Source organism: Schistocerca nitens, chromosome 2 (genome assembly GCF_023898315.1).
Source record: "Schistocerca nitens isolate TAMUIC-IGC-003100 chromosome 2, iqSchNite1.1, whole genome shotgun sequence".
Lineage (NCBI taxonomy): Eukaryota > Metazoa > Arthropoda > Insecta > Orthoptera > Acrididae > Schistocerca > Schistocerca nitens.
Genome location: NC_064615.1, coordinates 614888846 through 615033024, shown reverse-complemented (window position 1 = coordinate 615033024; position 144179 = coordinate 614888846). Strand labels below are relative to the sequence as shown.

Below are 144179 nucleotides of genomic sequence, written 5' to 3'. Positions count from 1 at the left end.
TCTCATACAAGTATTTTTTCTCATAATATGAGGGGTTACAAGCTTTAAGAGATAATTATAAGTTTCGACATCCATCCGCAAATAATTTCGCCAGTTCGCAACGAAATTATTTATTACCGTTTCTCTGCTTGCCGAGGCGTCAACTGCCCGCAATTTTTCAATTAGAGCGTCGTATGGTGCTGTCTTTTTGTCTCGGTCACTATATTCTTTACTTTTAATGTTCCACAAACATGGGTGGTTTCTGTATATTTCAATGAATTCACTTACAAACTCTCGAGAACATTGACGAGTATCAGCCATTTTAATGCTCTGTGCGCACAAATACAAACACTAGACTGAGCAAACAGCTGTTTCGCGCCAGATTTGCGGCGATCTCCTGTCCACACGCTCCAACTTGTCTGCGCAGATGTGGTTTGAACCCACAGATTTGAGAGGTTTTGCTCAAACCTACAACTCCAACTTACAGGTTTGCACACACCTGAGGTTGGTGCAAATCTTCTGTCCACACGCAACGATCTGTCTGCGCTCATGTGATGTGCGCAGACATTTGCGCAGACAGATCGTCGCGTGTGGACCAGCCTTTATATTGTGCAATTAATAATATGATATTTAAGTATGCCAGAAATTTTGTAATTTCAAATATTTCTAAAAGAAGAGTAATTTTAACTGTACATACAGAGAGTAACAAATCAAATTCGTTTTATACATTTTAGTCTGAAATATAGTACATTGTATACTGTTGGAATTTAGAATCGATGCCTCTGCTACATATTTAACTTTGCCGCAGTTGCTATGGACGCTTTTATAGGCGTTCCTATTAACATGGTTGTGTATTGACTACCCTTGTGTTACATTCGTTCTGTATGTGTTAATAAAAGCATTTATGTTCACTTTCAAACCGTAAACGAGTGTTTATTTCAAATTCAATAGCAACTGATTATGGGCCCAGGCACAGTCACCTAGCGGTTTATTTGAAGTGAAAGACGAGTGTGTATGATGTATCTTGTTAGCTGGGCTGCCTAATGAGTGCAAACCAATGATAATGGGTTTAGAGAACTCCAACACGCCGATAACGGGCGATTTCATTAAAAACAAATTGCTACAGGAAGTAAAGGATGAAGCGTCTGGCAACTCGTATGTTAATGACGTGGCTCTCCAGGCGAATAAAAAAGACAAGCGAATCAGCTCACACCACAATACTAGAGGTCCGAGATGTTACAACTGCAACAAATATGGACACATAGCAAAAAACTGTCGCATTAAAAACAGGGCTAGCGAAAAATTGTAATTAATGGAACCAGTTGCAAGACATTCTTCATGATGCCACGATCAACTAAAGGTGTACACAAAAACTGGCTTGTGGATTTTGGTGTGTCAGCTCACATGTAAAACCATCCATGTGATTTAAGTTTCGTAGCGTCACTTCCCAGTTCACAAGTGGCTGTGGCCAACAACGAAAATTTACCCATTAAAGTGACGGGTTGCTCGCATATTAAATCTGTGGCAGGCTGAGAGAAAATAAATATTAAGGTGACGGATGTACTTTATGTTCCTCAGCTGAGTACAAATTTACTTTCCGTAGGCAAAATAGTGCAACAGGCTCACTCAGTCATTTTTGACAATAGAGGCTGTCACATTCGAGATACAGAGAAGAAATTGATAGCTGTTGTTTTGTTGTGGTCTTTAGTCCTGATACAGGTTTGATGCAACTCTCCATGCTATTCTATCCCGTGCAAGCTTCTTCATCTCCCAGTACTTACTGCAACCTACATCCTTCTGAAACTGCTTAATGTATTCATCTCTTGGTCTCCCTCTAAGATTTTTACCCTCCACACTGTCCTCCAATGCTAAATTTGTGATCCCTTGATGCCACAGAACATGCCCTACCAAACGGTCCCTTCTTCTTGTCAAGTTGTGCCACAAATTTCTCTTCTTCCCTATTCTATTCAATAACTCCTCATTAGTTATGTCATCTACACATCTAATCTTCAGCATTCTTCTGTAGCACCACATTTCGAAAGCTTCTATTCTCTTCTTGTCCAAACTGGTTATCGTCCATGTTTCACTTCCATACATGGCTACACTCCATACAAATACTTTCAGAAACGACTTCCTGACACTTAAATCTATACTCGATGTTAACAAATTTCTCTTCTTCAGAAACGATTTCCTTGCCATTGCCAGTCTACATTTTATATCCTCTCTACTTCGACCATCATCAGTTATTTTACTCCCTAAATAGCAAAACTCCTTTACTACTTTAAGTGTCTCATTTCCTAATCTAATCCCCTCAGCATCACCCAATTTAATTTGACTACATTCCATTATCCTCGTTTTGCTTTTGTTGATGTTCATCTTATATCCTCCTTCCAAGACACTGTCCATTCCGTTCAACTGCTCTTCCAAGTCCTTTGCTGTCTCTGACAGAATTACAATGTCATCGGCGAACCTCAACGTTTTTACTTCTTCTCCATGAATTTTAATACCTACTCCGAATTTTTCTTTTGTTTCCTTTACCGCTTGCTCAATATACAGATTGAATAACATCGGGGAGAGGCTACAACCCTGTCTCACTCCTTTCCCAACCACTGCTTCCCTTTCATGCCCCTCGACTCTTATAATGCCATCTGGTTTCTGTACAAATTGTAAATAGCCTTTTGCTCCCTGTATTTTGCCCCTGCCACCTTCAGAATTTGAACGAGAGTATTCCAGTCAACATTGTCAAAAGCTTTCTCTAAGTCTACAAATGCTAGAAACGTAGGTTTGCCTTTTCTTAATCTTTCTTCTAAGATAAGTCTTAAGGTCAGTATTGCCTCACGTGTTTCTACATTTCTACGGAATCCTAACTGATCTTCCCCAAGGTCGACTTCTATCAGTTTATCGTCTGTAAAGAATTCGCGTTAGTATTCTGCAGCTGTGACTTATTAAACTGATAGTTCGGTAATTTTCACATCTGTCAATACCTGCTTTCTTTGGGATTGGAGTTATTATATTCTTCTTGAAGTCTGAGGGTATTTCGCCTGTCTCATACATCTTGCTCACCAGATGGTAGAGTTTTGTCAGGACTGGCTCTCCCAATGCTATCAGTAGTTCTAATGTAATGTTGTCTACTCCTGGGGCCTTGTTTCAACTTAGGTCTTTCAGTGCTCTGTCGAGCTCTTCATGCAGTATCGTATCTCCCATTTCATCTTCATCTACATCCTCTTCCATTTCCATAATATTGTCCTCAAGAACATCCTCCCTGTATAGACCCTCTATATACTCCTTCCACCTTTCTGCTTTCCCTTCTTTGCTTAGAACTGGGTTTCCATCTGGGCTCTTGATATTCGTACAAGCGGTTCTCTTTTGTCCCAAGGTCTCTTTAATTTTCCTGTAGGCAGTATCTATCTTACCCCTCTTGAGATAAGCCTCTACATCCTTACATTTGTCCTCTAGCCATCCCTGCTTAGCCATTTTGCACTTCCTGTCGATCTCATTTTTGAGATGTTTGTATTCCTTTTTGCCTGCTTCATTTATGTCATTTTTGTATTTTCTCCTTTCATCAATTAAAATCACTATCTCTTCTGTCACTCATGGAGTTCTACTAGGCCTCATCTTTTTACCTACTTTATCCTCTGCTGCCTTCACTATTTCATTCCTCAAAGCTACCCTTTCTTCTTGTACTGTATTTCTTTCTCCCATTCCTGTCAATTGTTCCCTTAAGCTCTCCCTGAAACTCTGTACAACTTCTGGTTCTTTCAGTTTATCCAGGTCCCATGTCCTTAAATTCCCACCTTTTTGCAGTTTCTTAAGTTTTAATCTACAGTTCATAACCAATAGATTGTGGTCAGAGTCCACATCTGCCCCTGGAAATGTTTTACAATTTAAAACCTGGTTCCTAAGTCTCTGTCTTACCATTATATAATCTATCTGAAACCTTCTAGTATCTCCAGGGTTCTTCCATGCATATAACCTTCTTTCATGATTCTTAAACCAAGTGTTAGCTATGATTAAGTTATGCTCTGTGCAAAATTCTTCCAGGTGGCTTCCGCTTTCATTTCTTAGCCCCAATCCATATTCACCTACTACGTTTCCTTCGATTCCCTTTCCTATTGTCGAATTCCATTCACCCATGACTGTTAAATTTTCGTCTCCCTTCACTACCTGAATAATTTCTTTTATCTCGTCATACATTTCATCATTTCCTTCATCATCTGCAGAGCTAGTTGCCTTATAAACTTGTACTACTGTGGTAGGCATGGGCTTCGTGTCTATCTTGGCCACAATAATGCGTTCACTATGCTGTTTGTAGTAGCTTACCCGCACTCCTATTTTTTTTATTCATTATTAAACGTACTCCTGCATTAATCCTATTTGATTCTGTATTTATATCCCTGTGTTTACCTGACCAAAAGTCTTGTTCCTCCTGCCACCGAACTTCACTAATTCCCACTATATCTAACTTTAACCTATCCATTTCCCTTTTTAAATTTTCTAACCTACCTGCCCGATTAGGGGATCTGACATTCCACGCTCCGATCCGTAGAACGCCAGTTTTCTTTCTCCTCCTAACGATGTCCTCCTGAGTAGTCCCCGCCCGGAGATCCGAGTGGGGGACTATTTTACCTCTGGAATATTTTACGCAAGAGGACGCCTTCATCATTTAATCATACAGTAAAGCTGCATGCCCTCGGGAGAAATTACGGCTGTAGTTTCCCCTTTGCTTTCAGCCATTCGCAGTACCAGCACAGCAAGGCCGTTTTGGTTAGTGTTTCAAGGCCAGATCGGTCAATCATCCAGACTGTTGCCCTTGCAACTACTGAAAAGGCTGCTGCCCCTCTTCAGGAACCACACATTTGTCTGGCCTCTCAACAGATACCCCTCCGTTGTGGTTGCACCTACAGTACGGCCATCTATATCACTGAGGCACGCAAGCCTCCCCACCAACGGCAAGGTCCATGGTTCATGGGGCATGGTTAATCAACTGAATGTATAGGCTGGACCAACCAAGTGATCGCAGTGCAGAACCAATGCATCCTTGTCTATTGATGCGAATCTATGGCACAGAAGATTAAGCCACCTACACCCAGATGCGATGGAAGAATTACGAAATGGTTTGGCTAATGGCATCAAATGTAAACGAGCTGTCAACACTCCGTGCATTACGTGCCTAGAAGGTAAGCAAACTAGATTTTCCTTTCTGACTCCACTTCTAGAGCTAAAAGAATTTTGGAGTTAGTGCATTCAGATTTGTTTGGTCCAATGCAAACCACATCGATTGGTGGAGCTAAATATTTTCTAACTCTGATTGATTTTTTTGAATACTGTCAGCAATAAATACCAAGTACCTGACATTATACGCAATTTTAAAAAGTTCATAGAGAATCAGACAAGCGGAAGGCTTTGTATCTTCCTGACTGATAATGGAAAAGAATATGTAAACGAAAGACTGACGAAATATTTAAGGAAAAAAGGAGTTAAACATGAAACCACTGTTCCCTACACTCCAGAACAAAATGGTGTTGTAGAAAGGTACAACAGAACAATTGTGGAACAGGCAAGATGTATGTTATTTGAAGCGAAATAACCTGCGAATTTTTGGGGAGAAGCAGTCTCCACAGCAGTTTATCTCATTAACAGATCACCTACAAAAGCTTTGAGCAACATAGCGCCAGAGGAAGCTTTCTCAGGAAAGAAACCTGACCTCCGTTATCTAAGATTATTTGGCAGCAAGGCATTTGTCGACATACCAAAAACCATTAGGTGCAAATGGGACAAGAAATGTGTTCAGTGCATACTCGTCGGATTCTGTGAAGACAGCAAGGCATACCGGTTGTTCCATCCGCTTCAACTGTGATATTTAAAGAAGAAATAATTCGAGACAATAATAACTAGCCAGAAACACGTGATCATTTGCTGGAACCAATCAGATATCTATGCCGTACACAAATAAGGAGAACATTACGATTCAAGATGACTCAAGGGACAACATATCAGATAACAGCATTTCAGAAGAAACAGGCTCAGTCGAAATAGAAGAAGACTCAGAACCACCTCAACAAGTGCTCAGAAGATCTTCCAGAATACCCACACCGAAGAAGATGGATGATTATGTGACCTATTATACTAAGGAAGATTCACAAGAATCAGAGCAATCAACTTTGGAAGAAGCTTTGCAATCCAAGAATTCAGAGAAATGGTTTCAAGCAATAGAAGAAGAACTGAAATCACATGCGGAAAATAAAACTTGAGAATCAGCTATCCTGCCTCAAGGCAAAAAAGCGCATGATGCTAGGCGGGTCTTTAAGATAAAAAGAGCCATACAAGGGCAGATAATTCGCCATAAAGCTCGACTTGTAGTTAAGGGATGTTCGCAAGTTAAAGATTTAGACTATGAAGAAACTTACTCATCTGCTATACGATACAATTCACCCAGATATTTTTTTAGTCTAGCTGCTAGATACGACTTGGACATTGTTCATTGTGATGTGGCGACAGCCTTTTTGCAAGGTGATTTGAAAGAAGAAATTTATGTTAAAATTCCCACAGTTCACTACGTGACAAATCGGTCACATAAGAAGGTATTAAAATACTCCAAGAAAGCAGTGTATGGACTTAAAGGGGTTAGTCGCTGTTGAAATATCAAACTGGACGAAGATCTACTAAGTTTAAACTTCAGCTGGTCTACCGTTGATCCATGTGTTTATCACAGAAACCAAAGGAACAACTTAAACTAAAGGACCTTGGAGAAGTATCCAATTATCTAGGGATTCGATTGACAAGAGATCGAAGCTTGGACTTTTATGGTTGGATCAGACTCATTATATAAATCAGATTTTATAAAAGTATAACGTGGAAGACTGTAAACCAGTATCCACACCGCTTGACAATAACTAAGTATTAATTCATGAAATGAGCCAAAAACAGAAAGAGGTGCCATGAAGAAAGTCCCATATAAAGAAGTCATAGGTAGCTTAATGTATGCACAACTAGGTACTAGACCAGATCTTGCGTACACAATTGGACTTATGAGTTGGTTTCATAATAACCCTGGCATATCCCACTGGCAAGCTGTAAAGCAAGTCCTAAGGTATATAAAGGGAACTAAAGACTTCAAGCTACATTTTCCAAAGAAGATCATGACATCACAGGCTACACTGATGGTGACTGGGCTGAAGACATAGGAGATAAAAAATCGACCACTGGTTTTTTTAATTTATGTCACAAGGTGCAGCAATTTCATGGAATAGTAAAAAACAACCAACAGTAGTTCTCTTGGTGACAGAAGCAGAATATATGGCTTTAACTTCTGCATGTCAGGAAGCACTTTGGCTGCAATGTCTGCAAAGAGAGGTAAAAGAGAGGTATCCCCTTTCCCAAAAGAGGGCCCGGTAAGATTGTTTTGCGACAACAAAGGTGCAATTGATCTGTCACAGACAAGTGGATACAAAGGTCACGCTAAGCACATTGACACCAGGCATCGTGTCATCAGGGAAAAGATAGGTAGAGGAGAAATCACAGTGGAGCAAATTTCCACAAATGGAATACTTGCAGATATGATGACAAAGCCACTGCCAAAAACCAGACATCAGCAACTAACACAAGAACTGGGACTCTGAGAATGAAGCACTGGGAGACATTGCTACTAGTGGGGGTGTTAGAATTTAGAATCAATGCCTCTGCTACATATTTATCTTTGCCACAGTTGCTATGGAGGCTTTTACAGACGTTCCTATCTACATGGTTGTGTTTTGCCTACCCTTGTGTTACATTTGTTCTGTGTGTGTTAATAAACACATTTATGTTCACTTTCAAACTGTAACTGCATGTTTATTTCAATATCCTGGTATCGGCTACTTCCATAAACAAAAAATTTATGTAGCAAAGGGGTGTCCCATTACAATATCTCCCTCACAAAATTTGGAAACAGTATTTTGTGACATACTATAAAGTTTACCAAACAGTGTACAAAATGATGCACAGGATAGCATGTAGGCCTATAGAAGTATCTGATACATAACATATTACAGAAAACATAAGAAAAATATCTACTGTACAAGTCACAATCTATACGTATATCAGGATATGGCATTCAGATTTTCAGATCTGTGGACATGCTGTCACAAGACCAATAATACAAGGTCATAACCACAACATTACACCACTAAACTATAGAAATAATCACAGAGACAATATAAATAACTAGAAATGTAAATTTTAAGTTTAATCCATACAATCAAACCTTTAAAATCTTCAAAAGAAAAGAGAAAAATTGCAGAGCCTAAGTGTTTGACAAGTGAGCTGACCTGAAAAACTCATAACAACAGGTACAGACCAGAAGAATATACTCAACCATGAGTAGGAATCAATCAACCACATAAACAAGAGTATTCAAGGATATGTTGACTTATGAAAGAACAAAATAATGGAAAATATATTAGGGCCTAAGTTTACGATGTAGGAATCAACCCAAGAATCAAAGCCGCACGGATACAAACCAGCAAAAATTGTTTCAACACTACAAAATGAATAAAGTTCATAATCATATCAATATGTTCAATTATATGGAAAGAGTAATTGTAAGAAGCATCTAGCCTCAATCAATGGTTGTACGCTCTCCTTGAGTACACACACACACACACACACACACACACACACACACACACACACACACACAGACACACACACTACCACAATGACCAGGGTTCCGAAAACAGAGCTTAGCATGAGTCTGTTCACAATTCAAGGTCCAGTCAGATACAATATTGCAATACTTAGGATAAATACAGCTAAACATAGCCATAATTAGCTTTGAATGATGACACATGCTGGAGGACTAAAATCAGTGCATGAAAGCAGACATGTATACATCTTGTTATATTGTCCATAGTAGTAAATGTCTTCCACCCTACTTGATAACTTTCCATTGTATTGTACTGTATTGTATTGTATGGAACTGGGGACCTAGAAACAACGAGAGGCTTCATCCCCGACATAGCCCTCAGTGTTTCACAACTTCACAACAGGCTGCAGCAGTCCACTCACCACACCGCCACCCGACTCCGAGCTCAGGGCCATTGTGGGGTTTGGCCCCCAGTGGACCCCCCCTGGGAATACCTCACACCATATGAGTGTAACCCCAATGTTTGCGTGGTAGATTACTTACGGTGTACGCGTACACGGTGAAAGTGTTTGCGTAGCAATTCCGACGTAGTGTAACTGAGGTGGAATAAGGGGAACCGGCCCATATTTGCCGAGGTAGATGGAAAACTGCCTTAAAAACCATCCACAGATGGCCGGCACACTGGACCTCAACACTAATCCACCGAGTGAATTCGTGCCGGGGGCCAGCGTGCTTTCCCACCCGGAAAGCAATGCATTAGACTGCACGGCTAACCGGTTGGGCTTAATTATCCATACAAACTAACCTACGTAAATAAAAGCCTAGAAGATTTACTTAAAAACGATAAAAATACATACTGATTTAATGTTACATAATGTATTGTACTTGAAAAAATGTGTTTGTGTTGAATAACACTGTCCTTAGCAGTCTTGCCTAACAGTTCACAAATGTCAACTGCAACACAGATCACGTTGACAGATGCTTGAGTACATTGCCCAGCAACAGTGATCTCTTGCAAGTTGAGTGGTCCAACAGTGTACAGCAATACTGCAGTGTGGGAAGTGGATCCACCACATCTTTCAGTTTCCTCCCTAGAGTTCTCATCACACAGTGAAATAGATAAAGCAACTTCCTGTCTAGCAATCACATCAAATCATGAAACATTGTTTTGTGTACTAAATATGCTGTTCAGTACCTCCTTCACATCACACAAGATATGTTCTCCTTAGTAACTTTTCAAAATTAATCATATGGGATTTAAGTCAGGTGCGATTAAAAAGTGTTCACATATGAAACATTAATAACAGAGTTAAATGCAAATAAAAAAATGCACTAACCAGGTGATACACATAGGTATACTAAGATACTATTCCTAATCTTTGCAGTACAAATTATGAATATTGTCCCATTTCAAAACTGCAAAAAGATCTACTAATTTAGTCTCATGGCATATATATGTACCAAGTTCTAAAGCAAAAATCTATTACAGAACACAACTATAAGTGTGTCATAAATTTTAAACCAGTCAATAGAAAAGACAAATCTTTAAAAATCACATCATCTTACATACTAAATTACAGACAAACAAAACACCTAGTCTTATTCATATACAGATAGATTTAAACACAGTTAATGGATAAGATAGATCTCTAGAAACTGCATGATCTTGCACACTAAGTTCAAGACAATGGAAAAAAGGCAAACAAACAAAAATTAGATACTTATGGATAATGTCTACATGCTTTCAGTTCAGTGATATTGCGTAATCCAAACAACTACTTACATTTTGGATACATAACTCTGTATGCATTAGAATGTGGATTTTCATGAATTTTGAATGGCCCAATATAAATATCAAAAAATTTCTTTATCCCAGAGGTCAGCAGTTTAGATTTCTCTTTGGCTGTGAAACAAGATCTCCTACTTCAGACTTAGAAAATCTACCTTTACCATCACGTCTCTCCTTTCTCCTATCCCGCTGTTTTTTCATCATCTCCCTAACACATTCTTCCCTCTCTTGTGGTGGCAGAATTTAACAAGGTGGATACTCAACAGTTTCAGAAACAAAGTTACCTTGTCTGCAATTACGGTAAACAAGATTTCAAATGGCGAGAAACCTACTGAAGAGTGTTGTAAGATGTTGATAATATCCCCAAAATCACTGACATAATCTATCCAACTGGTATGACACTTACTACAATATGTTCTAAACAGTCTTCCAATCTCTCTTATACTATATCTTTCAGCAGGATTACTCGAAGGATGGTACACCAAGGTTAGAATATGCCTTATTTTTGTGTGATCAGCAAAATCTTTCCAAGCTTGCGATTTAAACTGAGAATCATTATCATTATCAGGAATATCCACCTGATGCAAATATGTATTACCAAACTTATGGATGATTTGCTTACTGGTAGTTTCCTAAGCAGAAATAGGTTTATGAACTTCGAAAATACATCAACCACCACAAAAACATAACAAAATCCATCCTTAGTCTTAGGCAAGAGTCCATAAACATTCACAGATGCGAGATCTAGGTTTCTACTAGGCAGTATGTTTAGCATATGGCCTCTACTTGTTTGGTTACTTACCTTCACTCTTTAACAAGTGTCACACCTGGCAATCTTCTTCTTTACTCTTCTTCCTATGTTATCAAAATACATGTTTTCCTGAATGTTTTGTGTGCATTTGGTTGATCCACAATGACCAATACTCTCATGTGTATAAGTAATTAAAGTATCAATACACTGTTCCGGCCAACATAGTTTCCAGTCATCTGAGGCAGTCTTAGGTCTCCTGAATAAAATACCATTGTGTACCTTATAATACTGTTCTGTATTGTCTCCTACTTTCTTACCCAACATGCTCTTAACCTGTTTCTAATTTTGTTCATGATTTTTATACCTACCCATGTCTTTGATAATTTTCAAGATTTCTTTTTCCTGTGTCACACCTGTCAAGTACATAATTTTAAACTCTTTCTCTCCTTCTCCAAAGTTGTTAGATGATTCACTCCCTAATAGTAGCCTAGACAAAGCATCACCAACTACATTATCTGTGTCCTTAATGTACCTTATTTCACAATTTAACTGCAGTAAAAACAAGGCCCAACGAGTAATTCTGTTATGGTACGGCTTACACACCTGAAGAGAACATAATGTTTTGTGATGAGTATAGATAATAACTTTGAGACCGAGTAAATAACTTTCAAATTGGTTGAATGCCCAATGTACAGCCCAAAGTTGTTTCTCAGTTACAGTGTATGACTTTTCATGTTTCTGCAAAACTCTACTAGCAAATGCAAGAGATCTGTGTTCAATAACACCATCAACTTCAACCTCCTGAAATAAATGAGCACTCAATCACACATCACTACTGTCTGTCATAATACAAAAGGGAAGAGACAAATCTGGTCTGCTCAATATCTGACTTTGACACAACTGACATTTGATCTCATCGAAAGAATCCTGACACTCCTGATTCCAATCTCAGATGGTGTTCTTCTTCAAAAGTTCACACAAGCATGGAGCATTCAAACCTTGGTTGCTACAAAATTTTATATAAAATTCAGCTAACCCAAAAAATTATTTGAGCTGTTTTTCATTGTGAGGAGGGGGTAAATTAGCAAAGCATCAAGTTTCTCTTTATCAGGTGCAATTCATTTTTCAGATATAAGATGACTTAAAGATTTAACTTCTTGCACAGAACATGTACACTTAACTATTTTCAAAGTCATGCTATAATGATACAGCCTTCCCCAAAATTCATCTGAAATGTCTGATTCTACCATTTTTAATATGCATCCGGATGCAATTCAGAGTTTCCTAAGGCCTTTCACGTGTGTCTTTATATATATCATTCTGTCCTATTTGATAGAAAACTTGATATTCATTGTGAAGGCATGCGGAACGTTCTGGAAGGACATGCGTTGTCATAATTATCGGTGGATTGTTGTCATTCATAAAATTATGTTCATATACTAAATTAAGTAACTAATCAAGAAATTGAAGTAATAAGTCCCTAGCAATAATTAGAGACTGCAGAGATGTTAGCATGAAAAATCAATGCTTCTAATTAAGAAAATGATAATCTAAAAAAATCCAGTAACAGAACACCTCACTATCTCGGGAGGGGGACAAAAAAAACAGCTCAAAAGTTATTACCAAGCGATGTATTTTCATTTGTTGTTAATTTTTATGTCTTTCTCTGTCATTAATATTCTTTGTAATTACATTTCTAATTAAGTCTCTAATTGTTTACATCTCACAGTTTTCCAATTTCCAGAATTTGAGACCTTATTTATGCATTTTATGTATGTAATCGGATAAAGCATGAGCTCTGTACTACCATTAAATATTAGTAACCAAATCCAAACTGTAATTATTTATGTAACTAAAATAATATGAGAGAAATTATTGTAATTATAGTTCAGAATGAGTTTTTGCATCGTAATCAATGACAATAAACGTCAGTTGTGGTAGTCAGAAGTTAGATTACTTGACCACCAGCTTTTCAATGGCATATGGTGTTATAAAGATAGAGCCTCCCCCCTTTTTTTATGCATCCAGATAGTTATCAGACAATTCAGTGCTTCCTAAGGCCTTGTATGTGTGCCTTTATATATATCATTCTATCCTATTTGACAAAAAAAATTTGATATTCATTGCGAAGGCATATGGACTGTTCTAGAAGATCGTGCATTGTCATAATTATCGGTGGATTGTTGTTATTGATAAAATTATGTACATATACTAAATTAAGTAACTAAACAAGGAGCTGAAGTAACAAGTCCTGAGCAATAAATAACTAGAGACTGCAGAGATGCGTGCCAAGATGGCGGCTACAGTAAAAGTTAAGCAAGTGTCCTTCCAGAAAAACTTACATTTTGCCGTAAAAAAGAAATCGTGTGAAAATTGTAAAGACGAAATCAAGAAACTGAATGAACGCATAACGAGCTTACAGTTCATAATCGGCAGTTTGAAAACGGACATTTCGAAAATACAACAAGAAAATAGTGAACTGAACACGCTAAAACTTGTGCGAGATAGTTCGTCCGTTACGGAAAAGTGGTCTAATGTAAAGTGCAAGAACAGCAAGTCCAAAGTGCAAATTCGGAAAACCTGCGAAAGTTACGCAAGCTTTGTGCACGAAAACACATTTCAAGTACTTTCGATCGCCGATAGTGAAAATGCAACTTACAGTTCGCATGAACAATGGGAAAAGCAAAAAGGCACTTTGGGGAATAAAGTAAGAGAAGAAAATTTACTAACGCAAACAACTGTGAAGGAGGTCAATACAAATGTGCCGACCAAAAATTGTGTCGAAGTGTGTAGTAAAACAATACAAAACGATTCGCAAATTGTGAACTCCAATAACAGGAAACTGTTTGTGTTTTCAGACAGCCATGGTCTTGGACTTCCGAGTAAACTAAAAGAAACAACTAAAACATTTTCGTGTGGTATAGTGAAACCGGGAGCCCCACTTAGCGAAATTAAAAAAATGACCGAATCCGCAGAGGCAAAAAATCTGCATGATAAAGACTTCGTTGTACTTATGGGAGGCGCAAACGATGTTTACAAAAATGAAGGAGCGAGTGCAACGCGCGATCTTAAACAGTGTCTGAGGAACCTCCCTCACACTAACGTAATACTTGTCAATATTCCACATCGCTATGATCTTGTAAGATGGTCATGTGTTAACAGGGAAATAGAAAGTGCCAACAGTCAGTTTGCAAAAATCTGCAGACATTTTAAAAACGTGAAATGCGTTGATATAAACAGTATTGGATGTAGATTCCACACGCAACATGGACTTCACCTGAATGGCTTGGGGAAAGAATATCTGACAAGCCTGATAACCAGGGTAATAAAAAACCATCAAAATAAATTCAAAACCAAAACGATAATTATATTGCCATCGCCTGACTCCATAACGAAAACGCTTCTAAAAAATTCATTAGAAACTTCATCAGCAGCAGCAAAACATGTGAAAAAAGACCAAACTTTAACAGAAAGAACAGTGGACATCGATTTCAACAACAAAAGAACTACTGTTCCTCATCAGCCAAGTATTATTTTAGACGAAAATAACAAAAACGAGAAGACTCCAAGTTCACAAGAAAACACAGCAGTAGTGGTAGAACCAACATTTGAAGTGTCAGAAACAGCACCACCACCATCAACAACAACAAATAGAAGGCTGTTGGACAGAAGAAATGCTGAGCCTCCTTCTCATCTCAACGATTTTTTATGTGTGGGCCTGAAGAAAAAGAAGGGACAACAGTAGTGTCAGGTGTCTCCTCTCTCCTGTCTCACGGCAGACTCCAATGGATTCTCAGTAGGTAACAGCACTAATAGAATGAAAAAGCAAGAGGAAGGGCTCTCTTTCTTTCATCAAAACATAAGGGGCCTCTTAAACAAAACAGATCAACTCCTTATTAACATTAGTGAAAAGGACAGTATAAATAATGCCCAGATTTTGTGCTTAACTGAGCACCATGTTACTGATAAATGTGCCTTGCTATCTATAGTAAGTTATACTTTAGTAACATACTACTGTACGGAAAGTAAAGATAAAGGTGGAGTAGCAATTTATGTTAAGGATAGTGTAGCATACAAAGCTATAGATATTAAGAAATATTGTGTGGAACAACAATTTGAGGCATGTGCCACAGAAATAACAACTAAATTCTACCCAATAATAGTGTTGGCTGTCTACAGGGCTCCTTCAGGTGACATAAAAACTTTTCTGCATTCAATGGAACTCCTACTGCCATGGTTACTTTCAAAATCGAAGGATATTGTAGTATTAGGTGATTTCAATATAAACTTTTTGACAGAAAATAAGAATAAAATAGACTTTGAGATTGTGATGACCTTACACAATCTGACATCAGTAATAAACTTCCCAACAAAAAATCCTACAAAAAGTACAGGAAAATTTACAGAAAGGTGTTGCTAGCCACAAAAAAACTTTCAAACAAGAAAATATTACTTGAAGCTGAAAACAAGAGCAAAGCAGCCTGGAACATCGTCAAACAGGAAACATCTAACTCTGCTAAAAAGGACCTCAATTCACATATTAAAAACAAAGATGTACCAGTAGGTAACCCTAAAAAATTAGCTGATTTTGTAAACTCATATTTCAGTAGTATTGCAAAAAAATTACAGCAGAAATTTCCAGATACGTATGATTTACCTACTCAGAACCAGCCAACATACTCAATGGTGCTCTTGCCAACTACAGAAAGGGAAGTGGCACTAGTAGTACACCAACTAAAAAATAAAACTTCAGTAGGACTTGATGAAATCCCAGTCTGCGTAATTAAAGATTGTATAGACTCCATAAAGGGCCCATTAACAGACATAATTAATGAATCTTTCGAATCTGGATACTTTCCGGAGTACCTAAAACAAGCAAAAGTTACACCTATCCTTAAAAACGGAGATGTGGAAAATGTAGAGAACTACAGGCCGATCTCTATACTGTCTATAATTTCTAAAATAATAGAAATACTAGTCAAAAAGAGACTGCTAAATTACCTGAATAAATATAATCTTCTTTCCAATGACCAATTTGGTTTTAGGCCTGGAAAAGGCACACAATATGCTATAGCACAGTTCACTAAAGTAATTTTAGAAGCACTGGACACAGGTGAAAATGTAAGTGGTATCTTTTTAGACTTGTCCAAGGCCTTTGATACAGTTGACCACAAAATCTTACTTCATAAATTAGGGCAAATAGGAATAAGAGGTGTGACAAAGAAGTGGTTCAAATTATCCTTGGAAAACAGAGTTCAACGAGTTGAGATATCACAAGTTTCAAACAATTCCCTTATAAAACACCTGTCTGACCGAGAAAATGTGAATATAGGCGTCCCACAGGGAAGTGTATTAGGCCCAATATTGTTTCTTATATACATTAACGACTTCCCACAAAGTATCAGACATGGCGAAAAAATACTTTTTGCTGATGACAGCAACATAGTAATAACAGGTGAAAATCCAACACAACTGTCAGAAAGAGCAAACGAGGCTCTCAATGATGTCCACAACTGGTCATTAAAAAATAAAGTAACCCTAAATGTAAAGAAAACTAACTATATTAACTTCCAATTGAACAAAAAACAATGCCACTAGAATAAAAGTTAATAATAATGAATTAGAATGTGTAACAAGTAACAAATTCTTAGGGATGAATGTAGACAGCCAACTGAAATGCACAAACCATGTCAACATTTTGGCAAAGAAATTATCCACAGCATGCTATGCTCTTAGAATCCTTGCACCGGTATGCAATAATACCTGTCTTAAAATAACATATTACGGATATCTACACTCAGTCCTCAGCTATGGGATCATGTTTTGGGGAACAAGTGCCAGTAACATACAAACTGTGTTCAAAGTACAAAAAAGAGCCATAAGGATAATAACAAATAGCAACAACAGGGCCCACTGTCTAGAATTATTTAGAAGGCTAGGAATTCTAACTGTTTCTTGTGAGTATATCTTTCAGAACATAATGTTCATTAAGAAAAATCTCAACATGTACAACACAAACAGCCTAATACATGACCATGAAACAAGAGCTTGTCACCACCTCCATCTAGATAGAAAGAACAAGGCAAAGACGCAAAAAAGTATATTTGACAATGGGATAAAACTGTACAACAAATTACCACAAGAAATTAAAGAAATAAATGAGCCCCTCACTTTCAGACAAAAGCTTAAAACCTTTTTAGTAAGTAAAAGTTGTTATACTGTAAAAGAATATTTAACATAGATGTAGATTATTAGCAACATATGACATTATCACCAAAATATTATGCATGTGTATGACTAGTTATAAAAACTACACAAAATATGAGAAACCTGTTTAATTGTAAATGTAAATGTGTGCTCATGTGTTGTAATCTGACGACATCCATACAATATTTATTGTTCCACGGATGAATAAATAAATAAAAAAAAAATAAAACAAGAATTACATCCGAGTGCCAAACTATGATAGACAACATTTTTTTGGATGTAAATAGACATCAGAATTATATTGTCAGGCAGGTTATAAGTGGGCTTTCAGATCATGATGAACAAATTCTCACTATTTATGACGTTAATCTGTTCAAAAAAGAATTTCCTCGATGGAAATTCATAAGAGTAATTAATGAAGAGGCGAAAGGAACTTTCAACCACAGGTTGCAGCAAATGGATTGGCCTTTAGTGTATAGCCATGATGATGTTGATGCTAAATTTAACTGTTTTATAAATGAATTCTGTGCTCTTTTTGAAGAAATATTTCCCAAGAAATGGGTCAGAAACAGGGCTTCCAATTCTGTAAGCAAGCCTTGGATTACAAAAGGTATAAAACAGTCATGTAAAACCAAAAGGGAAACTTATGCTGCAATAAGATTCTGTAAAGATGTAGAAAAATGGGAACACTATAGAATATAATGTAAAATTTTGAAGAAACTAATACAGAAATCAAAAGACCTTTATTATGAGAAGAAAATAGATAATTCTAATAATAAAATAAAAGCAATTTGGAGCATTGTAAAAAAAGAAACAGGAAGAGATACAACAAGTAAAGAAGATATAAATAATATCAGATATGAAGGTATCCTAGTAGATAACCCCAAAACGGTGGCTGAGATTTTTAATAAACACTTCCTATCAGTAACTCAACAGATTGGTTGCAAGCCTGATGTTGATGAAGCTGTAACTCTTTGTCAAGCCGTATATTCAAACACAATTTCAGAAATGCACCTTAATCCTGTCACTGTAGAAGAAATTCAAAAAATCATCATGTCTCTAAAAAGTACGAATTCTGCAGGGGTTGATAATATATCTAGTAATTTATTGAAATATTCTTGTGTGTGGATAAGGGACATTCTCTTTCATATTTTCAATGCTTCCCTTCAGAAAGGTGTTGTTCCCAGTAGACTTAAGTGTGCCATTGTGAAGCCCCTGTACAAAAAGGGTGATGAAGCTGAACTAACTAACTATCGACCTATCTCTTTGCTGACAGCTTTCTCCAAAATTCTAGAAAAGCTAATACATGTAAGAATTACTGATCATCTCATGAAGAATGAAGTTCTCAGTAAGAGCCAGTTTGGCTTTCAAAAGGGCCGTTCAACAGAAGATGCAGTCTACGCACTTGCAAATGAAGTCCTAGAAACCCTTAACGAAAAAATGCTAGCACTTGGTGTCTTCTGTGATTTATCCAAAGCATTTGATTGTGTTCATCACCAGATTCTCTTGCAAAAAGCAAAATTTGTAAGAATAAGTGGTTTTGCAGGCAATTGGCTACAGTCGTACCTCCAAGACAAAAAACAAAAAGTTGTGTTGAATAGCTCGGGTGGAGTATGTGACACTTCCTCATATTCTGAATGGAGTTCCATTACATGTGGAGTGCCCCAGGGCTCAATTCTTGGGCCACTATTATTCCTGATTTTTTATAAATGATCTACCATCATGTACAAGCCTGCCGTGTAAATTTACATTATTTGCTGATGACACTACAATTTTTATGAGCAGTAGAACAGGCAACAATCTTGAGGAACTCATTAATCACATACTGTCAGATATGGTTAATTGGTTCAAGGTGAATGGTCTCTCATTAAATTCCAGTAAGACCAGCTTTATTCAATTCTGTACAAAAACAGAAAAAGAGAGAGAGATAAGTGTGACATGTGGTAATCAACCAATAGTTAGAATGGAAACAACAAAATTTCTTGGAGTGCACATTGACAAGAAAATGAACTGGTCTTCACATATTATTGATCTCTGTAAGAGGCTTACCTCTGCTACCTATGCTTTACGGGTTGTCACTACATGTGTTGAACCTAACACTGTAAAAGTGGCATATTATGGCTATTTTCATTGTCTCATTGAGTACGGAATTATTTTTTAGGGCAACCAGCCATTAGCAAGGAAAGTGTTCATTGCACAGAAGCGAGCTTTAAGAATTATATGTGGATTGCGCCCAAGAGACTCTTGTAGAAACAGTTTTCGTAATCTTAAAATATACACAACTACATGCCAATATATTTTTTCTCTCATGTGTTTTGTTTGTAAAAATATAGATACATTTCAACCAAACAGTAATTATCATGAGCATAAACACCGAGGAAGAATGACATACACAGTGAACTCAGAAATTTGAGCTTGGCACAAAAGGGTGTCCACTACACTGGAGCAAAACTCTTCAATGCTCTTCCTCCCGAAATAAAGACAAAGATTCATAACAATAGTGAGTTTAAGAAAGCTCTAAAAATATTTTTGCTAGAAAAAGCTTTTTACAGTCTAGATGAATTTTTAACTAAATAAATTGTAATATTTTAATATTATATAATACAAGTTGACATAATGCCACTATGAATTTTATTTAACCTGAGCTCTGTAACTGTGTGTGCTCCGTATCTGTTTTCTGTAGTGTTTTAATGATTCTAAGAAAATATGTATTTTCTTTTTCTGTATTGCTGCCCAAAGAATTTACTGTATAAATTTTTATATAATTATGTACTCAAATTTATGTATATGCTATAAGATTATCAGATTGTATTTGTAAAAAACTGACTCGTTCCACGTCCTTGTGTATCCAACACAGTTGGACCTATGGAACATGAAATAAATCGAATCAAATCAAATAGCATGAAAAATCATTGCTTCTAATTAACAAAATGGTAATCAAAAGATCCAGTAATAGAAAACATCTCTATCTTGATAATCAGCTTGAGGTTATTACCAAGAGATGTATTTTCATTTGTTATTTATTTTTATGTCATCCTCTGCAGTTAATAGTCCTTGTAATTACATTTCTAATTAACTCTCCAATTGTTACATTTCAGTTTTCCAATTTCAGAATTTGAGGCCTTATTTGTAACTTTCTCTTATGCAGTCAGATAAAGCACAAGATTTGTAATGTTATTGAATTTTAGGAACCAAATCCCAATTGAAATTAATTACATAACTAAAATAACAAGAGAGACATTATTGTAATTAAAGTTCAGAATGATTTTCTTATGGAAAACTAAAGATATTATTAGAAAAGATTGTTATTAAAATATTGTATTTTATACCTTATTTGGCTGTAACATCAGTTTCTTTACGTTTTGTAAATCTTAATTGTAACAAATGGACTATTTTGGAAGCTATTGTTAAAATTCTATATAAATAAATGCAGTCATGCTGCGACAAGTCAGTTTTGAAGTTAGCCTGCTTTTGGAAGTGAAAGAGATCAGTGAAGTCTGGCCGTGTTTTGGTCACACGATGAGTGTTGAGTTCTGATGTCAATTAATATGAATAAATTTTGACAAGCATGAAAATTTTGCGTTCATTCATCAGTGGACCAGGCAGAAGAAGCTTAAGTTAAGTAACATTCACCAGGAATCATTACAGTGTACAACAGAATGGAGTGAGATCATTAGACAGCCACCGTAGCCATGGAAGTTTCAAGAATTGTACCAGTTTCTCAGCGTGGTACATTTTTATTGCAGACACCTACCCCTCAAAACAACTGCCATCCAGCAGACAAGTACACAATAGGCAAGTGATATAGTGAATTGACCCTGCAAATGCAAACAGGCATTTGAGCAAATTAGAGATTGCCTTTCTCAGGCTATGATGTTGGTGCTCCCACTATACTGCACACCTGTTGATCTTTTCTGATGCAAGGAATTTTCTGATCAGAACAGTTCTGCAACAGTCATTAGCAGGAATACAACAACCTCTACGCTTCTTTTCCAGGAAGTTGACAGACTCTCAGCAGAAATGGTCAGCATACAATAGGGAATTGTTCAAAACTTACGAAACAGCATGTCAGTTCCAACATAACAGTGAGGAAAGACCTGGAAGGTTTTATGCTGATGAAGCTCATCTTCTTGACACTGGTCAGACAAAACCCTGTAAAATCTCGAAAAAATCTTCTTGCCATGGTTTTCAAAGATACTAATAGAAAATCCATTTGTTAGTTAATAATTTTGTTTATTATCCATGCATTAAATAATAAATCATTGGAATATTTGTTTGATAACTCGGACATATTTTCCACGCCGATTCAACATTAAATCCAAAACAGCCAAACATTTTACAATAAATCCTTGATATCTGTTTCAATTGCTGAGAAGTTCATGTCAAAGAACTTCTCCAGGAGGGACTTCAAGACACAGGACACTGCATTGCAGACTCTGAGGAGACAGTGTATGATGATACAAGCATGTCATAATGAGACCTCACGTCACAGCATGATGCCCCAGAAGTATCTCAAACACAAGACTACCACCAAACAAAACAGCATCACACTAATATTTTAATAACTGACAACAATTATTTCTTGGATGGACCTAGTTCAAAATGTCAATACTTACTCAATCAAAAAAGATGAGAGGAGTACAAATGGTACTCAGATACTCATCTGTGTTTCTAAAAACAAACCTGTACCCTCACAGGCCCTTGACTTCCTACAAAGATCATTGACACCTAACAGATTCCATTTGCACTCCACCAAAATACTGCTGTTCACATCCTTTTCACCATTTAGATTATATTGCGCAATTCACAAATGATGTTCAACTTCTCTATGGTGTAAACAATGTCATGACAGACTATCTCTGTTATCATTGTAGAGCTGCTGTATGTACCTGTACAAATATTCCCATGGTAGCTGTGTCTCAGTTGAATCTGGCTGAAAAGTGAATGTTTGAAAATAGGTCATTGTCAACTATGCAATTTACACGTGATTACTACTTGAAACAGATATTGTGCCATTAATTTTCTGTCATTACCTGAAAAAAATTATGTAAGCATGAGATGGCTAAGCTAAGAGACAATTACAAAAAAGAAATTCAACATGCTTGGCATCAGCTGAAACTAGCAGATAATGTTGCAGGAACATTCCTGGCACAATGGGCAATGCCAGGAGTTCCATTGTCACAGCAACATCTTGGCCACCTTTCAGACACCAGTCCAAGGGGGATCCAAGCACATTACAGTCCACACAATGGAGCAGTGTGGTACTGAATATCATCCAGCAACAGATTTTGATTTCATAGATGTGCAAAATACATGCTTTCAAACAGATTGCCTTTATTTTGGATCTTGTATCATTTTTATTCACAATAGAGTTATTTATAAGGCTTATTCTTTTATTCCACGCTTCCTCTGAATCCAGGTCCACACAGATTTTCAGCAATTAATGTGAAATAAAATTTTTTGAGAAGTTTACCATGATTCATATAATCAGGTAGCAGAATGAACATAGAAACCTATTTGCTCTACCTCCAAATGCTAATTTCTTTGAGACAGAACAATACTGCACACATCAATATTTGACTCTCATTCAGTCTCTAGAGACATTTTTGTGAAAGTAAATGCCACAGACTTTGATTCTATGTACGCAAAGTCAAAGAAAGCAATAAAAACACAATATATTGTCTGTGTCTTATTGTGTGTAAGAGCCTTTGTAATTTATTTAAAATACAAACAAAATCAACTTTCTTTGAATTGTTAACTAAAATTGCATAAAAAAGGAAAATTATTATTATTCAGCTCTTCTTCATTTAATATACACTTCAGCAAATCTGTTTGCTCAACACATAGAACACCTCACAATTTCTTGAGAGTAGTGTAATAGGAAATGACATGCCAGCACATTCTCTAGCTTCCATCTTGAAATCAGTTAGATTAGATTAATACTAGTTCCATGGATCATGAATACGATATTTCGTAATGATGTGGAACGAGTCGAATTTTCCAATACATGACATAATTAGGTTAATTTAACAACATACTTAAGTTAATATAACAACTTTATTTTATTGTGTTTTTTGTTTTTCTCTATTTTTTATTTTTATTTTTTTAACATTTTTTTTCTTAATTTATATCTAAAAATTCCTCTATGGAGTAGAAGGAGTTGTCATTCAGAAATTCTTTTAATTTCTTCTTAAATACTTGTTGGTTATCTGTCAGACTTTTGATACTATTTGGTAAGTGACCAAAGACTTTAGTGCCAGTATAATTCACCCCTTTCTGTGCCAAAGTTAGATTTAATCTTGAATAGTGAAGATCATCCTTTCTCCTAGTATTGTAGTTATGCACACTGCTATTACTTTTGAATTGGGTTTGGTTGTTAATAACAAATTTCATAAGAGAGTATATATACTGAGAAGCTACTGTGAATATCCCTAGATCCTTAAATAAATGTCTGCAGGATGATCTTGGGTGGACTCCAGCTATTATTCTGATTACACGCTTTTGTGCAATAAATACTTTATTCCTCAGTGACGAATTACCCCAAAATATGATGCCATATGAAAGCAATGAGTGAAAATAGGCGTAGTAAGCTAATTTACTAAGATGTTTATCACCAAAATTTGCAATGACCCTTATTGCATAAGTAGCTGAACTCAAACGTTTCAGCAGATCATCAATGTGTTTCTTCCAATTTAATCTCTCATCAATGGACACACCTAAAAATTTGCAATATTCTACCGTAGCTATATGCTTCTGATTAAGGTCTATATTTATTAATGGCGTCATACCATTCACTGTACGGAACTGTATGTACTGTGTCTTATCAAAATTCAGTGAGAGTCCGTTTACAAGGAACCACTTAGTAATTTTCTGAAAGACAGTATTGACAATTTCATCAGTTAATTCTTGTTTGTCAGGTGTGATTACTATACTTGTATCATCAGCAAAGAGAACTAACTTTGCCTCTTCATGAATATAGAATGGCAAGTCATTAATATATAATAAGAACAACAAAGGACCCAAGACTGACCCTTGTGGAAACCCATTCTTGATAGTTCCCCAGTTTGAGGAATGTGCTGATCTTTGCATGTTACGAGAACTACTTATTTCAACTTTCTGCATTCTTCCAGTTAGGTACGAATTAAACCATTTGTGCACTGTCCCACTCATGCCACAATACTTGAGCTTGTCTAGCAGAATTTCATGATTTACACAATCAAAAGCCTTTGAGAGATCACAAAAAATCCCAATGGGTGGTGTTCGGTTATTCAGATCATTCAAAATTTGACTGGTGAAAGCATATATGGCATTTTCTGTTGAAAAACCTTTCTGGAAACCAAACTGACATTTTGTTAGTACTTCATTTTTACAGATATGTGAAGCTACTCTTGAATACATTACTTTCTCAAAAATTTTGGATAAAGCTGTTAGAAGGGAGATTGGACGGTAATTGTTGACATCAGATCCATCCCCCTTTTTATGCAAAGGTATAACAATAGCATATTTCAGTCTATCAGGGAAAATGCCCTGTTCCAGAGAGCTATTACACAGGTGGCTGAGAATCTTACTTATCTGTTGAGAACAAGCTTTTAGTATTTTGCTGTTATTTGCCATCAATTCCATGTGAGTTTTTGCTTTTAAGCAAGTTTATTCTTTTCCTAATTTCAGAGGGAGAAGTGGGTGAGATTTCAATTGTATCAAATTACATAGGTATGGCCTCTTCCATTAACAGCCTAGCATCTTCTAATGAACACCTGGATCCTACTATATCCACAACATTTAGAAAATGATCATTAAAAATATTTTCAACTTCTGACTTTTTGTTCGTAAAGTTTTCATTCAATTTGATGGTAATACTGCCTTCTCTGCTCTTGGTTGACCTGTTTCTCTTTTAATAATATTCCAAATTGTTTTAATTTTATTATCAGAGTTGCTGATTTCAGACATGATACACATACTCCTGGATTTTTTAATAACTTTTCTTAATATAACACAGTAGTTTTTATAATTTTTGATAGTTTCTGGGTCACTACTCTTTCTTGCTGTCAGATACATTTCCCTTTTCCGGTTACAAGATATTTTTATACCCTTAGTAAGCCATGGTTTGTTACAAGGTTTCTTACGAGTATATTTAACTATTTTCTTGGGGAAGCAGTTTTCAAATGCATTTACAAAAATGTCATGAAATAAATTATATTTTAAATTGGAATCAGGTTCACGGTACACCTCATCCCAGTCTAACTGCTGTAGGCTTTCCCTGAAATTTGCAATTGTTAAATCGTTGACTGGACGTACTACTTTGGAGGACTGTTTAGTATTGCTGAATGGAGCTATGTCATATATTGTAACTAGCTGTGCACCATGATCAGAAAGACCATTCTCAACAGGCTGAGCATTTATCTGGTTAAACTTATCTTGGTCTATAAAGAAGTTATCTATCAGTGAGCTGCTATCCTTTACCACCCGAGTAGGAAAATCAATAACAGGTGTCAAATTGAAAGAACCAAGTAATACTTCAAGGTCATTTTTCCTATTACCCTCTTTCAGAGAATCTACATTGAAGTCCCCACAAATAATAATTTGCTTCCCCTGTCTGACAGATAGCACAACAAGGAGTCCAAATTTTTCAGAAATAGATGAAGATTTCCTGATGGGGACCTATATACAGTTACAATTATAAATGTGCCTTTATTTAATTTAAGCTCACAGGCACATGCTTCTATATGTTTCTCTACACAAAACTTTTTTGTTTCTATACTTTTTGCACAATGATAACTTTTGACATATATGGCAACTCCTCCTTTCTCCATATTTTCTCTCATTACATGTGCAGAGAGCTTATATCCACTTACATTTACCTTATCCATATCAGTAACAATGTGATGCTCAGAGAGGCATAGTATATCTATTTCATTCTCAGCTTCTAAATCTTCTAAACAAACCAGAAGCTCATCTACTTTATTCTTTAAACTCCCAATATTTTGATGAAATATACTTACATTATTTTTAATTATACTTTTATGAGAACCTTTCCTTATTCTAACATTTTCAGTACTCTCCTGTCTGAGTTTCTCATTGTGCTTAGGCCTAGTTCCTATACCAGTGGTCACACGGTGTTCAGAGAGGCAGATTATGTCAACTGGGTTGGGTGACTTTAATTCATCAATGCAATTACCTATGACTGAGATTCAACTTGGTGGAGATAAAATTTCTGGTGATTGGTGAAAATTTATAATTGCTAGCTGTGATTGGTGATCCAATGTGCTAGAATTTTGCTGTTTAATTTCTTTCCTAAACTGAAGATTTGTTTCAATCCTGACCTCTCGTAGAACTTGACATCTTTCTGTCTTACCTATCCTAAATAAGGTGCTGCTCCAACACCTGTAACCACTGGTATTTTACCATTCATGGCAGTGCCTCCCTCCCTTAAATTTCCTGCTATTACCCCAGCCAGTTTCCCCTTCCCTTTCCTGTTGAGATGTAGGCCGTGCCTGGTATAGTCCCACCTACTGAGATAATCAACAGGAACCACACCAATATGAGCCCCCGCACCCGACCCAAGCAGCCGTTCCAACTCCAAATTAACTCTCCCAACAGAAGAGTTCAAATGAGGCCGGTCATGGCGTCTCAGGACAGATACAAATTCAACATTGGTGTGTCTCGATGCCGACGCAATCTTTACCAGGTCACACTCTATACTGTACCCAGGATCTCTGTCGATGCTGTTCCCTGGCCCTCCCACAATAACCACGGTGTCTTCCCTGGAAAATCCTTTACAGAGTGAACCTAAATCCTCTGTCACCTGATCCAGACTAGCACTTGGTTTGAAAAAATTTGTGACCTGGTATTCTGGTCCTAATTCCTCCTGCAGAAGTTGGCCTACACCTCTGGCATGAGAACTGCCTAACAACAAAACTTTCTTCCTTTTCGATGACTTTCCTACATTCTTTTTCAATTTCCTATTGAAAGTTTGTTGTGTCCTGTCTACACCTACCTCTGCTTGAGGCTCATCAGTTTCTAACTGAAGCAACAGGTCAAACTTATTTTTGACATTCACCACAAAACTGTCAGACTTAGTTCTAGGCCTGTTCCTTCTGCTACCTGTTGCCACTTCCCACCTCTCTTTGCCCTTCTCCGTCCTTAACCTGTCCAGATCTTCCCTAGCCTGATCTAGCTCAGCCTGAAGGGCAGCAATTTTCCCCTCCTGTTCCACTATCTTCCTATCTCTGCTGCAAATCCTACATAACCACTGATGAGCCTGATCCACTTTCCCAACACCCACGCCACTGCAATCCCCCCAGTGAAAAAAACTACTACATCCATCACACCAAACCCCGGAACTAACAATTCTACGGCAAGTCAGGCACTTCTCACTCATGGCAAAAATAATACTTTAGCTAGAATAAATCAATTAAATTACCGAAAATCAAAAAAGACGTTACAAGAATTAAGCCTATTCACAAATGTATATAAGCAAGTTTCTGATTTAAAATTCCGCTGTTTTTCTGAGATCTGTATTAGAACAATGAAGGTATACGCTATTTATTATATATTTCACTCGATTGAATGAAAAAAAGGACAATTAAACGAGGTACTTTAACTTTGATTCTCCAAAAACGTTACGAGAATTAGGCCTATAAACAAATGTATATAGGCAAGTTTCTGATATAAAGTTACGCTGCTTTTCTGAAATCTGTATTAAAACAATGAAGTTATACGCTATTTACGGTAGTTTACTTATTTGTTACCGAGAAACTAGTTAAATTACCGTGAAACAGTATTGCTCATCAGTATGGGACCCTTACCAGGTTGGATTAATAGAAGAGATAGACATGATCCAGCGAAAAGCAGCGCGATTCGTCATGGGGACATTTAGTCAGCGCGAGAGCGTTACGGAGATGCTGAACAAGCTCCAGTGGCGGACACTTCAAGAAAGGCGTTACGCAATACGGAGAGGTTTATTATCGAAATTACGAGAGAGCACATTCCGGGAAGAGATGGGCAACATATTACTACCGCCCACATATATCTCGCGTAATGATCACAACGAAAAGATCCGAGAAATTAGAGCAAATACGGAGACTTACAAGCAGTCGTTCTTCCCACGCACAATTCGTGAATGGAACAGGGAAGGGGGGGATCAGATAGTGGTACAATAAGTACCCTCCGCCACACACCGTAAGGTGGCTCGCGGAGTATAGATGTAGATGTAGATGTACAAAATTTAAGCCTAAGCGCGACTTCGCGAAGTTACGATCTTTTCGTGTTTTCTGAAAAAATACGCAAAGAAAAGTCAAACCTTTAATGACAAGACTAAACGATACACTAATGCACGTATTTAATTTGTTGTCGGCGTTAAACTAAATTATATTCCTGTCTAAATCACTTAACTTTCTGGAAATGGTTTCTGGCGCCACTTACTCGGCGGCAGTGAGGCAGAATTTCAAGGGGCAGTAAGAAATTCATAATTGCTATATTGTCACTCTGATTTGTAATGTACATGCTAAACTGAACATTTAAAGTTAAGATTATTTGTAGATTCATTTTTAATCCATTAATATCATATTTAGTAATAATACCATACTAATCCTGTATTAGAATGAACATGTCTACAGCAGTCCACATCAGAGAAACTCTAAGAAGCAAATTAAAAATAAATAAATAAATAAATAAAAACGTTCTCAATTTCTTGTGGGAATTTAATTATTATGCTTCTTACATATGTTATTATTACTTTGATAAGACACAGAAGGTTTAGTGAATGGTTCAATAATCTATATTAACTCACTATGAAATGTTACAACCACTTTATGAACAAATGGAAATTTTACCATGGAATAATGGCAATATTAAGAAAAGGATATAGTGCTACTCAGGATATATGGGAGATATTTAGTCACAGACATGCACAACAAAAACACTGCTAGAGAATTATGCTTCAACAAAGGCCTTGTTCTAAATTAGACAACAGACACAGACACACTTTCATACAGATGCCAGTCACACACATGGCCATTGTCTCTGGCTGCTGAGACCAGAATGCAGGCAACAGCATATGATGGGAGAAACAGTCTGGATGGTGGGGATAAGGAAGAGGCTGTCAAGAGGAGGTAGAGGGATAGCAGGGTAGAGGTGGAGGACAGAAAAGTGTCGCTTGTGGGAGCACACAGGGACACACAGATGATGTGGGGAAAGGGTAGGGCACTAGGCACATTGGTGCATTGGTGAAATAAAAGGCTGTGTAGTACTGGAGTGGGAACAGGGATGGAGATAGGTGGGTGAAGGACAGTGACTAATGAAAGTTGAGAGCAGGAGTGTTATGGGAATGAAGGGTATATTGCAGGAAGACTTTCTAACTGTCCAATTCAGGAAAGCTGGTGGTGGTAGGGAGCATCCAGATGGCACAGACTGTGAAGCACTCATTGAAATGAAGAACATTGTGTTGGGCAGCATGCTCAGAACTGGGTGGTCCAGCTGTTTCTTTGCCACAGTTTGCCAGTGGCCATTCATGTGGACAGACAACTTGTTGGTTGTCATGCCCACAGTGGTTGCATTGCAGCTTAGCTTGTAGCTGGTTTCACAGGTAGTCCATCAGCTGGAAGATTCATCCACCTGCAAACACTGCCACAGTGATCTCATTACAGAAATCAAGTAGCATCTCCCGTCTCTCATCAGTTTCTTAGCCCAGCCCAGAACTTGTGCCAAGAGTCTATCCCTTTCCTCACTCTTACCACTCCCCACACTCATACCTTCCAGATTCTTCCTAAAGCACATAAATCCAACCATTCAGGATACCCCATTGTGGCTAGTTACAGTGATCCTACTGAGTGAATCTCTGGTCTCATAGACCAACACTTTCAGTCTATTAACCTCGACTCACCCTCATATGTAAAATGTATCAACCATTTCCTCCACTGATTCTCCACAGTTCCTGTTCCTGTACTCCACATTGCCTTACTTGTCACTATTAATGTCACCTCCCTTTAAACTAACATCCCTAAAGCCCATGGCCTTATTGCTATTGAACACTACCTTCCCCAACACCTGAGGGATTCCAAACCTACAACCTCCATCTTCTTCACCCTGATGGACTACATCCTCACCCATGATTGCATCTCCTTTGTAGGTATAACCTACAAACTAAGTCTGAGGTTTTGCAATGGGTGCCATCCTAATGCAACCTATTCATGGGCCACTAGAGGAATCCTTCCTCCCAAAGCCCCAGCCTTTACTTATGTCTGCTTGTGTCTGTATATGTGCGGATGTATATGCATGTGTGTGTGAGTGTATACCTGTCCTTTCCTCCCCCTAAGGTAAGTCTTTGCACTCCCGGGATTGGAATGACTCCTTACCCTCTCCCTTAAAACTCACATCCTTTCATCTTTCCCTCTTTCCTGATGAAGCAACCGTGGGTTGCGAAAGCTTGAATTTTGTGTGTGTGTTTGTGTTTGTTTGTGTGTCTATCAACATACCAATACTTTTGTTTGGCAAGTTACATCATCTTTGTTTTTAGATATATTTTTCCCACGTGGAATGTTCCCCCCCCCCCTCCCCCCCCCCCTCCCCCCCCCCTCTCTCTCTCTCTCTCTCTCTCTCTCTCTCTCTCTCTCTATATATATATATATATATATATATATATATATATATATATATATAAAAAGATGATGTGACTTGCCAAACGAAAGTGCTGGCAGGTCGATAGACACACAAACATACACACAAAATTCTAGCTTTTGCAGCCAACAGTTGCTTCGTCAGGAAAGAGGGAAGGAGAAGGAAAGACGAAAGGATGTGAGTTTTAAGGGAGAGGGTAAGGAGTCATTCCAGTCTTGGGAGCGGAAAGACTTACCTTGGGGGAAAAAAGGACGGGTATACACTCGCACACACACACATATCAATCCAGACATATACAGACACAAGCAGACATGTATATGATTATATACACCTTATAGAAGTGGTGTCAGCATGGGCATCAATTGTGAATATCCTACAGTCCTGAGGAGGTGCAGCAATGTGTGAACTTCTGAGAATTTTCGAGTTAATGGCATATCTGTGTGACAAATCAACAGCAGCAACAGCAACGTGGACATCATCTGAGAACATGGGGTCATCCATTGCTGGAATTCAGGTTCGTCTACACAAATTTAGCCACAGTATGAGAGGTAGTGATGAATTTGTAAATCTTTTGCTGTAATAGAGTGAGTTTGCTGGTATAACAATCTTTCACGTGACTTGTCAAATGACAGCTCTTGCAGTGTTAGCCCAATAAAGAATTTCCCATTTTAGCCATCAGTACCACTGTTTAGTAGCAAACCCAAGGAAGACTTATAAGTATTCTTCTGTAAACATGAAGGAGCTGCCGTGTTGGGTTTGTGGGCTGATTCATATAAATTAGTAGTTGCTAAATTAAGAATTCAGAGAGCCACACAAGATTTCATCAACACGGAGCCCACTTGTGTGAAATCAGAAGTTTACAATGGAGTGACAGTTGTTCAGAGATTTAAATGCAAAAATGCTATCAGATTCTACAGAGAGGAACTCTTTAGTCTGTGGATGTGATGTGATGAATCTATTGGTCAGTTTCCTGACAGAATTTGAAACATTAATGGTCAAACAAACGAGCTGCTCGAAGACAAGAATGAGAGTCACATTCAGTTGTTCAACACCAGTCATTCACAAGTTGTATGGTGAGAAAGTAAGCAAAGCAGTCAGACTGGCATGATGAAAGACTCTTTAGGAAGCAGTAGAAGCAGCTGTTAGCTTCATGGAAGCATTAAGGCCCCAAATGATTTACGAAAAGAAGAGCGCCGCATATTCAACAGAAATGCAGAATGTTACAGATGTGCAAGACTGGTCATAAACATAAAGACTGTAAGGAAAAATGACTTTGTTACAACTGTGGAATACAGGGCCACATATCAAAAGATTGCTGCAATAAGAGTAATGTGAGCAATGGACAACTTGGCAGATTGTGAAATGAGTATGGGGATATAAGGGCCACCACATTGTCTGCCTCCTGCCTGAGACAGTGATTCCTGTTATCTCCACCAAAAATCAGATCAACAATGACTTTGTTACAGGTGCTGCATATAGTGTATGACAGATCAAACTAGTTATTGGCACATGAGGGCAGACCATACTAATTTTGTGTTACAATGACAAAAGGGATAAATTCAGAACACCACAGCTAAAAGGGTCATGGATTAAATGGCGGGAATTTATGGAACCACATGGAGGTTGACATAGAATTATGTTTAGACCACAAAAAAAAAAAAAAAAAAAAAAAAAAAAAAAAAAAAAAAAAAAACATGGTAACGGTGCAAGTCATTACAAATAATGAAATGCACCATGACAGTGTACTTGGATTTGATTTCTTGTCCATTAATAGGGCACAGACAGAACGATCAGACTAGGCCATAGAAAGTATTATTACATAGGAAATCATTCTTCAGATTGTACTCAAAGGAGTAGCAACACCAACATCATGGGATTGATCAACTCAACCAATACATCAGTTCAAACACTCCTAGTCAATGTACAGATTGAACAGTGCCAGCAAATTTCCCAGACAACAGGAATAACAATGTTTGTTGAAGTCAAATCATCTCAATGCAAAGAAGGAACTTTGTAATTGACCGAGTGGTTAAATAAATGTGAGTTGCTGGACACAATGTATTGTTATGTTGCCAGAAGTGTTGGCGTAGCTACAATGGTAAGACAGATCATAGCTAGAGTCTCAATAACAATATCAAACATGGGCAACAAATAGATTGTATTGCCATGAGGAATGAAAGTTGCTGAAGCGTTGAGCATAAGTAAAAGTGATGTCATACAGATTCCAAATAAGTTACAAATGTTGCAGTTACAAAGACAGATTTTTCTAGTGGTACCAAAAAATTGCATTCAGGAGTCAAAACTAATAATGAAATAAAGAGCAAGTTTTGGCAGTAGATAGAACATTTGACAGTTGAAGAGCAGAAGATTTTAGCGCCTGTTTTATTGGAGTATGCAGATCTTTTCCAAGAATGTTCAAATTTACCTTTCACTCATCTGGTTCAGCATTGTACACATACTGGAAATGCAGCATCAATTACTCAGAGACCTTACAGAACAACATTCAGCTGGAGAGAGCTGGTAGAAGAAATGGTTAAAGAACAACTAGAAGCCAGAGTTATAGAACCAAGAGATCCTGCAAATCAACCATGGTGTGCACCAGTTGTCTTTGATAAGAAGAAATCTGTTTCCAGAGAACCACAGTTCTGTTTTTGCATAGATTATCGTGCTCTGAATGCATTAACCACACCAGACATTTACCCCTTACCAAACCTTTTAGAAACCCTGGGCTGCCTGGGCAGATGTTGAATTTTTTTGGTTTGTGATCTAACAAGCAGATATCATCAGCTGACAGTGCATCCAGATGATTGACCAAAAACTTCATTTGTTACAACTACAGAAGTGTATAAATACTTGTGGCAGCCACCTTTCAACGCCTGATAGATTCTTTTTTACCAACACAAGCTCTTGTACACCTTGATGATGTATCAATTTTTGGTGAAAACGTGAAGCAGCATACTGAGAGACTTCAGGCAGTCTTTGAGGGTATAAGAAGCACAGATCTGTCCTTGTCAATAGATAAATGTCTCTTTGCCCAAAATCAGGTGAACTACCTTGGACATGTTATATCTAGTGAAGGCATCTGTCCTGATCCAAAATTAATTGAAGCTGTCAAGAATTTTCTGGAACCATATAATTTAAAGGAATTACAGTTATTCTTGAGATTAACAAATTTCATAGTGTTTCATAGCTGGTTATGCAAATATAGCTCATCCAGTGACACAACTACTGAAAAAGGGAACTACATTAAGTTGGTTAACAGAATACATGAAGGCAATGGAAGAACTTAAAACTGCCCTAACCACAGCTCCAGTGTTAGCCTATTCAGATTTCAGCAAGCCCTTCATTCTTTCAACAGATGCTTCAAATTTTGCTGTCAGTGCCATTTTGTCTCGAGAAATTGATGGCCATGAACACCCAATATCATTTGCTTCCAGACAATTAAACAAAGTAGAATGTAATTGTTTATGCTTTGATTTTTGGTAATACACATAACAGGGTTTTTTTGACAAGAAGAGAATTCACAGTGATTACAGAACATGCCATGCTTAAATGGCTATTGAGCTTAAAGGATCCAAGTTCCATACTAACAAGGTGGGCTTTGAGACTTAGTTTCAGTTTAAAGTTATTCATTGACATGGCAAACTACACACAAATGCTGATGAGATGAGCCAAAAGGTGCATGTTTGTGTTACAATAAGTCATAAGGAAGAGTTAAAAGCAGCTCAGGATTAGGATCCACAATGCAAAATACAGAAATATAATCAATGTTTTGTTGCAATAGATGGACTGCTGTACAAGATCATAGTAAAGGAAACTGTCTAGGTCCAGAAAGCATGAGAGAGATATCACAACAGAACAACATGATTCTTTATTATCTGGACATTGTGATAAGAAAGCAACAAATATTAAAATAGCTGAGGTATATTGGTGGCCAAGACATAAAGCTGAGTTTGTTTCACAATGTGATGCCTGCAACAGACAGAATAATTCAAGAAAAACTAAGCACCAGAGGCTAGTGAACCGTTTGGAAGAGTTGGACCTGATATTGTTGGACCTTTGCCTAAGACTAAAGATGAAAATAAATACATGTTGGTCATGTTAGATCATTTCTCCAGATATCTTCTAATTATACCAATATCTGATCAGAGTGTGAGACTGTGGCTAAGGTTTTTGTAACAGAGTGGGTTCTAAAGTTTGGATCACCATTAAGAGTAATCACTGATCAAGGATCAAATTTCATGAGTGAACTGCTTAAACAGACTTGTAAGTTAATGTAAATCACACAAAAGAACTACACCAGCACACCAAGAAGGAAATGGATGTGTTAAGCGAGTTCACAGGACAGTCATTAAGATGGTTATCCACTACATAAGTAGCAAACATGACAATTGGGATGTGTCTCCTCCATATGTTGTGAGTGCTCACAATGCAAAAATGCACACATCAACTGGCCTAAGTCCATATGAAATTGTATATGGAAGAAGGATGCAGTCACCTTTGGACTTTGCATGATCGACTGCTGGAATCAACAATGAACATGTGAAGGAATTAGCATGCAAGCTAAAGGAGGCATGGAATGGAGTGAAATGGCAAAACCATCATTCTTTTCTGCTGCAAGTGAAACATCACAATCACCAAGCAGTTGTGCCACAGTACCAAGTTGGAGATCTTGTCTTCCTTAGCAATGTAGTATTAAAGAAGAGTCAGGACAAAAAGTTTAAGAAGTTTTGGAAAGGACCGTATCCAATCTTGGAGGTGTTGTCGCCAATCATTCCTAAGCTCCAACTGCCTTTTCGTTTGATTGTCATTCATGTCAATCATGTAAAGCCATTTCTGGGTAGACTTCCTATAGCATCATGGGACAATGAGAGGAATGACCTAGAGGACTTCCAGCTGTTCCTAAATCCCAGGACACAAGCAGTGGGAGGTAGCAGTAAAGACTTCGAGACTGAGGCATCACCATATGCTGAGCAGTCCAGTCCCAAACACCCTTACAATCTTTGTAGATGTGTGTAGTGTGAGTATGTGTAAAACATGTGTTTATATCTCAGCCATGTGCTTATCTGAATGTATCGTGCAAATATAGATTGCAGATGTTACACAAAGTGTGCAATTGTAGCTAATTCTTATTCCACAGGTTACTACAAGAGACACATTTGTATTATATTCATTGCTAAACTCAAGTGTTTAAAAATAATTGACCATGTTTACCGCAATTATAATTTTTTCTATGACAATCTGCTCCATTAATGTTGTAGTGGTAGTACCACATACAACAGGTGTTTTGTTTGAACCATGATCATACAGGGTAGTTTCAATAAATAATGCTAAGCTTGTACTTAAATACAATATGAGTGAGATTCAACAACAATTCAATTCTATTAAGAAGCAAATTGATTTCATTCATTCAGTCAAAGTTAAAGACACAGTTTTGGAAGCGGGTACATCTTGGTATAGCAGTTGGATTACTACCAAAATGCAGGTAGTGTCTGCATTTGTTAGTTATGAAAAAGAGATTAACTGTTTCTTAAATCTTTTGCCAAATAAAATCTCGATTAGGCACAAATCTGCCTGGTTTGATTTTGGAGGAAGCGTCCTTTGTACTGTATTTGGCACTTTAACAAGCCAAGATTTATTTGACATTAAATACAAAACTATAGCCCTTGAACAACAGTGTTGTATGAATTCAGTTAATCTGTCTAATGAAATAACTATATTAAGGAATACACAAAGAGCCATAACTAATAACACAGTTTTTATTGAATAAATTGTAAGGCAATTTCTTACCCATTTCAACATGACTCATGGTGAGATGAATGCAACCATCTGTGAGCTCTTTGAAGAATTATATTCTGTGAGTGTTCACTTAGATTTAAACACTCTGCTTTTAAGAATTAGTGATAGTCTATGAGATGCTAGAATTGATGCTCTTTTTCTAAGAACAGCTCTAAAAATTAGTTCAAACAATTGTTCAAGCAGTGTACAATTACATTCAGATCAATCCTTACAGATATTGCTGTTAATTGAATGTGTGTTAGATGCAACATCTACTATGATTTACCCTGCTAATTCTTATAATTTATATACCTACTACAAGGTAGCTACGACATGCTCTTTAATGACTGAAGATGAATTACCTGTTATTGTTTCTATACCCACTGCTACATCATAGTATAATTTTGAAATGTATAAAATTTATACTTACACTGCCGTGTGGCAACAACCTGGCCTTCATGTCATGTATCAGCTAAAGGACTATTTACTCATCAATAAAGATCGAAGGTATTTTCTATCTCTAGATGAGCATGACCTGTATGTATGTAAACATTGTCATATATCTAAAAACAAAGATGATGTGACTTACCAAACGAAGCGCTGGCAGGTCGATAGACACACAAACTAACACAAACAAACACACAAAATTCAAGCTTTCGCAACAAACTGTTGCCTCATCAGGAAAGAGGGAAGGAGAGGGAAAGACGAAAGGATGTGGGTTTTAAGGGAGAGGGTAAGGAGTCATTCCAATCCCGGGAGCGGAAAGACTTACCTTAGGGGGAAAAAAGGACGGGTATACACTCGCACACACACACACATATCCATCCACACATATACAGACACAAGCAGACATATTTAAAGCCAAAGAGTTTGGGCAGAGATGTCAGTCGAGGCGGAAGTGCAGAGGCAAAGATGTTGTTGAATGACAGGTGAGGTATGAGTGGCGGCAACTTGAAATTAGCGGAGATTGAGGCCTGGTGAGTAACGGGAAGAGAGGATATATTGAAGAGCAAGTTCCCATCTCCGAAGTTCCCATCTCCGGAGTTCGGATAGGTTGGTGTTCGGGGGCGATTTGGGCCTCGGACATGACTTCTGTTTGCTCGACATATGACGATTTTGAGAAGGCATTTTTAACAAAGTTCTGGTCAGAAGGGGTACAGGAACGCCTAAGGCAGGAGGTGCTCTACCCAGAGCCTTTCTCCTTTTCAAAAGGAAGCCTTAGGAAGTATTTTGAAAAATATATAAATAAAACTAGATACTGGGACAGACCTATGCCATTGCCAGACATAATAAACATACTTAAGGCAAGACTACCAATTAGCATCCGGAATCAATTGATTTATGGCAATGATAAAGACTTGGAGTCGTTCCTCACGACGTTAGACCATATAGATATTATTGAAGAGAACAACCAGAAAGCCCGTAATAACAGATTCCAATATAGGGAGATAGAACCTCTGCCAAACGGTAGGCAAGGGAATGGACAGAGATCGTTAAATAGTGCAGAAACCCCTCAAAATCTCAATAGTAATACCGGCAATAGTCTTGCGAGGGGCTATCCAAGGAACAACAGGAATGGGAAAAGATACAATCCTGTTTGGGGGAACGAAAGGAATTTCAGACCTCAAGCCTGGAATAATAACAGTAATAGAAAGTGGAATCAACCGGGGGGAATGAACTCAAATAACCAACATCAGTGGGGACGGACATCTACGAATCAACAGGTAATTACCGAAGTGACGGATGATGTCAACCAGCAGGCAAATCAAAATCCAACAAACTTGTAAGGACCCACTCGTGCCCCAGAGGAGCGGTCAACAATTGGTTGAGGGGCAACAGGATATGTGTACCCATGCTAACGTATAATGATGGACGATTACTGGCAGATGAACTGACCGAGGACTTAGAACCACAGGATGAGGATAAGGAACAGGTGGCAGTAGCCGAAGTGCAAGTCATTTTGGAGACTGTACCTATAGTGGCGGTTTTAGACACAGCTGCAACCACAAATGTTATTTTGGAGGCACTATTCAACAAGATCAGAAATATAAGACGAGTACCAATTTTTCCAGTTCAAAATTGCAGAATAATAGGCGCCGTTGGGGCTAGATCGGCTAATGTGAAAGTGCAGTCACTACTTAGTGTAGAAGTCGGAAATGTAGCAATATTAAGCACATTCCTTGTTGTGAAAAATTTGGTGGTAGATTGCATTATCGGAGTTGACAGCCTACGTCAATACGGATGCAGAATAGATTTTAAAACAGGAAAAATTTGGTTGAATGTTAATAAACAAGAAATTGAGTTGGAGTTGTTGAAAAAAGAAAGCCTTACGAGAAAATATAATTGTGGGATCAGTGTGCAAGTAATCAGGACGGCACAAAATTCTAAACAGCATGTAATTAGTGAGTTCCAAGTCAAAGGAGATTTCGGTCAATTAGTGTACGAGAAGTTAAATGAATCCGACTGCATTACTGAAGATCAGAAGAAGCAGCTAAAAGAATTATTATTAGCATATAAAAACGTGTTTGATGAAAGGCCAGGAGTTATTAAGGGATACATATGCCATCTCTATGTTAAGCCGCACGAAACGTATTGTAGAACTTTCTATCCTGTTCCCTGGAGGTTAAAGGCTCAAGTTCAGAAAGAAATAGATCGCATGTTGAAATGGGATTTGATCGAACCCTCTACAAGTCCATACTGCTCCCCATTGTTGGTCGTGCCAAAAGCAAATGGGACTGTGAGACTGGTACTCAACGCCAGAGAAATAAATAAAATTATAATTCCAGTGAGAACACATCCGGAAAACATAGACGAACTTATACAACGGTTCCAGGATGTCCAATATTTGACAAGCATTGATTTGCGGAGTTCTTATTGGCAAGTCAAGCTGGATGAGTCATCAAGGAAATATACGGCTTTCATTTATTCCGGAAGAAGTTACCAATTTACTGTAGTTCCTTTCGGACTCAACATTAGTGCTGGAATCTTTATAGCAGCTCTAGATTATGCACTAGGCCCAGAACTAAGAACCAGGATAACAGTGTTTGTTGATGATTTGCTTATTGCATCGAAGACTTGGGAGGAGCATATTACCTTGCTGAGCCGGGTGTTGGACATGTTCAAAACCATGGGAATAACTGCTAACCTACAGAAATCGCTTTTTGCAGTAAACGGAATCAAGTTCCTGGGGCATATAATTGACGCAAAGGGAATTTTACCAACCAAGGAGAAGCTAATTGCGATTAGTAAATTTCCAACACCCAGAAATAGGAGGCAATTAAAAGGGTTTATGGGTCTTGCCTCATTTTTTAGAAGATTTATAACAAATCAGGCCATGAATGCAGCAGCTCTAAATAGTTTACTGAAGAAGGATGTGCCCTGGCTCTGGACATTAGAGTGTCACGGAGCATTCGAGGAGATAAAGAAACAATTAGTAAATGCACCGCTTTTGTACCATCCGGACACGCAAGAAGAATTTTACTTGTCAACAGATTCGTCGAATGTGGGTCTTGGAGCGTGCCTTTTCCAAGTACGCAAGATAAATGGACAACTCACCTTCTGTCCTATTGCGTTTGCCAGTCGTGTTTTGTCCAACTGTGAACGAACTTACACGATGACAGAATTAGAGGCTCTTGCGGTCGTCTGGGGTTTTAAAAAATTTCATTATTATCTATATGGGTCAAAGACTATCGTATATTGCGATCATCAATCATTAACGTTTTTACAAACGTGTAGACTGTTACACCCCAGACTGGCTAGATGGACTCTCGCTCTGCAACAATACCAATTTAAGATCGTGCATGTCTCAGGACAACAAAACGTTATTGCTGACGCTCTATCAAGGTCACCGCAGGGTTTAACCAAAGAGATTGAAGTAAATAATAACTCAGAATTCCCTGTATTGCTGCTGCACGAAAATCCATTTAAGACATACTACGTCAATTTGTGTGCGCATATGGCCCAGTTGCAGAAAAGAGATGCTCAATGGGGAAGTGTCATTCAAAGGTTACAACACCAACCTTTGGATCAGATGGCAAATTATTACAAACTGGTAAATGGCGTATTATTTTTCCGCTGTGGAAGGCCAAACAAAGTCCGTTGGTGTGTTTGTATACCTGAGGCGCAAATAGAGAAACTTGTATGGTTCACTCATTTAACCTGGGGACATTTCGGTGTGACAAAATGTGCAGACAAGATAAGTGGGTACTGTTATTTTCCCAGCATAAAGCGCAGAGTGCATGAGGTTTTAAAGAAATGCATAATCTGTCAAAAAACAAAGCCGGATTCAAAAGGGAGTAAGCACCCATTATACTCTATATTAGCCCAAGAACCAAAAGAATTAATTTCGTGCGATCTGTGTCGACCGTTACCTACTTCAAGAGGTGGTGTTAGATATGTGTTGGCATTTCTCGATGTGTGTACGAAATACGTAAAGCTATACCCGATAAAGGCGGCTACAGCCAAAGTAATTGTATTAAGATTGATAAGGGATTATCTTCCACATGTTGGTACCCCTAAAGCGATCATAACAGACAATGCCAAGATATTCACGGGACTCCGATGGAAACAGACTTTGTCTCAAGTCGGTGTGAAACCCATACTAACATCATTTTACCACCCACAAGGCAATTTGGTTGAGAGAATTTTTAGAGAGTTCAATCGATTTATGAGGACGTATTGCCATAATAAGCAGACTGCGTGGGCAAATTATGTGGAAGAGTTTGAGCAGATATACAATAACATGCCCCACTCCTCAACTGGATATACACCTCATGAATTGATGTTCGAAGCAAAAGAGGAAAACTTCTGGACTGAACATATGCCCAAAACTCAGGAAACTGAGATGCCTTGGGAAGAAAAAATAAGACAAGCCATCATAAATATGACGAAAAAAGCTGATCAGAGAAAACAACAATTTGACTAATTAATCAAGAAGGTACAGACATACCGGGTCGGAGAAAAGGTACTAGTCAAAAGACATACCAAATCATCCTTAATAAAGAAAAGTATAAAGAAATGGGAGTTACTATATACTGGCCCATACATTATCCTACAAATTCCGAATCCTGGGGCTTATCTATTAGCATACCCGGGATCGAACAAAATAAAAGGGTTATTTTCCCATAACGACTTGAAAAAATTTAATGAAGATTAGAAGATAGGGAGGAATGGTGTTGCGAGTGACAGAGATGAACGCTTGTAAAAAACATAACAATAAACTGTGTGTGTAGTGTTAGAAAACTTTAAATTGAAATAATTAATCAGTGACATAGACTATAGAAATAGTGACTAACTATTACTATCGAGTGTTGCAAAGAAGATAGTGAGGATAGGCTTCACCTGTGTTTGGGTGAACATGGAACTTTAGCATTGCTAATGTCATCAAGATTTATAAAGGATCTAACTGACCTTCAAGAACAATGAAATGTTTCCCGTAAATGACGCTGAATAATCAAAAGAGGTTCCGAGTGAAGGTTCATATATAATTTCAAGTGCACACTTAGATGTGTAAACGTGTGAAGGGATGTGTTAAGGCAGTGAATCATGAGTGACGGTTAACGCCGCAAAGATAATATCCCGCGCAAAACAGTTGACGTCGGCGCAAGAGTTAGAATCGATATAGACGACACAGATATGCTTTGTAAGAGACTCGCACCAAACGCGAGGGTAAACTGATTCATGTTGAACTTTAAAAGGAAAAGGTGTTATAATTAGAAGTTAAGAGTTTTTAATTTATTATTGAATGTTTAAAGAAAGTAATATTCATAGAATTAGTAGTTATTTAATGGATCGTGTTCGTTTGGAATTTTTGTTTGAAAGAGTAAAATCCATTTCCATATATGTGCATGTGTGAACGCCGTATGAATCAGAGAATAAATGAAAGAAGTGAATCCGCATTCCTCAATGCTAATAACTTTTACATTTCAACAATCAATTGGAGAAATATGTGTATTTAGGATAAAAAGTTTTTGAGTATAGATAAATTATATGACTCTCAAGGAAATGAGGGATTATGTCTTTGTATAAAATGAACCACACTTTCCATTATTCGATGATTTGAATCCAAAATCTACTGTAAGTTGCATGAATCCTTTAAATTACGAAGAACAAATCACTGACAGAAATGTGTCAGAATTTTCGGACTTATAAGCACAAGTGGGGATTCAAAGTCCGAAAGAGTATTCAAACTAGAATAAATATGAGGATGTTTTGGCAACAGCATTAGTTAATGGTGAAATTCCTTGAAGTACGTCGTAAGAAAAAGGATGCATGAAGCCATAAGGATTTTGCTTTCAAAAAGGAGAATCTTGGACGGTGCAACCTAACCAGTTCTCTTACAGGAAGAGTTTCCCCTTTGGTCATTGCTAATTCTTTCGGAATGAATGTTGCATGTGAAATCGGGTATCCCTGTTCCTTCTACTCTTCCCATTGGGGGCCACGTAGAAGACCGACTACAAAGTGGGCCGCGTAGAAGACCGACTACAGAGTGGGCCGCGTAGAAGACCGACTACAAATGTGGACGTCGGGGACATGCAAGACCCGGGGGGAGTTTTAGCACCGCAAGAGATTGTCCTAGGAACAAGACTGTAAAACGAAAACTTACGTTATTTATTGTAAAATGTTTTGTTTTTTTTTGCTAGAGGCACAAATCACTCTTCTCCAAAGCGTTATATAAATCGATCCCTACCTTTCCTTTAGAGATCTATTTCCAAAATTATTTTTTTTTCCTTCTATAGGCTTTCCTATCTTCTATGTACCGTAAGCTGGGGGTCTAGGCTTAAGAGGTTTTCCAAGGTTTCCCTGCTTAAGAAAGTTCCCGAATGGGTAGACCCTGATAACAGTTTCATGAAAGATCATCTTCCTTGGTTGTGCACAGCAGACATAACACCTTGATGCACGTAAAAGCAATACAGCCGCGGTACCTGTCTCTTCATTTCTTCTGTTTTCAATATTTCTTTTCTTCGTCTGTCTTAAACATAATATTCTTTTTCAGTCGGAGGACTGACAGTTATCACTTCCGGGTTATCCACACTAATAGATAGCTCGCGAAGTGTGTTCGGAAAATAAAAATTGAGCTCACAAACTTCGCTCGCTGCGAGGGGCGTTGTAATCTCCCAACGGAAAATTACCCTCTACCACGCAATAATTAATAATTATCAATCAAATCATTCACATTTATTCACTTTTGGAAAGTATCTGGTCGGATTTTCTAGTAATATATGCGCCGACAGCTCGTCGATGGCAAGGTATTTTTCTAGTACATTTATTCTTTGGAAGAACAGAGTTACATATATGTATTCTCCATGGTTGTCAGGGACGGATAACTAGAACAGCTTCGGAAGTATCTGTTGGAAGATTGTCGGGCTGCTAAAAGAGACATATTTGCTCTTCTTCTCGCTAAAGCAAGCTATTAACGTTTGTGCCACTAGCGGGTTATGTGGAGAGAGAGAAAAACTGTAAACGCAAATTAAGTAAGACTTGGAATCAACAGAAAACGGAACATGTACTGGAGATGGATTGAATATACAATTTTTCCTCAGAAATAAGGTTTGTGACCCTTTTATTCTAGAGTGAATGACGAATGAGTTCTCTGTCTGAATCATTGATGATTGTCTTGGCCCTGTAATTAGTGGGGAAGTTTCAGTTGTGACGAAGAGAGCCTGCAATCACCGCTATTTTATAAAATCGTCCAAAAAGGCTTCGGACACATCTGAAATTCTAAATCTGTCGTAAAATGAACGAATTGTTCAAACGATCGATTTTCCCAACTGAATGCAGCGCTTAACAATAATAATAGATTTAAAGATCTTTTACAGCAAGCCAGCCGCTGAATATTAAGACGAAGGGCTCCACCAGAGATTCTATTGGGCTGAGTTCACGTAATTAAATAATATATTTAAAACTGTATATAGATAAAGGACAGAGAGAGAGAGAGAGAGAGAGAGAATGAAATTAGAGAAAATATGCAGAATCCTCCATTAGTATAATTGTTTGCCTGTCTTATCACGGATCAGCCTAAAGATAAAAACAGGAGGCCCTTACTTTGCTGTACAGGTTCATGTGTGAGAGACATTACACCAAGTTAGCGGCAAGCTGCATTCACATACTTTCATCATTTACAGTATAATCCATTATAAGGTCAACGTCAAGGAAAGTTGCGTGGGATCTGGAGTAGGACCACGTGAATCTGATGGAACCAAAGGAGTTGAGGTTGGAGAGGAAATTCTGGAGTTCTTCTTCACTGTGAGTCCAGATCATGAAGATGTCATCAATAAATCTGTACCAAACTTTGGGTTGGCAGGCCTGGGTAACCAAGAAGGCTTCCTCTAAGCGACCCATGAATAGGTTGGCGTACGAAGGGGCCATCCTGGTACCCATGGCTGTTCCCTTTAATTGTTGGTATGTCTGGCCTTCAAAAGTGAAGAAGTTGTGGGTCAGGATGAAGCTGGCTAAGGTAATGAGGAAAGAGGTTTTAGGTAGGGTGGCAGGTGATCGGCGTGAAAGGAAGTGCTCCATCGCAGCGAGGCCCTGGACGTGCGGAATATTTGTGTATAAGGAAGTGGCATCAATGGTTACAAGGATGGTTTCCGGGTGTAACAGATTGGTTAAGGATTCCAGGCATTCGAGAAAGTGGTTGGTGTCTTTGATGAAGGATGGGAGACTGCATGTAATGGGTTGAAGGTGTTGATCTACGTAGGCAGAGATACGTTCTGTGGGGGCTTGGGACCAGCTACAATGGGGCGGCCGGGATGATTGGGTTTGTGAATTTTAGGAAGAAGGTAGAAGGTAGGGGTGCGGGGTGTCAGTGGGGTCAGGAGATTGATGGAGTCAGGTAAAAGGTTTTGCAGGGGGCCTAAGGTTCTGAAGATTCCTTGAAGCTCCGCCTGGACATCAGGAATGGGATTACCTTGGCAAACTTCGTATGTGGTGTTGTCTGAAAGCTGACGCAGTCCCTCAGCCACATACTCCCAACGATCAAGTACCACGGTCGTGGAACCCTTGTCCGCCGGTAGAATGACGATGGATCGGTCAGCCTTCAGATCACGGATAGCCTGGGCTTCAGCAGTGGTGATGTCACAGCGGGACCCACCTCCTCTTCCTCAAAATCACCCTCTCCAAACCTTCCAGGAATTTCTGACTTCCAGCCTTGCCTCTCAATCCTTCTTAAAAAACCTTAATCCTACTCCCAACATCACCACTGCTGAAGCCCAGGCTCTCCAGCAGGGATACGACTTCCTCAAATCCTGCCCTGAAATGAGATCCATCCTTCATGAAATCCTCCCCACTCCACCAAGAGTGTCTTTCCGCCGTCCACCTAACCTGCGTAACCTGTTAGTTCATCCCTATGAAATCCCCAAACCACCTAGCCTACCCTCTGGCTCCTACCCTTGTAACCACCCCCAGTGTAAAACCTGTCCCATGCACCCTCCCACCACCACCTACTCCAGTCCTGTAACCCGGAAGGTGTACACGATCAAAGGCAGAGCCACGTGTGAAAGCACCCACGTGATTTACCAACTGACCTGCCTACACTGTGACGCATTCTATGTGGGAATGACCAGCAACAAACTGTCCATTCACATGAATGGACACAGGCAGACAGTGTTTGTTGGTAATGAGGATCACCCTGTGGCTAAACATGCCTTGGTGCACGGCCAGCACATCTTGGCACAGTGTTACACCGTCCGGGTTATCTGGATACTTCCCACTAACACCAACCTATCCGAACTCTGGAGATGGGAACTTCGGAGATGGGAACTTGTTCTTCAATATATCCTCTCTTCCCGTTACCCACCAGGCCTCAATCTCCGCTAATTTCAAGTTGCCGCCACTCATACCTCACCTGTCATTCAACAACATCTTTGCCTCTGCACTTCCGCCTCGACTGACATCTCTGCCCAAACTCTTTGTCTTTAAATATGTCTGCTTGTGTCTGTATATGTGTGGATGGATATGTGTGTGTGTGTGCGAGTGTATACCCGTCCTTTTTTCCCCCTAAGGTAAGTCTTTCCGCTCCCGGGATTGGAATGACTCCTTACCCTCTCCCTTAAAACTCACATCCTTTCGTCTTTCCCTCTCCTTCCCTCTTTCCTGACGAAGCAACTCTCGATGTCACATTTAAATGTACAACTTCTGGTACACCAGATCAATGTTTCACACTCAAATTAAACAGTAGTGGATCAATTTTAAATCCCACCCATTGTGATTATCATATGATCTGTTTGATATGCCTTCTGTATTGCCAACTACTATTCATGCAGCTGGAAAGCTGCCACTAACAAGAATGTTACCAGTTTATTATAACATATCGTGCATAATAGTATATGCAAATAATTCCCTGTCCAGTTTTCCCAAGGATAATGATTTAATTATGGATATCTAAGAAGATATAATGACTATTAACAATGAGTTGAATTTCATTCAAGGAACAAATAGGATTAAGTCTTTTGAATCTTCAAGTAATGTTAATCCATACTTTCTTGTCAGTATTGTGTTCTTCTTACTTCTATTAATGTATCTTGTGCTTACAGTATATGTCATGTACCATGTTGTGATTTTGAAAACCTGTTCATCAGTATCAATCATTACTGTGTCTGCAAAGGAGATAAATGTTGCAATGCCTTCTGATACAACAACTGATGAAGTAGATTCATGATGCCCAGGTGGTTGTCTTGAGCCACATTTGATAGCTCATCTTCTTTGGGGGGTGTGGTGAAGGGTCACAAGCTTGGACACAGCTGCCAAATGTGGGTACTAGTGTGAGCTGGAGTTATCATGGAATGCTGATGAACTGTGGTGTCAGTGTACATTGGCCACAGAGTGCCTCACACACACACACACACAGACACACACACACACACACACACACACACACACACACACACACACACACACACACACACACACACACACAGTAGTCGAGTCACATTGCTGTCTGCCTGCATGGGCAGAACAGTTTCCAATGCGCATGGTTCCAATGTGGTATTATGTCTTTCTGGACTCACAGTGCAGCATTAACAAATCCGTATTTGTTTGTGGTAGGATGTCAGACCCAGTTATGATGGGTCGGTGTAGCGAGCACATTATCTATAACTGTCTTCATAGAAATAAAGTGGTGATGGCTAATAACTCATAGTTTGTGTATTTCTGTACCTCGTGGACCCAATGCCCACAGTAATTCTAACAAATACCAAGGGAGACCCTGAGCCGAGGATAAATATCATATGAACACAATATATTTCTAGTGATGGTTAATGATTTAAGCAGTAATTGTTACTAATATATAAAGGGAGTGGTGAATCAGGAATGGGTGTTTCAGTTTTCTGACACTTTTTGTGAGCCAGTTTTGTAACAGTATTATCCAATAAACATGTGATTTAGAAAGAGGATATTGTGTCAATCTGGATTTCTTGAAATTTCTCTTCGCACTGCCAAACCTATAGTCACATTCTCAATAACTCAGCAAGCTGCAGCAAATTTTGGTGGAGCAGGTAACCCGCAAATTCATTTACTGCTACCTCAGCATTGGAGATCGTGGAGAAATGAAGATGAGTATTTGCTAATTAATTGTTATACCCTGGTGTATTTCAACTGTCATGGAGCAGCTGGGATTACAGCTGCACTGTTAAGGAGATTTTGCAAAGAGAATTTTGAGTTTCAGGTTGATTTTTTCTATAATGGATGCTAATACAATGAACAATTTTAATGAAAACACTGGGAAGGACATCTAAAACGAATTATATGTTGACAGAAAAAAAGGAGATTAAAGACACAGTAACTAAGAAGTTGACACAAAGAAGGAAATGATGTTAAGGAAATGGAAATTCATTGTCATGGACAATTGAGATAAGTACTGTGATTGTCCATTCTTGTTTTATATGTGGTAGTAATTTCATGTGAAAAATAGAATTTTAGTGTGAGGACAGAAATTTTCTTTTAAACTGTTTAGAATTGTACTGCTTTATCAGTATGATGAGTAACAGTAACCTAGACAGTGTGCCAGTAGAAAATCAGGAACAGGTAGTAGACAATGTTTCAAATTTAAACAACAGTAGCACCAATAATGAAAGTGAAATCAAAGAAAACAGTGAGGTAGCTCAGAACCAAACACATGAGAATGAGGCAGTAGTAAGTGGTGATGTGAATGCTTGTTCCCCATTCCTTGGTTTTGTCAAAACTGAATTTGCAGGATTGAGTTGGGTCTCTGTAATTGGTACTCTCAAAACAGAACTCAATGCAGAAATTACTTGTACCAAACACAATTTCAGAGTTGTTCAGAAGCATGTAATATATAGTTGTGATGTAATGAGAAATGTAATAAATAACAAGTCACATTCAGATTTTAAATTCAAAAAGTTAGAAGACCACCATAATAACAGAGTATTAGAATGAGTCTCCAACATCATTAATGTAGAAAAGTTTGTAACTATCAGTATTGATGCATGTACTCATAGCAGTGGAATGAATAACATGAACAAGAAATTTACTGAGTTACAGGTAAATTTTGTAGTGAAAAGCTTTAGCAATAATTGTGCTGGCTTGTGAGGTAACATCTCAATTAAGCAATTTTCATGTGACAGCAAAATTCACCCTGTTGATTTTCTACATAAATGTAGGGACAACTTTGTAAGTCATATGACTGATAATCTAAAAATCAAATTGAAGTTTTTTGATGGATAGGTGCTGTCATGGGCAATCAAAATGTTAATACTGAAATGTCTTGTAATATATTTGAGATCTGTTGTTTAAATAAATTTTGATCGGAGAAAGCGAGAGTAAGGAGTCAATTTATAGAGTGAGGTAGGAAAGCATGACAGCATTTTGTGAAATACAACATAGGAGACTAATTCAATTAAACAAACTATCTGATGAACTCATTCAGACCGACACTCTAAAAAAGAGACTTCTGAGCAGAGTGCAGAGGGAATGTGTGTATGGACCAGATAAATCTGTAGAGGAATTCCAAAAATACATGAACAAATTTGACAGAGCCTTATAATGATTTGGAAATCAAGACAGTAACTTTAATATGAATAATAGATCCAAACCAAACAGATGGAATCAGAGTAATAATTGGAGTAACCATAGGAGGAAAGATAGGAATAACTCCAGAAATTATCATAATTGTGTAGGAAATAAAAGGGATAATCAATGCATTGACAGAGATAAGAAAAGAAAGAGAGAAACAGCTAGCAGAAATAGACAGTGGGAGAGAGAGAAGAGGGAATATCATAACTTGAAACAAAACAACAGAGGCAGTGGCCAGGGAAACAGAAGAATATCTGAACAGGTGCCTGTCAGTTTGGGGTGAAAAAAAAAATCATTGGAATCAGGCAAACCACTATAGATCCATATAAGGCTGTATGAAATCCCACAGATTCAATAGTATGGAGACTCACTAGGTGTGCCAATTATAGTTTGATCGAAAATTTTGGAGTGTAATGAAGAGTGATGTATATGATGGGAGAGATTTAGAAACTGAGAAAAAATATGAATGTAGACTGCATGCAGAAACTTTTCAGAATTTATATAATGAAGACAATAGTAAGGATGTGGGGGGGGGGGGGGGGTGAAAGTTTTAATGATGATGACAACTTTGATATTTATGGCATAAATAATATGAGTAATGAAGGTATGGGAAGTGTGAGTGAATGTGTCTGCTGCAGTGTTGAACTAGTGAGTCAGGTGATCTTGTGCCAAAAGAGGAAACAGAGAGTTTTAATTGTAGTGCTGAGGAGATTGATAGTGATTCTCTGATTTGTGAGGCTGTGGATACTGATAATGATTCTATGATTTGTGTGGCTGGGGAGATTGATGATGTGTCGGTGATTTGTAAAAGTAATGCTGAGAGATATTGCAATGTTGTAAGTGATTATGTTGTCGATGGTATTGACTATGATTTGAGAAGTGCTATTATTTTTGATGTTGAGTTAGATGAGATGATTTATGTGGATATTAAAGATGATATTCTAAAGGGAGATGATGATGTAAGTAGGGCTCATAATTCATAGAGGAGTGATGCATATGGTAGGATGGCACAAGAGAAACTTCTGTTGCATGTAGATGTCAGAAAAGCAGGGAGCACTGATAGTACAGCAGAGGAAAGACTATCGTGCACTGATGATGAGATTTTAAGAGTTGCTTGGGATCTTTACAGAAATATTGATAATTATGTTAAGGTAGTTGAGAAAATAGAGGGCATTTGCAATGAATTACAATCAGTCATATGGAAAGAGATAAATGAGGGTAACTTAAGACAGACCTAAAGTGCCTGCAGGAGCTTTGTAACCAGTTCTGATAATGAATGTGATAATAATCAAGGCAAGGGTCACATTGGTTATGGAGGAGTATAAAATGATTTGTTTTTTTGAAAAAGAAGGTAGAGATGATGGGGAATTACAGGGGAGTCCTTACATATTTGTTAAAATTGATAACTGGAAGGGAATTCTTTGGTATAGACACTGACAGTCCAGTCTATGAATTTCTGAGAAATTGAGAGACTAAATTAAATATAACAGGAATTTTACTGAATTACCCATTGTTGGTGTCAAGATTAAGGGAGCTACTGGGACTCTAGAGGTTGAAATTGATGTTGTGCTCTTTGTACAGAATGAGAAGAATGGAGGAGAATGTGATAAGAATTTCAAAATTATGTTTATGAGAGGAACTAAAGATGAGAACAAGATAACTAAGATTTGTAAGGACATCGGGCAGAATCAAAATGTAATAAAAAGCTGTATTAGGTTGATGGGAAATGAAAAAGATGGACTTGACAGTTTTCAAGGGGACTTTTTTTTTTTTTTTTTTTTTTTTTTTAGAAATAGACTGTACAGTGAGAAATGGAAGTTATGTTGGCCAGAACAATTTATTGATACACTTATTTGGTATCTACATGAAGCAAATAGTCATTGTGGAGCACTGAAATGTATAAAGAAAATTTGATAAAATTTATGTTTTAATAACATGACCAGAAGCATTTGAAATCTTTCAGCAACTTTGTGACAGATGCCAGAGAACTAAAGTTAGTAATCAAACATGTAGAGGCTATATGCAAAATTTTCTACAGAAAACACAATTGGAATTAGGAGGGATGATTTCTATGGTGAGTTACCAAAATCTAAAGTTGTTTAATTGGATATATAAAAAGTCTACTCAAAAAGCAGCCGTGGAACACATACACAAAAGAATGTTGTAATTGGCAAACTTTTGGAGACGTTGACTCCTTCTTCAGGCAGAAGAGTTGAAGGTGAAGGAAGAAGGATGAAGAAAAAGACTGGAGAGGTCTAGGAAAAGGGGTAGATTTCGGGAAAGTCACTCAGAACTGTGGGTCAGGGGAGATTTACTGTACAGGATGAGAAGGAAGGGTTATAGCTATATTTTTTTGATTGTGGATCTACTCTCAAAATTAATCAAACTTTACCTGTTTAGAAAAGTTACAAGCAAGAACATTATCTATAAATTGTGTGAAGACTATTTTCAGAATGTAGGGAGATCCAAATGTACACTGTCTGATAAAGGGGCACAATTCACTTCCAAAATACAGAAATACTTTTTGAGGGATGAAAATATAAAATACATATTAATTAATGTGTATTTTCCAGCTAGCAATCCAACAGGAAGGTACATGAGAGAGATAGGTAGATCCTTTAGGGCATGTTGTAGTAAAAATCATTGATGATGGATGCACAAGGTGAGGGATTTTGAAGATATTTTAAGTATTTTACAGTATTCTGCTACTGTATTTTCTGTTTTTGGAATTATGTACAACAAAAAGCCTAACAACATTTTTAATGGACTTGTAGGGTATCCTGAATATAGAAGCTTAATTGCACAAGAAAGGGAAGAAATTGTTAGAAGAACCATGAAACAACAGTACAATTTAAGAAAACACAGACATGGCAGAAAACTAAGATTATACAATTTAGAATTGGGGACCTGGTTCTTGTGAAGACCAACGAAAGATCTAGAGCAACTCATAAAGGGATCAAAAAGTTTTTTGAAATGTACATTGATCCATTTTAAGTGATACCAAATTGTCATTGAAATGCTTACAAAGTAGTTTTTTGTAAAACAGTAAAAATGTTTATCTTAAGGAATGTGGTACAACTGGAAGCTTACGGACATGGAAAGAGAAAGTGAACTGTTATGTGATGTGTAGTGGAAAAATTAGAAATCTTTTACATGTTATTTTGTGAATACATAAAGTATGATACATCATTTTATTTTACAACAATGTCAATATTCCCTTAGGGAAATGTATTTTCCTTGCACATTAAGAGTGTGGCAATCTCTAGGGACCCAGCCCTGTGCCATTTGCTTCTGTAGTTTATCCTTATGATGGTAAAGAATTCTTCGACTATTCTTTTACTTAGTTCTTGCTCCTGGTGTGTGACTTCAGAATGCCAATTTTCATACTGTAGAATTATGGTAAAAAAAAGTTGCATGGAAAAGTTACTCAGTAACAAAAGATGAAATGTTAATCTTACAAAGAATCTCTGTCTGTGAGCTGGAACTTTATTTGCTTTCTGTATTAATTTCATCTTATTTGTATTCTGTGAGTTTGCCGACTGCTTAACTATATACTAAAAACTGTCACAGGCAATATTACATATGAGACTCATTTTGCTTGGCATTGGAAGAGTTTGTTAAAGGAGTAGATTGTACACATTAAGTAACCGATATATGAACATAGTTTAAAACAAAACTGTGCCGAGTTGTTTTGAAGTGAATAATTGACTATGCATGCAAAATTTTATATTTTAAATTAGCCACTTGCACTAGCAATTTTAAGAAAGAAACCAGACATAACAATTATGAATAATGAGAATATTACAGTGAATTTATGTTACATGCTTTATGTACATCCTGTGGATAATTTTGTGGTTCAGTTGTAATGAGTAATAGGAGATGGACACTGTTTTGAACTAATGCACACATATCTAACTTGAAACTACTTCATAGATACATATTGTCTTTGTATGCGATTTCGCTTGATTCCTGTTCTTCTGGTAAAGGAAAAAAGAAGTTAGTGGTATACAATGAGTATGATCAGTATTACTTTACACTGCCATTCTTGTCATCAATCTGCTGAGTGACCGGTAGACTATTAGGAAGAGGTCATTGGAGTTTTCCAATAAAAAGTCTCAAATATGTTCACATGGAAGAGTTCTACATGGTTTATGCTCCACACACTACTAAAAAGTTATTTTAACTGAACTGAATTTATATCATCTATTATGTTATTGGTAACAGTTTACTAACAAAATATGGATTATCTGTTTTATAGAACACACACACACACACACACACACACAGAGAGAGAGAGAGAGAGAGAGAGAGAGAGAGAGAGAGAGAATTATCTGACTGACATGAGCCACAGCATTTTGTGAAGTGATTTAGTCAATGCTGTTGTCAGATACAGGTATTGTTAGTTTCTTTTATTTATGAGTAGTTCACTGTCCATGTACTGTAAGATCAATAGTCAAGGATCAGGATGACGTGAGAGTTTTTACGCGTATTATGGTACTAAGTGATTTCAAAAGAAGATTATTGCAAGAATACTCAACAGATGGCTGGAACACAAAATTTAAGAAGTAATAGGAGAGGACCAGTTTGGATTTAGGAAGGGGAAAGGAACCAGGGACACCATCAGCATGGTGAGAATATTGTCAGAAAGAGTTTTGGCAGTTAATTAAGAAGTTTGTGTTTGTTTTATAGACTGATAGAAGGCCTTTAACAGTCAGCTGCATTAAATTGATGAACATCCTTATGGAAATAACAATAAACTGGAGAGACCGGAAACTAATTCTCAGCTTGGACCTGGGACAAAGAGTAAAAGTGCAGCTGAACTACGGAAAAAGAAGAAATAGGAAGAGGCATCAGAGAAGGGTGTTATCTATAGCTGAGTCTCGTCAACCTGTATGGGGAATGGCTGGCAGGAGAAGCTTTCAAGGGATGCAGAAACTTCAGCATAGGAGGATGCCTCATCAATGCCATCAAGTATGCAGATGACCTGATAGTGCTTGCTAAAAATCGAAGACAACTGCAACACATGATGCACCAGCTGATGTAAACTGGAAGGAAATATGGCATGGAAATCAACATTAAAAAATCAAATGTTATGTGAATATCAAAATGGGAGAAACCTTTGAGGATAATCAAGAACTGGAGGATGTGAAACACTTCAAGCACTTGCGAAATTTGGTGACAAAGAATGCCCAGTGCATGAGTCAAATTCGAGCAAGAACTGCTATGATCAAAACTTCATTCAATAAAAAGAGGAATCTACTTGCAAGCAAGTTAGGTTTGGAATTAAGGTACAAACTGGTGAAGTGCTACATCCAGAGAATTGCACTGTATGAAACATAGACAGGAACTGAGAGAAAAAAAAGGAAAAAAAACCACCTTGAAAGTTTTGAAGTATGGTGTTGGAGGAGAATGCAGAAGATCAAGTGGACCAATCAGGTGATGAATAACAATGCACTGAGAAGGCTAGGAGAGAAGAGAGACATTCTGAATACAGTTCTTCAGAGAAAGGCCAACTGGATCGTACACATGCTTAGACATGGAGGCCTCATACACAAAGTCATTGAAGGGAAAATTAAAGGAATGGTAGAACGAGCAAAAAGAAGAATTCAACTTTTGGATGACATGGATGATGGAAAGAGATACAGCAGACTGAAGGAAGAAGCTGAAGACAGGGAACATTGGCTTGAGAAATTCTCCATACAAAGACACAGATCTGCCACCAGGTAGAATACTACATGTTTGTTGTTGTTGTTGTTGTTGTGGTCTTCAGTCCTGAGACTGGTTTGATGCAGCTCTCCATGCTACTCTATCCTGTGCAAGCTTCCTCATCTCCCAGTACCTATTGCAGCCTGCATTCTTCTGAATCTGCTTAATGTATTTATCTCTTGGTCTCCCTCTATGATTTTTACCCTCCACCCTGCCCTGCAGTACTAAATTGGTGATCCCTTGATGCCTCAGAACATGTCCTAGCAACCGATCCCTTCTTCTAGTCAAGTTGTGCCACGAACTCCTCTTCTCCCCAATTCTATTCAATACCTCCTCATTAGTTATGTGATCTACCCATCTAATCTTCAGCATTCTTCTGTAGCACCACATTTCGAAAGCTTCTATTCTATTCTTGTCTAAGCTATTTATCATCCATGTTTCACTTCCATACATGGCTACACTCCATACAAATACTTTCAGAAACGACTTCCTGACACTTAAATCTATACTTGATGTTAACAAATTTCTCTTCTTCAGAAACGCTTTCCTTGCCATTGCCAGTCTACATTTTATATCCTCTCTACTTTGACCATCATCAGTTATTTTGCTCCCCAAATAGCTACTTTAAGTGTCTCATTTCCTAATCTAATTCCCTCAGCATCACCTGACTTAATTCAACTACATTCCATTATCCTCATTTTGCTTTTGTTGATGTTCATCTTATATCCTCCTTTAAGGCACTGTCCATTCCATTCAACTGCTCTTCCAAGTCCTTTGCTGTCTCTGACAGAATTACAATGTCCTCAGCGAACCTCAAAGTTTTTATTTCTTCTCTATGGATTTTAATACCTACTCTGAACTTTTCTTTTGTTTCCTTTACTGCTTTCTCAATATACAGATTGAATAACATCAGGGAGAGGTTACAACCCTTCCCTTCCACTGCTTCCCTTTCATGTCCTTCGACTCTTTATAACTGCCATCTGCTTTCTGTACAAATTGTAAATAGCCTTTTGCTCCCTGTATTTTACCCCTGCCACCTTCAGAATTTGAAAGAGAGTATTCCAGTTAACATTGTCAAAAGCTTTGTCTAAGTCTACAAATGCTAGAAATGTAGGTTTGCGATTCCTTAATCGTTCTTCTAAGACAGGTCTTAGGGTCAGTATTGCCTCGCGTGTTCCAACATTTCTATGGAATCCAAACTGATCTTCCCCGAGGTCGACTTCTATCAGTTTTTCCATTCATCTGTAAAGAATTTGCGTTAGTATTTTGCAGCTGTGATTTATTAAACTGATAGTTCGGTAATTTTCACATCTGTCAACACTTGCTTTATTTGGGATTGGAATTATTATATTCTTCTTGAAGTCTGAGGGAATTTCGCCTGTCTCATACATCTTGCTCACCACATGGTAGAGTTTTGTCAGGACTGACTCTCTCAATGCTATCAGTAGTTCTAATGGAATGTTGTCTACTCCTGGGGCCTTGTTTCGACTTAGGCCTTTCAGTGCTCTGTCGAACTCTTCGTGCAGTATTGTATCTGCATTTCATTTTCATCTACATCATCCTCCAATTCCATAATATCCCTGTATATCCCTGTATAGATCCTCTATATACTACTTCCACCTTTCTGCCTTCCCTTCTTTCCTTAGAACTGGGTTTCCATCTGAGTTCTTAATATTAATGCAAATGGTTCTCTTTTCTCCAAACGTCTCTTTAATTTTCCTGTAGGCAGTATCTATCGTACCCCTCTTGAGATAAGCCCCTACATCCTTACATTTGTCCTCTAGCCATCCTTGCTTAGTCATTTTGCACTTCCTGTCGATCTCATTTTCGAGATGTTTGTATTCCTTTTTGCCTGCTTCATTTACTGCAATGTTTGTATTTTCTCCTTTCATCAATTAAAATCACTATCTCTTGTTACCCATGGATTTCTACTAGGCCTTGGCTTTTACCTACTTGATCCTCTGCTGCCTTCACTATTTCATCCCTCAAAGCTACCCATTCTTCTTCTACTGTATTTCTTTCCCCCATTTCTGTCAATTGTTCCCTTATGCTCTCCCTGAAACTCTGTACAACCTCTGGTTCTTTCAGTTTATCCTTCATCATCTGCAGAGCTAGTTGGCATATAAACCTGTACTACTGTAGTAGGTGTGGGCTTCGTGTCTATCTTGGCCACAATAATGCGTTCACTATGCTATTTGTAGTAGCTTACCCGTGGTCCTATTTTCCTATTCCTTATTAAAGCTACTCCTGCATTACCCCTACTTGATTTTGTAATTATAACCATTTATTCACTTGACCAAAAGTCTTATTCCTCCTGTCACTAAACTTCACTAATTCCCACTATATCTAACTTTGACCTATCCATTTCCCTTTTTAAATTTTCTAACCTACCTGCCTTCCCCCATGAACCATGGACCTTGCCGTTGGTGGGGAGGCTTGCGTACCTCAACAATACAGATAGCCATACCGTAGTTACAACCACAACGGAGGGGTATCTGTTGAGAGGCCACACAAACGTGTGGTTCCTGAAGAGGGGCAGCAGCCTTTTCAGTAGTTGCAGGGGCAACAGTCTGGTTGATTGACTGATGTGGCCTTGTAACATTAACCAAAATGGCCTTTCTGTTCTGGTACTGCGAACGGCTGAAAGCAAGGGGGAACTACAGCCGTAATTTTTCCCGAGGGCATGCAGCTTTACTGTATGATTAAATGATGATGGCATCCTCTTGGGTAAAATATTCCGGAGGTAAAATAGTCCCCCATTTTGATCTCCGGGCGGGGACTACTCAAAAGGACGTTGTTATCAGGAGAAAGAAAACTGGCGTTCTACGGATCGGAGCGTGGAATGTCAGATCCCTTAATTGGGCAGGTAGGTTAGAAAATTTAAATAGGGAAATGGATAGGTTAAAGTTAGATATAGTGGGAATTAGTGAAGTTCGGTGGCAGGAGGAACAAGACTTCTGGTCAGGTGAATACAGGGCTATAAATACAAAATCAAATAGGGGTAATGCAGGAGTGGGTTTAATAATGAATAAAAAAATAGGTGTACGGGTAAGCTACTACAAACAGCATAGTGCACGCATTATTGTGGCCAAGATAGACACGAAGCCCAAACCTACTACAGTAGTACAAGTTTATATGCCAACTAACTCTACAGATGACGAAGAAATTGATGAAATGTATGATGAGATAAAAGAAATTATTCAGGTAGTGAAGGGAGACGAAAATTTAATAGTCATGGGTGACTGGAATTCATCAGTAGGAAAAGGGAGAGAAGGAAACATAGTAGGTGAATATGGATTGGGGCTAAGAAATGAAAGAGGAAGCCGCCAGGTAGAATTTTGCTCAGAGCATAACTTAATCATAGCTAATACTTGGTTTAAGAAACATAAAAGAAAATTGTATACATGAAAGAACCATGGAGATACTAAAAGGTATCAGATAGATTATATAATGGTAAGACAGAGATTTAGGAACCAGGTTTTAAATTGTAAGACATTTCCAGGGGCAGATGTGGACTCTGACCACAATCTATTGGTTACGAACTGTAGATTAAAACTGAAGAAATTGCAAAAAGGTGGGAATTTAAGGAGATGGGACCTGGATAAACTGAAAGAACCAGAGATTGTACAGAGTTTCAGGGAGAGCTTAAGGGAACAATTGACAGGAATGGGGGAAAGAAATACAGTAGAAGAAGAATGGGTAGCTTTGAGGGATGAAATAGTGAAGGCAGCAGAGATCAAATAGGTAAAAAGACGAGGGCTAGTAGAAACCCTTGGGTAACAGAAGAAATATTGAATTTAATTGATGAAAGGAGAAAATATAAAAATGCAGTAAATGAAGCAGGCAAAAAGAAATACAAACGTCTCAAAAATGATATTGACAGGAAGTGCAAAAACTAAGCAGGGATGGCTAGAGGACAAATGTAAGGATGGAGAGGCTTATCTCACTAGGGGTAAGATAGATACTGCCTACAGGAAAATTAAAGAGATCTTTGGAGAAAGGAGAACCACTTGCATGAATATCAAGAGCTTTGATGGAAACCCAGTTCTAAGCAAAGAAGGGAAAGCAGAAAGGTGGCAGGAGCATATAGAGGGCCTATACAAGGGCGATGTACTTGAGGACAATATTATGGAAATGGAAGAGGATGTAGATGAAAATGAAATGGGAGATATGATATTGCATGAAGAGTTTGACAGAGCACTGAAAGACCTGAGTCGATACAAGGCCCCCGGAGTAGACAACATTCCATTAGAACTACTGACAACCTTGGGAGAGCCAGTCCTGACAAAACTCTACCATCTGGTGAGCAAGATGTATGAGACAGGCGAAATACCCTCAGACTTCAAGAAGAATATAATAATTCCAATCCCAAAGAAAGTAGGTGTTGACAGATGTGAAAATTACCAAACCATCAGTTTAATAAGACACAACTGCAAAATACTAACGCGAATTATTTACAGACGAATGGAAAAACTGATAGAAGTCGACCTTGGGGAAGATCAGTTTGGATTCCGTAGAAATGGTGGAACACGTGAGGCAATACTGACCCTACGATTTATCTTAGAAGAAAGATTAAGGAAAGGCAAACCTACGTTTCTAGCATTTGTAGACTTAGAGAAAGCTTTTGACAATGTTGATTGGAATACTCTCTTTCAAATTCTGAAGGTGGCAGGGATAAAATACAGACAGCAAAAGGCTATTTACAATTTGTACAGAAAGCAGATGGCAGTTATAAGAGTCGAGGGGTATGAAAGGGAAGCAGTGGTTGGGAAGGGAGTGAAACAGGCTTGTAGCCTATCCCCGATGTTATTCAATCTGTATATGAGCAAGCAATAAAGGAAACAAAAGAAAAGTTCAGAGTAGGTATTAAAATCTATGGAGAAGAAATAAAAACTTTGACGTTCGCCAATGACATTGTAATTCTGTCAGACACAGCAAAGGACTTGGAAGAGCAGTTGAACGGAATGGACAGTGTCTTGAAAGGAGGGTATAAGATGAACATCAACAAAACCAAAACGAGAATATTGGAATGTAGTCGAATTAAGTCGGGTGATGCTGAGGGAATTAGATTAGGAAATAACACACTTAAAGCAGTAAAGGGGTTTTGCTATTTGGGGAGCAAAATAACTGATGATGGTCGAAGTAGAGAGGATATAAAATGCAGACTGGCAATGGCAAGGAAAGCGTTTCTTAAGAAGAGAAATTTGTTAACATCGAGTATAGATTTAAGTGTCAGGAAGCCGTTTCTGAATGTATTTGTATGGAGTGTAGCCATGTATGGAAGTGAAACGTGGACGATAAATAGCTTAGACAAGAAGAGAATAGAAGTTTTCAAAATGTGGTGCTACAGAAGAATGCTGAAGATTATATGGGTTGATCACATAACTAATGAGGAGGTATTGAACAGAATTGGGGAGAAGAGGAGCTTGTGGCACAACTTGACTAGAAGAAGGGATCGGTTGGTAGGACATGTTCTGAGACATCAAGGCATCACCAATCTAGTATTGGAGGGCAGCATGGAGGGTAAAAATCGTAGAGGGAGACCAAGAGATGAATACACTAAACAGATTCAGAAGGATGTAGTTTGCAGTAGGTACTGGGAGATGAAGAAGCTTGCACAGGATAGAGTAGCATGGAGAGCTGCATCAAACCAGTCTCAGGACTGAAGGCCACAACAACAACAACAACTTACCTGCCCGATTAAGGGATCTGACATTCCACGCTCCGATCCGTAGAACGCCAGTTTTCCTTCTCCTGATAACAACATCCTTTTGAGTAGTCCCCACCCAGAGATCCGAATGGGGGACTATTTTACCTCCAGAATATTTTACCCAAGACAACACCATCATTATTTAATCATACAGTGAAGCTGCATGCCCTCGGGAAAAATTACGGCTGTAGTTTCCCCTTGCTTTCAGCCGTTCGCAGTACCAGAACAGCAAAGACATTTTGGTTAGTGTTAGAAGGCCAGATCAATCATCCAGACTGTTGCCCCTGCAACTACTGAAAAGGCTGCTGCCCCTCTTCAGGAACCATACGTTTGTCTGGCCTCTCAACAGATACCCCTCCGTTGTGGTTGTACCTACGGCACGGCTATCTGTATCGTTGAGGCACGCAAGCCTCCCCACCAATGGCAAGGTCCATGGTTCATGGGGGAGGGGGGGGGGGTGATACTACATAATAATAATAATAGTAATAATAATAATAATAATAATAATAATATGGTATTTTAACTATACTTCTATTTCACATTTTACTACAGTAAAGGCACATTGCCTCAGTGGCCCACTTGTAAACTTATATTTCAGTTCATTTGCTTGTTTAGTGATGCATTTGTAATACAGGTTTCATTTTCATTGCATTTTAAGAGGTTTTTTATTTCAAAACTTATTTGCATAATTTATGAGAGATTACAGAGGTGTTGAAATGCAAGTCTTGTATTGAGCCATGATGTGTAAGTTTCCAATATACTGTGTAATAAATAAATAAATAAAGGACTGAAATTACCATTCTGTTTGCATTTGTGTAATAACCTCACAGAAATGTTAGGAACACTTTCTGACTAATAATCTTCACGACATAGGCAACTTTATATAAAAAAAATATTGTTAGCAAACATATTTTACAAATTTCAATACTCAAAGCCCTGTAAAACTTTTTCTTGCAATGAGAAAGTAATGAATTAATGTGTAACTGAATGATGGCAGTCTGTGTACACTAGCAAGATTTTGACTGTAATCCATACACTTTCTGTTTCTAATAATGGATGATGTAGGAAGTAATTATTACAAATATATATAAAAGTAGTCATGAAGCACACGTGATTGTGTCCAACAACTTTTTGAGACAGTTCTGTTACAGTATTATGCAATATACATGTGATTTTGGAGGAGCACATTGTGTCAACCTGAATTTCCTGAAATTTCTCTTAGTGCCACCAAATCTATAGTTACACTGTTAACAACTCAACAAGTTGCAGCATATTTTTGTGGAGGAGATAAATCACAAATTCTTTTACAGCTACTGCAGCATCTGAGATCACCGAGAAATGAAGATGAGTATTTGCTAACTAATTGTTATGCCTTGGTATATTTCACACTACAGGACAGGAGGTAGTTACTTAAAACTCTTCTTAAATGTATAAAGGATTTCTTAAATGATATAAGCAATGATGGCCACTGCCTTTCAAAACAATACAGTGAAATTTAGTGAATTATTCCTTTATTATTTTTCAATCTTTGTTGGGACATTTAAATTGTGGGCCTCTTGTTTATTTTTGCTTTCAAATGATAATTCCATGTAATGGGAAATCTTGGAATGTTGAATCAGCTGGCGTCCTTTTGGTGTATCTGTTTCTCTCAATATTGAAAAATAACATAATAATGATATTATTTTGCATACTTTCAAATGTGTTCACCAGCGTACAAACAAAAGGTCATAATAAAAATAAATACACACAACAATAAGAAAGTATTGGAAAATGACAACATTTTCATCAAACTACCTGAAAGTCTTTGCTTACATTCCTTATAACAGACTGGTTCATTAGAAGTTTATAGTGTCAACTAAAGCACAAGCAAATAATGTTCATACTACATGAAATAAGTGTGTCGCCAACAGGATCATGATTGACATGGTATTAAGCCTCATCTCATTTTTTATTTCTATCTTTTACAAAGTACATGAAATAGCTTCATTGGTGGTTATAGAAAAGGTAGAACATAATTTATTTTAGATTTGCTCATTTGTTAAATTTTCCTTTAGATCTAATTTGTTGCAAGTTAACAGCTTCTGTGCCTCTGTCATAATCATTTTCTGTATGATTCTGTCAATTGCATCTCTCCCTGTCATTGTACATACATGTCTCTATTTCAAAGTGCCTGGTCTATGGCAACACACTATGCCAGAAATTCATTCGTTCCTCGTTGAGCCCCGTACCAGCCTGGAGATCACTTGCAATTTCGAGATAATTTGTATTATTTATCTCAAATATATTCCATTCTTCTGTAAGTAACTCATCAGTGTATGGAGTTGGGTTACTGAAAATACAAAATTAAAATTTATATTGTGTTTGTTCTGGACATAACAAAAATAACAGCTTACTTTTTTAAAAGTATTTATCAAACTTTAACACAAATTCATTATTTACATTCAGTATAGCAATGCTGGTAATGAATCTCTGCAAATGAACAATTCTTCCAAATATTTCAACAACTATAGCTACAGTTTAAAAACTACCAATAAAGGAACATCCTGCAATTTTAGCTAAGCAGTAGCTTCCACCAAAACGTAAGACTTAGAAACAAAAAATAGAAAATTTTGATACAAATACCTTAAAAGAAAGAGATCTGTAGATTTATTTTACTAACTTCACTTAGAAATCACTGAAAAATGAACATATACATTTACATAGACAGCTGTTAATATGTAGAACATCTAAAGTGATGGAAAGAGAGAAAAAAAAAGGATGTGCATATTTACAAAAATCAGTATTAAGATACAGGCCCTAAAGGTTAGTGAATATTATGTTAAATTGTTGTGGCACAAGAGTGGATCTAAAAGCATATAAAACTCCAGAACTGGTTGTTTAATGATAACCTGCAGGAGCAGATTTTTAGTTTGAGAAATGAGCTATCAGCAGTACTACTAAGGACTGGCACTTTTAATTGGAGATTTATTATTCATAGTCATTTAAATATTGATCATTACTATATGATAATACTGATTAAGATCTCTGAGAGTTTATGATGAACAGCTTTGTATTATTTTCAACAACAAAATTCAAGTCAAGCCATACTGCAAAGGCAATGACAACTTGTCCTTAAACCCACAAAATGGCAGTGAACAATATGTAAAAGCAATAACAAAAAATATTTCTGAGCATGATGGTCTCTATCATTGTTCACCCACATGTCTTCTGAGCAAACTTCCACATGACATTCCTTTTTCTTTTTACCTTCCCCTTTTACACCCCTGCCAGCCCACAGGTCTCATTAATTTTCTGTCATGGGGGCTTGATGGTTTAGAGATGTTTCATTATTGGCCCCTATCTTTGCAGCATAAGTTTGGTATTTATAAACTGTGCATAATCAGTGACTCTTACAATTTGTTATGCAATTTTGTTTGTTCTTGTCTTATCATATTTTATGATACGATTGTCTCTTTCATCATGCAAAAAATGGCTCTGAGCACTATGGGACTCAACTGCTGAGGTCATTAGTCCCCTAGAACTTAGAACTAGTTAAACCTAACTAACCTAAGGACACCACAAACATCCATGCCCGAGGCAGGATTCGAACCTGCGACCGTAGCGGTCCTGCGGTTCCAGACTGCAGCGCCTTTAACCGCACGGCCACTTCGGCCGGCTATCATCATGCACTTTATGGTACAATGTCACCATTCCTGCTACTTGTGCACATATGCAGTGTGATTCATTTTTTTGCTGATGTTGAAGTATTTCATTCTTATTCAGCAGCTAGCACCTAGGCATGTCTATTTTCCCTTATTTTTGCTCAATTTAATATGCAACACTAGATGATTAATAGACTGCTCTAGTCCTTGCACCTTCATATTGCATTTATGATACAATAAAAAATAAATAATTATTGGAGCACCTACAGCTTGTCTGTTTTCCCTTATTTTTGCCCAATTTAATATGCAACACTAGATGACTAATAGACTGCTTTAGTCCTTGCTCCATCACATTGCATTTATGATACAATAAAAAATAAATAGTTATTGGAGCACCTACAGCTTGTCTATTTTCCCTTATTTCTGCCCAGTTTAATATGCAACATAGATGACTAATAGACTGCTTTACCCCTTGCTTTTTCATATTGTACTTATGATACAACAAAAAAATAAATAATTATTGTATTTGCTTGTAAACCTGCTACCTTTTTACAAACACCTACACCCAATATACACTGCCATTTCCAAGTAATTCTGATGACATCACATTTTTAGTCTTACTATTACTACATATTTTATAAGCAACATAATTTCTTCTAAATATGTTTTATATCTTTTTACTTTTTTATTTGTTGTTATCATGTCTTTAATAAAACAAATTTATCCTTCTTCATTGATGGTTCATCCTCCATGCCTCTTCTTCCCCTATTTCCAGTTAGTACATGTATCATATTGTTTTAACAACACTGTAAGAGTAATGTCTGTTTTTTCTTCTTCTTTTATTTTCTGTGGTTTTTCATATGTATGACCATCCATTTTACTTCTTCTCTTTATTTTAAATTATTTTTACTCAAGCATTCAAAGCTGCATTATGATACCACTAGTCCCACCTATTGACCATTTTCTAATCTTAGTCATTAATGTCAAGCCTTGTGTACTCAGTTACACCCTGGTATGTGACATATTCACTTGACGCCATACTGCCTGTATGTAGCTCTACACCTTGTCTTGGTTTGTATTTTTCATGTACTCTTTATTATATTTTCTTGTTTGTCTTACAGCTTCTACTACCTTGCTACTCTTGATTTTTTAACCTTCTCCAGATATTCTGAGGATCAGTGTCTTAGAAACACATCAATAAAGCAGTTGCCTTACACCTACTGCCTATTACATATTTATCCAGTGTCGATATCAGTATTGTTCAACATTTTAAAATTCCTGCTCATTTCTGGTCCACACTGTGCCAGTAGCAAGTAAAGTGGACAGTATATTACCATTTACACCAATTTGTAACATGGTTTGCATAAAAAGGGAGCATACACAGTGTAAAAGAGATATAAAACACAAAACTTCAGGACTGTTGTTGTTTTTTTTTAACCTAAAGTTACTCAAAAATAACATTTCTTTTTAGGAACAAGAAATGGACAGTAAACAGCAGAAGGTATGATCCAATGTAGGACATATTAGGTAAGCCAATAGAATAACCAAACCAGTTTATTAATTCAGAAAATAGAAAACTGGTAGGGAGTGCAATATCTATATTATTTAAAATGCGCAATAAGTCAATGTAACTGTAGCTGAACAGACCCAGGGTTCTGGATGACTTTTATGTAACTTTCCCCTTTTCCTAACCCTTGTGAGTCCTTTTCCTTCATCCCTCCTCCTTTTCCTTCAACCCTTCTGCCAATGGGAGGGTCCACTGTGAAAACTTGCACATTTCCATAACTATTATGTCTGTTTTCTCCAGCTGCCACTTGGTGAGTAGATTTTTTTTTGTCTGACCACAATACATAACAATAAAATGGGATTTATGAGTGAGTAATCTACTGATTTTCCTTTCCTTATAACCATACTGTCTTCAGTTTCACCAAAATGCTAATCCTTTGCACAGTCAAGCAAGTAGTAGATTCCACACCAAATTTAAGACTGTTGTAGGCATGGTGTTTGTATCTTTAATGGCTAACAATGTATCTAACATTTTTTATTGTTAATAACCATTACAATGTTTTTTTATTGTGGTGTACATAATCAATATTATTTGCCTGCTCTGCTAATGTGTGTTTCAACTTATATATATATATATATATATATATATATATATATATATATATATATATATATATATATATATATATATATATATATATATATATATATATATATCTCTAAAAAGAAAGATGATGAGACTTACCAAACAAAAGCGCTGGCAGGTCGATAGACACACAAACAAACACAAATATACACACAAAATTCAAGCTTTCGCAACAAACTGTTGCCTCATCAGGAAAGAGGGAAGGAGAGGGAAAGACGAAAGGATGTGGGTTTTAAGGGAGAGGGTAAGGAGTCATTCCAATCCCGGGAGCGGAAAGACTTACCTTAGGGGGAAAAAAGGATAATATGTCTGCTTGTGTCTGTATGTGTGGATGGATATGTGTGTGTGTGCGAGTGTATACCTGTCCTTTTTTCCCCCTAAGGTAAGTCTTTCCGCTCCCGGGATTGGAATGACTCCTTACCCTCTCCCTTAAAACCCACATCCTTTCGTCTTTCCCTCTCCTTCCCTCTTTCCTGATGAGGCAACAGTTTGTTGCGAAAGCTTGAATTTTGTGTGTATATTTGTGTTTGTTTGTGTGTCTATCGACCTGCCAGCGCTTTTGTTTGGTAAGTCTCATCATCTTTCTTTTTAGATATATTTTTTCCACGTGGAATGTTTCCCTCAACAAAGGTGATGTGACTTACCGAACGAAAGCGCTGGCAGGTCGATAGACACACAAACACACACACAAAATTCAAGCTTTCGCAACAAACTGTTGCCTCATCAGGAAAGAGGGAAGGAGAAGGAAAGACGAAAGGATGTGGGTTTTAGGGGAGAGGGTAAGGAGTCATTCCAATCCCGGGAGCAGAAAGACTTACCTTAGGGGGAAAAAAGGACGGGTATACACTCGCACGCACACACACATATCCATCCACACATATACAGACACAGGCAGACATCTCACAAGCAGACATATTTATGTTTATGTTTGAATATGTTTGCTTGTGAGATGTCTCCTGTGTCTGTATATGTGTGGATGGATATGTGTGTGTGTGTGCGCGAGTGTATACCCGTCCTTTTTTCCCCCTAAGGTAAGTCTTTCCGCTCCCGGGATTGGAATGACTCCTTACCCTCTCCCTTAAAACCCACATCCTTTCGTCTTTCCCTCTCCTTCCCTCTTTCCTGATGAGGCAACAGTTTGTTGCGAAAGCTTGAATTTTGTGTGTGTGTTTGTGTGTCTATCGACCTGCCAGCGCTTTCGTTTGGTAAGTCACATCACCTTTGTTTTTAGATATATTTTTCCCACGAAAGATGATGTGACTTACCAAACGAAAGTGCTGGCAGGTCGATACACACACAAACATACACACAAAATTCAAGCTTTCGCAACCAACGGTTGCTTCATCAGGAAAGAGGGAATGAGAGGGAAAGACGAAAGGATGTGGGTTTTAAGGGAGAGGGTAAGGAGTCATTCCAATCCCGGGGGCGGAAAGACTTACCTCAGGGGGAAAAAAGGACGGGTATACACTCGCGCACACACACACATATCCATCCACACATATACAGACACAAGCAGACATGTCCCCCCCATTCCCCCCCCCCCCCCCCCCCAATTTTGTTTGTATAAAAAGCAGATACTGACAAAAATAATTATTTTACCTATATTTCACAAAATTGGACCACATCTGTAACAGCCGAATTCCAGTTCTATATCCAGCAGAATCAGATTCAAGACTTGCATAATTACTCATATATCTTCTATCATCTCCATGGCAAGCTCCTGTGGAACATAGTAATTAGTGTTATTGTTATGTTGAAGACGTTTTAGAGGAGCTACTGTACTGCATCAAAAATTGCATAAAAACTGATTGGCAATAAGACCTTTAGTCATGATAATATTTTTACCTGGGAAGTCAGGAAATTCACTGAGTGGTCCATAGAAGGAAAACTCATAATAGTAAACTGGATATGCAGAATCTTTACTCATGTTTTGCATTACGGTGTGTACTCCTTCAACAAACATGAGATCTGATACCAGCTGTGACAAACAAAATACTTATTTAACTTCATACTATATGCTGAAAGCAATATGGGAAACAATATAATCAAAAAATCAAACAATGGAAAATCCAAGATGGAATGTAACAATATTGTGAAAAGGAAAGTTGCTACTCACCATATAGTGGAGATGCTGAGTCGCTGATTCTTAATTGCTAGGAATGTGAGACATAAGTAAATGGTACCTTAAAAATATACATCTAATTCTTTTATAAACATACATCCTAACTGGGCTAAGAAAGATGCCCAAATTGCAGACCTCAAATGAGTAATTATGTATTGAACAAGACATCTGTCGAAATGTATAGAACTTCAAGTTTATAATAAATATTTATATATTCATCAGCTGTGTATGTTATTTCAATCTTTGTAATAAACAGATTTTATCTCTGCAACAAGCACAATATATTAGTGGCATTTTCCTTGTTGCCAGCAATATGTGGGCCATATTCCACTTCCTTCTGACTCATAATGCAGGAAGCAACTTTTTCTCCAAACAACACGTAAAAAAGAAGCCATGAAGAGGTGCATGCATAACAGCTGTATGACTTATTTCTTTGTACAATTGTAATCAAATAAAAAACAAGAAATTTAGTTTATTAAATATGATTATTAGCAAATCTTACCGTTGCAATTGAGTCATTAGATTCCAAAGTAATTTCACTGTCACCAAAGAAAAACTGCCGAATCTGTGCTGATGCTTTCAGCTGCTCTTCTTTACTAGGAAGCCTGAGTTCATGAGCAATATAATCATCAAAGTTATCATTCAGATCCTTTACACCTTCCTCAGTTGCAAACAACCCACCCTCTGCAAATAAAAAGTTAATTTATCACATCATATGTTTATCAGAACTTTGTAGTCCACATTACAAGAACTGCAATAGGCATGAAATTTCGTTTTCGACTTTCTGCAATAACATATGTATACATTATTATGAAATGTCACAAAATAAAAAAGGAAATCAACATTTTGAAATAAGCAGTCAATCACAAATTCTGTTGACCCAACAGATGATAAACTTTAAACCAAGAGAAAACATAAAGTCAGAAAGACGTAAAGAAAATGATTGTTAAAATATCTTAAACATGAATTCTCAGTACAGTGTAACTTTAAATTCAGGCCCATTGAGGACATATATGGTATCCAAATAACTAAAATGATTGCTAAAATATCTTAAACAAGCATGAATTCTCAGTGGAGTGTAAATTTAAATACAGGCCCAATAAGGACATACATCATACTACACATAACTCCAGTCAGTTGCGTTGTAAGAAAAGAATTGCCTGGAATACCAAAGCTGTATTTCCCATTAACATTAGTTAAGAGTGTAATGAGAGATGACCCAGCTGTTTCCAGATGATTAAGATTTGGTACACTGAACGTACAAACACTGACAGGAAGGTGGAAGAAGTTGTAGACTCGAAGTTGAGGAGATTGCACAGCCTACGATTGTTAGAAACCCAGGAACCAGGCAAAAAGGTTAAGGAAATGGGAAACTGAGGAATGGATCTAGGATGTACTGAAGTGAAAATGATGAAGAAGGAAACTTGGTGAAATGGTTACGTGAAGTAACTGTAGTTATAAGAGCAGTGTTGAAAGAGGAGGTGAAGGGAATAACTGACAGCATGGGAGAGGTCAGAGTAAATGTGGAAGGGAAGGATATTGAAAGTGTGCACACATATGCACCACAAGTTCCGTTTGTGAATGTAGACTTTTCCAGAATGTACTGTTGAAGAAAAGCTCTTTCGTTTCCAACCAGGTGACAGTACCATGGCATTTTGAAGAGTGTCATACTCATCATCTTCTGGCAAAGATGATGAGTATGACAATCTTCAAAACATGCTGCCACCAGGTTGGAAACCTGAAATTTTTTCATCACAAGTTGGATGTCCTGCGAAAGAGGAGCCTTTTGAACAGGACACACAGAGCCAACTAACAGAAAATAAGACAATGATAAGTGCAAAAATAAATACATATATGAGCAAGGAAAAAGAAGGCTATGAGGAAGTACTGGTAGTGGAAAGATGGTAAACGAGAAAAGAGGAAGGATGAAAGCTATTACAATTTTATAAAATGAATGGGCTAGCAGTTAGCAACACTTGGTTTAAGAAGAAGGAAAGTCATAAGGTGCTTTTTTGAGTTAATATATGGTAAACTAACTAATGTACAGCCTGAGTGCAAGGATAACAGACACAGATGTCAAGGTAAATATCTTTTGAAGCTGTGGATAGTGATTACCATCTTTTAGTAGTGATGGATACAGGAATTAGAGAGGAAGAGCAAGCAGAAAGACAGAAAACAAGAACAAGAACATGGACGTTGAAAGAAGAGAAGTGAAAAGAAGTATTTTAGAAAATATTAAAGAGGAACATACCAAGGGATGAAATGAAATCAGCAGAGGAGGAATGGGGAAGTTTAAAAATGAAGACAGCAGAAGCAGCAGACAAAGTGTGTGGGAGAACGAGTGATACGAAAAGATAGAAAGGAACTCCCTAGTGAAATGAAGGAGTAAAGGTGGAAGTAGAAACGAAAAACAATGCAGTCCATGTTTGGTTTCAAGAGCGATTAGAGCAAGCAAGTAAAGAATACACTGACAAGAAGAAAATGACTAAGAGAGTGGTAGCTATAGGAAAGAGGAAATAGATGTAAGAGTGAACAAATATGATGGTAGAGGATACTAAGGACAGTAAGAAGGTCCTCTATGGAATGGTTAAGCCTAAGAAGAGACTGAATGAGGTGGCACAGTTGTTAGCTCACTGGACTTGCACTCAGGAGGACAATGGTTCAAACCTGCATCTGGCCATGCTGATTTACGTTTTGCGTGATTTCCCTAATATCTTCAGGCAAATACCAGGATGGTTCCTTTGAAAGAGCATGGCCAACACCCTTTCCCATCCTTCCCTAATCCAATGGGACCGATGACCTTGCTTTTTGGTCCCCTCCTCCAAATTAACCAACCAACCAACCTAAGAAGAGAGACATTATGGAAAATGTCAGTATGACCAATGAAGAAGGAAATTACACTGAGAATGTACAGTAAATCACAGACACATGGAAGGAATATTTTGGGGAGTTACTATACACTTATGGAAATACAGAAGAAGAAAATGAGGAGCCTGGGGAAGTAGATGATGTCAAGATGGACCTAACCTGGATGAATTATAAGAAGTGTCAAAGACCATGAAAGGAGGAAAAGTGCCTGGATGAAGTAAGTGTGTAGATGGTGCAGGCAGCTGGCGTTGTTGATATGCAGTCGTACTATTGCATCATGAGAACAGTAGTTGTAGTAGTAGTAGTAGTAGTAGCAGCAGCTTTATTCATCCATAGATCTCTTTTTACAAGGATATAGGACATTTCAAAGTATTTAAAATTTAGATCGATTTAAAATGAGCTAATTTGTATACACATATATTTACAGACTTCTAGTTGGAGATAATCATTAGATTTACTCCTGGTATACAAATCTTTTTTTACAAATAACTTATGAAATAATGCCACACAATTCACTCATACCTCACTATCAGTCACTGCACACACTATACACACATTGTTTCATAACACTTCACTCACTAAACACACACACACACACACACACACATACACACACACACACACACACACACACACACACACACACACATGCTCTGGTGATCTCGGGGCCATTTTCTGTACTGCAACTTCCCATTTGCTATCCTGAAAAACTGAGTCAGCATCCCTCCATAATCAGTGAGATGTTGAGCCCAGAAAGAGGAAGAGGTGTTAGTATTGTGCTATGCATAGCTTGGGGGTAAGTATTTCTAGAAAGGAAAAAAGAAGGGAAAAAACATAAAGTGAAGGTGTTATGTGGAATGTTGGATATTTTATAATCATTACTATTATTATTTATTTGTGTAACTTTTTTTATCAAACTCCTACTCTGTTTTATCTAAGTAGTCCTTCAATGTATAAAATGTATTGCATAACAGGTACTTTTTAGCAGCCTTTTTGAATAAGTGTGTTTTTGCAATTTCTTTAATCTGTTCTGGTAATTTATTGTACAGTTTTATTCTTTGGTGGAAAATGCTGTTTTGAGTTTTATGTTAATTTTTTTTTTTTTTTTTTTTTTTTTTTTTTGGTAAATGTAAGTTGAGTCTATCTCTTGTTGCATGGTCATGGACAGAGTTCTTTGTGCAGTAATTACCAATATGAATTTTGATATGTACAACTGACTGGTAAATGTATTCATGTGGAGCAGTTAAAATCCCCAGTGTTTTGAACAGATCTTTAAAATGAGCTGTACTAGTATTTTTGGTTATTATTCTTATGGCTCTTTTCTGGAGTTTGAAAATTGTGTTCATATTTTGTGCATTTGTTCCCCAAAAAAGAATACCATAGCTAAGAATTGAGTGTACATATGAATAATATGTAACTAAAAGACACTGTATGTAACACACTGATGATAGGATTCTAAGGGAATAACATGCTGATGACATTCTGTTTGCAAGTACCTTTGTGTGTTCACACCACTTCAACTGAGAATCAATATTCGTTCCTAGAGATTTTGCTTTTGTTACACAGTCTAAAGAGGTACCATCTACTTTTAATTTAACATTGTCATTTTTCCTCTTCAAACTGAAATTCATGGTATTAATTTTCTTTATGTTCAATGTCACTTTATTGCTTATTGAGCAATCATACACTTCCTTGAGAGTTTCATTTGCTTTCTCAGCAAGGAGTTCTCTTGTTTTCTCAGTGACTACAATACTGCTGTCAGCAGCGAAGAGAATTTTTTCACCATGAGTAACACTACTGGGAAAGTCATTGATGTATATCAGGAACAATCAGAGAGTACTTACAATATGGTTACACTTATAGCATTTTATGCTGCTATGGCGAAAAGATATTTTTACATTTATGCTTGTATAATGAAGAAACTGTTTTGCATTTTGAGAGGGAATATTTTTGGTTATTTTTGAAGGACAATAAATTTTTGCAAGTAATGACATTAGAGAAGCTTTAGGTTTGTGTGCTGTCTGATTACGGAAATTGCAGAAAAATAAATTTTGGATCTATTTGGGAACTTACATGCAATATTTGTAATTGGAAAGATATAAAATCTGAATTGTTGGTTTGCTACTGTTATTTTCAATGTCAGTAGTCAGCATGTGAATAAAGCTATAACAATGAAAGCATTGGTAAGGATTTTATTATGAAAAGAGAGTAACTTAGAGTGAGGCAATCAATTTTCAGACCATACACAATTTCTGAATACTGCGACAAGTGAGAACTGTCATACATGGGCAACTTTAAGCATAAAATGGACCAACATTAGAAAAATTCTGGCATGAGGTTGAGAGTATTGAACATGTGCTGGATGATTATGATTTGAAAATTGATACTCTATAGTCAAACTATATTGTAATATGGAAATAAAAGCTTCAGCATTTTTGTTGAAATATGAGAGCTGACTGTGAGTTCTCTGATGTTTTGTTGAAATAGGTCTTTATATGCTGTGATGATGAAATGTAGGCATTTCCTTCATGTTTTAATGAAATATTGATTAAGTATAGGTTGTACTGTAGCATTTTTGAGATGATGGTTATGATGAAGTTCTTTGTGATACAGAATTTTATTCTGTACTGTGGTGTGTGATGTTCATTTGTGTCATGTAATATGACTTTGTATCTGGGAAGAAAATGAAGGTGTGTAATGTCTTTACTGTGAGTCTTTGTTAATCTAAAGAATTATACTAATTACTCCTGATAGGTTCATGATAGTAGATCGCTTGAGACGATAAATAGTAAAATAGTTAGTGATGTTGCTGACTAATATGTTGTACTATCTGAAGGTTTCTTGTAGCAAGTCTCACCAGTTTAAGGGAATAATGTTCAAGGAGGAACTGAGGGTTGCTAAAACTGAAATGAAATCATTAAACTGCTTTTGATGTAGAAAAGACGTGTGTTCCTGATGCACACACTGTGATTACTTTGTATAAAAAGCTTGCTATCCTGATGTATGCATGCTGTGGCAGAGTCTCACTCATATTTGCAATACTCTGGGGAGGTATGGAATGTAGCAGAATTTGACAGTAGAAAACGAACAGATCAATGTCAAATACACTCCTGGAAATTGAAATAAGAACACCGTGAATTCATTGTCCCAGGAAGGGGAAACTTTATTGACACATTCCTGGGGTCAGATACATCACATGATCACACTGACAGAACCACAGGCACATAGACACAGGCAACAGAGCATGCACAATGTCGGCACTAGTACAGTGTATATCCACCTTTTGCAGCAATGCAGGCTGCTATTCTCCCATGGAGACGATCGTAGAGATGCTGGATGTAGTCCTGTGGAACGGCTTGCCATGCCATTTCCACCTGGCGCCTCAGTTGGACCAGCGTTCGTGCTGGACGTGCAGACCGCGTGAGACGACGCTTCATCCAGTCCCAAACATGCTCAATGGGGGACAGATCCGGAGATCTTGCTGGCCAGGGTAGTTGACTTACACCTTCTAGAGCACGTTGGGTGGCACGGGATACATGCGGACGTGCATTGTCCTGTTGGAACAGCAAGTTCCCTTGCCGGTCTAGGAATGATAGAACGATGGGTTCGATGACGGTTTGGATGTACCGTGCACTATTCAGTGTCCCCTCGACGATCACCAGTGGTGTACGGCCAGTGTAGGAGATCGCTCCCCACACCATGATGCCGGGTGTTGGCCCTGTGTGCCTCGGTCGTATGCAGTCCTGATTGTGGCGCTCACCTGCACGGCGCCAAACACGCATACGACCATCATTGGCACCAAGGCAGAAGCGACTCTCATCGCTGAAGACGACACGTCTCCATTCGTCCCTCCATTCACGCCTGTCGCGACACCACTGGAGGCGGGCTGCACGATGTTGGGGCGTGAGCGGAAGACGGCCTAACGGTGTGCGGGACCGTAGCCCAGTTTCATGGAGACGGTTGCGAATGGTCCTCGCCGATACCCCAGGAGCAACAGTGTCCCTAATTTGCTGGGAAGTGGCGGTGCGGTCCCCTACGGCACTGCGTAGGATCCTACGGTCTTGGCGTGCATCCGTGCGTCGCTGCGGTCCGGTCCCAGGTCGACGGGCCTGCGGCTTAGAATCGAGTGCACAGTAAGCGGAAGTTCTGAAAAATGTTGGTAGGTGCTGCCACAACTAACTTCTGCCGTCGAATATATTTAGGGCTACACAGGCATGCTTTGCTGGCACAAAGATAAATACTGGCGTCAAAACCTCTGCGTCAGTAAATAATTTTTAAAAATAAGGTGGAAGACGAGCTTTTTTCTTCGCCCCGAGTTTCGACCACTGTATTTTCATACATTATCCAACGAAGTAAATACAAATTCCGTATTGTTCATCTTCAAATGTAGCAGCATTTCAATGTACTACGAAAATCCGACTGGCAAGACTGTTTGGGATGTTTGTCAATATGGCCAACTCTACGTTCTGAATTTTTTCCTACCTGTGAGAAGGGATGGCTGCTAATAGGAACTTTTTATGAATTGTGAATCACATACAGTATTCTCTTCGCCATAAGAATGATACGAATATAAACATTTTGCCATGTATTCTTTCGTGTTTGCTGCTATTTCATTTAAATCCTGTCTGCCTAATAAACTACGAAACTAGTGTGAGACAACAGCAAACGCGGAAGAATACACATATCATGTCATGTTTATATTCGTATTATTCTTATGCCTAATAGTGATACAGTCAGAAATGAAGCACGGCAATTGACTAGATTTTTAAATCTAAGATGACTCTAATTTCTGTGCAGAATGTAATGTACAAAAGAGGTGTCTGCAAAGATTTTCAATCGGAGAAAAATTTTAGCTAAACTCTCGTTCAGAACATCTTCTATCATACGCAGTCTATTATTTGGTTCTCGTTGATCATTATCAAAGAAAGCAGCAGTGTAAGTAACAACAAATAGCAGTATCTTGCCATTGTTTTGCTAATGAGACAATTCCTTTCTCTTTTTATTGTAAGCGGCGGTACACAAGTAAGACATGCCACGAGCGGTGACAGCTCGTAAACACACATTATCAGAATGCGACAAACAATGCATGGCACAGTACAATAATGCATTTTCAGCTTAGAGTGACATAAACACCTATAACAAAGAGATCGGCACTTATCAGATTAAAGAAAAATAAGCAATCGATTCAAACCAGACGAAGCCCGTGAAAAAGGAAGGGTACCCATATAAATACGAACGGAGCAACTGACGCGTAGCAATGGCTACCTGGTAAAGCTTAACTGCTAAGCTTACGACTCGAACGAAACTACTGTAGCTGTATTGTCATTCATTCGACCTAAATTGTGTCTCATATTACAATGGACCAAATTTGTTTCACTTCGGAGGTGCGGCCTAAAACTTTTCTCTCCCCTTGAATTTCGAGTCTCAAATTTCGGGTGCGGCTTAGATTAGGGAAAAATTTTTTTCCTTGATTTCGAGTCTCACTTTTCAGGTGCGGCTTAGATTCGAGTGCGACTTAGATTCGAGTAAATACGGTATTCCACTACACTAACACACCCTAACACACCCACTAGTCTGGCTCTATCTTTTTTTTTCTCTCCTCCCCCCCCCCCCCATCCTTTCACCTTAACTCCAACCTCCCAACTGTACCTGGCAGCCCTACCACATCCCCAATATGTCCCTGCATGCTCCCAAAAGCAGCACTATGCTCTCCCATCTGCATCCTACTACCCTGCCCCAGCCTCATCCATACCCTCACCACCCATTTTGCTTTGTTCATCAGGCATAGCTGGTCACAGTCCAGCCTCAGGGGCCAGAGATACTCATGTGTGTGTGAATCATGATTTTGTGAATGTGTGTATGTTTTCTGTATTAGAAGAAGGCCTTTCAGCCAAAATCTCACTTATAGGGCAGTCTTTTTGTTATGCCTGTTCGAGACTCAACATCTCCTCTTCATGCTGATTAGCAGTCTGTCCTGTTTATAATACTGTCATTATCCATCCTGGATTTTCAATTGATTAAACCTTTGAATAAGATGGATGTCAAATTTTTTGAATTCTGCAATAAGCAAATGCAAAAATTCGTTTCTTAGTAATGTTTAGAACATTTCTAAAAGATTCCAGCTGCTTATGTGCACCAGTTTGCTACTGTGGATGGGATGTAGATTTAAAATTTTACACAAGAAGTGGAGCAAGAATCAAAGCAATGGATAGAAGTCAACATCCATGAATCAAAAGGGGCAAAGACCATTTCATTTAATGGTTAGATTATGGCAATTATTTTATAGGGTGCTAAAGGGTTACTTCTTATAGTTTAATTTTGAAAGGGTGAAGCAATAACTTGAAGTAGTGTACAAATATTGTGGACAATGAAATAAATGGAAAACTAGAAATTCTAATGATATAAATCATTTTATATCAGGTTCATGTGCTTGTCCACAGAGGTTCTTCATCAATAGAAATCTAAAGGAGTAAAAATACAGACTATTCAAACATCTATTCTATTGTTAGATTTGGTACTCTAAATTAACAGCTTTACCAAATCTGAAGAAATTAAGGCAAGGATGAAATCCATTCATTGAAAAAACATTGTAAAATTTATACTGGTGTAAAGTGGGTTAGCATCAATAAGAATTGTATTTTTAACATAGAAAACATATTTCAATTCAAAAACATTACCTCCTTGTTCGCATTTGTTTTTCATGTCAAATTTACGTAAGTAATTGTTGACTTTGCATTTGTTCAATGTTTCTATGTAAATGAATGACCATAAAGGTTAAGTTACGCTGCTTAAGTCAGATAAATATAAACATCTCATTTACATACCCTGCGTTCTTATCAGCAGTTCATAGTTTGTTGCACCTGTCAGATATGGCACATGGTTATATCGGTTTTCTGATGTTATCACCCATGGCTCCTCTGTTAGAAAAGCATCTTCACTTTTAGGTTCCACATGTGGCACCCAAACACATACAAAGGCAGATGTATGATCCTGAAATGCAAGCATGTGTTATAAATTATTTTTTTAGATATCTTAAGGTCATCATGTAAACTGCTTCATTACTCCAGGTTTGTAATTTATTAGATATTATAAGTGTAGTTTCAGTTGCCTGAGACTGCAGTCATGTGTGTGAGTTGCATTTGTGTGAGTGTGTTTGTGGGTGTGTGTAGGTGTGCCTGTCGTCTATTGTTGATGAAGGCCTTAATGGCCAAAAGCTTTAATTGTGAGAGTCTTTTTGTTGTGCCTATCTCTGACTCAGCATCTGTGCTATATGGTCAGTAGCAACTTTTCTTTCATAATACTGTTAGATTTTTATAAGACACAGACATATGAAACTACAATGAATTTTTTATCAGGACAATCCTGCAGAAACATTTTCATATCACTAACTAGTGGTATATTAATAAAACTGCTCTCCCCCTCATTCCTGCCCTGCCTCTTTCTTGTTTCTCTTGTCTAGTCTCCCCTCCACCCCCCATCTCTATCTCTCTCAACTTTTTAAACAAGTTAAGAATAACTGTAATGGACTGATATAATTCTGATGACTGTTACGTACATTGAAGACTTATTCTGTTTGTGGTTGATAGTTCCCATTTGAGAGACTGAGAAGAGCCTAATTACACTGTTCTGGTCACTTCCCTATCTCAGATCAATTCAGTTATACTTATTACAAATGCTCCTGAGCTCATTTTTTGTCTAATGTTAGAGCAGAATGAAACCAAGACTTACTAAATTACATAACCAATTTTTATCCAAATTTTCATAGTCAAATGAAGAGTGGAGAGTGCACAGATGGCATACCAAATTGATAAGCATGATGTGTCTAGTTTCGAAGAAACAACTTAGTCGATGATTTGAGAGAAAATTTTTGTCCAGATTTTTGTAATGAAATGAGTTGGAAGTAGACAAATGGGGTAGCATGAATTCAAATTCAGTAAAAAGTATTTAACTGCTTGAAAGTAATCTGTGTTATTTTAACTGCTTGAAAGTAATCTGTGTTATTAAGAAAAAGCTTGATTGGTTATTTGAGGAAAAATTTTTGTCCAAATATTCACAGCCAAATGAAGAGTGGGAAATGGATAAGCAGCAGGGAATTAATAAAAGACTTAACTAGGGATTCAAGAGAAAACTGAAATATCTCGCAAACAGCTGCAGTTAGCCAAGTAAATGAAGTTTCAAAAAGTTCGCATTTTCAAGGCCTGGTTCTCTGTGTAAAAAATTGTATTAAACTATATACTCATAATAATAAAAGATTACTGATACATGTTTAACAGATTTCTTGCTTTCTGAACAAAGATTTAAAATAAATGATAAGGAAATAAGTAAAATAAAGAAAAGGCAAATGTTTTGTGAAATGAATAGTCTAAAACTAAGAAATAAAATAGATAAGAGGAAAATTTGATTCACCTTTGAATTGTGTTCAAAATCACTCACAGCAAATGAGGTGCCAATTGAGAATTTAAAAGTCAAATTTCTCACTTAAAATTTTAAGGAGTACTAGCGTATATTTTCAAGCTGCATTCAAAAATGTGTCAATGTTCCTCTAATCTATTTTATTTCTTAGTTTTAGACAAATCATTTCAGAAACATTTGGCCTTAAAGTGCATATTTCAATTATAATATCTATCTATATCTGTCTGCTTCCGTAGCTGATGGTCAGCGTAGATGGCTGTCAGCTGTCATGCGGAGGATCTGGATGCAATTTCCAGGACTACCAAGGATTTTTCCTTCATGAGAAGATTGGCATGGGATGCACTCAGCCTCGTGATGCCAACTGAGTGGCTACTTCACTGAGTAGTAGCAGCTCCATGGTCTGGAAAGTCTGCAAAACAGCAGGGAGAGCAGTGTGCTCGCCACATACCCCTCCATGCCGCATCCATATGATGCACACCATTATTTTTATGTATGATATTGATAAACAGTGTTGGACAATGGATTGATTTTACCACAGGTGTTCTGTTTCCTTCTTTTACTTCAGACATGTTTCACAACTGTGTTCGTCTGTGCAAATACTGTCACAGCATCATCAAGCCCTGTGACAAGACATGTTGGCACATGCTCATACAACAGGTTAGACTGCCACCACACACCACAGCTTCCATCGATAGCTATCCTGTGAACATTTCACCTCAGGTATAAGTGCTGTTTAAACACAAACATAGTGTATTTTTAGCTGTATTTGTACATTCTTCCCCACCTTTGGGTATCCTGTCACAACTGCCAAGAGATGTGTTTCATACAGGAACCACATTTCCGTATTTTGTTTCAAGAATGGTTACAGCTGATGGATTCAACCTGATTCTCAATAGTTATGGCAGTTCCAGCTGGGCAACTCATGTCTTCAACCGCATCAGCCACACTGTGTTACCTGTGCAGCCATCTCCTAGCCCACATCTTCAACAAGGTCTCAGGTGATGCTTCACTGAGGACACGATCACAGTACTGTGTTAGGCTGCCAGTCTGCCCCCACCCCAGTCTACACTTGGTTCCCCATCATGAGTGTAACAAGATCATGTCGGACATTTCACAAAGCAATCTCAGTTGCTTGAAGACAATATGAAAATATGTTTGGCATTGGTTGACAATATCCTGGATGTATGTGGCATCCTCAATGATGACACCATATTCATATGTCTAATAGGCAACCTACAAGAACATACAGATTTGATCAGTGACTTGATTTTGATCTCTCCAAAATATGCTAAGGTGCATGTGATTATCTTCAAATATTTGTATCATTCCCCTGAGAACACTTCATGGCCTATTATCTATGATGGGCAACAAGGAGACAAACCCTCTTCACAGCTCTGGCAGAGGTAACATGCTCCTGTGGACCCGGAGGTGATGTCTGATGTTACTCTATGGATATTATGGTTGGTCAAACTGCCTCATGAACTCAACTTGCAGCTACTACCATATTCCACAGAGCTGTTTGACACTTGATTCCAGCTTGTTGAGTGTATTTATCACATCATACACCACTGTCAACTGCTGCCTGTAACGAGTCGCTCTCTGACAGACAAGGTTAGTAGCAGAGTTCAAGCACTGACCCCCCCTCCGTGCTTGTATGGCAGAGGTCATGTGAGATCTCGTGCAGTCCTTGACAGCATCATGCTGCCCCTTCGGGGCCAGTCTTTGGCACTACAAACTCCTGCTTCCCCATCTACTCCAGCCACCAACACACATTCTTTCACAGCCAGTCACAAGAATGGACCTACAGATGGTGTAGGAATCACTTCCCCTACCCTGCAAACCATCTACCTGCTATTCTGGTTTCACATGACATTTGGCAATGCTGCAAGAAACTGTCAACTCCCTTGCACACAGCAACCAAACTTGTCATGCTGACTGGTTTAGAGATCTCGTCTTGTGCTGCTGCAACAGGGTGTAATCTCAGTCATCATCCTTGGTGTGTCCTTCCAACGGTAGACTTCATGTGCTTGTTCAAGCAAATAATACACATTCCCTCACCGACAAGGGCACAGATTTGAGTATCACACCTCTATTCATTGCTCCTTTGTAGCTTCTCCTGCTATCAAAGTTTCTTTTAGTGGTTAACAGTTTTGGCATCACTGTCTATAGTGTCACTGAACTTCAGCTTATGCCAGACCTTCAATTCTCTTGGACCTTCCATGATTTGATGTGGAGGGCCCTGTCCTTAGGGTCAATTTTCTTACACATTTTGGTCTCGCTCCTGACCTACATTCTGTTGCCTTACTCCACCACACATTTGGCACATGCATCACTGGCTCCTTCACCTCTCCCCTCCTTCATCTGTGGTTCAGTGTGATCCCCTTGTTCACCTCAATCACACTGCCTCTGGGTGCTCCTTCCTGACAGCTAATCGTATCAAATTGATGGCAGAGCTAATATGATGGGGAAAAGCAAGTTAAGTACAATTGACAGCTGCATTGTAAATTTTTCCCATACCCAGTCATGGTCGATGAAATTAATAATCTGCGAAGTGATTGTGGGTCAGAAGGTGCAGGGAGTGATATTAGTAGTGATAGCATGTTAGGGAGAAGGACAGAAACAGGCTGGGTGACAGGAAGCAATCTGAATGTGTTTTTCAAAATAGTTGAAATGGAAGGTAATGAGGAAAATACAGTGGGTTTAGCTTCAATGAACACTACAGAGAATTTTGAAACAGAGGCAGTCACTCTGTCGGAAGTATAAACAGGCACTGATGTGGAAATGAGCGGCAGAGCAAATAATAATGCTATTATTTGTAATCAGGTTATGTATGTGGAAATGGAGATGAGTAATGAGGGAAGTTCTTCAGATATTAATGTATGTGTGCCTGCTCAAAGTGAAGCATGTGCTGTTTGTGAGAATACCAGTGAGTATACATGGTGAAAGGTAATGATGTATATGAAAATGCTGTGACTATGCCAGTGGGTGCACCTGATAATGTTGCATTTGGTAATGGTGACATTTTGAGTGGAGTTGAGGTTGACTGCAGTAGTGAAAATGTTGTTGAGTTTTGTCCTGAAGAAGAAGTTCAGACACATGTTTTTATGGAAGATAATCAGATGTTTCTGAATAAGATTATTAGTAGTGATTGGATGGGAAAAGAGGAAGCTAAGTATGATGTTAAGGAGTGGGTATCTTACTGAGGAAGGGGATAAGTTAAAATTTAAAGGGGAAAGGAAAATTGAAGAATTAAGGGGTGTACAGGATATAAGGGAAGTGGTTCAGGATTTGTTTAAGGAAGATGCAGATAATAATGAAATTATTTGTAATCAGGTTATGTATGTGGAAATGGAGATAAGGCTTTCACATGAGCCTGAGGAAGCAGTTGATTTTAAATTTCATTTAAAGGTAATGCTCCTTGAAGTAATTAGAGTTAAACCTATCACTATTCCTGTGGTGAACAAGGAAGTAATAAGGGCCAGAATAATGAAAATGCTAGACTGGATAACAGTGTTTATATAATGGACAGAGAGAGCAGGGAAGGCATTGAAGCACATATGTTGGAAAGGACTGAATTAAAGAGAGTAATATTGAAAAATTTCAGCCAATTATTAATGCCAAAGTGGGAAATGTAGAAACTATTGCATTATTGGATTCTGGGTCTAGTGTGTCACCTGTACCTGAATCATTCTGACAACAGATAAGAAACAGAGATTTGCTGGAGTTGACTGTGACTGGAGTTAAAATAAAGACTGCAACTGGGGGATATAACAAGACAGTAAAGGTGGAGATTTAATTCTTGAGATGGTTTGTTTAAGACAAATCAACTGTTTGATTTTTTCTTTATTTTTTTTCTACATGTTTAACTGCTTCTTATTTCTAACAATTATTTACTAGACATACTTCTTAGTGTTCAATATAGATTGCTTTCTGGTGCCTGGTCTTGCTATGAATATTATTCTCAGGATGAATTTTCTTAGTAAGTATGGTAGCAGTATTATTGTAACAGACAGAGTTCCAGAATTTAATGATGGAGGTAGCAGAAAAAGGGTTAAATTTAGAAACAAATTGACAGGAGGTATAGCGGTGGCTCACGTGGGATCTAAGAATGAGTTTAGTGGAGAGGCGTGTTCTCTGGAGCAAATAAATGATGAAATAAAGAGATCAGTCATTTGTCAAAGGATCAAAGCTCATGGCTCAATGAACTATTGAATAAATATAAAGATGTGCTTCCAGATAGGTCTGGGGAAGTAGTTGATTTTAAATATCATTTAAAGGTAATGCTCCTTGACGTAATTAGGGTTAAACCTTTCACTATCGCTGTGGCAAACAAGGAAGCAATAAGGGCCAGAATAATGAAAATGATAGACTGGAAGATTATTGAGTTGGGCAGAAATGAGTATAGTAACCCAATTGTTATAATCAAAAAGCAAGATGGTTCTGTGAGGATTGTGTTAGATGTGAGGAGACTGAACAAGATAATTGTAAAAGAGAATAATCAACCAGAAAACATGAATGAACTTTTACAAAAAATTTAACAAATGACTGATCTCTTTATTTTGTCATTTATTCACTATAGAGAACACGCGTCCCCACTACACTCATTCTTCCTTTCTATGTGAGTCACCACTTTATCTCCTGTCAATTCATTTTGAAATTTAACCCTTTTCTGCTACCTCCATCATTAAATTCGGGAACTCTTTCTGTTGCAATAATACTGCTACCATACTTACCAAGAAAATTCATCCTGAGAATAACGTTCATAGCAAGACCAGGCACCACAAAGCAATCTATATTGAACTCTAAGAAGTATGTAAAGTAAATAATTGTCTGGTGTGGATTTAACTTCATGTTGAGAGAAACCAGTGGCAATGTTTAACTGTATTCATAAAGATCTTCAAATACAGTCACATACCCCACCCAAGTAGTGTGCTTTTTGCTGTAGTATGTCTTGCACAATCTACCCAGTTCCTGTAGCTGCCTCTCAGCAGGATTGCTTGCCAGCTGGTACATTCACACACTGTTGAACTGCAGATGAGATTCTAACATACTATGCACACTTTCACTCATTTCTATCCTATGGCATAATCTTCTGGGAAGTTGTAGCTAACTGAAGAAAGTATTTATTCCATGGAAGCTTTGCAATAAGAATATCATGTAAAGTTGATAATATAAAATCTTTCAGAAGCCTCTTCAGAGGAAATCTACACTTACATGCCAAATCTACACTTACATTCCAGTACATACACTCCCTAATGGTATTTGTGGTTAATAACAAAAGTAAGTAGTATATGTGGTTAATAATAAGAGTGAATACAGAATAAAGTCAGCAAATCAAAACCGCAATACTGGCAATAGAAATAATTTACATCCCTCTTTAAGGTTCAGAATGGAGTTTCACATTGTGAGAAAAAAATCTATAAGAGGTTGCCAGTGGATATCAGGCAGTAATTTGAAAGTTACCAAATATTTAAACATAAAGTAAAAGAATACCTTGCTAGCCACTCCTTCTACAATATATCTGGATACTTGGACTCAGGAATATAAGTTTTGTGTGTAATTATAACATTTGTATCAGATATATCCTCATTTTGACAGTAAATAGTAAATAGACAGCTAATAGTGGCCTGTGTAAAGTTAAAATGTCTTGTTTGAAGTATTAGATAAAAATAGCAGCTGGGTAGTGTAAGAGGAGGAGCAGTGTAACAAACATATATAAAGTAATCTGAAAGTAATTACTATAATTATCAGTTTATATAGCTTAGCACTAGTCCTTATTTGTTGTTAGTACATTTTACAAAAGTAGCAGTGACATATTCCACATCCTTCCTTAATGGAAGATGATGTATAAATTGAAGAGTGAATGAATACATCTGTCTCATACTATGTAGAAAGGGGCCAATTTATCCACAGAAAGAAAATCTTTTCCAATTAGGTGGCTGAACCTACCACACAAAGTCTTCCAGGCAACAATGTCATAGAATTCTTTCCTTTTTATTTCACTGTAGCTGTTTTGATGTGTATTGCATTATGTATTATCACCGATATTTTTTTCTTAATAACTCAACTTACTTGACACCTAACAGTCAGCAACAATTCACAATTGTGACAATCACTTAGCTTCAAAGATTTCCTCAGGATTGCAAAATGAACAAACTTGCACACATACACTGCATTCTAATAATTGCTTAACATGCACTGCAAATTTTTAAACTCTTTCTTACTTAAATTATTATAAGCATTTCCTGACTACTTGCAATTAACTTATAGTGAGGATGCTAAGTAAAAACCAATTTACTGTTTGCAAAAGACAAATTGCAGTACATTTTCAATTAAAATACAGTAATTCTGTTTTCATAGACTGCTCAGCTAAATAAATACTGCACCACTTTCACACAGTACTTTTATAGTAATATTAATTATAGTATAATTAGGCCCCTGTAAAAAGAGTCTCAATATCCTGCTCATACAAACTTTCGGGTAAAGTACTTACTTCATCAGACAGAGCAGGTAAGCTTGCTTTCACCAGTTCTGATGCATTGACCGTCATCAAAAACTGCATAAGGTCTGAAGAGTTCTGTGCGTCATATCCCAGGTATGAAACAAAACGGTATGTTCTATCTGTAGCATTTTTATCAAATGCCCATGGGCTAAGTGCAGATCCACTTTGTGCTATAGCACGTTTGAAAAGACCTATGAACAAAAAATAGAGCATTCATTAACTAAACTCGGATACTTTCTTTACCACTGCTATGCATTTCTGCTAGTATGTCATTGATTTTAGTCACTAAGAGTGCTATTCTTAAGAAAAATAGTTAACACAGTTGTAATAAGATGCACTATCATAATATTATTATTAACTGATATAACTGCCACTACTATTCACAGTTTATGTACCTTGTACATTACACTGTTAACTGTAGACAGTCACCAAAAGTCTGGTTACATATATGATATAACCTGAAATCCAGGTAAAATAAGTGCATAAATAAACAAATGAAATAACATTTTTGCTTAGCAGTAGTTAAATATGAACAATCCCATTGTGAAATTCAGCTTGGATCCTTCAAATTTTGTCACTCCTATATTTTACAGTTTATGCTTTCACAGTTCCTTCCAGGCTTCATCTGCTGTATTCCTTCCAGTAATGATTCTCATGACAGCAGCTGTTTTACCATATCACTATCACTTCAACAAATATGACTGGTGGATTATGCTCTTTAGCTAGCTCCGTCTTCAAAATTCCCTAAAATTGGAACAACAAGTAGTCAATAATTTGTGGAAGAATTCGATTATTACTTGAATGTTGAAACCTTGCAGGCTTCGAGTAACTTGAGGCTGATGCTAGCAGGAACCTAGGTATAGGGGCAAGCAACATGCCCTCCCCCCTCCCGCCTCCCCCTACCAAATAGCGTTTTTTTTTTTTTTATCTCTCGTACTAAATTTTGGCTGTAATCACTTACATTGGCTGTTACATTGCAAAGCTTAGCAGCAGCAAGAAGAGTCTGTAAGTTATCAAAGCCGAGCAGAACTTTGGCTCCTTACTTGTTATTGGTGCATTTCGATACATCATGTCGACTGTCTTATGTCTACGACTGCTACAAACTCTAGTGATCTAAGTGCTGTAACACCATAGCAGCATGGCAGACTCATGTTATGTGTATCAAATGAAATATAAATGCCATGATGAGTGTGTCTGAAAATGAACAACTCTATGATATGCTTCCACATAACTGAATAATGTCATATTAATGACTTGAGCTGCTGGTAAAATACTTTACTTATACAACCTATTTCAGTCATCCGACCATCATTAGTTTCATAAAATTATTTGCAGCATCATGTTATGTGAAATATAATGTGATTATTGTCTGTTGATGAAACCATGAGTAAAGCACTATCATCAAATTGCAATATAAATTACATTGTCAGTTGATCATATCTGAGCTAGGAAGTGTGCACAGTTATGTTAAAACTGTAATCAGCATCACACAAAGAAGGAAAACTTACTAGCTTTTGCAGTAATTCTTTTCTTAGCTAGAGCAAAATACACAAAGAAAAAGAAAAAAAACTGTACCCTGAAAGCTGGCAAGTTTCCTTTCTTTCTGTTCTGTCTGTGCCTATTGACAATTCAACACTTCTGCTTTTCTGTGAACATATACAGCAGTTCTGCTGCATACACTGCATAGCTTTTTATGATGAGCTGACTACAACCAGCTGTCCACCAGAAGAATGTCCATCACCAATACAAAAGTATTCAAGTTCATATCCTCTCTGCTTTGGCACTAGGAATGCAGAATTTTGTCTGGTTTTGATCTATAAATTCATTAGATTTTGTATCAGCTTTGATCAGTGAAATATCATCAGTCAAAGATGATCTTAATTCACAGTGACATAATCTGAGATTAATCTTTATACAATACAGTTTTCTGAGTTCAGGTTGACCAATTTCACTTTCTGTGATATTCTAAGATTGACTACTTTATACAATTGGCTCTATATGCATTTCTTTTTAGCTGCAGGTCTTCATTAGTAATGGAGAATAACATAATTATCACACTTGAATGAGAAAAGATTTGCTGTACATTCCAGTTTTAGCCACAACAGTAACAGTTTGATAATGAACTTCTTTTTTTCCAATAAGTAAGAAATGGACATAATGAATTTCCTTTCCCATCCTGTCCGATCCATTCACTATCTGTAATGACTTCACTGCCAATTAAATGTACACAGTGATCTAGGCCTTCCTTGTTTAATTTTATGCTTCTTTAGTATAACAGAAAAGCTATTAATTAAAGTACTCAATCTAACAATTTAATTTTGTCCAAAAATTAAAAGACAAGTGCACAGTAGCTAATGGAATTTTCATTGAAGCCACTAGAATGACAATATGCGGAAATAGTTTGATTTATGTAACTACATAAAAATCATGCAGTTTAGTTTACTAGTTAACTATAAAAACTAATTTTTTAGTATCTACTACACATTAAACTACAGTGACACAGAATAATCAGAGAGGTATATTTGAATTCATACTTATATAATATATTCATTCCCTTACTGCAAGGAGTACATGAATTAGCATTCCCCTTATGGCTGACTGTGACTACAGGTGACATTTAAAATTCATGTTTTTATACAGCTTAATGTTGCTTCTACCACTTTAACTTTTGGACTTGTATGTTGAAATTTAATTTATTGGTACATTTTGAAACTCTTAACCTAGAGGGTTCTCTTTCCCTCAATCCAAAACTGCTAATGCTTATTGCACATTATATGGTATTATGACGGTACCTTTTGACTTTGGTGACAGCACATGGTAATGGACAGAGGCTCCTCCAGCACTTTGACCACCAATTGTAATATCATCTGGATTACCTCCAAATGCTGCAATATTCTGTTTTGTCCATTCCAGTGCAAGGACTTGATCTTTCATGCCAAGATTTCCGGGAAGAACTGAATCACCAGTACTCATGAATCCTGCATTTAACAAAAAATTTTGGTGTACAATATGAAAGTTTCAGATTTTTGTGTGTTGTAATGAATTATTCTGATCTTAGAAACTGAAGGAAGAAAGCTTAGAATAGTCACTCATTCTTTTTGTTCAGTCAAAAACTTCATTTAATGTGCTGAAGGAATGTGAACATTTCAATACAGTACATTCAGTTTATATGCTAAGGACATTATGTAAGTTACTGAAGTACTATTGGGAAACACATAGCTCCATTTTTCTTTTGAAGCAGTAGATGTTAGACATTGCTGTAATGATAATGAGCATTTTAGATAAATGTAGAAAAAAATTTAGAAAATAAAAATCAATAGTCCATGAAAACAATGTGAGCCATCTAGTGCATGCACATTTACTATGGTGATCAATAGTATTCGGACACCTGGCTGAAAATGCCTTACAAGTTCTTGCACCCTCCATCCGTAATGCTGGAATTCAATATGGTGTTGGCCCACTATTAGCCTTGATGACAGCTTCCACTCTTGCAGGCATATGTTCCGTCAGGTGTTGGAAGGTTCTTGGGGAATGGCAGCCTATTCTTCACGGAATGCTGCACTGAGGAGAGGTATTGATGTTGATCAGTGAGGCCTGGTATAAAGTTGGCATTCCAAAACATCCCAAAGGCATTCTACAGCATTCAGGTCATGACCCTGTGCAGACCAGTCCCTTACAGGGATGCCATTGTCGTGTAACTACTCTGCTAAAGGCCATGCATTATGAACAGGAGCTCAATCGTGTTGAAAGATGCAATCGCCATACCCGAATTGTTCTTCAACATTCGGAAGCAATAAGGTGCTTAAAACATCAATGTAGGCCTGTGCTGTGATAGCGCCACACAAAACAACAAGGGGTGCAAGCCCCCTCCATGAAAAACACGACCACACCATAACACCACTGCCTCCGAATTTTACTGTTGGCACTACACATGTTGGCAGATGACATTCACCGGGCATTCGACATACCCTTACCCTGCCACATTGTGTAGCATGATACATCACTCCACACAACATTTTTCCACCGTTCAATGATCCAATGTTTACACTCCTTACAAGAAGCGAAATGTCGTTTGGCATTTACCGTCGTGATGTGTGGCTTATGAGCAGCCACTCGACCATGAAATACAAGTTTTCTCACCTCCTGCCTAACTGTCATAGTACTTGCAGTGGATCCTGATGTGGTTGGGAATTCCTGTGTGATGGTCTAGATAGATGTCTGCCTACTACACATTACGATTCTCTTCAACTGTCGGTGGTCTCTGTCAGTCAGCAGAAGAGGTTCGCCTGTATGCTTTTGTGCTGTACGTGTCCCTTCATGTTTCCAATTCACTATTACATCAGAAACAGTAGGCCAGGGGATGTTTAGGAGTGTGGAAATCTTGCATACAGACGTTTGACACAAGTGACACCCAATCGCCCGACCACGTTCGTAGTCCATGAGTTCCGTGTAGTGCCCCATTCTGCCCTTTCATGATGTCTATTGACTGCTGAGGTCACCAATATGAAGCACAATGCACCTAATATGAAAAACATGTGTTTTTGGCGATGTCCGGATACTTCTCATCACATAGTGCAGTTGGCACTGTTACTGATTTTTTTAGTGCAAGTGCATTATACATTTGTTCACTGTTCCAAAAACATGTGAGTCAATGCAACTCAACTTTCAGCTGTATTTCCAGAACTGGGAAAAACAACGCTCTTATAAAAATTCCAAAGAAGAGATAGTAAATGTGCATTTTTTTCATACTTCATAATTCATTCCCAATGAGCAGTAAATAACTGGGAGGAATCCAAAGCTAAGACAAAAGTACAATCACAAAAAAAGGAGAAAAGCCAATCAGAAAATAAGATGTATTGACTTCTCTATGATTTACTGAAGCAAAAAAATTTTGTATTGTGTTTACAAGCAGATTTGAGGAACTGTAATGGTAGATATGTTTAACAATATTGAGGATTTTATGAAACAATAAAAGGTACTGAGTACATTAAACAGATAAAAAGAAAACAGTGACTAATTATACACACTTACTGTGACTATAATAAAAGCAACACTCACTACAATACAACAGCACCACTAGGTTACTGGCCTACAAGCCACTACCCTACTGGCTACACTAACATACACAAGATATGGATACTTAAAGATGACTTAATAAACAAAACATTCCAACAAATTGTGTGCAATATATTCATAAATGTGCAAAGTGGATAAATGTAAATTTATCTGCAGAGTGCAAGCAATGTTTATGAAATGACATATTTATTTTGTGCAAAAATACATGTTTTATTTAAGAAAAGAACATTTTGTAAATAAATGTTCTCCCATTTCTAATGCTGGTATGCCTTTCATCTTGATACTAGTAAAAACAGATATATCATTTGACTGGTATGTGCCATACTGATCGTCTTACTGCTTTTAGTGATATGTTCTAGTTGTTGTCTTTGCAAGATGTTTTTGCTAGAATATAAATAGTAAAGATATTATATTGATCACATGAAGCCAGAATTTTTATACTACAAGAGAAGAGCAACCTTTTTATTTTTTTGAATAATAAATATGATCTTTTGTGCCATATTAGATGATTGAGTGTGGAAGAACGTAATTAATTTACATAGCCTATTCTGTACCACACACTTTACATTTCATACATAACATGTAATCTCTAGCTTGTTTGTTGGTTTTTACATTACAATGTCCCACATAATCATATGCAATAATCAGACTCCAAAAAGCATAGTGACTCTCCTGTTCCATTGCAATACTATGATCACTGATGGTGATTGTTGTAAAGACCAGAAATCCATGAAGAGATTTTATTTACATAGTAACAACTTGTTTGTGCTAAGTCAGAGCATGAGTTTTTAGATTTTTTGTCAATATACTATCTACCTCTTGAGGATAATGGTAGTCTCTAAAATACTATAATCATCTACGTATAGTACTGATATTCCTATGGCAGTACTTTTCAGTAATTCATTAGCAAAAATGATAAAGAGAAGGGAATATAGATTATAGCCTTTAGGCATATTAGGCTTTACAAGTTGCTCTGTGAACTGTAAAGTTTCATCATGCATCTGCCAACTATTACACTGTACATCTTCCTTGAAAGATAAGATACAAATCCTTCAATGCAAGCAGTGTGCTTTTAAAGTTTTAATCTGCATTAAATAAAAAAATTTACAGTTCTGCCTGTTTAAACATCCAAGTAAACAGAAAGATATGGGTTAGCACATGTAACAAAGATGATATCATTCATAAGCTCAATTTAAAAAATTACACCCAAGACGATATTATTGAAGTTCTGTTTGCTGGAATATTTACATTAAGTTATGGATTCCAGGCAATAAGATAGCAGGAATGACATTCACCTTGGTTACAGGTACTAACAGTATTTATTAATACAATTGTGGAGCACATGTTCAAGACATTCACACAAACAGCTAAGAATAAAATGAGCCCTCATCCAGCACTTCAAAGATATCACTAAACTGAAAGAATGTCTGACAAAGACAATTTTGCACTGAGTTTTTACACAGTAAGCTGTCACTCAGAGGGTGAACTCCCAACAAAATTATAAATTTGATGAACTATAATAAGAAAACAGACAATGTGAGAGCAAATCTTATAGTGAGCTGTTGCCAAACTTACAGTCTCAAAATAATATAAGTTCTAGAGAAAATGCAAGAATATGGGAAGACGTACTCTGAGTACAAAAGAACATTTTGCTTTTGATGTGCAAATGTAGATCACTCATGGAAAGGAAACAAGCTTTTGTGATGACATGGAAAGATAACTGCAGTCATTTATCAAATGCACGTAATTTTAAAAAAGGAAATGAAGGTCTCAGTGACAAAAGTGCTTTAAAACATATGAACAAAATGATTAATATCCAAATAGCATTTGTTGCTGCTATTGCTCCCTTGAACAACACTAGCAATAGAACTCTTAAATATCTTACTGAAAATTCTCAAGTACTGAATGCTCCTGCTCTTCTGCAGAACAACTATAATGGCATCAACATCAAACAAACATTTTTTTTTTAATGTGAGGAATTTTTCTATTCTTGTTAATAGCCCTGGACACAAGTTTGAATCTTGTATTACTAAAGCATCAGCTATTAAGGCAAAAGGTTCTGTCATACCCAGTGCTTCCCGTTTGGAAATTGGCAAGTAGCCATGTTTATGGAGCATTCTTCAAAATTCTCCATGAAAAAATCTGACATAGAAAGTGACAAATTTGGACCCATGGCCATTCCAGTGGTCATTTCATAATATTTACCACTATACATAATGTGTCAATTTCTGGAGAGAAATGGTTGGCAAGGAAACTCAATGTATCTTCAAGAGGCACTTTCAAATAATACAGAAAACACAGACTGATCATATTTCATCTGTGCCTATTCTTACGCATTTGATGATGGCAATAACAATCCAGGAGTTCATAATTTGTTGTTCACAATAAGTAACAACAACCAACAACCATTAGGGCAATTGCCTTTCCAACAAAGAAGCTGGCTACATATTTAGTGCAATCAGAGGCACCAGTTATTATATTTACTATTTTACACCCACTATATATTTACGCAATACTTAGTAAATCTAGATAGGTTAGGTAACAACATATTATGTACTGTAGAATAAGAAATGTCATCTTGTGGGAAATCTTGGTAGAATATGCTTCTATTATTAGTGATCAGCAGCATTTACAGGTTTGTCTTATTCAGTGTGCTACTAAATTGGGTTGTGAAAATTTGGCCACAGATATTTCATTATTTTTCCTGATGCCTCTAAAGCTCTGGTAGTGCAAAATTTGAATCTCTTAGAAAATTTCTTCACTGCCATTACCATTCCGATGTGTTCAAATAATTGTTAATTTACAATAAGCAAAAATGTGTTGTGTTGGATATGAACTTGTTCCTAAAATTTATCGGTTCTGATATAAGCACATATGATCTATAAATATTTATAGCCAATTATCCTATCACTTCTTTTTCCCTTTGTTTTCTTTATGTTTTCCTGAAAACTTTAACTTGCTTTTATATAAAAAGAAAATTATTTTCAAAATGAAGTTTCACAGTTTAGGCTTTTAAAAATCATGATCTGCGCAATGTATGAAGTGACTTCCATACTTACCTAAGGCTCCAAGTCGGTATTGTATGGTAACAACCAAAATTCCATTGTCAACATAATAATCTTGTGAATTTGATTGGGCATACCCTGTTACAAAGCAGCCACCATGTATTAGCACCAACACTGGTCTATTGGGGTTGCTTGTATTTGACGGCAACTGCAACACAATTGAAAGGGAAATATTTGGATGTTGTGAACATTTAAGTAATATATCTGATATCATACTACTTCATGTTGAAAGATACTTATTCATCAATAAAAATAGTAGGCTAAAAATATACCATGCTTTGTGAGTAATCACTAACATTATTTTGTCAAAAATGGACATTTTGAGATTGTGGGTGTGTACAAAGCACACACTGATTCTTGAAAAGAAGAAAACAGCAACCAAACACTCTTAATAATGCTATTTATTTACACAAATAGTGCCATTGCTGGTCTTCAACCAACAGGTTCATCTCCAGTTGGCTGTTCAAATTTATATCACATTGATTGAGGGTTACATTATTTGTTAGCTGGTTTTTCCCTTTCTGGCAGAAGTGTCTTTTGAGCCCTACAGCAGAAGCCCATTTAACAACAACCTATTTAACTGTAACAGTACCTGATAAAAAATGAAAACAATGTAAACAAATCACTAAGGTAGAGTTGTTTCAGATTTAGTTACTTATAGCATTCTAACATAAGTAACCTAAATCTTGAACAATTCTTAGAGATTTATTTACATTGTTTTCATTCTGTATCAGGTACAGTTACAATTAAATAGCTAGGCCATTTCTCGTATTGTTTTTTTGCTGTAGGGAACCATCACCTTGAGGGACTTTCACCTCAAGACAGAAAAAAACCAACAAGTAATGCAAACCGCAAAGAATTTAATAAAAATATGAACTAACATCTGAAGATGAATCTATTGGTTTGAAAATGATAATGGTACTGTCTGTGTAAATAAATTGGATTATTAATGATCACTCAACAGTTGTGAGTTGGTAAATGTTTTGCATCTGACATGTAATAGTGAAAATTAGTATAACGCATTTACACATTTCTGTTTACATTGTCTACATGTTTCAGTGGACCAGTGTAAATTTTGTAAGCGCTTTAATCATTTTGGTGATGATATTAAGGTCTCAATCTTTGAAATACTTTTTTTAGTTCATTCTGGGTGTATGTATGCAAATAACTGTTACCTGGTTCCTACTGGCGTTTTACTCTAACAGAACCTAAACAAACCCAAAACACTGTTGCTAGCTTCTTCGAGTTTGCTGCCAGGCCCTAAAATCAACATGAGTCACTATTTCAGTGACCCACCTGCCCACCATCTTTGGTAGAGAAGCTACTGCTACTGCTACTCCCGCTGGTTAGTCTTGCTGAAAATTGATGCCAAGGTTGGAAACTGTCATCCTATATATGCCTTCATACCATGCATGGTGCATGTATTATCCATTACAGGGGTTTCTCCCAAGACTAGGCTTGTGGAGCTATCCATAGGAAAACACCAGCACCAATGATGTATCATACTCAAACACTACTGTCAGCCACTCCAGTTGGTTACACCAAAGAATGTTTTCTTTTGGTGCGAGATAGTATAATTTTGTATGTGTGTGTGTGTGTGTGTGTGTGTGTGTGTGTGTGTGTGTGTGTGTGTGTGTGTGTGCGCACATGTATAAAATTTTGTGTGTACTTGTGCAAGGGAAGATATAACTGATATATCAGTTGAGGACCAAAGTGTCCATATGGCAATATTTATACTATCTGTATAAATAAATGAGAGGACAGCCCTCAGTTTCTTTTTTCTTCTTCTTCTTCTTCTTTTTTTCCAAGGGCTGGTAGGAGCTGCCTGGCTGTTAGCTTTTGTCTTTTACTGTCCTGATTTTATCATGGAAGCATCAAAATGTGTAGATTGGAATAATCTCTAACATATTACACTAATTTTCATTCAATATGTGTTCCAATACATTTATACAATACCAATTCATATATTTATGCCAACAATCATTGTGCTACTAAATCAGCTTTTTCACTTTTTTTGTGGGAGAGATGCAACACTTTGACATGACAATTATGTGGCATGACTTTATTACTCATTTCCAGCATATTTTTCTCTTATCATGCAGATTGAACCTGCAGTCATTTGAAGAAGAAGTCCAAGAATTTTCACTACACACAGAGCACATAGTTGTTATCAGATTGTGATATGAAATATGCATTTTCAAAAATTCCATTGGTCCATAACTGTGCTGGTGCTGCTCCAAACACCAATTTGGGACATTTACAGTGTGCAGCCTTCAACTTCTTCATAATTCATTTAACGAGCAGAGATGGAATCCAACTCACAGGTTCCATGTCTTGCTAAGAGGAAAATCTTTGTCTCTATTAACCAAATTGTCTGCCGGCTGGACTTCAAGTGCCTCCTTACAAACACTGTGGCAAAAAACTGTATGTATCAGCAATTCTCACTAAATTTTATCATGTGTCCCTTATTTAAACAATGTTCCATTACCATTTATTTTTCTGGCTGTTGTAGCCTCATCTAACAGTGATGTTCCTAATCTGTGCAAATCAAGTGACTGATATGAAACTGTGTGCCAGACCGAGACTCGAACTCGGGACCTTTGCCTCTCGCGGGCAAGTGCTGTACCATCTGAGCTGGCAAATGATTGATGTCAGCCTTCCTTCACTGACAAGGAATGTTGTATCTGTCAGGCTTCCTAAGTCCCAAATCATTCCTGAAAGAGCTGAGTAATGCCTTAATTTGGCAGACTGATTAACAGAGATGAGAGTTTTCTTCCTAGCAGGTTGTGAAACTCTATAACATCTTACATCAAAACGCAACATTCTTCGTCGTAGCTAGCCTATTTGCTAGAGGAAAGTTTGACATATAATTCATCATTGGCATATGTCATTGGCAGGGAGTACTACAAGGTCAATTTGGGGACAGAACATGTGATAGGCAGTACATGCAATATGTACAATATGGAGGCCTATAGAGGTCAAATGGTTTCCATCTTTGGCATCATTTTTATCAGGACCCAGCAGCAGCAGCAGTACCTCTCTGAAAGATAGTCGACAGGTGAATTGCTGAAACATCCAGTCATATTGAATGTCCAGCAGCAAACACAAGGAGAGAAACAAGAATTATTACACCGTGAAAGCCTTTGCAGTGACATCTCAACATATCTACTAAAAACATTAATCCTACAAAGTTTCGGTCCTATACAAAGAACTCACCTCCAGCCCCACACCAAAGTTTAAACATGATGTACCCATAAAACACCTTACCACCATACATTGTAGTGAATATCTTATTTTACTTGTGCTGATAAAAAGATTATAAGCTTTTTGACCTACCTAAGAAAAATGATCATACTCAAGCACAGGGAAAATAGCCAGATACCTTATAAATAAAGTACCAACTACTGGACAGATCCATATGCAAAATACTGTGCTTTGTAGCTCAGCTTCTGAAGTGTTCTGTGTCAGAATGCACACATATACAAAGTAAAGAATGAAAAAAAGCGAAAATCTGAGCTAATATGTTCCACATAATTTTAAATATCGACTTGCTGCTCAACATATCTGTGTGGTATATTCCACCCACCATTACCCATGATCATGAATGTTAAACAAGTTCACTGAGAAAAGAACATTATATAAAAAAAGAGAAAATGCAAACACACAAAAATATCGAAAAACGTAATCAAAAATTAGTTAATAAAGAAAATGAAGAAAATGTTCTCTTAAGTTTTACATTTCATCAGATGAAACTCTAGCACACACTTAGAACTTGTAGTTTCATAAATGAAATCCCCAAAAAAATTAATTGGTAATTGGTTCTTCAATCACGAAACACAACTCAAATTACAGCAACTGCTCAAGCAAAGAGAGTTTACAAATGTAATGAGCTAAGGGTACTAATAACAATGAGAAAAGTGGGTAAATGAATTGGGTGTATTATGGCACATGTTAATATATATATATATATATATATATATATATATATATATATATATATATATATATATATATATATATATATATTTTTTTTTAATTTCTTACTGAGTCCATCATTTGGCATTAATAAGATAGAACATTTCAATCATGCTGTGTTACCACTTTGTTGCTGAAATATAAATCAAAACTAAAGGAAGAACAATAAATGTAGAAATACCTCTGGGCTAAAAATATTGAGGTAGAGGCAGTCTTCATTTCCTTCTATTACTCCGGATCCACGTCTCTGTACACATTTATCTGCATACGACAAAGCGTCTCTTGTTTCATTCCAAGGAGATAGGGGTGCTGGTGGCTGCAAATAACAGTGAACTTCTGTTTATAGGTTCATTTACTCACTTTAAATGTTTAAAAACTCTCCTATACATTTTCATTTTGAACTTCAGTTGAGATTACTCAGAATAAAGAATTCTGAATTCAAACTTTATCAGTTCAAATTAATTTAAAGTAATACCTACATAGGCTTTAAAATTAAAGTAAAACCACAATATAATTTATTATAAGTTATGAATACAAACACTCTGTGTAACGCACCTTCAAGATATTATTTGGAAGATTCATTTTCCGTCCTTGTATTGACTTGCTCATAATGTTTACCAGTGGAAATATGTTCCTGTCCAAGCACAAAAAAAAGGCAGATATGTTCCTCTTTAAAAGGTCTATGTGTAGTAATTAAGAACCTCTGGACCTCAGTAAGGTTCCCCGAGAACATCATATTAAGAACATATGGTAAAAATGTTGACACTCTGCCGAGAACAGAAATTATGGAAGTGGCAATCCCCGCAATCAGTACCTTTTGTATACCATTTATTTATTTTGCCATCCATGGACATTTTAAAATGTATGGATGTTGTCAGTTGCGTACATTCATATATTTATATAGTTTGTTGTTACATGTAGTTAAACATTGTGACATATAAGTTATTTACAATCATTTCTGCTCCTTATCAAAATATTGTGACACAAAAGCTATTTACAATCATTTTGTACTAAGGAATTCACTTATAGTGTAAAAGCAGTGTTCCTGCAAAAACAATTTAAGATTTTTCCTAAAGCGATTCATGTTATTTGCTTCTTTTATTTCCTGCAGCAGTTTATTATACAGTTTCACACCTTCATACAACAAGCTATTTTGAGTCTTATGTTTATTCTTTCTGTCTAGGTGAAGATAGTGACTTGTTCTTGTACTATAGTTATGAAAACTGCTATTCGTGCTACAATTTTCTATATTTTTCTTGATGTACACTATGGTCTGGAATATAAATTCACAAGGAACAGTTGGAATTTAACATTTTGAAAAGTTATCTGCAGTTGGCCCACTTACTGCTTTTTGTTATAATTCTTACTGCTCTCTTTTGCATTTTAAATACTGTTTGTAAATTCTGAGCACTGTTTCCCCAGAAAATAATACCATAACTGATTACTGAATGTGGCCGGTGTGGCTGTGCAGTTCAAGGCACTTCAGTCTGGAACCATGTGACCGCTACGGTTGCAGGTTCGAATCCTGCCTCGGACATGGATGTGTGTGATTCCTTAGGTTAGTTAGGTTTAGGTACTTCTAAGTTCTAGGGGACTGATGACCATAGATGTTAAGTGCCATAGTGCTCAGAGCCATTTGAACCATTTGATTACTGAATGAACATAACTAAAGTATACAGTTCTCAAACATTCACTACTGCATGCCGATACAAGTGCATAACATGTTGTGGATATCTTTTTCGAGAGTTTCTTAGCATGTTAATTCCACTTCATTTGGCTGTCAATGTGCAACCCTAAGAAGTTTGTTGTAGGTACATCATCTATGGAGATGTTATCTAGTATTAAATTTAAGCGATTCTATTACGGTATATTGATAATTTATACTAACAAACATTTTCATCAGTCACCTAGAAAATCAGACATTTGATAAGATAACCACAAATGAAAGTTTCAAAATCATATATTGGTACAGATATGTGGATGACATTATTTGTCTGGTAGATGAGCCAAGTGAAAAAATAGATGAACTCCATTCAAAAATAAACAAAGCTCATCAGAACATAAAATTCACACTTGAAAAAGAAAAAGAAAAAGAAAATCAAATAAATTTTCTTGACATTACAATTAAAAAAGAAAATGGAAAACATACATTTAACATCTTTAGAAAACCAACAGCCACAGACACAATAATACATTCCACATCCAACCACCCCCACAGCCAGAAACTTGCAGCACTAAGACACATGTTACATAGATTAAACAGAATCCCACTCAGCAAGAGAAACTATGAACAAGAAATGAGTACAATCGTACAAATAGCTAGGAACAACGGGTATGACACACATGTGGTACACAGGCTCAATCAAAAAATAAAAACACAAATAAAAAACAAACACATTTCCACAATGCAAAAGAACTCACAAGCTGAAAACTTACAAACACACTCAACAAACACACACAATGACAACACCACACAGAAAAGAACCAGATGGTACACCATGACCTACACACATAAACTAACACACAGAGTTGCAAACATCCTAAAGAGACAGGACTTCAAAATAGCATATAAGCCTGGCCAAGCCCTTCAATCACACCTAAGCCAGCCAGCTACCAAGAGGGACAAATTCCAACAATCAGGGATATATAAACTTGAATGTCAAAGTTGTGATGCAGTATACATGGGTATAACATGCAGGAATTTTGAAACAAGATACAAAGAACATATCAGATGTTGGAAGTATGAAACAAACCATTCCACATTTGCAGAGCATTTAAAACACTACAACCATCATCCTACAAACATGGAACAAGAAATGAAAATAATAAGAATAAGCAACCATGACAAACATCTTATACAAATGCAAGAAAACTTCCACATCCAGAAAGCCATAGCAGAAAACAAACATGTGATAAATGAACAAACACACATCAGCACAGGCTCCCTACTACACTTAATAAAGGAAATGATAACATAAAACAAAAAAAACTCTTCCCCACACCATCTGGACACACACACACACACACACACACACACACACACACAACACACACACACACACAGCCACCCCCCCCCCCCACCCGAAAAAAATGTATAATACCAAAAAAAACACACACACACACACACACACACACACACACACACACACACACACACACACACACACACAACCCGAACAGACCACAGATACTTCAATAGTTACACTCATAAGGTTGGCAATAAGATTCGATCTTTGGCAAAAACATTTGACAGTCGGCAACAGAAACCAAAACATTGCATTAAAACAAGCGTTCAGTGCATAGTGCTGTGGAATGTGGAGGAAACCGCAAATTGGCGTTCATAAGAAGAAGAACAACACCAAAAATGCAACAAGAGCGTAATATGTAAGAAACTGTTCACGCAACCTGTAAGTACAGTTCAAAACATTACTACTTAATAGGAAATACCAACCACCAGAACTGTTTATAACCTATAGGCACAGTGACAAAAATGTAAGTAAAATAGCTAATATATGTACATATTCCAGGCCACTGATGATGCCTTACAGAAAATAAAGGCGAAACGCGTATGGCACTAAAATTGTGTTTTATTCAGTTGCTGTCAGACGGTCCATAAGTATAAATTATCAATATACCGTAATATTACACGCAACTGAGGAAGACAGGACTACAAAAGTTAAGGGATTCTGTTTCCTGTTCATTCTAAAGCATATTGTATTTGTTTTCTTTACGATGAGAATTACTTTGTTTTCCTGAGACCATTTGTGAACATCCCTCAGCACTTCAGTAGAATTTTACAACATTTGTGCTGGCGTCTTACTGGTGATTACTATGTTGCTGTCATCTGCAAACAATTATCTTCTCTCCATGGCTGATATGTTGCGGGAAATCATTTATATACACCAGAAATAATACAGGGCACAGTACACTTCCTTGAGGGACCCCAATATTGATATATTGTGGATCAGATATATGTTTCTCAATGTACTCTGATCCACTGGAGACATGTGTGATCTCTACTGACTGTACTCTGTTTTCTAGATATGAACAAAACCATTTGAGAACCACTCCCCTTATTCCTAGTGCCTCTAATATATTGCAGATTCTGTACCTCTACCAGGCCTGAAACCATGCTGGTCATGGCAGAAGAGGTTGAATTTACTTAGATAGCTCTAAAGCCTGTTTTTCATTATTCTTTCTATCACTTTGGAAAAGCATGACAATAGGGCTACTGGTCTGTAGTTCTCAACGTTTTCTACGTCACTTTTCTTGTGAACTGGTTAAATTTTGGCATGCTTCAGACAGTCAGGGAAGCAACGAGTTTTGTAGGATTCATTTATGATTTCTGTTAGTGGACCAAAAACATGTTTCTTCGTGGTTTGCTCAGGAATCACTAACGAACAAATGGTGCTTTTACTAGTCGCCTAAAGTCCACCTCAAACAACGCCTAATGCAAAGAACCAACCAATTTACTCAGTTTGCCTAGGCTGAAAGAAGTTTATAACGTTTAAATTTTCACTGTGTACTATAGTATGCATGTCTGAAGGAACGGGCACTGTTTTGATAATTTGCTAATCCATTTCGTAGACATGCATGAATGTCTTGAAAGACCTATATGTAGTACACAACCAGAGGAAGATTTTCATATGGCCCACTCGACGCTATTGTAGGGACAACAGCTTTAGAGGGCGACATATTGTGCACTGTATTTACTTTAACATTTTACGAATTAAAATAAATAAACTAACAAATGACAAAAACTTGCTGGTGAGGCAAGATGGCGGCTAGTGTTGATATGCATAGTGTTCATGCGGAAAAAAGTGAAAATTACACCGATAAAAATAGCGTGTGCACGAATTGTAGTGATGAAATCAGAAAGTTAAATGATCGTTTAAGTAGTCTGCAACCAACCATTAATACTCTGATGAGCGAACTAAAAAAACTTACGTCCAGAAAGTGTGAACCTACATCAAACTTGCCTCACAGTAACCACGAAATTCCAGGCAAAGTGAAAAACAAAGTGCCTCATTCTCAACAAAGGTTATTGTATGACCCTAATACCGCGTTTACAAGCAGGTTCAGTGTGCAATCAACCGTGCAAAGTAAGAAACATTGTGCATGTGATAAAACTAACTTCTGAGCTGAATATGAAACTACAAATACGCAGAGTGATACATCCAAAAGAATGCCTAACAACTCAACTACTGTTATGAAAGGAAATGAAACTGAAAGACCTGAACACTTGCGTGACCAGAATATCAAGTATTTATCCAGCTCTGATACTAAATTGTTTGGCCGTAACGACGGTGGACCTTCTAAACAGGCAGAGAAACCTAAACGAAGAAAAGTAGTTTTGATGGCAGACAGTCATGGTCGTGGATTTGCTCGCCTTCTGAACTGTCAGTTCAGTTTACAAACAATCGCTTACATAAATCCTGGTGCTTCTATGTCGGAAGTTTGCAATAATGTACGATCCACAGACGTTGCTGACTTATCCTGTGAAGACTTTGCTGTGCTAATTGGTCGGTCAAATGACGTATATAAAAACGAAACCCACAAAGAAAAACAAGAACTAAAAAGGTGCTTAGGACAGTTGACACACACAAATGTTTTAGTGCTGAACATTCCACATCGGCATGACTTACCGCCTTGGTCATGCGTAAATAAAGAAATAATCAGTGCCAACCAACAAATTTCATTACTTTGCTAACATTTCAGAAATGTAGATCTCGTAAATGTTAATAATATTGGGCGCAGATTCCACACATTACATGGATTGCACGTTGACAACATGGGGAAAAAACTGCTCGTCGGAAAAATTGAAGAAATTATCACCAAGAGGCATCAAACACTCAAAAGCAAAATCATCCTGGATTGGCCCCCCAAATATTAGAAGGAAACAACGCCAGCAAGACCTCACTCACCAACATCAACAACAAAAGAAGGAACTAGGTGCCTCCAATATTCAGGCACAATGAATGCAGTAACAGCTCTACCAATTGCAGACCCATCTCTAACACCAGCAGCAATATTATCAACAGTAGGAGCAGCAGCTGAACAACTACCACAGAAGAAAATTCTGCTGCAGATGATAATAGAAGAATAGGTGCAGTCGGGAAAAGAAAAGCAGTACTTCCAGTACACCTGAATGATTTTTTATTGACAAGGTAAAGGTAAGTGATCAATTAAATATGCCAAAGCCTAACAAACCCTTTAATTTCATGCTGATTCATCAAAATGTCCAATCATTACTAAACAAATTAAGTGAAGTTGAAATTTTATGTACTGATGAGCTAAAAAACGTTTCTGTGGTGTGTATAACTGAACACTGGCTGCCTAAAGATGCAGTGTCAGTCACAAAACTTGCTGACTTCAATCTTTCTTCATCATTTTCTAGAATTACATCCAGTCATGGAGGGTCATGTATATTTGTTAAAAGTGGCATTGATTATTGTAACATAAAACCCATTGAACTCTCAGCTGAAGAGAAAATTTTTGAAGTATCCGCAGTTGAACTCTCTGCATTAAAATTAATAATCATCTGTGTATATAGGAGCCCTGATGGGAACTTAAATGATTTCTGTCACCAACTAGAAGCAGCTTTAAATACTATAAAAAACTTCAACAAAACAGTGATCATATGTGGAGATTTTAATATTGATTTTCAAGAAATCTCAAAAGACCAGCAAAGCTTGATGACCCTACTGGAAACATATAACATAAAAGCCACCATAGACTCTCCTACAAGAGTTACACCAACAACTAGCTCAACAATTGATCAGATATTAATAAACACAAATGTAAATCACATTTTCTGTGCTGGAAATCTTAATACTGGCTTCAGTGATCACTATGCACAGTTTATTGCTTTGCACACCCCAAGTGAAACAACTGAGAAAGAGGAACTTGTAAAAGAAGCAAGGAAATTCACTAACAAACAAATAAACCTTTTTTGTACAGAGACTAAGTGAAGAAACTTGGCATGAAGTGTATACTTGTGAAAATACCAACAAAAAGTTTGAAAAATTCATGGAAAGCTTCATGTCATACTTTGAAGCTGCATTTCCATTAAAAAAAGCAAAAATGTCAACCTAACTTCAAAAAGAACAAATGGATTACAACAGGTATTAGAATATCTTGTGCAGAGAAAAGAAGATTACACGATATAGCAAAGACACAGAACATGCCTCATGAATTTCATTTGTACCTGAAGAATTACAAGAGGATCCTCAAAAATGTTGTAAGGAAAGCTAAAACAATGGCAAATGACAAATATATTGAAAACTCAAAAAACAAATCTAAAGCTATATGGGAAGTTATAAAAAATCAAACAACAAGTCAAACTAAACAATATAAAAATGTGAACTTATGTTATGAAGGACAAATGATTTCTTGCCCAACAGAAATTGCAGGGACCTTCAACAAATATTTTGCAAACGTAAGTGAACAGTTGGTGAATGGACTGGAAGAACACAACAGAATATCACCTCCAACATGCAATAGTGTGAGAGATGTGTCTACATCTTTGTTCCTTTCACCCACAAATTCTCAAGAAATTTTATCAGTTATGAAAACCTTGAAAACAGGGTACTCATGTGGAATTGATGGAATACCAGATGCAATTATTAAAAAATGCTGTCTTGCCTTAGCTGAGCCCTTGACACATTTTTGCAACAGCTCACTGGCATCAGGAACCTTCCCTTCATGCTTAAAAACAGCAAAGCTGAAACCAATGCTCAAAAAAGGAAATCCTACTGCCTGTATTTTCTAAAATTTTAGAAAAAGTTTTTTATAAGAGATTGTCTGATTTCCTAAATAAAAATAAAATTCTCTCTCCTTCACAGCATGGCTTCAGGAAAGGCTATTCAACTGAAAGTGCAATATTTGAGTTTCTTAATAAAATCTATACTGAACTGGATGCAAGTGAGTTTGTGACAGGCATATGTCTTGATTTATCTAAAGCTTTTGACGTCATTGACCATAGTGCCCTACTGCAGAAGCTTGACCAGTTAGGAATTAGAGGTTTATCCAATGAGTGGCTCAAGACATACCTATGTGGTCACAAACAGGTGGTTGAAGTGCCATATACTGACCATAACAAAATCAGCAACTACATCTACATCTACATCCATACTCCTGACGGTGTGTGGCGGAGGGTACCCTGAGTACCTCTATCGGTTCTCCCTTCTATTCCAGTCTCGTATCGTTCGTGGAAAGAAGGATTGTCGGTATGCTTCTGTGTGGGCTCTAATCTCTCTGATTTTATCCTCATGGTCTCTTCGCGAGATATACGTAGGAGGGAGCAATATACTGCGTGACTCTTTGGTGAAGGTATGTTCTCGAAACTTTAACAAAAGCCCGTACCGAGCTACTGAGCGTCTCTCCCGCAGAGTCTTCCACTGGAGTTTATCTATCATCTCTGTAATGCTTTCGCGATTACTAAATGATCCTGTAACGAAGCTCGCTGCTCTCCATTGGATCTTCTCTATCTCTTCTATCAACCCTATCTGGTACGGATCCCACACTTCTGAGCAGTATTCAAGCAGTGGGCGAACAAGCGTTCTGTAACCTACTTCCTTTGTTTTCGGATTGCATATCCTTAGGATTCTTCCAATGAATCTCAGTCTGGCATCTGCTTTACCGACGATCAACTTTATATGATCATTCCATTTTAAATCACTCCTGATGCGTACTCCCAGATAATTTATGGAATTAACTGCTTCCAGTTGCTGACCTGCTATTTTGTAGCTAAATGATAAGGGATCTATCTTTCTATGTATTCGCAGCACATTGCACTTGTCTACATTGAGATTCAATTGCCATTCCCTGCACCATGCGTCAATTCGCTGCAGATCCTCCTGCATTTCTGTACAATTTTCCATTGTTACAACCTCTCGATACACCACAGCATCATCTGCAAAAAGCCTCAGTGAACTTCCGATGTCATCCACAAGGTCATTTATGTATATTGTGAATAGCAACGGTCCTATGACACTATTACTACTACTACTACTACTACTACTATTCAGGATATGAAAATGTGAAATATGGTGTCCCTCAAGGATCAGTATTAGGACCCATTCTGTTTCTCTTCTATGTCAGACGATACAAGCTTCCTCATTAGTGGTAAAACAAAAGGAAAACTAAAAGACTCCGCTATCCAAACAATGAACAGTGTGGAACACTGGTTCAGCTACAACAAGCTAATTATAAACAAAGAAAAGACAGTAGCACTGAATTTCTATAATGTAAAAGGAAGACACCACCCAAACATAGAAATAGAACTTAGGGACAGAGTTCTTGAAAGTGTTGACAGCAGTAAATTTCTGGCACTCTGGCTCCAGAACAACACAAAATGGGAGGTACATATTGAATATTTGCAAAGAAAACTAAGCAAAACCTGTTACATGATACGGATCTTAAAAACTTGTTGCAGCAAAGCCAGCCTGTTAAATGTATCCAACTCCTATGTGCATTCTGTAATTAAATATGACATAATCTTCTGGAGCAATACAACAACAAATATTAAACTTCTCAGAATGCAAAAGAGAATACTAAGAATTATTGAAGGGGTAAACAATATGAAATCGTGCAGACCCATATTCTAAAAACTGTCAGTTCTTCCTCTTCCTTGTATTTTTATCTATGAAATATCAGTTTTCAGCAAACAATATATCGATAGACACCCAGATATCTTATTAAAAGATGAAGATATACATGCACACAATACAAGGCAAAAATCTGACCTTCATGTAAAATAGGTGAGAACATCATTTTGCCAAAAAAGCATACTACATACTGGGATAAAGATTTTCAATAATCTACCTAAACATATTTAATCAATAGGTAAACTCTGTAGTTTTAAGGTTGAAGTAAAGGCATATTTAATTGATCATTGCTTTTACAGTCTGACAGAATATATAAAAGCCAAACAACAAAAATAAAGATGCATTATTAATATTCTACTTTGTATGTTGCCTGTAATGTTTGTTGTATTTATGAATCTGTGCTAAATTACTTCAATATCTAGTCCTTAGGATTGCAATACAAACTGTATTTTATCTTGTAAATACCTAACCATGTCCAATATCCTTGTATATATTCTATACATATAGGATTTGAAGGACTAAATAAATAAATAAATATTAATATTATGAAATAGCTTCGTAGTTTAAACAAGCTGTAAGAACGGCAGTCGACAATAAAAGCTTTGAAATACTAGTTATTTACTCGGTGACTGAATGGAACTCAATTTCCTTCCGGAATTGTGATTATGAAATTGTTCAATAATATTTTAAAGTTAGCTTTCAACAACAATCAACAATACTAATTTTAAAATGTTATTATTCCTAGAATGCTTTCGGCTTCTAATTTCTGCTTACTGAGAATCGAGAAAGTGGCGTAAAAGAAATTAATTTATTCTGCTATTATCATTATATGTCTTAACGATTTTATTTGATGGCACAGTTTGGTCAGGTAATGTGAACTACTCAGTTGATTAAACAGTCATTTTACACAGTGCATTTGCCAATACTGCTTCCGGTTGGTCACTAAACACTTCAAAATCGACTCTGGAGATCCAATTCTTGTTACTGGTTTTCCAATTCCGCAATAGATTTTCACTCCCACGAAAAAGCAACTGGTTTTGAAACATGTTTGGGCTGTAATGTTGCGTCTTGTTTTTCATCATGCATGATTGTGGCTAGATTGGACTGCGTAAGAAGTTGTAGTGTGAAAAAGTTGGGACTTTGTACAGGCGCTGATGACTGCGCAGTTGAGGGCCTCACAAACCAAACATCATCATAATTATTATCATCGTCTTGTTTTTACAAATTTTCGATTATAGCTCGTGTCACATTAGATGATGGAGCAGTGGAGGGGTGACAACTGCGCATGTGCGGCGGCAGAGAGGGGTAAACAAAGTCTACATTGCTGAACTGCGTTGCTACGGACAACAGTTAAGCTCATTTACCACAGTACATCGTATAATACGTTCAAAACTATGAGGAGAATAGTAAATATTAAAACCAATTTCGCTCAGTCGTCATGAGAAATATTAATTCACATCTCGACGACGTTGCATCCACTGCTCCACAGATGTACTCTACATGCCATCAGGAGACAAAGAACAGCTGATAGCTTTGTAAAGACCTGAAGTACAATTTTTCTCAAAATGGCAACTGTCTAAGAACAAGATCATTGAAACTTCTTGCAATAATTATCATTTATTGCCTTTTGTACTGTATTACAAGTAAAAATTTAATACACAAGAAAATTAACTTCAAGTACAAACCAAAATCATTATATGTTCTTCAAAACTTTCATATAGCCTTATCCTTTGCCTAAATTAATTCCATAGGGCTACACTGACATTGACATGTGGGTAAACTCAAAACTGTGTGACCCCATTCATGTGCAAGGCAGTCAAGTTTGTACATTCTGTAACGTGACTTGTATAAATTAATAAGCTTCAGGAGATCGGCACGAGTCTGGTTTATACAGCGCTTAATATTTTTATTTTTAAGCCGGGAAAAAATATCCGCTATTCTGTTGTTTTCTCTGTAACAGTCGAATAATAACTGGCAATGACGGACTTCGAAACAAGGTATGACAAGAACTGTGAATCACGTCACGAAACTGACAGCGTTCATTTCCCAAACGGTAGTCACTGCTGTTTTTCGTACACTAAAAACAAGTTTGCTCTCAGAGACAAAACCGAAAGAAGAGTCAGCACGCAGAATAATTATCTGAGAAGCTGTTCAAATGAAAACTTTAAAACCGCCAGTACCATCACTCATTTTCCAGCAGATCTTCCTGAAACGATTCTAATTGGTGCATGTTTCATCAAGAGAATACACTGTTGAACTACCTCCTTCTCTTGTATTTATATGGTATGTGGTTTGTGCTGCAACTATGTCACTGCTTTGAACTAAAAACTCTCTTCTTAACATATCAGGAAACAATGTCTTTCAAAATTCCTTACATTGACGAAGCGCTTACCATTGAAGCTAATTTTCTCGCGCTTAACTGTAGCACGTTTTGTGAAGTTGGACATTCATCATTCACGTGGAGCACTTTAAAACATCGTTGCTAAAACCATCCATTTATGTTGTAGATTCATTGCGATTTCGATGATTTCCAGGCGACACGAAACCAACTTTTTCTATATTTCCTACAGCTCTGACACTTTCGTTTACAATTCTCTTCCCAAAGCGGAATGTTAATTTAAACACGATGTGGACTGTGTCAAACTATCATGTGTGATAGTTGAAGTTGAATTAATTCGTCCTCCAGGTGCTGCATAAGCAGTTACTTTGTTCCAGCTTACGACAAATGGATGCCAGCCGGAACAGGGTGTAAGGAAAGAGGATATTTTAATGCTAAGGACACGACTAGAAAAACTTATAGGATTCACATCAGCAACTTCAAAGTGCTTCTATCACCATCACCACATCGCGCTGACCAAGAACAGATAAGACAAAACCATTCCTCTCTTCGAGAAACACAATTGTAACCAATTTTTTTCTGCTTTGCAATAGACTATCTCTTAATCTTTCTATCAGTAAATAAAATAAGTGTATTGTAAAGACTGTTCACCTTCAGTGACTGTTACCCCATCACTAACAGTAGTTATTGCCATCATTTATTGGTTTTTTATTTCAGTGTATTTGTACTAGTCGTTGCATGTGTTGTGTGTGTCTTTTGGAAGGGTGTGCTTCGATGTGTCTATACAGTAATTTAGACAGGAGAACTTAAGTGTTGCACTGCGAAACGTGGCCAAACGTGTAAATCGAGGCAGCTGCCATTGAAGTTATTCATACCGACCAATTACAAAGAAGTAGCTTATTCGCCATTGGTTCAAGTTAGCGTATTAGAGGGAACTTTGAATCTGACAACTGTCAAAGTATGCGATCTTTTATCTTCTGTGTTCTCCTCTATCAGCCTCTATCAGCCGTGTACATGTGGAAAAGTTTATATTGGAACAACAAAAAGAAGCGTAAATACACGGTTAAAAGAACACAGAAGCCTTTGCCGATTAGGAAAAACAGATAAATCGGCTGTAGCAGAACACGTTTTTCAGTCAGGAAATCATCAAGTGAGGTTTTCCGAAACAAAAATTTTGTCTACGACGACGAACTATTACCCACGGCTTTGTAGAGAAGCAATTGAAATATATAAACATAGGAATAATTTTAATCAGAAAGAAGAGACCAGGAAACTTAGTGATATTTGGACAGTAGCACTACAGAATTGCTAGACAGTTTTATCCGTGACGAGATTACGATCGATAGTTAAGTTTTATCTTTGACAAAGATTATCTCTGCATATCATGTGTAACTCTGGTCACGCCCACTTTCTACGATATATAAGTCGCTCTCAGACGTCCGACCCGTCAGTCGGCAAGACTCACTGGAGGAGAAACACCCTTCTGAAGATGTCCAGCGCAGCTCTGGACGAAACGTTGGGATTTGAAGAGTTTCGTGGACCACGACCTTACATCCCAGAAGGTTTACCAGGAGATATGTCATCCGGTTGTGAAAGCCTTCATACTATGCGATCTTTGTTTACAAGCCGACTAATGTCATATTCTCATTCATTCACGTTTATCTGGGTTTAACGGTTACTGGTAAGCAAAATTACAGTACACTGTGTCATTATTTATCAAATTAGCTTCAGATTGTTTGACTGTTTTCCACTATCAAAGAATGTTATTATCTGGATTTTAACAGGATTGGGAAACTTCTCATATAGGGGCGTGCTTTTGAAGTTTCAGGAAGTAAAATGGGTTTGTTGGGTTTACACAATATTAACTTATTTCATGCAGTTTTTCTTTAAACATTTTCTGATTACAAATTCACGGTCATAGTAGATCTCCAAGGACCGTTTTCTCCACCTGTAGTACTGGTACTATTTTTTTTGTGCACCGTGCAGATTGTTCGGCGATAAGAATGTGATTGCTGCTGTTGGTATATCAGATTGGAGAAATATCCAGTATTTTATCTCATCTTGAAAATTCAATCGAACGCTAAAATTCTGAGTCATCACTTTTATTGAGGGGTTAAAAATCACTTGTAACTGTAGAAAACCATTTCGATTCACAAGTTGAGACAGAAAAAAATGTACTGGCGCAATGTGTTGAAAAGGGTTTTTGCAGTCGTGAAGAAGCTAACAAGTCGTGGACTTCCAACACATGGGCATGTTGAAAAATTTCATTATGTCTCTTTAACTCATAGCCGAGTTCGATACTTTTCACTCAGAGCACATTGAACAACATGGAAATCCAGTGCAGGGGCACAAAAGTTATCTATCTTCAACGATCCGTGAGAAAATAATAGAGCTGCTTCGTGAATTAATAAAGAGAATTATCATAACTGTTACCAAAAAGGCCAAAGATTTCTCTGTAACAGTAGATACTACTGTGGAAATTTCACTTACCAGTACTGACGAATTATCTTTCACATTAAGATATGTGAATGAGAATGATGAACCTGTTGAACGTTTCATTCTGCTTTTACTACCAGAGACACAAGTCTGAAAACCTAACTGAGGCCATACTGAATGTCCTGTCTACAAACTCCTATGAAATTACTAACTGTAGAGGCCAGTCATAAGACAATGCAAGCAACTAGCCAGGAGCCTACATTGGCAGTAGTGATGGGCCAATTCGAGTTTATTTCAAACCGATCTGAAAGTTTGCATAAACTGAGTTCAAAACAACTTAAACCAATCGGGTCGAAAAAAAAGTAAAGAAGAGAACTGAGATAACATTCAACAGATTATATTCATTTCAGTTAACAAACCCAAGATTCACGGTTTCCCAATTGATGATTATATATGGGATGATTTTTTCCATTGTGTACAAACTCTAGGGATTGATCGATGAGAGGATATGGAAGAAAAAAGTTCTAATGAATGTATGTCCAGAAACCATTATTCATACTTTGGCACAGAGACTGCGGTCTAGTATGCACTGAACCACACAGCCACAGTTACAGTACGCACAGTTTCCTCTTAGGGGGTGGTACTGTTCCTCATACAATCATACATGATACCCTAGCGCCCTCTCCTGCCATAGTAATTGGTAATGTTATGTCCAATTCACTTCTGTTGCTGACTCACCTTGTAGTGGATGTGATACAGTGTTGTACGCAATGGTTCTGTATTTGAATTGGGAGCTTGCTGATATGGTGTTTACTTATGAAAGGCAAATGGAAACAGGTGGCAGGCAGCAAGGTTGTATCAGGAGACCTATCCCGCTGATAACCACCACAGCATTCAATGTTTGCAACAGTGTTTCGTCGTTTATCTGCGACAGGGTCATTTCAGGAAGCAGGAAATTATGAAGGATGTACCCTAAATGTTCAGACATCAGACTAGGAGAAAAATGTGATTAAGACTGTGGAAGGCAACCATCGTGTCAGTAGCAGGTAGCTGGCCCGCCTGTAGAGGGTAAGACAGATGATCATGTGGAAGATCTCCATGAGAACTATTACTAAAATTATCACTTACAGCATGTGCAGAGCTTATTAGCGACAGACTCTCCACATCGGGAGTGGTTTCATCACTGTTTCTTCACAAGGCTATTCACATATGTGGCCTCCTTTATGCGGAGTGGTACCTTCAACTTTCATAAGTCACCTCTAGGGCAGTATGCAGAACCTCCATGGTATGGTGACAGAGAACCATCAGCACTGATTCAGCCGGAATGTAGGGGCTGGGATAATTGGCTACCATATTTTGGGACCAGTCTTCCTTCCATGCCACCTAACAGACCAGAAATATCTGTGTTTCTTGTGGGTGACTTGGCTCCCCAGCTTTAGGAAGTGCCATTGATTATTCGGAAGGATATGTAGCTGCTATATGATGGTGCTCGAGCCCACTTCGCCATTAACACTGAGATGTATCTCAGTTGTGTTTTCCCTGGTTAATGGATCGGACGAGGGGGTCCATTGCATGGCTTGCTCATTCACCAGATCTCAACCCGTCTGATTTCTGGTTATGAGGCCATCTCAAAAGTATTGTGTATGCAGAGCCCATTCCAGATGCAGAGACATTGGTGCTGTGTATTCATGCTGCCTTTGATACTGTTCAGATGCACTCTGGACAATGTGAACATGTGAGACAAAACATGCTACAGCACATACATACATATGTTGAGGCACACGTAAACCATTTTCAGCACATATTGTAACTGTGGTTAAATGGCACAGTGTGTTTTAGACCGCGGTCTCCGTAACATTGTATTATTGAATAAATGGCCTCTAGTATGGAAATCATACATTTCCAGACAGAAGTTCATTAGACCTTTTCTGTTCTGTATCCTCTCCTCAGTCAATCCCTTGAGTTTGTACATGATGTAAAATATCACTCTGTATGTATATTAGTCAAGAGCGAGATGGTTACTGCATATGGCGCAACTTTTGGTCTGTCGGCTTGAAATTTTGAAGATACGACTTGTGATAACATTCAGTTAGCGCCGTTAATGAAGGTATAGACGTCTCATTTGGATAAACTCGGGTTCGATTGGTGCGAAAGTGACGGTGAGAGCTCTGAACTAGTGTGAAACAAATCGTAACTAAGCACCCTCGCCGTGCAACACATTCAACTCGAGTTAGGAATAATCCAACTCAAGATAGCCCAATTCATTAACCAAGCTCAGACTGACCTCGTTAAAGTCGAGTTGGCAGGAAACGCTAAATTAACGTTCAACGTTATTTGCCATGTTCACGTCTGTCCGAGTAGTAACTTCTCTTAACATATGCCAACCAAACGGAACTGGTACAAAAATTCTGCTGGCGTTCATTTCGCTTGTTAGCGTCTGTGCTGTTTACATACCGTTCTGACAGCAATTTTGTTACTTATATAGGCGCTGAAACTGGAAACACATTTGCTTGACGTCCAAATATCTGATGTCAGAGCAATATTTTCTATCCACTGCAATATATTTCTTACAGGCTATATACTCTATATTATTATAATCTTCTAACATATCAGTCACTTTTTTTCTTGAGGGCAGCTCATAACTGGCGATTTTGTAGCCAAATGTCCCACCACAAGCACGAATGGCTATTGTGCTTTAATCCAAAAATTTAAGTCTTCATAGTGATGTCCCTTTTCAAAATGAATGTAAGCTTTCGATATATGAGAGGCAATGTCCCGACTCACTCATTCATTCACAGACTCATCATCGCCCAGCCCAAACCACTGAGGATAGAAACTTGAAATTTGCACAGAGTGTTCATCTTATACTGCAGGTGTCTTTTTAAGAAGAGATTTTTCGAAATTTCGCTTCTAAGGTGGTTTCTCAGAAAATTATTTTGAACAATTTGTTCAAGAGCCCACTCGAAGCGTAAGTGGTTGTGAAAGCATACTTGACCTCTTAGCAACAAATAATCTTGGGCAAATAGTGAGTATCGTGATGAATACAGGGGTTAGCGACTGCAAGGCAGTAGCTGCTAGGCTGAACACCGAAACTCCTACAGCCATAAAAAAGAAACGCGAAGTATATCTGTTTGAGAAAGCTGATAAAAACGCTCTTAACGCCGTTTAAAGAGACAGTCTGCACTCCTTCCGATCCGATCATGTAAGCGTAGGAAAATTGTGGAATGATTTCAAAGAGATAGTATCGACAGCAATTGAGAGATACATACCACATAAATTAATGAGTGATGGTGCTGATCCCCCATGGCACACAAAACGGGTCAGATTGCTGTTGCAGAAGCAGCGAAAAAAGCATGCCAAATTTAAAAGAACGCTAAATTCCCAAGACTGGGAAAGTTTTGCAGAAGTTAGAAATTTAGCTCGTACTTCAATACGAGAAGCTTTCAATAATTTCCACAACTAAACTCTGTCTCGAAATCTGGCAGAAAACCCAAAGTGATTCTGGTCATATATAAAGCACACCATTGCCTAACCGCAATCAATACCTTCACTGCTCGATAACAACGGTGAAGTCACTGATGACAGTGCCACTAAAGCAGAGTTATTAAACACGATTTTCCGAAATTCCTTCACCAAAGAAGACGAAGTAAATATTTCTGAATTCCAATCAAGAACTACTGCCAAGATGAGAAACATGGAAATAAATATCCTCGGTGTCGCAAAGCAACTTAAATTACTTAATAAAAGCAAGGCTTCCTGTCCAGTTGTATACCTGTCAGTTCCTCTCAGAGTATTCTGATACAATAGCTCCATATTTAGCAATTATATACAACCGCTCGCTCACAGAAAGATTCGTACCTAAAGACTGGAAAATTGCTCAGGTTACACCAATACCCAAAAAGGGAAGTAGGAGTAATTCGCTGTATTACAGGCATATATCACTAACATCTATTTGCAGTAGGGTTTTGGAACATATACAGTATTCAAACATTATGAAGTACCTCGAAGAAAATTATTTATTGACATGTAGTTAGCATGAATTCAGAAAATATCGTTCTTGCGAAACACAACTAGCCCTTTATACTCATTAAGTAATGAGTGCTATCGACAGGGGATGTCAAATTGATCCTATTTTTTTAGATTTCCAGAAGCCTTCCGACACCGTTCCTCATAAGCGTCTTCTAACCAAACTGCGTGCCTATGGAATATCGCCTCATCTGTGAGACTGGATTCGTGATTTCCTGTTAGAAAGGTCACAGTCCGTACTAACAGACGGAAAGTCATCGATTAAATCAGAAATAATTTCCAGCGTTCCCCAAGGAAGTGTTATAGGCCTGATCTATATTAACAACATAGGACACAATCTCAGTAGCCGTCTTAGATTGTTTGCAGATGACGCTATCATTTACCAGCTTGTAAAATCATAAGATGACCAAAACGAATGCAAAATGATTTAGATAAGATACCTGTATGGTGCGAAAAGTGGCATTGACCCTGAATAAAGAAAAGTGTGGCTATTCACATGATTACTAAAAGAAATCCGCTAAATTTCGATTACGCGATAAGTCACACAAATCTGAAGGCTCTAAATTCAACTAAATACTTAGGGATTACAACTACAAATACGCTAAATTGGAACGATCGCATAGATAACGTTGTGGGTAGAGCCAACCAAAGGTTGCGATTCATTGGCAGAACAGTTAGAAGGTTCAACAGGTCTACTAAAGAGACTGCTTACACCACGCTTGTTCGCCCTATTCTGGACTACTGCTGTGGGATGTGGGATCCGCATCACATGAGACTGACGGATGACATTGAAAAAGTACAAAGTAGGGCAGCTCGTTTTGTACTATCGCGAAGTAGGGGAGATAGTGTCACAGACATGATACGTGAATTGAAGAGGCTATCATTAAAACAAAGGCGTTTTTCGTTGGGACGGGATCTTCTCATAAAATTTCAACCATAAATTTTCTCCTCCAATTGCGAAAACATTCTGTTGACACTCACCTACATAGGCAGAAATGATAATCACAACAAGATAAGAGAAATCAGGGCTCGCACAGAAAAATTTAAGTGCTCGTTTTCCCGCGCGCCGTTCGAGGGTGGAACGATACAGAGACAGCTTGAAGATGGTTCATTGAACCAACTGCCAGGCTCTTTATCGGGAATAGCAGAGTAATCACGTAGATGTTGATGAAAGATTTTTTTTGAAAAAAAGTCGCTATTAAGGCAATGACAATTTTGCACTTAGACCTATGAAAATCGGTATCTGGAAAAAAATAAATGTGTGTTTCAGCACTTTTTTAAATTTAGCCTCTATGGGGTTCAAAAGTGTGTGAAAGATTTTTTGAAAGTAAATCATTATTAAAGAATATTTAAGTGTTTTTAAAGCTAGAGCTATGAAAATTGGTATTAGATTTCTCGGTTTGAAATAAAAGAAATACCCATTTCGGTGTTTTTGGAAATGTAATCCATGGGGAGGGGGGGTGTTGTTTTATGAAGTATTTCATTATGAAAGCGTTTTTAAACCTAGCTCTAAAATTTGAATTTGGCTTCTTTGTTAGAAACAAAATAAACGTCTTTCACTGTTTTTGGAAGCTAGACCTCTAAGGGAGTGGAACAGACTGGTTCACTGACTAATCATCATCCAGCCCAGACCGCTAAGGATGGCAACTCGAAGTTTGGAGATGGTGTGATCTTATGGTATACTGTAGGCATCGTTTAAGAGATGATTGTCAGAAACTCCTCAGGGAGGAAATAAGGGATGAAAGGATTATCGTAAATGTCTTGCTATTAAGGCAATTTTGAATCTAGGCCTACAAAAATTGGTATATAGTTCCTCAGTTAGAAATAAAAAAAAAAACATGTTTGAGCATTTTTGGAAATTCAACCACTAAGGGGTAAAATATGGGATGAAAATTTATAAGAAAATATTTCACTATAAATTTTTTTTTAAACCATAGATCTATGGAAACTAATATTTCACTTCTCAGTTAGATGTAAAGAAACATGTGTTAGGGGATGAAGTTTCTATGGCATTACCACCACAAGAACACAAAAGTTATGATTAACAGAAACCTTGAACTCCAGTTACTAGAATCACTTTTTGGTGAGAAGTACATTCTGGAAATACCGTACTTCAGCGACCTTATTTAGAGCGAAAAAATTAGAAGGTGCAACAATTTGTGAACATAAAAATTCTATTAAAGAAAAATAAAAGACTGTGCAGGCCATGCAGCCTACACAAGCAAAAAAGCAGTGGGCGTTAAGCTAGTATTCAATATCTCAGGTTCAGGACCTTACTGCCACATCACTGCCTCTATAAAAAGTGTGTTGATAATATAAGTCAACAACGTTTAATGAATACAGTATTGTTTTTCTAAACTTTGTTTAAGGAGAGCATAAAGTACAGAATCCTCTGGTGATGCATGTTTTCGAAAATGCGTCTGTATTGCTAACGTTAATGAATGTCACACTTGAGGCAGAAATTTGAATATACTCAAGAGTCACTTTGAATTTTCTGTAAGATTTCGAAAACGATCAGACTAGCTTAACCTCTTTGAAAATAACACTTATCAAATGCTTCAGGCAAACAAATCATAACAGGATGCTGCACATTTAGAGATCACATTGGTTGAAATCCCATTATGTAGGCATGAACTCAACTCAGCTTCAGTCGACGGGATGTCGGTATCCGGCATCGCGCGAAACCGTTATCAGTAGTGCCAACCACTGCACACTGAATAAACACAACTTGATTTAGCAACGATCTAACAGTGTTGTCTTGAAATTCCCTTGACCCTATTTAACCTGGTTTGGTAACTCAAGTTGAACCATCTCTAGTTTTTAGGGACACATTAAAAAATGAAATGTGAAAGCGCACTTATTATGCGCCTTGTACAACACATTCTTTGAAATTTAGTTGCCACTTGTGTAGCAAGCTGTTGTCAAGAAGCATATTCATTTTTCAGTTTAGTGCAATACGTTTATAATTTTTCTCTATTTCTACACAACGCTGGGATCAATTAAAAACAAGTTGGTCAGTAAGAGGGGAAACAACAGTATGTGAAAGTCTAATTGAAAACTGTGAGAGTGTTATCAATGTACTCACATGTGTTACCAACAACACCTATGAGAAACCATTAGCGCAAAATGAGACATGAGCTTCACTGGATCAACTCGGTAGACTATAGACAGTATTCATGACAGTCTGAGAGGACATACTCCAGAGACTTAATAGTGTAAATGCGAAACTGCAAAGTGTAAATAAATATTGTTAGTGAAATACTGCTTGAATTTTTATGAATCACTTGCAGGTTTTATTAGCTCTATTTGTGAGATGTTCGACTATTATAAAATCAAACTCATGAAATTATGACTGATTTGAACTATATACTGATATGGATATGGTGTCTGTTCTTTCAGACAGGTCTGAAAATTTACGAAAAGCCGTTCACCCCTTATTTCCTCCCTTAGGAGTGTAATTACTGACAATCCTTTCTTAAACAATGCCTACAGTATAAGATGCACACCGTCTCCAGATTTCTAGTTGCCTTCCTTAGTGGTCTGGTTGGATGATGATTAGTCAGTGAACCAGTCTGTTCCACTCTCTTAGAGGTCTAGCTTCTACGGACATGTCCGAAAGAACAGGCACCATTGATGACCTGCAGCCATCTAGAATGAAATTGAATTATATTAATACCTTCAGCTGCTAACAAGCATTGATATATATCAACAGGGACAGGTGAAAATGTGCGCCCTGACCAAGATTCGAACCCGGGATCTCCTGCTTACATGGCAGACACTCTATCCATCTGAGCCCCTGGGGGCACAGAGGATAGTGTGAGTGCAGGGACTATTTCGTGCACGCCTCCTGCGAGACCAACATTCTCACCTTGTATGTCCACACACTACATTTGTACATTTGTAGTGTCCCACCCCAACATACTCATTACTCATGAAGACATTCTTACCAAATCCCTTAGGAGTTTGGGGAATATGTGTGCATCAGCACAGAAGAAGAAGGTCATGGCCAATGTTGCCAGAACTATACACTTATATGTATATGGCGTCTGTTCTTTCAGACATGTCCAAAAGAACATATAAGTATATAATTCTGACAATACCAGCCACGACTTTCTTCTTCTGTTCGGATGCACACATATTCCCTGAACTCTTACAGAACTTGGAAAGAATGCCTTCCATCAGTAATGCGTGTGTTGGGGTGGGACACTATGAATGTAATGTGTGGACATACAAAGTGAGAATGTGCGTCTTGCGGGAGGCGTGCGTGACATAGTCCCTGCAGTCGCAATATCCTCTGTACCCTCAGTGGCTCAGATGGGTAGAGCGTCTGCCATGTAAGCAAGAGATCCCGGGTTCGAGTCCCGGTTGGGGCACACATTTTGACCTCTCCCCGTAGGTATATATCAACACCTGTCAGCAGCTTGAGGTATTAATCTAATTCTAACATTGACTATTGTCATACCAACCACTGCAGCAACACTTGTTCTACAGAACATAATCCTTGTTTAGGTACATAGGAGACGAAGTAGAAATTCAGGCCTAGCCATTGTTCAGATTCCAGTGGACTGGATATCCTGAGCATAAAAGCAGCAGGAGGAAGATGAATGCAGAAGAGGTTAAAATTAAGGATAATTAATGCATTTTAGCTTATGAGCTTGCAATACAGAGTTACAAGTTATTGTGAAAGAAGCCTAGCAATGAAATAAGTTCCATGTTGCAGGGCAACGGGCACTGTAGAAATGTCTAAGATTAAGTGATAGGGTTAATGATTATAAAAATTCTTAATAGTCACAACAGGGTCAGGCTGGTCACCAAAACTCTTGTGTAAAGGGTAATCTAATTTGGTCGACATGAGGACCCAGGTCTTGATAAAAAGGAGAGCAGTTTTGCGTATTGACCATATTTGGGCAAAAAGTATGCCAGAGCAGAAGTGAGTTGCAACAGAGCTGGACGTAGGCAGGCAAGAGTGTTATGTGTTGCGAAGCAAAACAATGCTGACAGGTGTTGAGAAGCAGAGCCATCTGGACACACTAGTATAGCAACAGAACAGCCGACGCTGCAATACATTAGTGTAAGGGCGGAAGCCTTTCTTCACTTTGTCACGGAGTGTTTAGAGTATGTGCCTTAAGCTCTAAATGAACATGGTCTGGAGTATATAAGTACCCAGTCAATCATGTACTAAAATGTTCACATCTCAGTATCACACTTGCACAATGAGCTTGCGACAACCGGAGCGACATCCCAGAATGCAGTATGGGGTCTGCTGTTCAACCATGTGATGTGGCAAACCGTCCTGAATCACAAGAGCAGCCGCCACTGTAGCAGACAACCACCCACTTGCTGGAGGGATATCATCAGCTGTGCTGCCACACTGTCATCACTGTCACAGCCAGAGATGTCACTGACAGTGGCATTCGAGTGACACCATGCTAGGCCCTACTCTTCATGCTGTCAGCAATGACAGATGCCTATTCTTTCACATGAGAGGCAACTGGACACCTTCATCAAGCTGTTTCTGATGAACTACTGCCAAGGGCCAGAATAACGAAGGTAATGAAACAAATCTACAGTTGTCCTGATGTCTGTCACTCGCCACAGGTGACAGTTGTAATGGGGCACCCTTCTCTAACATTGTCTTTTTCTATAGAAATAACCGATACCATGTACATTATCGATTCTTGTATAGGTGAACATTATATCAGCTGTTTAACTGAATGAACTTCATATCATTTTGTAAACAATGTGTTATGTTTCAGGCTAAATTATGTAAAAATAAATCAGTTTGTTAGTACTCTGTATGATTGGTTAAAATTACTCTTCTTTTAGGAATATTTGAAATTACAAAATTTCTGGCATACTTAAAATTCATATTATTAATTGCACAACCTAAAGTGAATTCCTCCCCTCCATGAACCATGGCCCTTGTCGTTGGTGGGAAGACTTGCATGCCTCAGCAATACAGATGGCCGTACCATAGGTGCAACCACAACAGAGGGGTATCTGTTGAGATGCCAGACAAACGTGTGGTTCCTGAAGAGGGGCAGCAGCCTTTTCGGTAGTTGCAGGGGCAACAGTCTGGATGATTGACTGACCTGGCCTTGTAACACTAACCAAAACGGCCTTGCTGTGCTGGTACTGCGAACAGCTGAAAGCAAGGGGAAACTACAGCCGTAATTTTTCCCGAGAGCATACAGCTTTACTGTATGGTTAAATGATGATGGGGTCCTCTTGGGTAAAATATTCCAGAGGTAAAATAGTCCCCCATTCGGATCTCTGGGTCGGGACTACTCAAGAGGACGTGGTTATCAGGAGAAAGAAAACTGGCATTCTACGGATCGGAGCGTGGAATGTCAGATCCCTTAATTGGGCAGGTAGGTTAGAAAATTTAAAAATGTAAATGGGTAGGTTAAAGTTAGATATAGTGGGAATTAGTGAAGTTCGGTGGCAGGAGGAACAAGACTTTTGGTCAGGTGAATACAGGGTTATAAATACAAAATCAAATAGTGGTAATGCAGGAGTAGGTTTGATAATGAATATAAAAAATAGGAGTGCGGTTAAGCTACTACAAACAGCATAATGAATGCATTATTGTGGCCAAGATAGACATGAAGCCCACGCCTACTACAGTAGTACAAGTTTATATGCCAACTAGCTCTGCAGATGATGAAGGAATTGGTGAAATGTATGATGAGATAAAAGAGATTATTCAGGTAGTGAAGGGAGACGAAAATTTAATAGTCATGGGTGACTGGAATTCGTCAGTAGGAAAAGGGAGAGAAGGAAACATAGTAGGTGAATATGGATTGCGGCTAAGAAATGAAAGAGGAAGCCACCTGGTAGAATTTTGCACAGAGCATAACTTAAAAATAGCTAACACTTGGTTTAAGAATCTTGAAAGAAGGTTGTGTACATGGAAGAACCCTGGAGATACTAGAAGGTTTCAGATAGATTATATAATGGTAAGACAGATACTTAGGAACCAGGTTTTAAATTGTAAGACATTTCCAGGGGCAGATGTGGACTCTGACCACAATCTATTGGTTATGAACTGTAGATTAAAAATGAAGAAACCGCAAAAAGGTGGGAATTTAATGAAATGGGATCTGGATAAACTGAAAGAACCAGAGGTTGTACAGAGTTTCAGGGAGAGCATAAGGGAACAATTGACAGAAATGAGGGAAAGAAGTACAGTAGAAGAAGAATGGGTAGCTTTGAGGGATGAAGTAGTGAAGGCAGCAGAGGATCAAGTAGGTAAAAACACGAGGGCTAGTAGAAATCCTTGGGTAACAGAAGAAATATTGAATTTAATTGATGAAAGGAGAACCACTTGTATGAATATCAAGAGTTCAGATGGAAACCCAGTTCTAAGAAAAGAAGGGAAAGCAGAAAGGCGGAAGGAGTATATAGAGGATCTATACAAGGGCGATGTACTTGAGGACAATATTATGGAAATGGAAGAGGATGTAGATGAAGATGAAATGGGAGATACAATACTGCGTGAAGAGTTTGACAGAGCACTGAAAGACCTGAGTCGAAATAAGGCCCGAGGAGTGGACAACATTACATTAGAACTACTGATGGTCTTGGGAGAGCCAGTCCTGACAAAACTCTAACATCTGGTGAGCAAGATTTATGAGACAAGCAAAATACCCTCAGACTTCAAGAAGAATATAATAATTATAATTCCAAAGAAAGCAGGCGTTGACGGATGTGAAAATTACCGAATTATCAGTTTAATAAGTCACAGCTGCAAAATACTAACACGAATTCATTACAGACGAATGGAAAAACTGGTAGAAGCTGACCTTGGGGAAGATCAGTTTGCATTCCGTAGAAATATTGGCACTCGTGAGGCAATACTGACCTCACTACTTATCTTAGAAGAAAGATTAAGGAAAGGCAAACCTATGTTTCTAGTATTTGTAGACTTAGAGAAAGCTTTTGACAATGTTGACTGGAATACTCTCCTTTCAATTCTAAAGGTAGCAGGGATAAAATACAGGGAGTGAAAGGCTATTTACAATTTGTACACAAACCAGATGGCAGTTATAAGGGTCGAGAGGCATGAAAGGGAAGCAGTGGTTGGGAAGGGAGTGAGACAGGGTTGTAGTCTCTCCCAGATGTTATTCAATCTGTATATTGAGCAAGCTGTAAAGGAAACAAAAGAAAAATTTGGAGCAGGTATTAAAATCCATGGAGAAGAAATAAAAACTTAAGGTTTGCTGATGACATTGTAATTCTGTCAGAGAGAGCAAAGGACTTGGAAGTGCAGTTGAACGGAATGGACAGTGTCTTGAAATGAGGACATAAGATGAACATCAACAAAAGCAAAACGAGGATAATGGAATGTAGTCGAATTAAGCCAGGTGATGCTGAGGGAATTAGATCAGGAAATGAGACACTTAAAGCATTAAAGGAGTTTTGCTATTTGGGGAGCAAAATAGCTGATGATGGTCGAAGTAGAGAAGATATAAAATGTAGACTGGCAATGGCGTGGAAAGCGTTTCTGAAGAAGAGAAATTTGTTAACATCGAGTATAGATTTAAGTGTCAGGAAGTCGTTTCTGAAAGTATTTGTATGGAGTGTAGCCATGTATGGAAGTGAAACATGGACGAAAAATAGTTTGTACAAGAAGAGAATAGAAGCTTTCGAAATGTGGTGCTACAGAAGAATGCTGAAGATTAGATGGGTAGATCATATAACTGATGAGGGGGTACTGATTAGAATTGGGGATAAGAGGAGTTTGTAGCACAACAAGAAGAAGGGACCAGTTGGTAGGACATGTTCTGAGGCATCAAGGGATCACCAATTTAGTATTGGAGGGCAGGGTGGAGGGTAAAAATCATAGAGAGAGACCGAGAGATGAATACACTAAGCAGATTCAGAAGGATGTAGGTTGCAGTAAGTACTGGGAGATGAAGAAGCTTGCATAGGATAGAGTAGCATGGAGAGCTGTATCAAACCAGTCTCAGGACTGAAGACCACAACAACAACAACAACGTGAAGTATTAAATTTATTCCTGGACTCATGTATAAAAAATCGTTATATCTTGTTGATGATTCTTCTTTTTTAAAGAAAGTATGTAAACTCTGTTTGCTTTTTAAACTCTTTGGAATATTGTGAGTGCCTCAGAACGTAAGTAGTAGTGGGCATGCCTCTGATGGAAATGCAGGGAGTGCACATTGGATTTCTTCCCTTTCTTTGCAGCCATGTCTCTAAGGGGCCTCATAATGCATAACGTGCCTAATGTTGGAGCTGATAACTATCAATAACCCCACCCTCTGTGATTCTCTGGATATTGCACCCTGAGAGGTTTCCTCTGAAACAAGATAGGTGACACCATCTGGCTCAGTGACAGCGTCAACCACAGACAGCACCTGGAAGCTGATCTTGGTTTGGGTGCTCAATTATTTCAGGAGGTTGAAGTTGATGGTGTCACTGAACATATATCTCTTGCATTTGTTAATAGAGTATTGAAGAAACATGAAAAGTCATACACTGTAACTGAGAAAGAACTTTTGACCATGCATTGGGCATTCAAGAAGTTTAAAAATTATCTACTAGGTCACAGAGTATCAGCTATACTGATCACAAAGCATTATGTTACCTTCAGGTGTGTAAGCTGAACCATAACAGAACTACTTGTTGAACCTTGTTTTTACAGCAGTTCAATTATGAAATCAGATTCAATAAGGTCACAGACAATGTAGTTACTGATGCTTTGTCTAGGCTACCTTTAGGAAATGGATCATCCAACAGCTTTGGAGAAGGAAGAAAAGAGTTTTATGTGCTTGAGAGGTGTGAAAGAGGAAAAAGAGATCTTGAAAATTTGCAAAGACATCCACAGGTATCAAAGTCATAATCAATATTGGGAATTGGTTAAGAGCATGTTGGGTAATAAAGGAGGAGAAGACAGAACAGTATTATAAGCCACACAAGGGTATTTTACTCAGGAGTCATAAGACTGACTCAGAGGGTTGGAAACTATGTTGGACGGAACAGTGTACTGATACTTTAATTACTTACACACATGAGAGTTTTGGTCATTGTGGATCAACCAAATACACACAAAAGATTCAGGAAAACATCTATTTTTATAACATAGGAAGAAGAGTGAAGAAGAAGACTGCCAGCTGTGACAGATGTCAAAGAGTCAAGTTAAGTAACCAAACAAGCAGAGGCCAAATGCAAAACTTACTGCCTAGTAGTAACCTAGATCTCATGTCTGTGGATGTTTATAGACCTTTATCTGAGTCTAAGATTGGATTTTGTTATGTTTTTGTGGTGATTGATGTATTTTTGAAGTTCGTAAAGTTATTTACTCTCAAGAAAGCTACCAGTAAGCAAATCATCTCTACGTCTGAAAACACATATTTTCATCAGGTGGGTATTCCTAAAACAATTTTATCGGATAATGGTTTTCAGTTTACATCACAAGCTTGGAAAGAATTTGTTGATCACCCAAAAATAAGGCATAGTCTAACCTTGGTGTACTATCCTTCAAGAAACCTTGCAGAAAGATATATGAGAGAGATTGGAAGACTGTTTAGAACATATTGTACTAAGAATAGATAGTTGGATATATTATGTGAGTGATTTTGAGGATATTATGAACAGCTTACAACATTCTTCAACAGGTTTTTCACCATTTGAAATCATGTTTAATGGCAGACCAGGTAACTTTATTTCTGAAAATGTTGAGTTTCACCATGTAAAATCCTGTCTCCACAAGAGAGGGAAGAGTGTGTTAGGGAGATGATGAAGAAACAGGGGGATAGGAGAAAGTAGAGATATGATGGTAAATGTAGATTTTTTTAAGTCTGAAGTAGGAGATCTTGTGTTGGTGAAACCTAAAGAGAAATGTGAAGAGTTGACATCTGAGATAAAGACATTTTTCAATATTTATACTGGACCATCTGAAATTATTGAAAATCCACATCCTAATGAATACAGACTTATGTCTCCAAAATCTAAGAAGTTGTGTGGATTACACAATATCACTGAACTGAAAGTATATAAAAATGATCCCTAAGCATCTAATTTTTGTTTGTTTGTTCTTTTTCCATCATCATGAATTTAGTATGTAGTATGATGCAATTTCTAGAGCTCTTTCTTATCCACTGACTGAGTTTAAACCTATTTGTGTATTCATAAAACTATATAATTGTATTTTGATTGTCTGGAATTTAGTGTATAAGATGATATGGTTTTTAAAGTTATGTCTTACCTATTGACTCAGTTACTATGTATGATTCCATATGTAATTGTGTTCTATATTAATTTTGTCCTTTAGAATTTGATACATATATGCCATGAGACTATATAGGTAGATCCTTTTGCAATTTTGAAATAGGACAATGTTCATAATTTGTACTGCAAAAATTACGAATGGTACCTGAGGATATTGGTGTGAAATACCTTATTAGGCCATTTTTATTGCATTTATCTCTGTTTATTAATGTTTCATAAGTGAACACTTTTCAATTTCACCAGGCATAAATCCCATATAACTGACTTTGAAAAGTTGCTAAGGAGAACATATCTCGGTTGATGTGAAGGAGGTATTGAACAGCATATTTAGTACACAAAACAATGTGTCAGGATTTGATGTGAATGCTAGACAGAAGTTACCTATATGTTGGGGCATGTGAGGAGAACTCTAGGGAGGAAGTTGAAAGATGTGGGCTGAGCCACTCCTCACACTGCTGTATGGCTGTACCCTGCTTGACCATTCAGCTTGCAAGAGATCATGGGTGCTGGGTAATGTACTCAAGCATCTGTCAACTGGATCTGTGTTGCGACTGATTTTTGTGAATTGTTAGCCAAGACTGCTAAAGACAGTGTTATTCATCATAAATGCATGTTTTTTTCAAGTAGGTGGATGGACTTTCCAATTCATTATGTAACTTTAAATCACTATGTATTTTTTTATCAGTTGTAAATGAATCTTATATGTCTTTGTCTATGTAGGTTAGTTTGTATGGACAGTTAGCTAATAGTGCGAAGACATCTACCAGTATAAACAATTTAACAAGATGTATACATGTCTGCTTTCATATACTGGTTTTGCCCCTCAAGTTCCTGGGTTGTGTCTTCATTCAAAGCTAATTTGTGACTCTGTTTATCTGTGTTTATCCTGAGTATTGCAACACTGTATCTAATTGGAACTTGAGTTGTGGACAGATTCGTGCTTAGCTCTGTTTTGGGTACTCTAGTCATCGCAACTGAGTATGTGTGTACTCAAGGGGAGCGTGCAACCATTGATTGAGGCTAGATGCTTCTTACAATTACTCTTTGCACATAATTAAACTTATTGATATGATTATGAACTTTATTCATTTTGTTGTCTTGAAACATTTTTTGCTGGTTTATACCTGGCATGGTTTGGATTCATGAGTCGATCCTCACATTGTAAACTTAGGGCCTAATACTTTTCCACCATTTTGTTCTTTCATAAGTGAACATATCCTTGAATGCTCTGGTTAATGTGGATGATTGATTTTGTACTATATTCCCACTCATGACTGAATATATTCTTCTAGTCTGTACCAGTCATTTTGAATTTTTCAAGCTGACTCACTTGTGGTATACTTAGACTCTGAAATTTTTTCTCTTCTCTTTTGAAGATTTTGAAGGTTTGATTGTTTAGATTAAAATTACAGTTTATAATTCTAGTAATTTACATTATCTTTGTAATTATTTCTATAGTTTAGTGGTGTAATGTTGTAGTTTTGAGCTTGTATTCTTTGTCTTGCAACAATATGTTCCATAGATCTGAAAATCTGCATAGCATATCCTGTTATATATATAGATTATGGATTGTATAGTAGATATTTTACTAATGTTTTCTGGAATATGTTATGTATCAGAAACTTCTAAACATCTCTCTGTTATACTGAGCATCAATTTGTACACTGTTTGGCAAACCGTATAGTCTGTCACAAAATATTGTAAACACCCTGTCTCCAGATTTTGTGAGGGGATATTGTAATGGAACACCCTCCTCTAACATTACCTTTTTTTTTTATAGAAACAACCAATACCATATATAATATCAATTCTTGTATAGGTGAACATTATACGAGAGTGGTTTGGAAAGTTCTCAGAATCACCGCGAGAGGTCAGCACTAGTGCAACGAGTTGTTCACATGATATTCATTGGACTGTTGCCTGTAAACGCGTGCCACGTCAGTGCTCTTGGGAGAGAGCTGTGGTGGCGACATGGCTTTGTTGTTGTTCCTGCATAGTGATTTGCGAAGATGTAAAAAATCGAGATTCGAGCAGTGACTAAGTTCTTGGTAGGGAAAGTATGAAAGCAAAGGACATTCATGCTGATTTCCAGCAAACACTGGGGGACTCTGCTCCTTCATATTCAACTGTTGCCAAGTGGACAAATGAATTTAAATTTTGTCGCGAGAGATTAGTTGATGATCCACACAGTGGTCGGCCAAGATGTATCACTACTCCACAAATCATTGAAAAAGTGCGCAAAATGGTCATGGAGGATCAACAATTGAAAGTGGGTGAAATTGCTCATGCTCAGCAGATGTCATGTGAAAGGGTATATCACATTTTAACTGAAGAATTAGAAATGAAAAAAATATCTGCAAGATGGGTGTTGCAACTCTTGACGCATGGCCACACACATGTGCCATTGCCATTGCAAAATTACATGAACTAAGGTATCAACTGTTGCCACACCCACCTTATTCACCTGATATGGCTTTGTCAGACTCCCATCTCTTCCCAAAACTGAAAATTTTTCTTGGTGGATGAATATTCATTTCAAATGAAGAATTAACAGCTGGAATTGACAACTATTTTGCAAGTGTGGAGGAAAATCATTTTCAAGATGGGATCAAGGCACTGGAACATCATTGGACCAAGTGCATTACTCTACAAAGAAACTACATTGAAAAATAAAAAAAAAAGTTTCAGTGACGTAAGTACTTTTTTTCTATTCCATTCTGAGAACTTTTCAAACCATCCTAGTATCAGCCGATTAACTGAATGAAATTCATAGGATCATGTATATGATGTGTTAAGTTTCATGTTAAATTATGCATGAGTAAAAGTAGTACTCTGTATGTATGGTTAAAATTACTCTTCTTTTAGAAATATTTGAAATTATGAAATTTCTGGGATATTTAAAATTCGTATTATTATTTGCACAATCTAACGTGAATTATTAAATTTATTTCTGGACTCTTTAATAAAATAATATTATATCTTGATGAGGATTCTTCTTTTGTCAAGAAAGTTGCTTTGTAAACTCTTTGTAATATTGTGAGTACTGCAGAATGTCAATAGTAGTGAGCATGTCTCTGATGAAAATGCACATATAGTTTTAATTGTGTTTACAACAATATAATTGATGGTTTTGTTAAAAAGGAGACTGTGAAGTTAGTGTGATACAGAAGAATGGGATAAAATAAAAGAAAATCATAACAACAAGTAGTACTTCATCTGTCATTTAGTCTTCTGGTACCCAGTAAGTCAAACTTTCAGCCTCAAGAATGTACCCCTAGATACAAGAATTGTAGCCATCAAAAAGAAGGAAAAATGAAGATAAGTAAAAGGTTTTTCTTTTGTATAGCTTTTGAAAATAATGAAGAAACTAAGAGAAATTTAATGGTGATGTGTCCATGGGTCATCTAACATGAACATCATACACAGATATTGTTGAATACTGATATTATGCAACAAGGCTGTTACTTTATGCAAATAAATGGTTCTAGAGTATTAAAGAGAAACTCTGTGGTCTCTGAGCTCTAAAATATTTAGTACCTAAATAATCTATTAAATGGAAGACAAGTTATTACTATTCATATTGTTAATAGTGCATCTATGGATAAAAATATGAACAAACTATCCACACAAAAATATACAAGTGGATTAAACGGAGAAAAACACAAGGTAAATATTCGTAAAGAAAAAAAAAGTAAACAACCACGTTATGCATAAGCAAGGACACAAGCAACAGACATATATTTTTGCAGATAGTCATGGGAGAGGAATTATGGAAATTATGAGAAGAAATCACCCAGACCTTAATCTAACAGGCATAACCAAACCAGGCGCGCCATTACGCGAGATTCTGAAAAACAGTGACAACATATTAACGACTGGTAACAGCTGCATCATAATAGGAGGCGCAAATGATGTTTACTGTAATGAAACTTGGCGTGCAATGAGAATCCTAAAGGAAACTGTGAAAAGGATGCCTCGAGTGCATTTCTACATTGTTAGTATTCCCAGGAGACACAATCTGATGGAAAACTCATGCGTAAACAGCGAGATTGTTACAGCAAACAGGCTATTTGAGAACATATGTAGAGGTTTCCAGAATACGACTTTTGTAGAGATAAACAGTGTTCACAGAGAGCACTTCACAAGACATGGTCTCCACATGAACATAAAAGGGAAAAATATTATTAGTGCCAAAATACTTAAATTTATTAATGAGTCATCTGTAATGGAAGTGTCTCCAATCCCAATTCCGCCAAAACAAGAGTTGTCTGTAACAGTGGAACCATCATTATCTGCAGTAGAGCTACAACAAACACCAGTAGCAGCAGCAAAGGCTCAGATATTCTCCGCAGCAGTGTCAGATAAACCAATAGCAGCAGAATCACCACAATCATCAGCAACAGCATCCAGAACAGCAGACCCCATAATACTACCTCAAGGCAATGAACATGCATGTGAGGAAAACATACAAGGGTCATTAGCCGCAGCAGCTAACAAAGAAGGGCAGTCACCAAGTCGGGGAGCACAGGAGCCACCTGCAACAGCAACCACACAGAAGAGGTACCTGAGGCCTGGGAGATCAACAGCAGAAGCAGCTTCCAATCAAGACAGATGCCTGAGAACTAGGAGACCTGCTACACTAAGTGAGGATTTTTTATGGTACCGAGTAAGCAGGAAGAGAACATGGAATAAGATGTAAGTAAAACTGTCCATCTTAAATACCAGTGTGACAATAGTGAGAGGAACATAAACACCGGACAAAGATACGATCCAGGTTTAATCACACAAACTGAAAAAAAAACAATGCATAGTACCAGAAGCAAAGGCAGCAAGTGAAGTGCTTAGTATATTACAGGAAGGGGAACTATTACATTTAAAGCCAACTGTTAGAATACTTCACCAAAATGTTCGATACATAAACAATAAAACAGAGGAACTAGAGGTAATATTACAGGAGTATAGGCCAAACATTCTAGTAGTTACAGAACATGGGCTAAAAGAAAATCACATAGGAATGTACAACTTGAAGAATTATGTGAGAGTAGCCAGTTTTTGCAGAACTTCCTATAAAGGTGGTGGGGTTGCCATTTTTTCTAACTATAAATCAACTAAAGCCATAAATATAACAAAATATGCTATAGAATTGAGCTTTGAAGCTACAGCACTGGAAACTAAAATTGCTGGGAGTTTATGTTGTGTATTAGGTTTGTATCGATCACCAAATGGTATAATCAAAACCTTCTTTGAACAGCTGGAAGATATAATCCAACACCTCTCAAAAACATATGCTTATTTGATAATTATAGGAGATCTGAACATAGACACAAGTAAAAATACAGACAATACTAAGACCCTATTGGACTTATTGTGCATATACAATCTAAAAATAAAAATAGATAAACCAACCAGAGCAACAAAGCATAGTGAAACTATAATTGATCATGTAATAACAAATATTCCTACATGCTATTGTGACACACAGGTAATAAACTCCACATTAGCAGACCATTTTGCAATCATGATAGACATAAATATAAAGACTAGTGATTCAGTGCAGAAGATATGGGAGATGAGAAGACAGAACTACCCACATAAAATAAATCTGCTAAAAAAGATGTTAGAGGCAGAAAACTGGGAAACAATATATGCAGCTAAAGAAGCAACCACCAAATGGAACCAGTTTTTTTTCTTTATTCAATTATTATTATGATGTTACATGTCCTGTTAGTAAAAGGCTTGTCAAACAGCAACAAAAAAAGAAAAGCTGGGTGACTGGAGAAGTAATCCATGCCAGAAATAATCTGAGAGTGTATTATGACATATCCAAACAAAAAAATACCGAGGCCTACAACACACTGTATAAAATAAAAAAGAAAGAGTACTGTAGTTTTATCAGAAAAACTAAAGCATCATTCATCAGGATGTCTATAGATAAGGGAAAGAACCACTCAATAGGTTTATGGTCGTTCATTAATGAAGAGAGAGGAAAAGTAACAAATCGGGCAGAGGACATCTGCCCACTGATGAGTGGGAAAAGCAACGCAAAGCCTCTAGAAGTAGCCAATACTTTTAACAGATATTATATTACTGTAGCAGACGAATTAATAAGTCAAAATAAAACAAATGCAGTAAGTAAATTGTTAAACCCCCCACATACAAATCATACTATGGTTTTCATACCTACAACGGATGCAGAAGTGTCAAACCTAATAAAACAACTTAAAATTAAACATTCATCTGGCTTGGATGGTGTCACATCACATCTCGTAAAGGAATGCAGAGAATGTATTTTAAAACCATTGACACACATGCTGAATGCTGCGATAGAAGAAGGTATATTTCCAGATTCACTGAAAGTAAGTAAAGTGAAGCCAATATTTAAGACAGGGAACAGGGATGAACTAGGAAATTACAGGGCAATATCATTGATCTCAACATTTGCTAAAATCTATGAAATGATAATAAAGAATAGAATTGTAATTTTTATAACAAAGTACAGTATAATGCATTTATCACAACATGGTTCCAGAGAAGGGAAGTCAACAAAAACAGCATCAACAGATATAATTGAGCACATTCTTAATTTACTTGACAGGCAACAAAAGACTTGTGGGATTTTTATGGACCTATCTAAGGCATTTGATTGTGTGAACCACTCAAAATTAATGATGAAATTATATCAGTATGGAATTAGAGGAAAATGCTATGACATACTTAAATCATACACTACAAATAGGAAACAATGCACAGAAATCAGACATACTAGTGGGGGAAATATAACAAACTACAGATCAGAATTACAAACAGTTAAACACGGTGTGCCTCAAGGGTCTGTGCTTGGGCCAATACTATTTATACTCTACGTAAATGACTCCCCTAGCTATATGAATCAGAAACTTATAATGTATGCTGATGACACAACAATCATTTGCACAGCTGATACAAAGGAGGAGCTTTAGAAGGAAGCTCTCCTGACTATCGAAAATGCAAATAAATATTTAACACAAAACAACCTGTTTATGAATCAGTCTAAAACAATGAATGTAGTATTTCAGACCAAGCATAGTGAAAATTATAATATAAATGTTAATGTAAATGGAAAGACTATTAAAGAAGTAACCAGCACAAGTTTTTTAGGAACTATAATAGACAAACATTTGGGATGGGGGGAGCACATAGATGCACTGTGTAAAAAGATAAACAAACAGATCTTCATCATGCATAAAACAGCTAAGACTGTGGATGATAAAATCCTCAGATCAATGTATTATGGACTTGTCTTCCCACATTTGTCTTATTCAGTTCATGTATGGGGAAGTGCACAAGCTGGCTACCTAAAAAGAATATTCACAATTCAGAAAAGGGCAGTGAGATGCATTGCAAAAATACCACCAAGACAGACCTGTAGGCAAGCTTTTGTACACTATAATATTATGACAGTATATTCACTGTACATATACCAAAGCATAATGGCGGTAAGGTCAAGTGATAAACACCTCCTAAATAAAGATATACACAAACACAGTACTAGAGGAAATGAAAATTACTACATGATAAACAGAAATCTGAAACTGTCTATGACTGCCCCAGAAGAAGCAGGCAAAAGGTCTTTTAATAAACTCCCCAAAATCATTAAAAAAGAAACAGGCCTAAAATGTTTTAAAAATCATTTGAAACTATATCTCACAGAGAAATGTATATACAGTTTGAGTGAATACTAAGATGGTGTTTAATATGTTATATCATTACTGAAATGTACGTTTAAAATTATCATGTATGTTGTTTGGATTTGTGTGTACATATAATGTGAACATCTAATACCTTTGTATGATTATGGACTATTTCTGTTTAATCATTTGTATCATTTATATATAATGAAATCAAGTATGATGTTAATAGCCTATTGTATGACACACCCAATACTCTCAGCTGAATTTTCAGCTGGAGTCCATGGGCAAAGAATAAATAAATAAATAAATAAATAAATAAATATTCATATTATCGGGCTGTGTGTGTAATGGACAGATGGGTCTTCAGTACTTCGTGGCGTGGATGAAATATCAAAGCCACATTTCAAGACATTACTAGCATAGATTGTGTCAAATTATTGAGCCGGGCAGGGGGTGGGGGGTGGGGGGAGGGGGGGAGGGGGGGAGGGAAAGGTACTTTAATATGAAAATGGCACAGGGAAACAAAGAATTTTCGCCTTCCTCCTCCTTCTCTTCCTCCTGCAGTTTGTTCTTCTTATTCTGGATCTCCTCCAAAGCATCTTTTGGACTGTTAAATCAACATCTATATCAATACTCTGCAGCATCTCTGATGTGTATGGTATAGGGGACTTCCCAAGGTCCCACATGTTTAGATTTCCTCATGTCCCATTCATCTATGAATTATATGAGGAATGGCTGCTAAAATGCCTCAGAGCAGAGGTAATTATCTTAGTCCTGTCTTTGAAGCCCCTGCAGTATATATGGGGGTAGTGATATATCCACTGATTCCTGAATTAATACTGCATCTTGATATTTTGTTAGTGGTCTTTTGTTGGATATTTGGTGTTCTCATTTTAAAGAATAGCTTCTTGTAGCAGTTCAGTTTGTAGTGAAACACCTGGGTTTTGTAGTCTCTAGGCAGTAGTGCAAAGAGCTGCTCATGTCAAAGCTGAAAGTCTAAATGTGTGCAGGATATTGTTTGCTCAAGATTATATGTCGCACCATAATCTGAATTGCACTAAGAAACATTTATTCTAAACCAAGGTCACTTATTAAGAATTGTGATAATTTTGTCAACCATGAAAATTTATTAGTGCACTGAACCAGGCCAGCACCTAGAGTTACCCATCAACAACCCAAGTGCTGAAGTTGAATGTTCAGCTGTTTCAGAAAACACAGTCAGCATCTACACAAAACGGTCATGACTGTGGTATTTTATCAAAAAAGACTACAATATGGTAATTTGACTAATCCAGTCAATAATGAGCATCACTGTGTACAACAATCATTCACTCTGATAGAAATGATGTTTCACACATTATGTCAATTGAAGTTCATTTAAAATGTTCCTTAATTTGAGGTACCGTAATCACTCAAAGGTCTTTAAATAGTAATATTAATGAGTCTTGCAGTTGTTGATGTATGTACTTTCGTGTAGAAAGCATGCATAACTGTCACATGAGTCAACAAAGAGAGTGCACCTGATGTAACTTATCTCTGGGCTTGCAAGCTATAAAACTGCCGATTTTGGATAATGTTAGACTATTTTTAGATGAACTTAAATATAAACTGTCATAGTGTAAACTACATTAAGCTTCGAAAATTAGCTGGGCTGGATTTTACTGATTTGAGTGAACTGCAAGATCTTAAGTGGTTTTGGCTTATAGAAAATGTTTCTGGTTAAAAATTTAGAAAAATATATGAGCATTATTATTGTTACATGATTCAAACTCCCTTTTTTACAAATATGAGTGCCATATTGCATATTATGATAAATAACATGAAATTTTTAATTATTCAGTTAATTAATTAGTGCTGTATGTCATATTGTACCAAAAAATTGCGCTAACAAAAGTATGCAGTCAATGTTTGGAATCCAACAACGTTATTATTAAATCTGAGAAGGAAAATGGGGCTGCTTATGAACCTGAAAGCTAATTATCTCTCTAGTTAATTAGTTTCTGATAATTCAAAGTACATTTGAGGAAAGTGGGACTTCCAGACTTTCTATTTCTTAAGTATACAGAGTAGCTCATACGGTTCTGCGTATTGTGAACATTATTACAAGCATCAATTTATTTTACAAACATAAATTTATTTTATTTCCTAATTATAAATGCCTTAATGAAAGTTGATCACACCTGTGTAAACAAAACAACCAAAATGATAATCTGAACAGTGAATGCAAGTGAAATCTAGTCTAAATAATCTCCTGAGATTTTCATGTATGTGCTGCATGCCAATAAATGAATGAACAGAACATGAGATAAATATCAGCAAGAAGTTTAGATAATAACAGATGGGAATAATCCACCATGTTATGTCACAATTCGTATTAAGAATACATGAGTATATGTTTTTAAAACTTCATTTGCATTTTATGTTATTTATTCACAAATTTTTGTGATTTTTTTTTTTCCATATTGCCCTCTTGCATGTTTTATTAAGAGAAGACGCCACTTTGTATTATCTTTTCCTCATAATTATCTAAGTTTGTAATAAAATTTATTCAGTATGTTGTGTCTAAAATTATGCGATTTTTCAGCTTTTCTATCTTCATAAAAAGTACTCAGGAGCTTGTTAGTATTTACACCATCGAAGTCTCAAAGGTAATAAGGTATTTGATGACAGTTTTCTGACTGCACTAACAAAAGTATTAATTTATACAGATGCAATAATTAAGAACAAAATTTACTGTGCATTGCAAATAATGGTGCTATTAAATTCATTTCTTGTCTGTGTACTCACCATTTTAATTTTTGTTATTTGGTAGCATTCATTATTTTATGCTGACACATGGAAAATATTCAATGAAAAGTCTAACAAAGTGTGGATATGAGGTTTCCAAAATAACAGAATAATTATTGGAAGGAAAAACTTACAGCAAACTGAATGAAAAAATTCCAGGAGCTTTGAAGGGCCCCCTATAATGTTTACAATTATCTATTTTGGCAGTTTTTGTTAGTCTTTTTCAATGTAATGTCCATTATTTAATACAGATCATGCCAAGAATGAGTGGACATAGAGGTCTTTAATCTAACAGAGTAAGGTTATTCATTTCATTATGTAGATGTATATGGTGAACCTTAAACTCGTTTTGTAGTAAGAATCATTAGACAAAACTACTTACTCATTGTACAACAAAGACTGAAGATAAATAAAAAGTATCATCACTGCTCTTAGTGAGCATAATACATACAATATGTAACCAGTCATCTTATTTTATGCTAACATATGAAAAATATTCAACAAAAAGTCTAATGAAGTGTGAATATGAAGTTTCCAAAATAACAGATTAATAATTGGAAGGGAAAACTTACAATAAAATGAATGAAAAAATTCCAGGACCTTTTAAGATCCCCCTATAATATTTACATTTGTCTATTTTATCAGTATTCATGCTACACAGTTTTGCTGGATAAACACTTACTTATTTGTATTCTTTCCTTAGGTAACTTCATATGACACACAGTGGAAGTATAAAAAGTGAAGCAGTACTAAAATAAGATTTTAAAAAAATGTATCTTATTATATCATATGGTTGCATTAATTTAGTCATTATTATGTTGTTTCTTGCAGTACTCTTATGAAGTTGCATTGAGAAGAGCATTGTGTGTGTGTGTGTGTGTGTGTGTGTGTGTTTCTTGAATTATAAATAATGCAAACCAGTTATGGGGAAATGTTGCCAATTTTGCCCGTGGCAAAGACTCATGAATAAAACGCCAAAGAGAGAGAACCATATGCTTCTTTTTCCATGGCCTAGTGAGTTGTAGATGACAAATTAGTCCTGGAGGGTTTTCATCATTGTGTAAAGAGGTTATTGACACTACATCTAACACTCTTTACAGTGTTTTAAATGCAGCCTTTCTACAGTGTTTTAAAGGCAGCCTTTCTAAACATTTGTAAAACAGGTATTAACATATGAATCATCATAACGAGGCACTGTTAGCATAGTTTTTAGTTTCCTGCTGAATTTCAGTCGGCACTGATAATTTTCTGTTACTTTATCTGCACTGTTTGCCCCTGCATCAGTTCATTGTAAATTCAATGGCAATGATAAAATTTCGTTTAAAGAAGTTTGCGAAAAATTGTTTATCACAATTGATTGTTCAACCATTTATTCCTCATCTTAAAAGTCATCATTATCTCAGAAATCATATTTTAATTAATGCTGAATAATACATCACTAATGAAGTAGTTGAAAATTTACCTAACTCAACAGTTACTATTTGTGGTGCTTTATTTGTTTCTAAAATGTTATGAAGGTGCGTTCATGCACCTGGCCTGTCCATTAAGATTATGCTCAGAATAATTATGTCTTTAAAAAGTAACATTACTACATAAAACAAATAACATCAAATGCATTACTTTACTTGATAATTTCTTACTTTAAAACGCCGTTCTCCAACTGGTGGTTCAGCATAAGGAACTCTTCTGAATATGTAAACAGGATTGCCAGTTGAAGTATTAAATTGCCGACCCCTTATAGGGCCCAGAGTTGTGTTTACTGTTTTATATATCCTTGTGACACCCTGAAAAGATCATTTATTTGTAGCATATTAGAGAGTATGACAGAAAATCGTAAATATTAATTAAGAATACTCACATGTTCTAAATTCTATAAAGTTTACTGTTAAGTTAAGCTTAAAACAAATAGTCAAAGCTAAAGACACAAACATGCATGTGCTGAGAGCTACAGTTTTTGCAGAACTGTTGGCATACTACTTCTTAACTCCAAAGTTCCTACAACTATTGAGATACAGCTCTAGTTATAATAAGTTCAAATGGTTCAAATGGCTCTGAGCACTATGCAACTTAACTTCTGAGGTCATCAGTCACCTAGAACTTAGAACTAATTGAACCTAACTAACCTAAGGACATCACACACATCCATGCCCGAGGCAGGATTTGAACCTGCGACCGTAGCGGTTGCTCGGTTCCAGACTGTAGCACCCAGAACCGCACGGCCACTCTGGCCGGCTTATAATAAGTGCAACTGATAGATTTCTCACAGTGCTTTCTTACCTGAACTTGCTTTACAGTACAGCAGATGAAAAACAGGATGACTGTGGGATAAATTAACTTTAAGTAACACATTGCTATGTATAAGATACTTGTAATGTTGCAGGCAAAAATGAGTTTGCCCAAAGAAACTGCTACTTCCACATATATGTAGATGTTTCATAGTAATAACTTGACAGATAAAATAAGCATTAAGATAAAGCTCACTAGTTAGATGATAATGATCATATAGAGTTCTTGCTGTGAGGGTATTTATCTAACATACATTAAGATAACTTATTATGATTGGACTTGTTACAGTGGAAGAAGCAGCATGCTGATGTTTCTGTACTCATATCAGATAATCATTCTGATTTCTCACCAAAGATTAGCTAATGATAAGATCTCACTTTTCTTGATACTCAAGTGGTAGCAACACTAGTAGTAGTAGTAGTAGTAGTAGTACTATAGTAGTAGTTTATACAGTATGCAGAACACCTTGAGTTGTTTCCAGAATCACAGTTTAGGAGAAGATATTGTAGTGTTGCTAGTTAATTACATGTGGTCTCCAAAAACTGTTGTAAGAGGAATATATTGTACAAGCTGTAAGAGAATAAAACAGATATAAAATGGCTAGTAACAAGTGATCAAATTTGAGGCAGAAATAACCTGAATGCTTGAAGAAATGAAAGAGGATTAAGAAGTGACAATAAAACTGGTCAAAGACAAAATCTACACAAAAATTTTACTTGGAAGATAACTACATTCGGTTTCCAACTTCAGAACCACATAAATGAGTCTTAATAGGCAAAAGATGAGTTACAATGAGACATAAAATAAATAATCACAAATCTATGTATAGTAATGTTCCACTTTTTCTGATGATATATATCAATAACAATAAAAAATGAGAGAATAAATTTAATACAATATAGACATCAGAAAGAAATAATTTTTAGAATATACTGCATAACGAAACTAAACAAGAAGTAGGGAAAAAGCTTCTCAGTCTTGGAAAATCAATATGGTTCAAATGGCTCTGAGCACTATGGGACTTAACATCAGACGTCGTCAGTCCCATAGAACTTAGAACTACTTAAACTTAACTAACCTAAGGACATCACACACATCAATGCCCGAGGCAGGATTCGAACCTGTGACCGTAGCGGTCACGCGGTTCCAGGCTGAAGCACCTAGAACCGTTCGACCACACCGTGTAAATTAAACAGATGGATGTTGACAAAGACACTAACATTATAAGTGGGCTTAAGAGGCAATTAGTAATGGTTTTTCAAAGTGTAGGAAAAAGGGGTTGCTAAAGATGATAAATGATCATCACATATAAAAAGTGAATATCTGCTTAAAATAACTGAGTAAATCCATTTCAGAAATGACAGTCCAATTATCATATCCTAAACTGCGAGATGATTACTCATTCATTCCAGTGGTAAAGAAGTGTGAAAAAACAAACCAATGGTAGAGAAGGTCAAAGATTGAAACAGATAATGGGATAATACTCATAGGCATTTCCAGCCAGTCTGTAGGATTTCACACTAGGAATGGCAGAGATTGATGGGAAGAATTTTGCATGGAAAATGACAGTTATTTAGCAAATAGTTTTCCAGCTTAAGTGGGGAGTGATGTTAAGAAACAAAATTTATCTTATCAAAAGTAAGGAAAGAGCCATGTATGCACTGGTTGGATGTTACCAATTATGCTAGAAAGTAATAGAGACAAACAACAGAGGAAGCTTGTATCAAACAGGCATTTTTAAATACAGGGGAATGTGCAAGCAGCCAAGGGGTCCTGCAGGCAATAAGGCACAATAAGGTATTCCCCTGTAGACCATCATCTTACTGTTTAGTCAGTGTGTCATGCAACTGGTGGTGGGGAGAAGGGGAGGGGAAGGAAAGGAGTGGTTGCTACTTGGGGGGGGGGGGGGGGGGGGGAAGGTTAGTAACCTGCAGCTGGTGCATGTAATTATCTCCATGGTGTGCTTCATACTTGTTGCCCCAGTCCAATGGGATGAAGTTACACTGACACACATTAGTTTTTAGGATGGAGGATTTAGTGTTTTGCACTATGACTGGATGATTCTTTTTTAATACAGTTATCAGTTTATTTATTTATTTATTTATTTTATTATCCATCTTTAGGCATTAAAAAATGCAATTGATGTTATCATTTGTGTACATATACAGTTTTCATATCTAACAGAAATGGTGTAATATATTGTAGATCATTATTGTCTAATAAGATACAAAAATTTGTCTTTGATGCTGCAGAAGGTATTTGCATTATATTTACGTGTATAAGTTTAAACTAAGTGAAACTGTATTAGTACCGGTACTTAAGATCATCTTTAGTGCACATTATAAACTCTTCTATTATATAAAAAGCTTTTTCTCTAAACCATTTCTTTGTGACACTTTTAAATTCTTTCAGTGACACATTATGTGCCTCTGTTGGCAACATGTTAAATAGTTTTACTCCCATGTACCTGTAACTACCTTGAGTTTTCTTTAGTCTAACAACAGGGATCTCAATATACGTGTCATGGTGATGGATAGATTGTCGTAGTTTGTGACTGTGTTAGTTTTCTTTTGTGTGTATCAGACAATATAAAGAGGGCTGCAACTATTAGTATTTTTAGATTTTTGAAATATGGGCTGCAAGACTCATTATTTCTGACTCCATGGATGCATCTGACTGCCTTCTTTTGCCAAATGAAAACTTGTTTTGCTGTGGGTGAGTTTCCCCACAACAAAGTGGCATATGTTAAATGGGTGTGGAAAAAGGCATAGTATGCAT

At 37.3% G+C, this 144179-nt stretch overlaps 1 protein-coding gene across 1 annotated transcript; it reads right to left on the bottom strand.

Moving 5' to 3' along the window:
- Window positions 1-63113: 63113 nt before the first annotated feature.
- On the bottom strand, window positions 63114-141536 carry LOC126236705 (esterase FE4-like). Its single transcript, XM_049946228.1, has 11 exons — window positions 141393-141536; window positions 140756-140899; window positions 99181-99315; window positions 95019-95172; window positions 89676-89861; window positions 86875-87074; window positions 78794-78959; window positions 69604-69785; window positions 68825-68957; window positions 68579-68699; window positions 63114-63515 (listed from the first exon to the last, which is right to left on the bottom strand). The coding sequence occupies exons 1-11, from the start codon at window positions 141462-141464 to the stop codon at window positions 63362-63364; spliced, it is 1647 nt and encodes a 548-aa protein (XP_049802185.1). The 5' UTR covers window positions 141465-141536; the 3' UTR covers window positions 63114-63361.
- Window positions 141537-144179: the final 2643 nt, after the last annotated feature.

What these genes read in the sequence shown, in the direction of transcription:
- LOC126236705 (XM_049946228.1), bottom strand. Translation starts at nt 141,464, where the DNA reads ATGTGTTACTTAAAGTTAATTTATCCCACAGTCATCCTGTTTTTCATC. An exon ending in GCTGTCACCAAAGTCAAAAG is followed by an intron (nt 87,075 to 89,675) that starts GTACCGTCATAA and finishes TTTTGTTCATAG; the next exon opens with GTCTTTTCAAACGTGCTATA. An exon ending in TCCAATTTTGTGAAATATAG is followed by an intron (nt 63,516 to 68,578) that starts GTAAAATAATTA and finishes TTGTATTTTCAG; the next exon opens with TAACCCAACTCCATACACTG.